General features: G+C 40.8%; 3 protein-coding genes across 17 annotated transcripts; 2 read left to right on the forward strand and 1 right to left on the reverse strand.

The window, feature by feature from the left end:
• Positions 1-14,390: 14,390 nt before the first annotated feature.
• On the reverse strand, positions 14,391-44,015 carry Mrpl15 (mitochondrial ribosomal protein L15). Of its 3 annotated transcripts, XM_076563974.1 has the most exons (7): positions 43,918-44,015; positions 26,393-26,461; positions 22,827-23,164; positions 21,854-22,008; positions 21,169-21,334; positions 16,571-16,694; positions 14,391-15,962 (listed from the first exon to the last, which is right to left on the reverse strand). In XM_076563974.1, exons 3-7 carry the CDS (start codon positions 22,929-22,931, stop codon positions 15,625-15,627), a joined length of 888 nt encoding a protein of 295 aa, XP_076420089.1. In that variant the 5' UTR covers positions 22,932-23,164; positions 26,393-26,461; positions 43,918-44,015; the 3' UTR covers positions 14,391-15,624. The 3 variants fall into 3 exon arrangements, with proteins under 3 accessions (XP_076420089.1, XP_006994241.1, XP_076420090.1); XM_006994179.4 differs by lacking the exon at positions 26,393-26,461; XM_076563975.1 differs by lacking the exons at positions 26,393-26,461; positions 43,918-44,015 and having other exon boundaries at positions 22,685-22,936.
• A 117-nt stretch (positions 44,016-44,132) lies between these two features.
• Positions 44,133-75,876, forward strand: LOC102927784 (lysophospholipase 1). Of its 7 annotated transcripts, XM_076563979.1 has the most exons (10): positions 44,143-44,337; positions 44,842-44,873; positions 59,506-59,570; positions 65,760-65,825; positions 67,128-67,175; positions 68,530-68,600; positions 69,641-69,714; positions 72,663-72,764; positions 73,976-74,152; positions 75,683-75,876. In XM_076563979.1, exons 5-10 carry the CDS (start codon positions 67,135-67,137, stop codon positions 75,734-75,736), a joined length of 519 nt encoding a protein of 172 aa, XP_076420094.1. In that variant the 5' UTR covers positions 44,143-44,337; positions 44,842-44,873; positions 59,506-59,570; positions 65,760-65,825; positions 67,128-67,134; the 3' UTR covers positions 75,737-75,876. The 7 variants fall into 7 exon arrangements, with proteins under 7 accessions (XP_076420091.1, XP_076420094.1, XP_076420092.1 ...); XM_076563976.1 differs by lacking the exon at positions 59,506-59,570 and having other exon boundaries at positions 44,133-44,337; XM_076563981.1 differs by lacking the exon at positions 59,506-59,570 and having other exon boundaries at positions 44,245-44,337; positions 44,842-44,919; positions 65,677-65,825.
• Positions 75,877-86,183: 10,307 nt separating this feature from the next.
• Positions 86,184-124,751, forward strand: Tcea1 (transcription elongation factor A1). Of its 7 annotated transcripts, none has more exons than XM_076563969.1 (11): positions 86,435-86,654; positions 95,076-95,138; positions 106,430-106,535; positions 110,503-110,590; positions 113,583-113,728; positions 115,325-115,381; positions 116,437-116,591; positions 119,150-119,296; positions 121,721-121,792; positions 123,349-123,375; positions 124,005-124,751. In XM_076563969.1, exons 1-10 carry the CDS (start codon positions 86,592-86,594, stop codon positions 123,355-123,357), a joined length of 906 nt encoding a protein of 301 aa, XP_076420084.1. In that variant the 5' UTR covers positions 86,435-86,591; the 3' UTR covers positions 123,358-123,375; positions 124,005-124,751. The 7 variants fall into 7 exon arrangements, with proteins under 7 accessions (XP_076420085.1, XP_006994243.1, XP_076420084.1 ...); XM_076563973.1 differs by lacking the exon at positions 86,435-86,654 and adding an exon at positions 86,759-87,270; XM_042270904.2 differs by lacking the exon at positions 86,435-86,654 and adding an exon at positions 87,002-87,169.
• The last annotated feature ends 2,593 nt before the right edge of the window (positions 124,752-127,344 follow it).

Genomic DNA, 127,344 nt, shown 5'->3' on the forward strand with positions numbered 1-127,344 from the left:
CCAGCCAGGTCTACGTAGTGAGTTCTAGTCCATCCAGAGCATGGCGTGAGACAAGGAAAGAGAGAGAAAGAGAGAGAGAGAGAGAGAGAGAGAGAGAGAGAGAGAGAGAGAGAGAGAGAGAGAGAAGACGAGCATGGTTCTACACTTGCAGAGTCAGCCACTCAGGAAGCTAACATGGAAAGAGCTCTGTGAGCCTGGCATTATAACAAGGCTCCGCTGCAAGAAAAACAGAAGAAATGCGATTGGGAAAAAGAGGCAAAGAGAGAGAATCCCTTTCCAATCAGGGTCCACCTCTCCCTGCTTGCCTGTCAACACACCCCTCATCCACTCAGGTTTGTACAAGCAAGGATGCTGCTCTCGGGGCCATCTCTACCACTGGGCAGCATCTTCAAATACGTGACCCCATGCTGGACAAAGTGGCACATGCCATGAACCCCAGCACCTAGGAGGCAGAGGCAGGCCTCTGTGAGCTTGAACCCAGCCTGGTCTACATAGCAATTCCAGGCCAGCCTAGGTTACAGAGTGAAATCTTGCCTTCCCCAACCAAAAATAGACGCTACATTTCCCGCAGACTTTCCTGAAGCCTCTGCAGCCTCCGCCTGAGGTGTTGCTTGGCTCCACCTGTAGTGGAGCTTTTACAACACAGCCACATCCTGCCCACGTGGCCTTGGAGGGTCTTCTAGTTTTTTCACCTGAAGCATCAAATATTTATGAGTGTCCTCTGTGTTAACAGGAAGACAGCTAATTACTTGCATCATCTGCCCACAGGGCTCATTACAAGATGGTCCTCAGGGAAAAGCCAATGGTGGGCAGGTGCTTTAAACAGCCCCAGAAGCCTGTGGTGGGACTGAGAGCATTAAAAGATCATACAAAGGACTAGACCTGGCATATTAGCAGTCATTAAAAGTCAGTAATTTATTTTCCTTTAAAAACTTTTTTTGAGACAGGGTCTCACTATGTAGTTATGGCTGTCCTGGAACTCACTCTGTAGAGCAGGCTAGCGTCAAAAAGTCACAGAAATGCACCTACCACTCCCAGCCTTTCTTTAAAATTTGTGTGTATGTGTGTGTGTGTGTGTGTGTGTGTGTATACACATTTTATGTGTTTGCATGTCTAACCAGTGCCCATTGAGGCCAGAAGTGGGTGTCATATTCCCTTGAGATGGAGTTACAAGTGGCTCTGAGCTGCCTAATGTGAGTGCTGGAAATTGAACTGAGGTCTTCTGGAAGAGTAGCAAGTGCTCTTAACCATAGAGCCATCTCTCCAGCTCAGTTATTTGGTTTTGCTTGTAATAAACTGAGCATCTTAGAATGTTGAGACTTTGATGTTTAGTTTTGGAGACTGGGTGATCTGTGAGTTCACTGTACAAAAGATGTCAGAAGTAAGTTAGAAGTCGGGAAGGCCAAGAAGAGTGGGCAGAGATGCCAGGTGACCTTTCTTCAGTTCTTCCCAAGAGCCCTAAAATCGGCTCCTTCTTGACAGTGAAATCTCCTCTTGGTGGCTGTCCATGTCCAGAGACACAGAGCTGACCCAGGCCTGCTCCGTGAGTTGCCACACACAGGACACATTCCTTACGGTTCAGTGAGAATGTCTAACCCTTTGTCTTTCTTCACCTTCTCCACCTCTAACACGTTAGTGTGGTTATTACACACCGTACTCAGGAGCCAGAAGCGGCCCTACTGGTTTTCTTTTGTGTTCTGACAGGATTTGGAACACTGCGTTCTAGTTCTGATCTTGATACTAGCACATGTTTCTCACCCTGGGAGAGCCAGGCAGGAGGTGGAAAAAGGTTCCACCAGAATAGGAAGTAGAACAAAGAATAGGGCATACTCTCCCCATTCCATGGCTCTGCTGAGTGTGGGTGTTACCAGACGGAAACCTTTATGTCACTATCTTTGTTGAATACCTTATCAAATAAGATGTTTTTAACTTAAACATTGTGCTTCCCTTTACCTTCCATCCATGTTTGATGAAGTTTGATATTTCTCCTTTTTCTTCTAATTTTTGAAAGCAGAACATTTGTTTACAGCAAATCAATGAAGTCTTCATGATGCGTTGATGGGGCACAGCAGCACCCTCTCGGTGATGATGTAATGCTGCACAGCAGCACCCTCTCAGTGATGAGCTGACCCTGCACAGCAGCACCCTCTCGGTGATGAGCTGACCCTGCACAGCAGCACCCTCTCAGTGATGAGCTGACTGCACAGCAGCACCCTCTCGGTGATGAGCTGACCCTGCACAGCAGCACCCTCTCAGTGATGAGCTGACTGCACAGCAGCACCCTCTCGGTGATGAGCTGACCCTGCACAGCAGCACCCTCTCGGTGATGATCTAATGCTGCACAGCAGCACCCTCTCGGTGATGAGCTGACTGTACAGCAGACCCTCTCAGCGTTAGGTGCTGTTCCTCCCAGGAATCCACGTCTGAATCTGTTATAGACAGTCTCTACATGCCTTTTTAGCCCAGACTGGTAGTTCACTCTAGTTCTACTTTTGCCTGAGCTTGGCAGGGTAGCCATGCTTACCACAGGTCCATGACTTCTGAAGATGGGAAGCCTTAGAGGCACAACAGTCATTTCAACGCTTTCCAAACGCTTTGGCATCCCCTTTGGCATCTTGCTTCTGCAGATGATACCAAAACAACCAGAAGAAACTTGGAACTTCTAAAGGAATGATCTAAGGACTGTTTTGAAATCTCAGTGTGGCAAGTGCAAGGCTGAGAGACAGCTGGAGATAGGTGCAGCTGTCCTGTGCTCCAGGAGGCAGGCATGCAGAGGTCAGAGGCACTTGTTCCAGATTCCAGTGTGACATGTGGCTGAGAACCTGGCTCTGGGCCAAAAGATGTAAGGCTTTTAAATTGTTGAAAATACTGTCAAGTAGTACTTAAAGGTTGTGCAAGACACAGTCCGGGAACCAGTACAGGGGAGCATCACCGTTCTCGACCCCCGGAGCTCCGATGCCAGGCTTAACATGGGCGTGCCCCTTCCTGCTGAGCTGTCTCTCTCTGGATTTCTCATTTCTCCCTCTGAGTGTTCCATCCACCCACAGGCCTAGGGAACTTGCAAAAGGAACCCCATGTTCCTCCCTGAGGACTGACGGAGGCCCACTGGCTGGTAGAAATAAGGACATTTGGCTTGACACAAACTCAGAAAACTGCCACTAAACCTGGAGATGGCGAGGGAGGGGCTTGGCATCTTCTGGGCTGGGGCCAGGACAGTGGTATTGGCCTGAGGCATAGGAGCCAAGCTTGAGATGCCGGCCCCGTGTGTCCCTGCTGCTGCTCTTGCTTGGCGCTCTCTGTAGCTGTAGGCCTGAGGTCTCAGTTTATAGATTCTTTGTTTATTCTAAAGGAAAGAGGCAGGAAGTTCATTTTTACCAGTGACCTTGACTGCATGTCTTTGATGATGATGTTTAATGGCTGAAGGTTCAGCAGCTTATTTATATCATAAAATGACGACATCCTTGCTGTATTTTTCACATCTCTTTAGTGAGGGTGCTTCCTGAAATCAGTCACACACACAAACACAGCTTAGAGCAAGTGTTTTTCAGTTTGACTTATTTTTTTATTGCATCCTCATCCCAATCTATAATACAAATAGTGCAATATTATTTTCAAATATTTACCTGGACTTGTAGAGCAACCTGTTGTTTCAGGGTTCTGACTGTTGGTATTGTATTGTTTGTTTTAATTATTTTTCTTTTAATGGAGAAAATTTTAAACCTTTTTCTCCATAATATTGTATCAGGCAAAAATTTCTTATTATATGTCACATTTTTTTAATCTTTTCTCTCTTTCTTTAAAAAGCAAGATGTTTTGTCAATTTAAAATGGTTAATTATTTAAAAAAAACAATTACAGGCCAGGTATGGTGACGCACACCTTTGATCCCAGCACTCGGGAGGCAGAGGCAGTCTGAGTTCGAGGCTGGCCTGGTCTACATAGTGAGTTCCAGGACAGTCAGGATTACATAGAGAAATCCTGTCTCTAAAAACAAACAAAAATAAAAAACAATTACAGCAGAGTCTGAACAGCCTAAGTATATGAAATTTTAGGAAATATTGCCGCCTAGTGGTCACATGTGACACTGCAGTAACATTAGCATGGTTCGAAGTTGTCTTGTTTTGTCTGTTTCCATACACTTTAATTAAAGGCATGGTATGGTGTCTATTAACAGAGCTTTGCAATCTTTAGTTAACGTGTATGGAAATCATTTTGAGATCTTGTTAAAGTAAGACTCTTATTCAGGAGTTTGAGTGTCTCTCAGTCTTGACCCTCTGCTTGGCAGGATAGCCATGTTTACCACAGGTCCACTTTAACAGTGGCAGGTGTGCCTCTTATTTCAATGTTTTCCAATGTCCAAGGCTTTAGAGGACATAGGTGCAGTTCCCATGTGCCCAAAAAACATGTCAACAGGATCCCAGAGCAAGCCAGCACTGCCATCCCATGACCACACTGTGTTGGGAGGGCTTAATTTAATATAAATATGGCAAAATTCAATGAGTCTAGGCTATAGAGGCAGAAAATTTTATTGATATGTAAAGATAATTTTATACATTAAGGTTCTTTGACGGTATGTTTCAGTGGTAGAGCTTTCCCTAACATGTATGAGGCTGTGGGCTGTGAACTGAGCGCCAGAACCATATATTTAAAAAGTAATACACAGCTGGGCAGTGGCGCTCACCTTTAGTCCCAGCACTTGGGAGGCAGAGGCAGGTGGAGCTCTGGGAGTTTCAGGACAGCCAGGGCTACAAAGTGAGTTCTAGGATAGCCTGGTATACAGAGCTATTTCCAGGACAGCCAAGGCTACACGGAGAAACCCTGTCTTAAAAGAAAAAAAAAGGAATCCACAAGTCAAACTTATTTTCTGCCTTTCTACATGAGATTAATTTCAGTGAATCAGGAATGTTGGATTAACAGCTATGAATGCCCAATTACCTCCCTTGAATGTTTAACCTCTGCTCTCTTGCTCAGAGTCTAAGAACTTATTCACTTACTCCTTCATTCCCTGCCTTCTACTTGTTGGTTTTTGAGACAGGACTCCGGCTGTCCTGGAATGTACTATGTAGACAAGACTGACCTTGAATTTACAGAGAACCACTTGCCTCTGTCTCTCAAATGCTGGGATTAAGGTATGTGCTACCATGCCTACTTTTCAAACAACCTAAAGAGTAATATTTCCAGATTCTATTTTGCCTTTTAGTGACTGGCATAGATCAAATCATAAAGAATGTCCAGGCTACTGGTCTGGGGAGATCACTGAACTATGCAGGAATGAAAGCAGGCCAGTGGGTACCAAGGCTCACGGGCAGCTGTATCAGTTCCCAAGGGTACTTGAGTAGTCAGAAAATTAGTACCCCCCTGCAATTTTGAATCATTCTTCCCTGAATAAGTCCTTTTAACTTTTAAAAATGCATTGTTGTGTGCCTGCACAGTTCGGGAGAAGTGCCTTGGCACATGTAAGCTGGTCTCTGCTTCCACCTTTTACATGGTTCTAGGAAGTGAACTCAAATCAGTAGGAGTCACTGGAAAACATTTTTTTGTGCACTGAGACATCTCATTAGCCCTTTATAATCTGCTGTATAATCTGCTGGTGGATGCCAGCCAGGCTTAGTGAGGCGTGCTTGTAATCCCAGCCCTCCAGAGGTTGAGACAGAGGGTCAAGTTCATGTCCAGTTTAGCCTTTATAGAAAGATCTTTTCTTTAAATAAAAAAAAATTTCCCATGCTTCCATTAGCACACTGGTTTAAATGTCCCTTCTTGCATGCTCAGCACCAGCCCTGAGAAAGAAGTGCCGCTATTCACCCCACCCTGCTGGCAAGCCTGCTGAGGCTCAACAGTGCTGGCTAACCTGGCTTATGAACCACTCTGCTCCCATGTTCAACACTGGCATGTGAGTGTACTCTCTCTGAGACTTCACTCTGTATGAATAATATGCCAAGAAGTAGGAGCTTTTCAGATGTGTATCCTTAACATGCTGGTGGTTACTATAATATCCGTTTGGGAAAGGAGAACATCAACTTCTAAAATAGAGATAATGGGATCAATAGTTTCTGGGGGAATCAAGGAAAGTCATTGTGAAACCAGTTGCTACAACTTGGGATCTGGTTGCCTTTCTCTAATGTTTTGTGGTCACCATCTATTACTAATACAGAACTTGTTAGTAGACCCAAGTTCTAATCCCTTTGAAAATAAAGGCAAACCAGAGCACAGGGTGATTACTTCGGATTCTGCATATTGCATTTTAATGATTTGGGTCTCCTGGTGTCTGTGCCTCTGATGTGACTGCTTTTCCAATTTCAGTATCTCTGGCATTGTGTTCTGTGTGTGCACTTGAAGACTGCTGAATGTAGAAATCATGAATATTTAATACCATTCATCAAACCTGGAAACTCCCTGAAGAATGCTCACATTTGACCACCAGGGGACAGTCTTGTCTATTTGAAACGATTTCAACTTCTGAGACTCCCACTCTTCCCCTGGAGAAACTTGAGTTGGAAGGCGTCTCGAAAGTTACTTTTTGAAATTTTCATTTGAAAGAATTTCAAAGGTAACTCCTGTTGGCCCCTTGCCAGAGTTTGTCCAAGCAAAAGGCAACATTTCATTCTCAACTGCTACTCCAGGCAGGTAGCCACAAGCCTACCGATCAAATGAGAGGGAGAGATCTGGAACTGACAGGCTGCGACCCCGGCGCAGTGAGACCGGGTCGTGCCCAAAGAATGCAACAAAGGGTCCCAGCAGTTGACTCTCAGGCCACAGTGACAGATGCGCAAGCTCACACTAAAAGGACAGCAAGGCTTCGAGAACAGGGGCCCTTAGCCAGGTGGGGAGGAGCCTGGCATCAGCTCTTTCAGCCGTATACAACACCAGAGCCACTGAACCCGCTGCGGTCACTGCAGAAGAGCTGAGCTGCGGGGGTGGGGTGAGGGTGGGGGTGCAAGTGAAAAGCACTGAGGAAGCTCCTTATGGCCTTGAACGCGCTAACCAGTGTGGCACTAGAACTGCTCTCCACCAGAATCACTGGGTCACGGCTCACTGGACCGGCGGCTGTGGCTGTGCTGTGGCTTCAGTCCTCTCCATTCTGAATGGAGGCTTGGAGAATGCACTAAAACAAATGCAAAGAGCTAACCAGCCAGACACAGGCCTTGCCTGGGCTCCTCTCCTTGTCCAGACTAACTCTCCTGTGGAGTCCCACCACATTCCAGGTTGGAATTTTGGATTCAGGGTGGATTTTCCCCTCCGTGAAGAACGCATATATATCTCCCGGCTTTCTCACTCTAACCCTGAAGTATGATCACTTCTGAACCTAAGTCATCCTTAATTAACTCCGCCAAGATTTGGAAGCAAAAACATCAAGGCTGCAGGATGACTGTGCAGTCCTGTGAAGTATTATATCTAGTGTTTGTGTATTTGTGTGTGCTGAAGAGGCATACATCATGAAGGCAAATGGAGGCGAAACATCCCTTAATCCTAACTTTAAACAAATTCCCTTGGCAACATCTTTTAAAGTTTTTTGTTTTGTTTTGTGGGTTGTTTGTTTGGTTTGGTTTGGTTTTTGGAGACAGGGTTTCTCTGTGAAGCAGTCCTGGGTCTCGCTCTGTAGACCAGGCTGGCCTTGAACTCACAGAGATCCACCTGCTTCTACCTCCCAAGTGCTGGGATTAAAGGGGTATGCTACCACCGCCCAGCTCCTTGGCAGCACTTTAAGTTCTTTTTTTTCTTCTTAATATGTGCATTGCTTAAAAAAATAAAACTAAATCCGAACAAGTAATTTCCATTATTGGAATCAAAATTTTCTTTTAAATAAAAAGTGAACGCTTTTGAAATAATTAAATCTGAATAATAAAAATTTAAATTCTTTTAAAAGGCTATTTTGGATAGGGAGTACGTGTGTGCTGTCTATGCACATATGTGGGTGATTGCACCCACTTCCATGTGTACAGAGACTAAATGAGGATGACTGGTATTTGCCCCATTACCTTTCCAAAGCTTATCTCCTCCAGACAGGTCTCTCACTAGGCTGGTGTCCCCCGAGCCCCAGGCACTCCTGGCTTCACTCTCCATGGTGCTAGAGTTACTGGTATGTGCTGCCACGGCTGCTTTTTTTACACAGTTGCAGTGTTCAAACTCAAGCCTTCATCCTCACACAGCCAGCCCTCCTGACCACTGAGCTACCTCCTTGGCCCATAAAATTTGTTGGCATTGTTTTTACTGTAGTATCTACACCTGATTTCCCATGTGCACATCCTTTAAACAAAACTTAGAATGAACAGCCAAATATGAGAAATTTAAACTGCTCTTATCCTTACAAATCTTACATAAAAGATACAAGAATCTAAATTGGTGGGAATGAAATCAGCTATTTATAAACACAATGCCCAGGTCACAAACAATTGGCACCTTTCTCTTCCCTTCTGCAGTTTTGTGTCTGGAATCTGATTATCTTAGAGGCCTTCCTCTCCCTTGTGGTATCTTTTTCATACAGGGATGGTACTTCTAGGAATTAGTAGGTCCTGCAGGACGGCTCATCAGGTAAAGGCATTTGCCACCAAGCCTGATTATGAATTTGCACGGGGGACCCTGAGGGTATCCACGAATGCAGGGAAACATACTGGCATGCTAGGCAGATGCAGCAGCCAACTGGGCAGATGCATACCATGTGGGCATGGCAGTGGTGGCAGCCAGTAATTCATAACCCAGACGCTGCATCCATGTGGAGAGTTTATTACAATAGAGAGATAAAAGAAGAGAAAAATCGGAAAGAGATAGAGAGGAAGAGAGAAGGGGTCAAGGGTGTGCACCTCGTAGGAGGATAAGTGGAAGAGAGAGAGAGGAGTTTTTCCTTAAAATGGGGCTTTTATGTCAGGACGCAGGGCAATGCCAAGGGGCAGATCAGAATATTAACACTGATGACTTGAGCTCAATCTCTGGAATGCAGGTGGTGGAAGAAGAGAACTACCTCATGTAGGTTGTCCTTTCATCACCAAACGCATGCCTCTTCAGCACACACAAATACACAAACACTAGATATTCTTCATGATGCATGCCTCTTCAGCACACACAAATACACAAATATTCTTCATGATGTATGCCTCTTTAGCACACAAATATACACAAATATTCTTCAAAAATAATTTGGGCCCTTCTGGTTTTGCAAAGGAAATCAGTGATCAAGTCAGAAATTCAACATTATCCTCTGCTATGCTGCCTCTTCAAAATGTATTTTTAGCTCCTGCTAAAAGTAGTAAAGTCTATCATGCACTTTCTTATCATCAGTAAGATTTAAGCACAACTTACAAAAGGCTAAACACAGGCTATATGTAAATCTTTTAAGAGGAAGGGAAGTAGTAGCCATAGGATAGCAGCTACATAAGGACTAGAACACACTAATTCACCAATACTTCAGCAGACAAGGCAAGTCATGTGTTCCATGCTTTACACTGACTGCTTTCAATTCTCATAATTGTTCTGTCTGGTTTTATGTCAACTTGTCATAGTCATCTGACATGAAGGAATTTCAACTAAGAAAATGCCTCCATAAGATCCAGCTAGGCAAGTCTGTAGGGTATTTTCTTAGTGATTGATGGGGGAGGGTCCAGCCTATTGTGGTGGGCTGGTGGTCCTGGGTTCTATAAGAAAACAGGCTGAGCAAACATTGAGGAGCAAGCGAGTAAGCAGCACCCCTCCATGGCCTCTGCATCCAGGTTCCAACTGTCTGAGTTCCTGTACTGACTTCCTTCAATGACAGTGCTGTGGAAGTACAAGCCAAATAAACCCTTTCTTCCCAACATCATTTTGGTCATGGTGTTTATTATATCAGTAGAAACCCTAAGATAATTTGTATTTTATACAAACTGAATTTGTATTTTACATTCCATTTCTCAGATGGTCAAAATGAGGCAGAGAATAAACCACATGCTAAGTCCCACATCTAGTCCTGCTTTAAGCCCTAGACTTGTGTTCCATCCAGATGACTCTGCAGGTCCAGGCACGTAACAGGACAGCTATACTGTGCCATGGTTTGCTTGCAGCAAGGTCTCCAAATAGACAACCCTTATGGTCAGAGCCCTCTCCTCTACCCAAGGTGAATTGAGCAGTACTGTTCCCATTTGACACTTTCCATTCTCTGGCCCACTTTTTAATGAAGGTTTCTTATTATTGAACCTGGAGCTCTCCTTTTGGCTAAACGGGCCACCATTGAGCCTGCAGGGATCTACTCGCCCTCTGATGCCCATGTACACTGTTCATATGGTCCACATAAGTGTTAGAGCTTGCACACATACACATCAAACACAGTACCCACTCAAGCTGTCTCCCCAGTCCTAAAATGGTTTTGTGGTTTTTGTTTTGGCTTTTGGAGACAGTGTCACTTTGTAGACCAGGCTGGCCTTGAACTCAGATCCACCTTTTGGGTGCTGGGATTAAAGGCATATACAACTATGCCTGGCCCTAAAAACTACTTTTAAAACATAAATTAACTCAAGGTTTTTGGGGTTTGGCCACCAAAAGTCATATGAGAACAGATGAAGACATATTCCAGGAAAGGACAGATCTAAACTGAAACTTTATTGCTTTTAAAGGTAGATTCTCAAGTGACAGGAACTCTTATAGCTACCACTTTCTACTGTTCCTCTCTTCTGTGCCCCTTTAAATGGCACAAAGCCTAGAGTATACCACATGAATTTCATGGAACATGCTGTTTTGGCTGAGAATGAGCTGTGGGGTTACAGTACCACAACCCGGATACAGCTGTTTGTGAAAAAGTCCCTATCTCCAAATAAACATTCTACATCACCAGACATCTGTTTCCTGTTTTTATTTTTCCCTTTATCATTCTATCCCAATTTCCTTCCACCTGTAGGCCACCAAAGACAACCAAATGAAGAAAGCCCATGCTGGCTGTCAGTGCTATGAATGTGGAGAGAGCAGTTAGTCCTTCTGCTTAGCGGGATGGGAGAGGAGAGTCCAAGGACCCTCAAAGCACATTTTCAGATGGAAGACTGCAGTATGGTCTTCCTTGAGGTGACTAATATCCTCTCTCACTTCCCACGAAGAACTTTTCCTGTGGAGGCAGTGTCTGAGACCTACAATGGTAAATTGCATCACCAAAGGAAAGTCGTGCTTGAGGCAAGGCAGAAACTTACCTAGGCTACAGCACACTCAACAGGATCGCTCACTCCCACACCCCATACACATACTGTTACAGGATGTCTTTACATTTAAGGAAATTCATTTCTATGCAGATAGGCTGAGGTCAAAATTCTCCTCGGATCAAGGAAGCACCTGTGTCCCTCACTGAGAAGCTACAGCTGGCACTGGAGGCAGAGGGAGGGGTAGTGTCACCAGGCATGTGAAGCCCTGGTGCAGAGGCAGGGAGAGACTGCTGTCTGCCACACACCTCTCATTGCTTTAGACTGACACTGCCCTTCAGTTTAACAAAGGGAAGTGACCTGTCTGTGGATACACCTCACTTTAAACAACCTAAGGCTAGCAAGGATCAGTGTAATCCCCAAGTAGTAAAGTGCTCAGAAGTCTATCTAAAACAGATGTTGTATGCTGGGGTACAGCTCAGGGATTAAATTGAGCTCAACCTCCACTACCAAAAATAAATGAAATAAACTGAGGCAAGAAGAGCCCCAACATTATCAACAATCTATCCTTCCACTTAGAGAGAACTGGTTCTGGGACCTCTGAGAAACAGGGGTGTAACAGCAGCAGAATGTGGACCTTTGGTCCTCTTAAACCTTCAATAGCTGGGCGAGGAGGCAGACTTTCTGTAACCCCAGCAGTAAGGAGGTAGAGGCAGGAGTTTAAGGTTGCCCTCTAATACATGACAAGTTTGAAGCTATGCTGAGCTACAGAACTAAAATACTTCAATACTATAATCATGTTCAAAACAAGTAAGAACTTTTGTTCTGATACAGAGCTTTAAGAATTTTTTTCCCCAGCCATTACTTAAAAAGAATAAAATGTACTCAATTCTTGAAGTTTTGGTTGTGAGCTATTGGAGAAATTATTTTGGCCACTCCACGTAGTTAAAAGGATATTTATTTAATGGCGTAACTCACAAATTAAGTAATGGGTAGGTCGCAGGGTCTGGAGAAGGTGTAACGCAGTCCAGCGGTGTTCTCCGGAGCTCTGCACAATCTCCACCGGTCAGCGTTCCAGCACCGAGAGAGCGCCCAGAGAGAGCGCTGGCCCATCCAGCTCTCGGGTCCCCAGGCGCCTCCCCTCGCCCCGCCTCGTAGGCGTGACAGTTGCCAGAGTCTCAATGGGGGTTGGAACTTCCAGAACCAAGCTGGAATGGCTACCCACTACAGTGAGCCTTGGTCCTGAAAAGCTGAGATCTCTCTCCAGCCCAAAATGTATCAATTCTTAACCCATAGGGACTCACTGCTGACAATTAAAACACATTTTCTTTTTACCTGGACATTTTTTGCAGTCTTCATTGTGTCCTGTTAGCTCTTTCCCCTTAGACTACTCAAATGTATTTTCTTTTAAAAAATATTTATTTATGTATACAGTGTTCTGCCTGCAGGCCAGAAGAGGGCACCAGATCTCATTACAGATGGTTGTGAGCCACCATGTGGTTGCTGGGAATTGAATTCAGGACCTCAGGTTAAGAGCAGCCTGTGCTCTTAACCTCTGAGCCACCTCTCCAGCTCCTCAAATATATCTTTCAAAATACATAATATTGGAAGCATAACATAGTTTTACAATGAAAATGTTTCCAAAGCAGATACGTACTGCCAGGTGGTGGTGGTGGTGGTGGTGGTGGTGGTGGTGGTGGTGGTGGTGGTGGTGGTGGTGGTGGTGGTGGAGCACGCCTTTAATCCCAGTCTCAGGAGGCAGAGGCAGGCAGCTCTGTGAGTTTGGGCAGCCAGGTCTACAGAGCTAGTTCTAGGATAGCCAGGACTGTTACACAGAGAAATCCTGTCTTGAAACACCCCCCCCCCCAAAAAAAAGCAGCTACATAAGACAAATGCCTCCATAGGCAGTTTCCCAGGTTCCTATCATTCCTCTGCAAAAAGATTAATAAAGGCCAAGTGTAGTGAACACGCCTTTAATCCCAGCACTAGGGAGGCAGAGGCAGGCAGATCTTAGTTTGAGGCCAGTTCTGTCTACAGAGTTCTAGGCCAGCAAGGGACTTAGTAAGGACCCCAACCCCCCAAAGATTAAAGAATTAACTAATTTAGTGATAGTTATGTAAAGCATTGAATTCAACATTCCAGATGTAGAATTAAAGACTTCTCCACTTCTCTGATATAAGTCAATTCACCTGAGCTGAAGTTCAGTGGGAAGATGTGCATCTCCTTGTTGGCTATTCAATGTGTTCACTCTCTCATTCATCACTTTTTTCCCCGAGACAGGGTTTCTCCGTGTAGTTCTGGCTGTCCTGGAACTCACTCTGTAGACCAGCCTGGCCTCAAACTCACAGAGATCTGCCTGCCTCTGCTGGGATTAAGGTGTGGGCCACCATCGCCCTGCTTACTCATCACTTTTAACCGGACTTTTTACCCAAGACCACCATCTGCCACAGACTTCTAGCCCCTTCAGAACAGGACTGTATTCAAGGTCTGGCCAACAGCTACAAACTTAAGTTTTGAGTGGAAGCTTCTAACTTTGCTTAGAAAAAACTGGCTTGCTGCTGCCTGGCTCTATTTAGACCTCATTATCAGAAAGGAGTTTACCAAGGAGCAGTGCCCAGCACAGCTGACACAAACTGCAACACCTCCTGCACTTCACCTGTGAGCACAGCGCTGCTTCCCTCACGCTGTGGGGTCTGCAGTTCCCACCAGCAGAGCTAAAACTAACCAGGTCTCTGAAAAATACAAACATGTTTTAAGAATTGATTACAGCCAGGTGGTGGTGGCACATGCCTCTAATCCCAGCACTCGCAAGGCAGAGACAGGCAGATCTTTGAGTTCAAGGCCACTTTGGTCTACAAAGAGAGTTCCAGGAAACCAGGGCTACACAGAGAAACCCTGTCTCAAAAAGAAAAAAAAAAGGTTTCAAATTCAATCACTGAAGTTGGTCTAAGGATGATTCTTCTTAGCTCCTGGTTCTTACTCGAGTTTGTACCAAAACAAAAAAACAAAAACCCTACCCAATCCTGAATGAAAACTGAAACACACTCTAGGCATGTGTACCACTTTATAAACTAGAGCCCAGGTCAGCAAAACATAAGGTATAAAAGTCAATAAAAAATACATTGCATGGCCGGGCGGTGGTGGCGCACGCCTTTAATCCCAGCACTCGGGAGGCAGAGCCAGGCAAATCGCTGTGAGTTCAAGGCCAGCCTGGGCTACCAAGTGAGCTCCAGGAAAGGCGCAAAACTACGAAGAGAAACCCTGTCTCAAAAAACCAAAAAAAAAAAAAAAAAAATACATTGCATGATTTATGAGCTTTTGCGTTTTATTTTAAGGATCATTTTAACTGTGGAAGAACTATAATGAATTATTCAGGATCAACGTTTAATTGCTCAACAAGATATGGTGGTTCATGCTGTAATCCCAACACATGGGAAGAATGAATCAGGAATTCAAGGATAGCATGGGATACATGAGACCCTGTTTCATACAAACAAAAACTATAATCACTTAAGGCAAATTAAGCTTTTGCAAGATTTGAACACAATTTCTCTTTGAAAAGCTTGCTCACGTCTGAATCTTTTACAGTAACTGAGTTTAAGCTGGGCACAGTAGTCCCACCTGCTAGGAAAGCTGAAGCAAGAGAATCGCTAGGACTCAGGATCCTGGTCAAGGCCAGTCTTTTAAAAACCACCACCCAAAACAAAATCCCTATTTACATATGGCTTATATAATCATTGAACAAGTTTTCTAAATTTAACTGAAATGTCTTGAAGTCTGAGATAAATTTTTATCAATTGGAACACTATCTTCTTAAAAAAAAGTGGTAATGGTTTGACCATTATCTATATTACCAGTGCTGTGAAAATGAATTCATTTGTGCTCTTTCTCTCTCTAGCTCCACTACTGATAAGCTCCTTTGTAGCTACTCACCAGCTATCAGCCACATTCTGAACCTCTCCATCCCTGTTGGGGACTCACTGGGGATATTGTGTAAAAAGAACCAGAGCTCCTTAGCACCTGCTCCCAGAACTACTAATCAATCCTCTACACTTGCCCTTCATTCTAACAGAACAGGTAAGAAAAGACCATAAAAGGATGGACAGTAAAAGGACGTTTTAAAGTAGTCAAAATTAGGCTGGGCAGTGGTGGTGCACACCTTTAATTCCAGCACTTGGGAGGCAGAGGCAGGCAGATCTCTGTGAATTTGAGGCCAGCCTAGTCAGTCTACACTGCAATTCCAGGACAGCCAGAGCTATACAGAGAAACCCTACCTCAAAACAAACAAAAACAAAAAGGGAGGGAAAATGATTTTAAGTAATTTTTTAACATCACCTTTCTAAAGACCGTCCCCATTTGAATTTTTGAGACATATACCCAAAAAGGTCCAGTTCCTCTGTGGAGCTTTTACTGCCTGTGATTTAAATCAGACCTGACCACACTGATGGCTACTATCAACCCCAAGGACTGGAGACCCACAAGAAGCCTTGCTTCAGCTCCTGTCTGGTTCTCAACACATCTGCTTACTGGAAGAGAGTTCAGGAGCTGTAATACTTGAGGAGATTCTCATCTGTAGGTTTTAGAATTTTCTTATCTGCCATATTCACCACCCAACCAGGAGCAAGACCAAAGAAGATCTGCCTTGGATCCTTCCGAGCACTAAGCATTTTGAAGAGTTCATCTTTCGTGATATCAGGAAGAACGTAGCCATACTTCATGGCAAGTTCAAGTCTTGCTTCAGGAAACTTGGCAGGGTCAGCCAGGTAGCCTCGGTTTCTGGCGTCAGTGTAATATGGCACCAGTGCTTCTGGTGGGAGCATTCGCTTTGGGATGGGCTGTCCCCGCAGGAAGAATGGAACAGGCTTGCACAGAATGTCTAGAAACAATTTTAAAAAGAGAGATGTAAAGACTGGCTTATACATAATAACTATGTTGGACATTCTTTAGTTATTAATTCACTGAGATGAGAACTGAATTCCAAGAACTTCTTGTTAAACAGGCTTAAGTAAGAAAACAGAAACAACTCCTTATAATTTTTTTCATTTTTTTATTATTATCCTATATGCTATTCTGCACATGGAGATCTGATGACAACTTTCAAGAATTGGCTCTCTCCTTCCACCTGATCAAACTAAGATCAGACTTGCAGAGTCTTGCCTACTGAGCTATCTAAGCTAGGCTGAAAAAAGTCATTTTTTTATAATTTGAAAAGGAAAGGGAGACAGAAAGGAGAGGGGAGAAGGAGGGATGAAAGGTTTTAAACACTTGAGATGAGCTAACACCCCTCTGAAAAACATATTTCAAGATTCTTTTAGTTTTAATTATGAGTCCCATTTATGTCAGTGGTGTTATGTGTACATGAGTGCAGCGCCCAAAGAGGCCTGAAGGGGGCAGCTGTGAGCATGACAGAAGCACTCAAAAGGAAACTGGCAGGCAAACAGGCAGTATAAGATAAAGAAGAAACTGACCACCAAACAGACTTACCCAGACTTCTTGGGTCATAGAAGGCTGTAGTAACAACACCGCCATTTTTCTCAATTGCAGCAATTGCTAATTCTGAAGCCAACTGTACCTCAATATTAACTTTTGCTTGAAAAGTATCGGCACCCTGTCATAAGTTAAAACAAGGCCTGTTAGTAATAGCTTAGCTGAAGGCAAATCAGCACAAGGTCTGTTTTCAGCTGTGCTTCCCCCTCCAAAGTACCTGCAATTCTATCCTGAACTACCTCCTTCAAAAGCATGAAAGCTTAGTTAGGATCCTCTATGAGAAGACAGGAAAAGTAACACAGAGAGGAACCAGGTGTCAGGACAGAGCTGAAGCTGTATAGATAGAGTTTTGTCTTAGAGAGATAAAGTAAACGGACAAATGAAAAAGAGCATGGTGTACATAGATTCTTTTCCTTGAGATAACCCCACACCAGACAAAGTATCTTCCCCAGGATTCTGGGAGGAAATCTTAGGGCAGGCCCCTAAGAAAATTCCAGTGTGTGTGAGTGTGTGTGTGTGTGTGTGTGTGTGTGTGTGTGTGTGTGTGTGTAATCACAGCATGCAACATGCATGTTAAGGTCAGAGGACAATTTTGCGGTTCTTTCTACCTTTATGTGGATTCCAGGGATTAAACACATGTCTCCAGCTCTGAGTGGCCTTTACCCACAAAGCCATTTTACCAGCCCATCTCTGTTCTTAACTACAACATTATGCTCCATTATACAGACTAAAAACAAATCTTCCTGAGACTGGAGAGACAGCTCAGCAGTTCAGAGTACTGGCTGCTCTTCCAGAGGATCACAGTTTGATTTCCAGCACCCACATGGTGCCTGAGAACCATCTGTAACTTCAGTTCCAGGGGATCCAATGCTGATGCCCTCTTCTGGCCTCCCCAGGCACTAGACACATATGGGGTACATAGACATACATACAGATAAAACACACATACATATTAAACATTTTTAAAATTTTAATAATAAAATAAAAACATCCTTATCCCTAAGTAAGCAACAGGAGGTTATAGAGGAGGCAAGGGTCTGGACTAGCCTGGAAAACAAAATATCTGACAATACTGAAGGGGTTGGCTGTCTTTAGGGAAAAAAGGGAGAGAGGGATCCATTTTGTACTCATTGTCAACTTTATTATACTCTCTAAAATGGAGGATGCATCTATTTTCCCCCAGAATGTTTAACACTAGAAGATGAAGCAATGAACTTCTTAAAGTCCCATCACTCAGTATATGCTAATATTTGTCTAACTTCAAAACATATTGCTTTTGCCATTTTAGTATGGCTAAACTAATTTCCACTCACGTTATGAACATTTCATATATTTCAATATTCCATCAACTATAGGATGTAGTTTCATTTTATATTTGATAATGGTGTGCATTTTTATAATCAACAGACTGTTGATTTAAAACTAGGGACTTGATGTATTAATTTGTGATTTTTTTTTTTTTTCAATTACTACTCTGAGGCCAGGCAATGGTGGCACACGCCTTTAATCCCAGTACTCAGGAGGCAGAGGCAGGTGGATCTCCGGGAGTTTGAGGCCAGCCTGGTCTACACAGTTAGTTCTACGACAGCCAGAGCTGTTACACAGAAAAACTCTGTCTCAAAAAACAAAAGAAAAAAGCTTCCTCTGTTACTTCTCTGGTTCTGCTGCTCCACCACCTCACTCTTCTTCTCTGGTGCTAGTGCCAGGGTTTAAGTATTATAAACTGCATTTTTAAGAAGGTCTACAAATCAGGTTTCTTTTATTTTCCTTGAGAATATATACTCCCAAATAATTCTGTGCTTAAAATCACAGCCATCTTATTATCCACTATTTACTTGCAAATCTAAACTCAGAAAAGGCAAACAATGTACAAGCTACAATAACTGTGTGACTACATTTATTCAATCATTGGCCCAGTGTAGAATTTTCAGTATAATGTCTGCTAGCATAATATACACGTACCTAAAGCATACTGAGACATGCAATTTAAATACTGCCAAGGTTATGGAATTTTCTATGAAGTACATGTCTTTTTCTTTACACATCCATAGTAGAATATTGAGGCTCAATCATGTCTTCAGTATTGCTTTTCCAAATGAACTTAACCGGTTTTATTAGGATTTGCTTTGTTTTGTTTTTCTTTAAGACAGGGTTTTATAATGCAGCCAAGGCTCACCTAGAATTCACTTTGTAGCTCAAGGTAGTCTCAAACTTACAGCAATCTTCCAGCCTCAGCCTTTCAAGTGCTGGAATCACATCAGACAATGAATGAGACCTGGAAAGTGCTTATCTTTAGGTTCATAGTCTTAAAGAACTTGAAAAGCCGGGCGGTGGTGGCGCACGCCTTTAATCCCAGCACTCGGGAGGCAGAGCCAGGCGGATCGCTGTGAGTTCGAGGCCAGCCTGGGCTACCAAGTGAGCTCCAGGAAAGGCGCAAAACTACGCAGAGAAACCCTGTCTCGAAAAACCAAAAAAAAAAAAAAAAAAGAACTTGAAAAGCTTCTTCCATGGGTATATACTTCCCTCTAGTGGACACTAAGTTACTATTTGGCTATGTAGTTAATCTATTTATGAATTGTTGGTCAATCAGTGTAACAGAAATTTCTACTGAAGTTGAAATGGGATTAAATTCATTCCTTTTTTCCATAAATATTAACTTTCGGAGCTAAGATTGTCAATATTGAAACTATAATAAAGCACCTACCTTTACAAGGCTTAGGTGATAGAAAGATAAAATGGAAGCGCAGTTGTGCACCAGATAATAAGAAAAATTAGTTGGGAGGCTAGAGAGATGGCTAAGCAGTTAAGGGAACTAGCTGCTGTTCCAGAAAGCCAGGATTTTATTACATTACATGTGGTGGCTCATAGTGTCTGTAACTCCAGTCCTAGGGGAGCCAAAGCTTCAGCTGGCACCAGGAGCACATATGGCACACACATGAAGTCAAAACACTCACACATATAAAAACAATAAAAAGAAAACTGCTTTGGGCAGGAAAAGGCAGACCTAGAGTGTGCTTCTAAGAGTGGGGACAGGGCCACAAGCTGCACTTGAGTTTCTGGCCGGCTCTTGTCACCCTGCAATGTAAACTATTTTTTAAAAAGTGTGGGGTAGGTAAACAGATGTAGTGGCACAAGCTTGTCATCTCAGCACTGAAGAGATAAAGGCAGGGGCCAACCTGGTCTACACAGTGAGTTTTAGGACAGCCTTCCAGAGCTATCCTGCCTCAAACAACAAAAATAATTCCAGAAAAATGTTTCCGGGGTGGGAAAGAGAGCTTAGAGGTCAAGAGCACTTGCTGCTCTTCCAGGGTTGGGGGTTTGGTTTCTAGCACTCACATGGTGGCTCACAACTATTTGTAAGTCCAGTTCCAGGGCACCTAACATCCTCTTCTGAACTCTGGGGACACCAGGGATACTTATGGTACACATGCATACAGGCAAAACACGCATACATATAAAATAAAGAAATCTAGCCAGGCAGTGGTGGCGCACACCTTTAAAAATCCCAACACTTGGGAGGTAGAGCCTGATAGATCTCTGTGAGTTTGAGGCCAACCTGGTCTACAGAGTGAGTTCCAGGACAGCCAGAGCTACACAGAGAAACCCTGTCTTGAAAAGCAAAAACAAAACCATCTAAAAAAATTTTTAAGGAATTTTTTTTTCAATGAGGGAGAAAGATGTACAGATTCACAGAAGCAGAAGACAAAGCTGTGGCCTGAATGTACATCAGCTTTCTGTACCCACAGCTAGCATGAACTACATTTTTTATGTTTGTATTTATTCTGTGTGTATGTATGTTTTGTCTGCATGACTATCTGCATACCACGTGCATGCACTTCCCATCAAGGCCAGCGAAGGCGGTGGATCTCCTGGGACTGAAGTTACAAATGGTTGTGAGCGACCATATGGATGATGGGACTTGAACCCAGGTCCTGTGGATGATTGGCCAATGTTCTTTACGACTGATCTATGTCTCCAGCCCCCAAGAAGGGGTAAGTGTTGATTAAGCAGTCTCTCAGTTTCACCTTCCATGGTTTCGGTTACTGGCTCTACAAGGCTAGGAATCAAACCAAGACCCTGTGCAAGCTGGACAGTGCATCTCCAGTACATTTTAGAGTGTAAACTGTGCTGTGGAGCATGAGGAGGTCTTGTGCTGCTCAACCCCATCCCTTCCTGACATGAATTACACCTTTCTATATCATTTTTACACTGCTACCCACCCATCACCCTGCCATAGTATTTTAATACTGTACATTTCTCTCTTACCGTACAAGAACAGAGATGCTAACAATTCTGATATGACAAAGAGGAACTACAGTGTACCTTAAGCAGAGAGATGGAGTTCTCCATTTCAAAGAGTTAAGGTTTCTAACAACTGTAGCAAATTATTATTAACCTCCCACTACACCTAACTTATGAATTAACCTTTATCATATGTCTATATAAAAAGAAGGATACAGTTTATACAGTTTGGTAATGACCACAGTGAAGCATGCACATGGTATGTGTCCCTCACAGATAAGGAAAGACTATTATGGCAAAGTGTCTATACACCAAACAAAACAAACAAGCAAACAAAACAAATCCAGAGTTACCTCTTCAACCAGCTGGACCCCATAATCCCTTTTAAGTGGTTGGATGGTCACACCTCTCCCATTGACAAGCTGGGTTAAGTCTATAGGTTGAGTTGTATCAATTCGACCTAAATCAATGAGATACTGCAGTCTCCTGAGACTCAAAGGCTGATACTGACGTCTGAAACTGTAAAACAGGAACATAATAGTTAGAAAACACCAAGTAATCTTCCTGTAACCTCTTCAAATCAAAAGCTTTGTTTTGTGTTTTCCTTCATCATTTCTGATGGTTTAAAATAAACTTATGAGTACAATACAAACACATAAAGCACTAGTGCCTCCTTTGTTCCACTAAAAACAATTTACCTCTCTAAACATTTACTTCACTCACGCAAACAAGTAAACTCACAAAGGTTTAACCCAAAGTAACAGATTATAGAATAATGGTAGCTACAATATACCATAAACATTATATATATATACATATATGTGTGTGTGTGTATGTATACGTGTGTATGTATACACACACACACACACACACACACACACACACAATCTAGGTTAAGTTTCCTTACTGGAAATTATTCAGAGGAACAGTATAACAAGTTTGCTTCTAAGTAAATATAAGGTTTCTACCAAATTATTTATTTATGCAATTCTTGTTGGAAATTAGGGATTTGTACTTCAAAAGAAAAGACACCCTTACCTATGTCCTTCATTAAATCCGTATTTGGGGATTCGGATGTAAAATGGAGTCTGCCCTCCCTCAAAGCCCAGCCGGGGCCGAGTTCCTCTCTGTCTTTCTCCTTTATGGCCTCTGCCACATTTCCTGCCTCTTCTCCGATCTCTCGGACGTCTTTCCTACAAGGAAAAGTGAATTTCAGGATTTTGTTCACCCCATAGCACATTTCTTTACTATGCCTTTTATTCATCCAACCAGTACTAGTTAGGTACTGTGTGCCAAGCTAAGGAAAACGCCATTGTGTGCTACGAACCCATTCCCAATTCCTAAAAGATAAGCTCCTGGTGACCCTGACTCCTTGTCCCCCTCCCCAGAATTGTAAAGCCGTTGTAAAACTGATTAACCGCTTTGGTTTCTGTAAACTCCCTACGTGGCAAAGAGTGAGGCAGTTCTCAGATATGAAGTAATCGCGACCTGCCTTTTAAGCCCTCCTCGCCTTTAAGCTGTGCCTCAGTCCCAAATCCGACCACGGGAACCAAGGACAGCTGCACCTTAAATTAAAAACTGGCTGATTACAACTCGGTAGAGTCGGGTGCTCTTTCGGTGTTTTCTAACTCCGTACCAATATCTTCCCTTTACTTTACTTTATCACCTCCTACAAGCAATAAACTGAGTTACAATAAGAGGTGACAGAAAACAGCTTTCCTAGTTGTGCCGTGGGCTGCACCTAGGACAGCTGAAGTAAAAAGTCAGTAAGGGCCTTTACACTGAGACAGGCACTTTGCTAAAGGACTTCCGTTTGGAGGGGTCTGCGGATGAACCATGCTGCAGTTCCCCGGAGTGTGCCCTCCGCACCCTTGGCATCTTGGTCATTTTCAGCCGGAGCCGTACTACGGGGCGCACGCGGGAGGCCGGGGGCCAGGGCCCGCGGGGCGCACGCGCGTCCTCCACCCCGGCGGCGCGGCCCAGCTCTCCCGCACCGCTGCCATCCGTTTACCCGTTTTCTGGAGTCAGGGTTGGGCTTCAGGTTGGCCAGGCTCACGCGCGGCAGGGACCGCAGCAGGTCCAGGCTGGCCCCGCTGCCCCGCGCCACGCCAGCCATGACCCACGGTCTTTCCAAGGGCGCCCTGGGAGGCCGGGCGGGCTCGGCGTTGCTTTACGGCCTCGCCCCGCCCCTGTCGCGCTACAGCACGACGACGACCGCGGAATACGGACCCTCGCTTCCGGTTTCCGGGAACCGAGCTAGTACAGTGTTTGGAATGGCGTCGATTTTTGTGAGATCGTGCTTTGTTTTTAAGCTTTGGCACCACGTTCTGAAAAATGTTCGCTTCCACCCTGAAACGTTAGAGGATATTTTGAGTTAAAATTCGGCTTCTTCGTTTGGTTTTGAAAGTGGTGTCTCATGAAGCGAAGAGTAATCCAAAATAATGTGAGCAGTTTCTAGCTTTGGGGCTTTGGTAATCTGTTACAATGCCTGGCTCATCTTCCTGCTCCGACTAGCACTGAATTGCTAACTTGCCTTACAGTTAATGATGGGGGCCATACTGAGCACCTGCTGTGTGCCAGAAACCGCGTTAAGTTAACCTTCTGTGATGTGTATCACAGCCACCCTAGAGGTAAGGAAGATTTGACCAAGCCAATCCCTGACCCAGCTCTCACAACAAGGCAGCACGGCCAGGATTCAAAGCTAATGAACTTACACTGCCAAACATATATTTGACTCCAAAACTAAATGATTTTAAGTACTTGTCTTAATACAAGTAATATAGAAAAGACCGTGTGCCTTTTGATACTCTTGCTATTTCACTGTCTTGCAAGAGAGTTGCTCCTGTTAGCTCTTACTAACAATTACATAGTTAAGGTGAGACAATTTGTAATGGTTGGCAGTTGTTTCTAAATCTAACTAAACCTTTTTGAAGTTACTGTAAAGGTTTTGATTTTTTGTTTGTTTTGTTTTCATGTGTATGTGTATTTTTAAGAACTGGCAGTGGCCAGAAGAGGGCCTCCTTCTGGAGTTGGCATTATAGGTAGTTGCCAGCTTGAGCTGCCCCAAACCAAATGCAGGTCCTCTGAAAAAATAATAAGTACTACACCACTGAACCATCTTTCCAGCCTCCAAATCAACTATAGAACAGCTACATAAACAAGTTACATTCACGCCTTTAAAATATATTTTTATGAGCAAGGCACTGGCCAAACCAACAGACGTAGTAGAGGAAATCAATCTAAATATTGCTCCTAGGTTGTTTGAAATCCAGAAGAATCCAAAGTCAACTTATTTTAAGTTTGTTTTTATAAGATAGGCTCTTGTAGTCTTGCAAACTAATTAGCAAAACTGTTGCAGTGGTTCTCAACCTCTGGGATGTCAAATGACCCTTTCATAAGGGTCGCATACCAGATATGCAAAATTACAGTTATGAAATAGCAATGAAAATAATTCTATCTTTGGGGCAGTCACAACATGAGAAACTGCGGTAGAATAATACTTTTGTACACTGTGAATATGTATCACTCTCATTGGATTAATAAAGAACCAACTCGTCAGTAGGTAGGCAGGAAGAAGATAGGTGGGAGGGCCAAATGGAGAGGACACTGTGAAGGAGGGTGGGGTCACCAGAGTTGCCAGAGAGAATCAAGTTGACCGTGCCATACTGAGAAAAGGTACTGAGCCACATAGTAGAATGCAGATAAGAAATATGGGTTAATTTAAATTGTAAGAGCTAGTTAATAACAAGCCTAAGCTAATGGCAAAGCATTTATAATTAGTCAGTCTCAGTGTGATTATTTGTAAGCTGGCTGATGGCCCTGACAAAAACTCCACCTACAAGGAACTGTACTAAAGGGTTGCTGTATTAAAAAGGTTAAGAACCACTACATTATGGGGTCCCTGAGTTTTTGTCTTTTGGAAGGAAATAAAAAAATCAGTCAAGTAACAGACAACTTGAACAGTTTATTTGAAAAAGATAAGCAAATAGTCCAGTGATTGGAGTGGGCTGCCCAAAGGTAGGGAGCAGTCTCTTGAATTCTGCCTTGTGGAGTTTTAAGATTGATTGATTGATTGATTGATTGATTGGTTTTTCAAGACAGGGTTTCTCCGTGTAGTTTTGGTGCCTTTCCTGGAACTCACTCTTTAGAGGCTTGGCCTCAAACTCACAGAAATCCGCCTGTCTTTTCCCGAGGGCTGGGATTAAAGCCACCACCACCCGGCTGGGTTTTAAGATTCTTATGAATAGTTATTAAGTGAATGATATTTAAAAGGGAACAAGTTTATGACCTTCCATGGTGGATGGGATCTCCGTTTAAGGATATTTCTTCCAATGATTCACTAAGAAAGCCCACGGAGTGGGGGGAATTCAAAATTACAGTGCAAGTGGGTTGATCAGCACATTTGAGGATGCAGACCCTTCCTTAGTGTACATAAGTGGGAACATGCCCTGGTGCTTTAATTTCTGGTAATGCTTGAACATAATGGCAGCTTCAAGAATATTTACCCACAGAGGGCATTCTGAAAGTATGAAACCGAGATGTAAAGATTCAACCACAGTTTTCCCCCATTTCCTTATATCTTAAGTCCTTGCCTATCCAATACCAAAACTAGTTCTACAAAATGGTAAAAAGATAAGGTCCAGACTCAATTTATAAGAACAACAACAAAAACAGAACTATAATAGTTCTAGTCCATAGTTGTTTTTATTTTCCATCATCTTTTTTAGTAATACTTTTGGGGGAAAAATTGCAAAATATAGTTACAAACTATACCTTAATTTACAGAAATATATACATTGTATTAAATGACGAACTTCCAGTTGAGTGTTAATACCAATAATGGCTTCTCTATTTTGGGAAGAATTTGTATGGAGTAAATGAGATTCAGAAAATACAAAATATGGTGTTGCATTTCTTGTGAGAACACATTTTCTTTGTTGTGTGGGTTATATAATGTAACTAATATTCATCAGTCAGTAACAGTGGAAATATTGGTCTGTAATTGTAGGCTATATTTACCTCAAATTCAATATGCTAAGCATATAAAACTGTGAGAATGAGTTGGAGTTTGATCCATGTCATTAAGAGTGTCATAAGGGTGTAGTAAATCACCAGTCCTAGCTCTATGATAACAAAATTTCTTTAATCACTCAGTTGTTATCTATTATACACAAATATGCTTTAGGCATTACTCTGAATTCTGTTTAAATAGTTAAAGAGGACTTGTAGTAATAATATATTTATTTCAACAACAACAAAAAGAGAAAACACCAAGTCATAGTCTCAAGTTAAAGGTCACTTTTTACAATTAAAGAGGTTTTTGCTTTAATTTTTTGAAGTATATTTATATATACTGTTATATAATACATATATAATAAATATAATAGTACAGAGGGGTTATGATGAGACAAGTAGACAGATAAATCTCTCCCACCCACCAGTACATGAATAACCAGTCAGAGGCTTAATATTAATTACAAACCGTTTGGTCTATGGCTCAGGCTTACTGCTAACTAGCTCTTTTAAATTAACCCATTTCTATTAATCTATGTATCTCCATGTGTCTCATGGTTTTACCTGTGTCCCATTACAGAGAAATAATTGTTCCTTTCTTGATTGAGGTTTTGTCCCTCTTCCCAGATGAACCTAGTATGTGTCAACAAAAAACATACTTTCATGATAAAAGTCCTAAAGAAATTAGTAACAGATTGAACATACCTCAACATAATGATATATATATATATATATATATATATATATATATATATACATATATTTTTATTTATGGAGATGTATGAGACAAATTATATAACCAACATTATACTAAATGGGAAAAAATGACAGCATTTCCTCTAATATCTGGAATTATATATAGGTGTGTATTCTTTCCACTTCATTCAACATAATGTTTGAAGTCTTAGCTAGAGGAATAAGATAAGAGAAGGATATAAAAGAGATACAAATAGGAAGGAAGAAGTCAAGTTCCTCTATTTGAAGATGACCTCATTCTATACTTAAATATTCATAATGATTCCACCAGAAAACGTTTGGATCTGCTAAATACTTTCATTAAATTTATAGGATACAAAAACAAGATGCAAGAATAGTAGCTTTTATATATATATATATATGTGTGTGTGTGTGTGTGTGTGTGTGTGTGTGTGCATATATATATATCAATAATGAATTTTCTGAAAAGAAATTAACAAAAAATATCCCAGTTATACAATCACTTCAAAGAAATTATTGGGGGGGGGGGACAGGGAGAGCACTGGCTAGAGAGAAAGATAGCTTGGTGGTTAAGAGCACTCAGCTGCTCTTCCAGAGGACCCTAGTTGAATGCCCAGCAGACATGTAGTAGCTCACAACTGTTGTGGAATATTACCTTAACTATGTAAAGATGTGTTACATTTGTTTATGCTTCATTTGTTTAATTATGTAAAGATGTGTTGCTGTTTTACCTTGCCTGCCTGGTTGGTCTAATAAAAAGCTGAATGGCCAATAGCTAGGCAGTAGAGGAATAGGCAGGACTGGCAGGCAGAGAGACTAGGAGGAGGAATGTAGGCTCAAGAGAAAGAGAATGAGAGAGAAAGAGAGGGAGACACCTGGGGCTGGCTAGCCAGGCAGCCACCAGCCAGCCAAACACACAGTAGAACATAAAAATGAAAGAAAGGTAAAAAGCCCCAAGGCAAAACATAGATGAAGAGAAACAGGTTAATTTAAGTTGTAAGAGCCAGAGGGACAAGCATAAGATAAGGCCAAGCACTCATAACTAATAATAAGTCTCCATGTCATGATTTGGGAGCTAGCTGGTGGCCCAAAAGAAAGCCTGCTACACACAAGTGTCTGTAACTCCAGTTCCAGAGGCACCAGACACACAGGTGGTGTACAGACATACAAGCAGATGAAATACCCATATACATAAAAATACTAATGAAATTTATGCAAAAACATTATGTAAGAATGAGCCTAACCATGGGGGTTGAAAAACCTTTACAGTGAAAACTTTAAGACAATAAAGAAAGAAACTGAGGATGGCACTAGACAATGGAAAGAGTCTCCATGCTCCTAGACCAGCAGAATTAATGTTGTGAAATGACAATATTACTAAAAGTCATCTATAGATTCAGTGCTATACCACTTCTGGGCATGTACCCAAATGAATATATTCTCCAACCGAGATACTTGAACATCTATCACAAATGCAAATGATACTTTTCATATAACTAAAGAAAAGAAAAAAATCCTAAAATTCATAAGGAAATATAAAAGACCACAGAGAGCTATATAGTTTTAAGTAGCAAGAACACTACTGGCGGTATTAAAAAAAAAAAAAATGTGACTTAAAATTTTACTACAAAGCTATAATAACAAAGAAAACATGGTACTGGCACAAAACAGAAATGAAGATCAATGAGACAGAATAAAGGACTTGGAACCTAAATAACTATGGATATCTAAATTTTGGCAAAGGTATAAAGATACAATAGAGAAAGGCCTGTTTAACTAATGGTACTGGCAAAAGTGTATATGCAGTGAAAAAGAATGAAACTAGATTCATATCTCTAACCCTGTACAAAACTTAATTCAAAATAAGCCAGGCATGGTGGCACAGGCTTTTAATCCCAGCACTTATGAGGCAGAGGCAGGCAGATCTCTGAGTTCCAGGCCAGCCTGATCTACAGAGCGAGTTCCAGGACAGGCAAGGCTAAACAAGGAAACCCTCTCTGTGTGGTGTTTAAATGAAAATGCCCCCAATAATCTCATGGGAGTGGCACTATTTGAAAAGATTAGGACATGTGGTCTTGTCGAAGTAGGTGTGGCCTTGTTGCAAGACACATCACTAGGAGATGGGTTTTGAGGTTTCAAAAGCCCAAGCCAGGCCCAGTGGCTCTCTCACTCTCTCCCTGCTCTCTGCAGATCCAGATGTAGAACTCTCAGCTACCTCTCCAGCACCATGTCTGCTTCTTTGCCACCATGCTTCCCACTATTGATGATAATGGACTAACCCCCTGAATAGGAGCAAGCCCCAATTAAATGCTTTCTTTTCTCTTCTTTATTTTTTTAAGATTTATTTATTATGCATACAGTGTTCTGCTGTCTTGTACACCTGCAGGCCAGAAGAGGGCACCAGATCTCATTATATATGGTTGTGAGCCACCATGTGGTTGCTGGGAATTGAACTCAGAACCTCTGGAAGAGCAGCCAGTGCTCTTAACCTCTGAGCCATCTCTCCAGCCCCTAGATGCTTTCTTTTATAAGAGGTGCTATGAAAATCCACAGAGGAAACAGAAAGCAAGAAACAAAACACCCACCCAACAAAGACAAACCTAGAAATCAGCATCTGGACCTATAATCACCCCAAACTCAGATGCCTAGACACAATGAAAGACAGGACAATGTGTCTCCACTAGAGCCCAGCTGTCCTATCACAGCAGGCCCTGATTGTTCCAACATAGCTGAGGCACAAGAAAAAGACCTTAAAAGCACCTATATGAAGTTGATAAAGGTCCTTTAAAGAGGAAATAAATGAATTCCTCAAAGAAAGCCAAGAAAATACAAACAATTGAATCAAACATTAAAACTATTCTAGAGTTAAAAATGGAAATAGATGCAATAAAGAAATCACAAATTGAGGGAATTCAGGAAATGAAAAATTTAGGAATTCAAACAGCAACTACAGAGTCAAGCTTCACCAACAGAATACAAGAGATGGAACACAGAATCTCAGGAATTGAAAATACAATAGAAGAAATAGACACACCAGACAAAGAAAATGTCAAATCTAAAAAATCCTGGCACAAAACATCTAATTGGGACATTATGGAAAGCCCAAACCTAAGAATAATAGGAATATACAAAGGAGAAAAAACCCAGGCCAAAGGCTCAAAAATATTTTCAATAAAATCATACAAAAAAATTCTTAACCTAAAGGAGATGTTTATAAAGGTACAAGAAGCATACAGAGAACCAAATAGAGAGGACCAAAGAAGAAAGTCTACTTGGCACATAATAATCAAAACACTAAACATAGAGAACAAAGAAAGAATATTAAAAGCTAAAGGAAAAAGGCCAAGTAACATATAAAGGCCGACCTATTAGAATTACACCTGACTTCTCAACAGAGACTAAAAGCCAGAAGGGGCTGGACAGATGTGCTGCAGACTCTAAGAGACTATAGATGCCAGTCCAGACTACTATACTGACAAAACTTTTGATCACCATAGATGAAGAAAATAAGAATTTCATGATAAAGTCAAACTTAAACTATGTATGTACAAATCCAGCCCAATAGAAGGTGCTAGAAGGAAAATTCCAACCTAAGGAGGTTAACTACACCCATGAAAACACAGGAAATAAATAATCTCACACCAGAAAAACCAAAAGAAGGGAAACTGATAGACCAGCTTAGTTTGGTAAAACACCATTTTGTTAAGGTCAGAATAAGTTGCTTCTAGTTGCTGCAAAATTCAAGTTTGACTCACATGTACCCCATCCTGACAAGATACTTTGTCATGGAATCTTGAAATTTTCTGCCAAGATGATCTGCAAATAATCTAATCTGCTTTCTGCTTCTGTAAAATTCACTTGCAAAATTCTTATATTACAAAATCCCCAGTTTATATTTTTCCCTATAAAAGGAGGCCTGAAAAGTTAACCCACACTGTACTCTCAAACCCCACTGGAGAGTCAGTTCTATGCATAGTAAATAAAGCTTGCTTTCAACTGGTTTTAATTTGGATGGTGGTTTTTCATTCTTGGCTGGAGGGGTTAACAAAATACACACACACACCACTACTAAAACCACTACCACCACTTCCACTACTACCACCACCACCACCACCACCAAAACAAAATAAAAAGAATCAACTGTAGTCAGAAGGTTTCTCTGGTTCTGCCCAGCCCGGTCCCACAGCCGCATATAAAATAATTACTCAGAGGCTTGTATCAATTACCAATTGCATGGCCTATGGCAGGCCTCTTGCTAGCTAGCTCTTATAACTTAAATTAACCTATTTCTGCTAGGTGGTGGTGGCGCGCACCTTTAATCCCAGCACTCAGGAGGTGGAGGCAGGCTGATCTTTGTGAGTTCAAGGCCAGCCTAGTCTATGGAGCAAGATCCAGGAAAGGTGCAAAGCTACACAGAGAAACCCTGTCTCGAACCCCCCCCCAAAAAAAATTAACCTATTTCTATTAATCTATGTTTTGCCACGTGTTCCGTGGCTTACCAGTCTGCTGACATGTTGTTCCTTAGGCTGGCATCTCTCTGCTCTGCCTTTCTTCTTCCTGTCTCTCCAATTTCCCACCTACCTATAACCTGATTTGCCATAGGCCAAATGGCTTTATCAACCAATCAGAGAAACACATATTCATAGTATATAGAAAGTCATCCCACAGTAATCAACAATCACTAGTTATTGATATCACTCAATATCAATGGTCTCAATTGTCCAATAAAAAGACATAGAGTAACAGAATTGATGTGAAAACAGGATCCATTCTTCTGAAGCATCCAAGAAACACACCTCAACATCAAGGACAGAAATTATCTCAGGGTAAAGGGTTGGGAAAAGATGCCAAGCAATAGAGCTAAGAAGGAAGCTGGTGTAGTCATTGTAATATCTAACCATATAGACTTCAAATCAAAAGAGATGAATTCAGAAGGATACTTCAAACTCATCAAAGGAAAAATCCACCAAGATGACATTTCAATTCTTAACATATATGCCCCAAACACAAGGGCACACACTTTTGTAAAAGTACTACCACAGCTTAAATCATATACTGACCCGCACACAATGATAGTGGGAGACTTCATTGCCCAATTCTCACCAATGGACAGGTCATCCAGACAAAAACTAAATAGAAAAATACTGGAGCTAACAGATTTTATAAACCAAATGGTCCTGCCAGAAGTTTACAGACCATTAAACCAAACACAAAGGACTACAACTTCTTCTCAGCACCCCATGGAACCTTCTCCAAAATTGACCATATACTTGGTTAAAGCAAAACCAACTCCAAATTTGTAAATAATCTAATGTCCAATGTCTAGGATCCACTCATGATCTGGAATCCTCCCAAGGGCGTGGGTCACTTCTCTGGTTCTGTCCTGTACAGCACACGCAGCTTGTCTTCAAGGCTTCAGCTGTTCTCACTCCACCATTGCTGCTGTTCTTGGTGGTCATCTCATGGTACTGGCATCTCCAAAATGCTGGGGTGTCTTGATGCAACTGGCCTGTACTTTTACCAATACCCTCTCCTGAGTTCTCTTCAAGGACTCCAGTCCTGCCACATAGTGCCAAGGCTCAGCTGCTCTCTATGACCCTTGCATCCCTTCAAAACCAGTACCACCTAGGTGACTTACACTACCAAGCTCAGCTTCAAGCATGATATACAACCTTGGCCACATCTGGAACACAGCTTCTTTGTGCTGACCTTGAGGAAATGTGGGGGTCCCTGACCCCAACTCCCTGTTCAGCACACCATCTATGGGAGGCCAGCTCCCACCTTTTAAAGGTATCTGCTATGAGGAGGAGAGAGGAATAAATTTTTAGATAGAAAGATAGAGAGGAAACAGATAGAAACATGATAGCTTCAGGAGGACCTAGATCAAAATCAACTGGCCCCATCTGTCTTTTCAAGAGGGCTTTTTATAATAATGCCAAGGGGTGGGGCAAAAGACCTTCCCCTTGCTAGATACCGCACAGCCAAATGCAGACCGTTCCAAATACCTGGTAACCACACCTATTGTCCAATCATTCCCCTATGCAGCCCTGTTGGGTAAAGCAAGCTCAGAACTCACTAGGAAATCTCTGTTGGTCTCCATAGCTCCCCCTTCTTCATGTATTAAAGGGCCCCTTAGATAGACTGTGTCTGCCTTAGGTCGTCTTCTTCAGCTAGACAAGCCTTACCCATCTTCCAGATATACTTTCTGCCATGTGAACTCTGTCTTATGTTGGAAGCTAGCAAGAAGAACGTTTCCCATCCCTGACTACCAGCCTCTGGCAAAGGGAAGTACAGAGCTTAACTCAGCTCTGACTCAGGTCCTAACTAAGAGCTTGCAAGTAGTAGAAACAACAACAGCAATCCCTAGGGCTGCCACCCACCCCAGTAAAGTAGAGGTTGATAAAGATGGAATATAATTTTCAAATGGGTCTAAGATGTCTATAACAGCCTTAGCTGTTCCAAGCCCTTTTTTAAAATGAAGAAACTCTTGATGCAAACACATCAAATAAATCAATAAACTCCAGATGCAACTGCATCAAACTTAAAGACTCCCAGGACTGGTGAGATGGCTCAGTGGTTAAGAGCACTGACTGTTCTGCCAGAAGACCTATGTTCAATTCCCAGCATCCACATGGCAGCTTATGACTCTGCAACTGCAGTTCCAGGAGATCTTCTGACTTCCTCAGACACTGCACATAAGTGGAACACAAACATACATGTATCATATACATAAAAAATAATAAAATAACATTAAAAAACTTAAAGACTCCCTTAGCTTCACCAAACCATGGTTCATTAATATCAACAGATTAACATAATTCTAGTAGAAATATTACTATATATTTACAACTAGCATGAATATTACTATACATATTTACAACTCTTCCAAACTTACATTCAAAAGCAAACTCTATATAGGACTATTTTGCAAACTTTAGCAAACATCTAAAAGAGATCTCTTAATGGAACTATTTACATTTTCTTCCAACAAGACAGAGGGTAGATGAATCATGAGCCACCATAATTTAAATTGCAGGTGAACTCAGAATTGCTTCATTATGAAGTTTGAAGTTCAGAGTCAGTTTTAATACCAGTCCCAAAGTTCAACTGACAGTTTGAAACCAGAGCCTAATTCATCAGTGGCACTAGAGCCTTTGTATACGGCCCCCTCACCCCTGGGATTCGGTGAGTGCTTACCAGGGGGCTGTTACACTTGGAGTGATGCTGCTCTCCCGAGCCACCTTCCCTGCCTGACCCTCCGAACATTTTGGAACCAGCAGAAGTGCACCCAGTGGCAGATGGTCACCAGCCAAGGAGTGGTCTCTTTACCCAAAGTCATTGCAGTTCCCCTGAATGCAACAATTCAACTAAGTTCAAACAAGAGGCTCTGAAGTTTCACTCTTAGTCATGGGGGCATTTTCAATTAGCTTTCCCTAGTAGAAAACTGCTCCAGGGCAAAAGCTGTTGGCTGGCTAGAGAAAAGTCCTTTCAAAATTACAGCTATCAAACAGAAACTGAGTGGTATTAGCTGCTAGCTCTGTTCAGGCATTTACAATCCCAGTCCTGAGGCCTGCGAACACTCTCAACTGCCTCTCACCCCAGAGGCTCAAGGTTCCTCCTGCTGCTATGAGCCATGGCTCTCCAGCAGCCCTGGCTCCTGGAAGAAACCCAGCCACAGCTGCTCCATTTACATTCACTTGCACTAGATTTCCCCAGGTGTCTGGCTGTTCAATTACAGGGAATATTTGAAAGCCTTGCACCTCTTCCCCTCTGCTAACTGCCTCCTGAATACTGGCTTGAAGAGGAGACACAGTGCTAACAGCAAGGGTTTGCCATGTTCTGGGAGGTTTTTATGCCAGGGCAATTATGGGTGGCTTTCCCATTCTGATAGATGACCCCCCAGGTGAGTTTAGTTCTACCCCTACTGAAGGAAGAGACCTAAAGAGCTTCCAGTTTTTGAGAAAGAGAAATTACTAAGTTTTTCAAGCCCTTTAGTTCCTCCCTTGTCCCATCCCAAGAGTTCTGTTCTTTACACTCAGCTTCATGGCCAAGAGGGAACTGACCCTGATTAAACGATGTTGTAAAAGTGTTCTCATCTAGCAGCAGTTCCAGCAGAGCAGAAAGTTTTGTTCAGCCCATGTCTGCCTCAGGAAAAATTCCCCCTTACCACTCAGGGGTTAGATCTAAGCTGTCCTGAATTAATGCCCACAGGCCAAAAGCTTCCACAGGACTCTTTTCTGGGCCATATTCCTTATAATATTTTTGCATTGACTCCAATTCTCCCCAGGAGTCTGCAATTCCTCTACAAACTCCAAGAACCTCAGCACTTATTGCAGTTCTACCTTAACTACCCTAGTTTTCAGACTTTCTACAAGCGAGTATACTATTTCTCTGCCCCATAGTGGCTTTTCTTTCTCAGACTGCTAAATCCACAGTGCTGCTTGTTCCTGGATGCTGTTTTATGTGCATCAGGTCTGGCACTAAGGAAATTCTACTCTTACCCTAAATTCCTTCCTACACAATATTCCTATATCTAAATTCTATATTTTTACCTAATTTAATAGATAGAAATTAAGAGAGAGATAAGAAGAAACCTAGACAGAGAGATACTTGCAGCAGCCTAGTCTTCTTATATACAGGTTTCGTTCCTGAAGAATAAAATACCACTGTCTAACCTTTTCATAATTCACAACTGGACATGTCCAACCGCTTCTGTGGTGTTATCCTACTCTCACTTACTATCCTCTGCACCCAAGTCCCTAGTTTTGGCACCATCTGTGGGGCCCCTGAACCTAAGTCCCTATTCAGGGCACCATCTGTGGGAAGCCAGCTCTCATCTTTAAAGGGTTCCTATGAGTAGAAGAGAGAAATAAGATAAAAAGATAATGGAAAGGAGACAGAGAGAAACACAGGAAACCTCTGTGGGTTTCCACAAGGAAAGCATTCCCAGAGGACTTTATCTCAACGATGCTGGTCTCTTGTTAATCTCTGCTAATTTCTCCCAGCATCAATTATCCCAGCAAAGCAAAGGTTTCACTTAGTGGTTCTGGTATCTTGTTAACCATAGCCAATTCTTCAGCCCCAGCTCTCAGGGGACAGAGGCAATCAGATCTCTGTGAGTTCAAGGCCAGTTTGGTTTACAGAGCAAGTTCCAGGACACCCAGAGCTACACAGAGAGACCCTGTCTCCAAACACACACACATACACACACACACACACACACACACACACACACACACACACACACACACACACACACACACAAAGTTCCCTCTCTTAATGCAGCTCTTCTAAACTGCCAGGCAACACCTTTCCATAAACCTGTTGTTTCTCTTTTCCTTTATAGTAAGTAGGAGGTTGAGAATAGTTAGGGTTTTGTAATTTATCTGTACTTCTAAAAAGCCATTTATTTATTTATTTATTTATTTATTTATTTATTCATTTACTTATTGTTTTTTGAGACAGGGTTTCTCTGTGTAGTTCTGCCTGTCCTGAAACTTGCTCTGTAGATCATGTTGGCCTCAAACTCAGAGATCCAAGTGCCTCTGACTCTCCAGTGCTGGGATTAAAGGCATATGCCACCACACCTGGTTTTCCTATTTATTTCTGACATATCTTTTAAACTTGGAATGTAGCTTGTGAAACTCATTAATTTTTTGTAAATTATTAATTTTATCATGTTTTTTTAAAAAGATGTTTTTATATTTCAGTTAAAGGAGGCTGGACATTCATGATTCTATTGCTTGGAACTCTCAACTTAGCATACAAACAAAAACAAAAAAAATTAGGATCAAATGTTCCTTATTGAAGGAAGCATAAAGCCAATTACCTTTAATTAAATTTTACCATTTCCCAAATGGTAAAGTAGTTGTATAAATACAACTATCACATTTATGAAGCCTAAAACCGACTAGAGTACAAAATGGCAGTTTTTCTCTCAACATTTTCTCCTTACTTGAACTAATATTGGAGGAGTGACAAGAAAAAAGTTGAAAACTAGAAAATTAACAAGAGAATACTCTAAAGCAAATAAAACAAAAATAAACTCAGTGCTTTGAAACTATATACACTGAAAACAAGCAATTTGGATGCTTAACCATAGGTTCTGAAGCCAAGAAAAAAGATATCCAAAAAATAGGATCCTAGGAACCAGCTCAGAATAACCAAAGGAACATCAAGAAAACCATGAGAAGTCTCAGCCCTAAGAATTCACCAGCATCCATGTGCAGCAGCAACACTAGACTGTTGAACACAAAGGGCCCATGCGGGTACCTGACATCAACTCATCTTACTTCTTCAGTAGTTTGAATGTAATTGGCCCCCATAATCTCATAGGAAATGGTACTATGAGGAGGTGTGGCTTTGTCGGAATGGGTATGGTCTTGTTGGAAGAAGTGTGTTACTAAGGGGGTGGGTTTTGAGATTTTCTATACTCAGTGTCAGCCCAGTGTCTCAGTTGACTTCCTGTTGCCTGCAAGATGTAGGACTCTCAGCTACTTCTCTATCATCATGTCTATCTGCACACTGCCATGTTCCCCATCATGATGATAATGGACTGAACCTATAAAAGGTTCAATTAAATGTTTTACTTTAACAGTTGCCATGATCATGGTGTGTCTTCACAGCAGCAGAAACCATAAATGAATCATCCATGGGGCCCATGTTTACACACCAAAAACTGATGATAGAAAACTTCAACTTTGAACTTTCACATGGAAAAGAAAACGAGATGGTTTATTCTAAAACCATGGTTTATTTATTCATCATGAAATATTTATTCAGGACCATGATCCAGGAACACAGATTGTGGTTAACCTAAATACTGTGTTCCAAAATGATAAGTCTCATGAACTTTTTATAGCAACAGAACAAAGTCACAAAGCAAGCTACTGTAAAAAATGCATTGATAGAGACATCAGATAGGGAAGTTACTGCAGAGAGGAAGTCCCTACTAAAGGCCCCAGATGTTATCTGACAACATTCTTAGCCTGTGGGAACCTAAGGGGTTTGCTTGTATATTCCCAAAAACATTCCCTGACACTCACAAACATGTTTAAGCAAAGAGGTGGGCAATAAATGACTACTAAGGAGACTAAAGATACTCCAAGATAATCTGTCTCCAAACTGGTAACATTCTAGCTCTCTATAGCCATTAAAGTTTTAATCAGCAGAGAACATTTGATGATAAGCAACAGCTTGTTTGGATAAATTGTCATAGATGATTAAAATACTCTCCTATAGAACAACCAGAGCTAGAAACTAAATACCAAAGTGGGGCAGCATCATAAGCAATGGTTGACACAATAATGATGAACTCATTGGCATCACATCTATCTTTTCATCTCTACACCTGCTAAGCAACCGTGGATTAGTTCTAACCAGTGACAACATAGAGACGAGAATAGCTTCTTTTCATCAGACCCATCACTGAAACATTTCTGGTTGATGATTATATCAACAGCAATTGATATATTTCCTGTATGCTTGTTACCAACAATTACCTTATGCTGACCATGGCTGTTTTAATTGGGATTCTCTAAAGAAACAGAATGGATAGATGCTGTGTGTATAGGAGGTGGGTAGTGACTTACATGCTGTGGAATAATCCCTTTATACACTGTGAAGATTTGTCACTGTCATTGGTTTAAAGAAGAAGCTGATTGGCCAATAGCTGGGCAGGATAAGGTTAGGAAGGAAAACCAGACTAAGGACACTGGGAAGAAGGATGAAGTCAGAGGGTTACCAGCCAGGTGCAGAGGGAGCAGATGGACATGCCATGCTAATAAAGGTACTGCCACATGGAAGAGAGTAGACAAGAAATATGGGTTAATTTAAAATGCAAGAGCTAGTTAGTAATAAACTGAGCTACTGGCCGAGCATTTGTAATTAATATTAAGTCTGTGCATTTATTTTGGAGCTACGGTCACAACAAAAACTTCACCTACACTTACAGGCTATGGCTTGGGTAGTCCAACACTGGCTGTCTCGTGATGGAAAAGCCAAACTCCAGCAGTTGTTTCATCCACTGGATGTCTCAGCAGTCTGAATCTGGCACTGTAGTCTTGGAATTTTACTTAGAATTTTACTGTGTTCTTCAGTTTATGTTGGAATTCCAAAGAAGTAGGATCTAATGCCAGTGAAGGAATGCTCAGCAGCAGTGTAGATGAACTTGCCAGCAAGAATGAAGACAAGCAGGCAAAAAGCAAAAGCTTCCTTCTTCCATGTCTTGTTTTTTGTTTTTTTTGTTTTGTTTTGTTTTGTTTTTTAAGATACAGTAACTCACTGTATGGCTATGATGGCTTGAATCTCACTATGTAGACCAGGCTGGCCTCAAAGTCACAGAGGTTCACCTGCCTCTGCTTCTGGAGTACTGCGATTACAGGCATGTGCCCCCACACCCTGCTCATTTACCACCAGAAGATGTTGCCCAGATTTAGAGTGAGTCTTCCCATATCAAATTATCCAGTCAAGAAAATCTATCATAGCCATATACAGCCACTTGCATTTTAAATTATTCCAGATGTAGTCAAGTTGACAACTAAGATTAGCCATCACAATGACTAACCATTATCATGCCTTGATGCCAGTCTGCATTTGTTCTTGTACAGATTCAAGGAATCATTCATACACATGTCCTGTGAGTCTTGGAACCAACTGAATCCTCTCCATTGATAGCAATATCAAGAACATCCACTACATGATCCAGATGTTCCTTGATAGCTGGCATGTCCATAATGGTTTCTGTTTTCTTTGTAATGCCTCCTGAATCATTTCCAAACACAAAAACAACAGGGTATGGTTCTAAGTTCAGAGATAAGACCTTTAAGCCTGAAGGAAAAAAACTCTACCATTTCTTCTGCTTGAACAACCTCAGTCCTTTGAATCTGGCAACATTACACCAATACTTTACACACACTTAGTATATCTGAGGTCAACAATGGTTTCAACTCCAAGAATATATTCTCTAAGACCACAAGACACCTCAACAGTGCCTGTGTTCTGAGGATGAGTGTTGCAGGCATGGAGGCACTTTGCAGCAATGAAGGAAGATCTCAACATAGTTTTTGAAACACCTTAGACTGTCAAGGTAAGACACAGGAAGTTGCTGCCATGAAAACAGTATAGACAACATTTTTATAGTTGTTTCTTGAGTGGCCACTCTGAAGCTGCTGTCTCTAGATCCTCTATTTCTTCTTCAAGAACTCTGAATATCTTTGCATAGTTATTTTACCATCTTTGTAACTTTTATAATTATAAAATTTAAAAGTCATATTACTGAAATTTTAAATAAAATTGTTATTAAAATAAAATGTGTAAGTATTTTAGTGGAGACTACATGGTAGATTAAGTCTGAGAAAATTGGTAATTGTATAATATTGGATCTTCCTATTAACTTGTCTCTTCTTCACCTGGGAAACTTGATACTTTTCTTGATTTAGGTCTAATATATTAAAGTTTTGCTTATGGAAAGTAAAATTAACTCTGCAGATGTCACTTTTAGAAAATTCTAGAGTCTCCATCAAAAAAACCCATTAGAATAATGTAACAAATGCAGTAAATCTGCAAAATATAAGGCTAACAGACAAAAATTAGTTGTATTGCTATACACTGGCAACAAACTATCAGAAAAAGAAATTAAGAAAACAATCCTTGCTGGGTAGTGGTGGTACACGCCATTAATCCCAGCAGTTGGGAGGCAGAGCCAGGTGGATCTCTGTGAGTTCAATAACAGTCTGGGTTACAGAGCAAGATCCAGGTCAGGCACCAAAGCTACAGAGTGGAACACTATCCCCAAAAAAAAAAAAGAAGAAGAAGAAGAGGAGGAGGAGGAGGAGGAGGAGGAGGAGGAGGAGGAGGAGGAGGAGGAGGAGGAGGAGGAGGAAGAAGAAGAAGAAGAAGAAGAAGAAGAAGAAGAAGAAGAAGAAGAAGAAGAAGAAGAAGAAGGGAAAAGAAAAAACAAAAAGAAAACAATCCTATTTACAATAGCATGGAAAAAAATACAGGGACAACAGGATGGCTCTGTGGGAAACCACTGTAGAAATCAGTATGGCGGTTTCTCAGAAGATTGGGAATTGATATCCCTCAAGACCCAGTTACACAACTCTTGGGCATATACCCAAGGAATGCTCAATCATACCACAAAGATACATGCTCAACAATGTTCATAACAGCATCATTTGTAATAGCCAGAACCTGGAAACAACCTAGATGCCAGTCAACTGAAGAATGGATTAAGAAAATGTGGTACATATACACAATGGAGTACTACTCAGCAGAGAAAAACAATAACATCATGAAATTTGTAGCCAAATGCACAGAACTAGAATATATTATCCTGAGTGAGGTAACCCAGACTCAGAAAGACAAACATGGTATGTACTCACTCATAAGCAGATACTAGATACACCAAGGACAATCAGACTGCAAACCACAGATCCAGGGAGGCTACCTAGCAGGGAGAACCCTAGGATGAGTGTGGCTTATAATAAGTTTTGGTTTTGCCCCATCACTGGGCAAGCTTTAGTAAAACATTTCACTACTAGGATAAGAATTTGTACCATATCAAGCTGATGAAAGGATATGCTGGCTGTACTTTCAGGAGGGGAGGCTAAAATCTTTTAGATTATGGATTAGCCTATAGAAAAATGTCTGCCGTAAATCAAATAGTGAAGGGGAAAATGAATAGGAATCTCACTTACACAACTTAAGTAAAACATAGCTCTCTGAACAGATGAAGATAGGTTTCTTCTGTATCCCAGAATCTAATCAATATTTATATGTATAATTCAGCTATTATTTGGCCTAAAAGGGCTTATTGGGAAATGTTATCATTTTTACTATTTTCTACAGAGAAAATATTTTCCAGTTTCAAATAACTCTGGACCTTGGAATTATAACCTGTTTTTATGTTAAAAAAATCATTTAAGTGGAAAATGCTAAAGGACCACTGAACTTGATGCTGTATTTACATATCTGTATCTGTATAAAATAATGATTATAAATGTTTGTTTAAAAAGGTGAAGTGCAAATGTGAATTTAACAAGAAGTTGTAGATTTTCAACACTGTACACAACTCCTTTGTTACAAATAATTATTTATGCTTCTAAAAAAATATCCTATTTGCAATAGCATGGAAAAAAATACAGGGACAGCAGGATGGCTCCGTGGGAAAGGCTCTTGCTGCCAAGCCTAACACACTGAGTTCAATGCAAGAAACCCATACAGCAAAAGAAAAAAAAATCAACTCCCATAAGTTGTCTTCTGACATTCACATGTGTGCCATGGCACAAGCATGCATACATACAATAAGCCAATAAATAAACATATGTCAAGAAACTAAAAATAAAATACAAGTAACTCTAGCCTGAGATTAAATATCTGTATGGTGATAACATTAATGAAAGTAGACACAAATTAATAATTAGAAAGATATCCTATGTTCATGGGCTGAAAAATTAATATTGTTAAAGTGCTCATACTATGTGAAAAGACCTACAGGATCAATACACTTCCTATCAAAATTCCAAAGCAATTGTTTATAGAAGGGGAGATAAATACATAGACTAAAAGTAAACCAATGCATGTAAAGTCAACTAACTTGACAAGAGCACCAAGAAGATACTTAAAATTACCAAGAAGGTAAATTTTATGTAGCATTCTAAGTAAAATAAAAACAAAACCCACAGCAATAATAGAAAGGGTAGGAGGAGACTTTTGAGGGGTGATTGTTGTGGAATATTAGTTTAACTATGTAAACATGTATTGCATTTGTTTATGTTGTGTAATATTTGTTTCAAGATTGGTTGCATTTGTTGTTTACCTTGCCTGCCTAAGGCATCTGACTGATCTAATAAAAATCTAAACGGCCAATAGCTAGGCAGGAGCTATAGGTGGGACTTTTGGATAGAGAGAGTCAGTAGGAGGAGGAATCTAGGCTCAAGAGAGACAGAGGGACAGAGGGAGACACCAGGGAGTTTCCAGTTGCTAGCTAACCAGCCACAGAGGAAGCAGAAAGCAGGACATGCAGATTGGAAGAAAGGTAAAAAAGCAAAACAGATGAATAGAAACAGGTTAAATTAAGTTATAAGAGTTGTGGGACAAGCATAAGCTAAAAGCTGAGCTTTCATAATTAATAAGAAATCTCCCTGTAATTATTTGGGAGCTGGTTGGCAGCCCAAAGATAAATCCAGCCACTGGTGATGATGATGCTTATGGTCTTGATAATCATGGTTTCACAGGCAGGTATGTACTGCATAGCATTTTGTCAGTCATATTCAATAATGTTGCTTATATTTTTAAATCTCTATTGTGACAGTTTCATATTGTTACATAACTAACTGGCTATTGCGTATATCTAGAAATATACTTTTCTGCACATGTACTGACCTAGTATGACTATATGGCTAATTTTCTTATTGGTGGCTTTGTTTTATTTTGTACAATCATATCATCTGAATAATTTTTAACTGCTTTTTTTCCTTTAAAGAAATTTTATATTTACTTTATTACCTTACTTGGGGAAGAAAGAAATCATTCAGAACAACAGAAACAAGCTTGTTGGAGAATGTAAAACCCCAGAAACATTGCAGAAACTTTGAGGTAGGAAGAACAGACACCCCGACTTGAGGTGTCCTCATTCTCTCTAGTGGAATAATGGTAGACCTTGAATTCTACATATCTTATCATAGAGAAACTCACATAACAGTGATTTGGACATTATGCTCATACCGTCACAAAGAAAAGACCCAACAGATTGACTCAAGTATACAGTGGCATCGCAGGGTCTGGCAGCGAGCGCCTTTAGTCCTAGCACTCCGGAGGCAGAGGCAGGTGGATCTCCAGGAGTTCGAGGCCAGTCTACAAAGTGAGTTCCGGGACCGCCAGGGCTACACAGGGAAACTTTGTCTCGAAAAACCAAAAATATATTGTGAACTAAGTCTTGTGAGTTACATTGCCTATCATTTGGAGAAATTATCAATTGAACAATTTTTGAGACTACAAAATTTTCACCATTAAAATCCAGGACAAGAATGATTTAAAACAGTTCCAGGTAAGACCCTCAAATCCCTCAGGACTGAGTCTGTCCTGTGTAATTTAATTAAGTGAACTGTATTTACGTGTTTGCCTCACCAATCCCTTCCCAGTCTTGAAGAATGTTCCCTAAAACCTGTATTTGGTGTCCTCACTGAATTGTAGACTTCTGAAGGTCATGGCATTTTGGCCTTAGATCTTTGTCTTTGACCCTTCTCAACTCAAATAAATCATGTTTGCACTAAATATGCAACCCGTGCAAAAAGGTGGCCTTATAGTCTCGTGCTTAAACCGATTAATAAATCTCAATAAATCCCTGCCCATTAGTTAATAACGCTGACCTGTTTGGGGAAGTGGATTCGGGAGTCAAGCCCGCAGGGACCACAGCAAGTGCTCGCCCGCCCGACCTGGTTTCTGTCCTGGTCACCTGCTGCTCGGCCAGCCTGGCCAGCCAGGAGGGGCAACCCGAGGTCAGCCCCGGCGCGCTCTGCTCCCGCTGGGCGCGGGAAGCCGCATTGTGACGTGCACGCGCGGCCGAGGCGGGGCCGAGCGCGCGGAGCAGGGGCGGGCGGCGCGTGCGCGCCCGAGCGCGCGCCCGGAGGGGCGGGCTGGGACTCCGGGCTCACACGCCCTTCTACGGCCGGGCGCCTGCGCTCCCTTCCGCTTCCGACGCGCTGTCCGCCAGCCGGTGGATGTGCGGCAACAACATGTCGGCCCCGCTGCCCGCCGTCGTGCCCGCCGCCCGGAAGGCCACCGCTGCGGTGAGTGGTGGCGGCCGGGGCCCAGCGAGCGCAGCGGCACGCAGGCCACCGCGCGTGGGTGCGTCCGCGCCGGCTCGCGGGCTCCGCGGGGGTCGGGGCCGGGGATCGGAGCTGGCGGGCACCGCCCGCCCGCCCCGCACTCTGACCCCAGAGAAGTGCGTTCCGAGGGCTGGAGCTGGAACAGCCGACCTGCGTGTGTAACTGTGCCGCAGGAGCTCAGATTAACTTTCGCTCCCGGAAACTTTTGTGACGAAAAAATTCGACTGTGTATGTGAGGCTTTCGTGACTTGACTTTAGAGAGACGACTATCTTGATCCGACTGTGATTTGCCTCTAAGTGCTAAAACGCCGCATTATTTTTAGGAATGAAAAGGAAGGCGTATAGAAATTAATTAGCTTGAGGAATAGTATTCCGTTGGAAGTTTTTAGGACCTTCATTCGCGTTTGTAACTTAGCCAAAGCTACGGTGTTCAGTGTGGGCTTATTTTTTCTTATTCTCTTTTAGGTTATTTTCCTTCATGGATTGGGAGATACTGGGTAGGTACCAATATTAGTAACAGTAATGAGATGGGGTCATGCTGCTGTTTACTGGTCAAAGGTTGCATGCTGAAGAAGGCTGAGACTGTAGAAACAAGTATTGCTGCTCGCATTTCTCATAGCCCAGTGATGAGACTGGCTTTTCTGCTTACAACCCCCCTCCCCCGCCCCCAGATTTACCCCCTTACCTTGAATTTCTCCTCTTTGATCTCGTCTCTAGAACATGTTAAAATTGTTAACTGCTCTTTGGGTGGGTATTAGATACCAGAGGAGTGGAACGTTTGCCGAAGCAGTGTGCAATTGAGAGCTTTCCAGGGGAATTAAGGTTTCAGAGCACGTTGAGAAGGAGAAATAGCAATAACATGAAGCATATGGCATCCCAGATCCATATAAGTGGATGATCCCTTAAAGAAGAAAATCAAGAAAGAATAGGCAGAGGTGACAACTCAAAGATTAATTTGGAGGCTTATCAAACAAATTTTGTTTTATTTTTGTGGTTCTGGAGACCAAACCCGAGGCCTTATATGTGCTGGGCAGACACTTTATCTCAGTCCCTTATCAGTCTATGCTGTACTCACTTTAGGTTATGATTTTTTGTTATTCATTCTTTTTTTTCTGCTGAGAGGTTTTCTTGTGTTTAATTCAGTGAAAATCTGATTGAAACTTGGGTTACATAGGGCTGTTGTTAAAAATTGAAATTGAAACTAGGGAGATGGCTCAGTAGTTAAGATCACAGGCTGCTCTTCCAAAGGACATGGGTTCAATTTTGAACACCCGCATGGTGACTTACAACCACCTGTAACTCCAGTTCCAGGAAGTCTTATCACTCTTCTGGCCTCCACAGGAGCTGCACACTTGTGGTGCACAGACATACATGTAGGCAGAACACCTATACACATAAAAAATTAAAAGATTAAATTTTTAAAAATTGGTTAAAAAAGATAAATTTTTATAAAGTAGCCAAAATATTATTAAATGTTCTTTCCAAGGAGTTATTAGGCCTGCTGTTCCCAATACTGAAGAGGTTGAGACAGGCAGTTTGCTCAAACCCTGGAATTTGAGACCAACCTGGACAACATAGACCTCGCCTCTGAATGAATGGGGCATTGAGCTAGTCTAGAGTCCCTTTAAGGTACTAACAGTGTCCACCCTCTTAACTTTGGAAATTAGATGTATTAGCTAGATTCTTGTTTTGTTTTTTGAGACAGGGTTTTTCTGTGTAGTCCTGGCTGCCCTGGAACTCACTCTGTAGACCAGGCTGGCCTTGAACTCAGAGATCCACCTGCCCCTGTCTCCGAAAGATATATATGTGCTACCACCTCCTGACAAGGGCTAGATTTTTTAAAATTACATTGTGTGTGGGTGGGTGGGTCCATCAGGACATTTTGGAGGAGTCAGTTTTCTTTCCACCAGGTGGGTTACTGGGATTGAGTTCAAGTTGCCCATGATGGTGGGAAGTGCCGTGGCCACTCAGCCATCTCCAGCCCAGTTGCTGTCATTTTTCTCTGATTCCAAGGGCGGCCCAGAATTAGCAGCTGTCTTCCAGGCCCACTTCTGTCTGATAAGCCTTCAAATTAACCTAGCTGTCACCTGGTAGTCGACTGGTTTTCCCTTTGAAGGGATAATTTTCTTTCCCTTTCTCTCACCCTCTCCTCTACATGCACAGCTGGTTTTCTTTGTTGTTGTTGAGGTAGTCTCTGTGTGCTGGCTGAGGTCAGTGTAGACCAGGCTTGCTCCAAGCTTGTCATCCTCTTTCCCTGCCTCTCCAAAGTTTCCTTTACAGATGTTTGCCATCATGACACACAGCCTAGGGGAGCAACAGTTCTGTGTGTGGGTGCACATGTGTACATACATGGGGAGGATGGAGGACAGCCTTGAATGTTGTCCACTGTTGACCTTTACATTTTTGTTTGTTTGTTTTTAGAGATAGGGTTCAGCATTGGCCTGGTTTTTTGGTTTTGCTTTTGTTTTTAAAGATGTATTGATTTATTATGTGTATAAGTGCTTTGCCTGCCTGTGTGTAGGCAGTGTGTGTGTGTGTGTGTGTGTGTGTGTGTGTGTGTGTGTGTTTCTGGTGCTATCGGATGCCAGAAAAGGGCATCAGGTGCCCTGTAACCAGAGTTGTGGTGCTGAAAACCTAACCCAAGTCCTCTGCAAGAGAAGAGCATCAAGTGCTCTAACCACTGAGCTGTATCTCTAGCTCCTGCTTTTTTGTTTCCTTTAAGCATGGTTTCTGGGGACTGAACTGAAGTCCTCAGGCTTACAAGGAAGACAAGCATTTTTACTAACTAAACTGTCTTCCCAGTCCCATCCCTAGTTTATTGGTGGAAGTATTAAGGCAACTCCATGTAGTTGAAAGGGGGGTTTATTTGAGGGTTCTACTTACAACAAGTAAAGGGATAGGTTACAGGGCCCGGGAGAGGTGAAGTAGTCCAGTGGTGCTCTCTGGAGAACTCTGCTCGGTCTACCATCCCACATCCAAGATTACCAGGAACCAAGAGAGCAGACACATCCAGATCCCAGGTCCTAAGGGCTCCTGTCTCAACCCCGCCTCAGGGGCAGGCCATAGGTAGGCATGTCAGTTACTGGAAGCCTCAATGGGGGTAGTAGTTCCAGGTCAAAGCTGGAACAGCTACCCATTACACTAGTTCTTAAAAATGATTTATTTTTCATGTTCTTCTATTTGTACTATGTCTAATATGAGGTTAATGAAAATGTTGTAGGACTCTATCAATCCATTTGATAAAAATGACAGATTTGTGGACCAGGCTTGGTGGTACAAGCCTTTAACCCCAGCATTTGGGAGACAAAGGCAGAGAGGGGCCTCTCTGTGATTTTGAGGTCAGTCCTGGTCTCGGAAGTGAAACTGCTTTACACACACACACACACACACACACACACACACACACACACACACTTGCTCTACTAAATGGATTTTTATGTTTTTGAGACAGGGCCTGTCTGTGTGGCCCTTTGCTGTCCTGAAACTCCCTGTGTAGCCTGACGTGGGCTTGGCTTCACACTCGAGATGTGTCTCAGAGAGTGCTAGTTAAAGGCTTGCTTCACCTTGCCTGACAACTGAAAGGAGTTTAAATGGCAGAACTTCTGGGGAGCTGTTTTTTGTTTGTTTGTTTGTTTTGTTTTGTTCATTTATTTTGTTCACAGCTTAGTCTTGTGGACCAGGTGAGTCAAAACAAGAACAGACTTTAGTGTAAGCATGTCCTCTACAGATCCAGTGTGGCCAGATTCCTTGAACTAAGAGAGTGAAAATATGAAGGAAAAAAAAATCAGTTTAGAAATACCAGAAGCTTCTGTGATATGAAAGGAGTTATTTGTTTCATGTTACAGTTGTTTATGTAAAAATTAAAAATATTCAGTTATGAAAATACCAAATGAACTATCACTAAAGGCCTGGTAACATGATTAATTCCATGAATATACAGTGAAACTCAAAACCAGCCAGCCTAAAAAGCAGCAATTTAGTGTTTAAAACTCTTTAACAGAAGTCCTCTGACATGCTTATATGTGTAACATGTAATAAAATGAATGTTGAGGAAATCATGTTCTGTATTGCATACCATCAGTTTTCTTTCTAAAGTAAAAATAGTTTTTGTAATTTGAAAATGTTACAGCTGTATGGCAAAACAAAATTAATATGTTTTAAAAGGGAATGAAATGCATTGAAATTCTACAACCCAGATATACCCTATTTATTTTCATAGCATTTAAAAACTTTTATTTTGAAATATTTCCAAACTTACAGATGTTTCAAGAATAACAGATCCCTGAGTCCCCTTTATCTAGATTTACTAATCTCTTCCTCTGCTGACATACATATGCTTGCTGTACCGGTGAGGGTAAGTTGCAGATGCAATAGTTGTGTGTCCTATATGCCACGTAACTCCTATAAGCTATATATAAACTGAATGCTTTTTTTGTATAAGGACATCTTATGTAACCATGGAACAGTTATCAAAATTCAGGGCATTTGATATTATCTAATGTAGCACATGTGCAAGTTTTGCGGGGTCACCTCAGTAACGTAATCCAATTCATTGTCACATGTAAATGGATTCCTGTCCTGACCACTTGGTCCCAAATAAACATACAGAGGCTTATATGAATTATAAGTGCTCAGCCAATGGCTCAGGCTTATTGCTAACTAGCTCTTACATTTTAAATTAACCCATATTCCTTAATTACACTCTCCCACATGGTGGTACCTATATTAGCGTGACATATTCATATCCTGCTCCCTCTGCATCTGGCTGGTGACTCCTGACTGCGCCCTTCTTCCCATCATTCTTAGTTTGTTCACCCTGCCTATACTTCCTGCCTGACTACAGGCCAATCAGCATTTTATTAAACCAGTTCAATTGACAAATCTTTACAGTGTACAAGAGGATTATTCCACAGCATTTCCCCCCTTTTGTCTAATTAAAAAGGACAGTCTTAACTTTAACAAAGTAATATTATATACAACAAAAACAATTATCAAATAGGAATTATAGTTACAATATCCAGTCTGTTTGTATTTGACAAAATCAGAAAACATTTAAATTTCTATCCTATCTTGGTGAGTCCAAAGTTTTTTGTTTTTTTAAAAATATTTATTATGCATAAAGTGTTCTGCCTGCATATATCCCTGCAGGCCAGAAAAGGGCACCAGATTTCATTACAGATGGTTATAAACCATCATGTGCTTGCTGGGAATTGAACTCAGGACCTCTGGAAGTACAGCCAGTGCTCTTAACCTCTGAGCCATCTCTCCAGCCCCAAGTCCAAAGTTTTATATCTAATTTACCCTTTTATTATAACTAAGGCAAATTATAACTATTACTATCTAGTCTTCAACTCTGTGAAAGAATCCAGAAAGATGAAATGTTACCTAATAACAGGGACATCTCAAAGAAAAAAAATTAAAAAGTTAGCTGGGCGCCGGGCGGTGGTGGCGCATGCCTTTAATCCCAGCACTTGGGAGGCAGAGGCAGGCGGATCTCTGTGAGTTCGAGGCCAGCCTGGGCTACCAAGTGAGTTCCAGGAAAGGCGCAAAGCTACACAGAGAAACCCTGTCTCAAAAAACCAAAAAAAGAAAAAAAAAAAAAAGTTAGGTGGGCATAGTAGCACAATCCTTTAATCCCAGAACTAGGAAGGTAGAGGCAGTTCCAGGATAGCCAGGGCTACACAAAGAAACCCTGTCTCAAACAAACAAAAGAGTTGCAGCCATATCACCTCATTAGTCCTTTATACTTCAGCGTGTATTTTACAAAATTTATTATGTTTTTATTTATGGAGGGGTTATATTTGTGAAAACCAAAGGACAACTTTGCTTTGGAGACTTGGTTCTTTCTCTTCACTATGTGGTTCCTAGGGCATATCTCAGGTCATCAGGCTTACTTGCCACCTAGCCAGATGGCAAGTGCTTTCTTTATCCTCTGTGCTATCTTGCTGGCCTCAGTGTGTATTTTTAAGGACAAGGACATTCCCACATGCTAACAGTATAACCATCAATTCTGTCTAATGTTACCATCTAATCTCCCAACACCATATTTCCTTTAGTTGACCAGTCCAAGATTACAAGTTACATATATTTCTCTCCTTCAATCTTTATCTGGATTAGTCTTTTCTTGTCTTTTATGATATGTTTAAGAATTGTGCCTCAGTTTGGATGGTGGTTGCTTGTTTTTGCCAAAGTCTGGCAAGGCTGGTCTCAGTGCATTTATCAGAAGACTATTACTATTTGTCTCAGGTACACATGATTTCAATTCTTGTTCCAGTGTTGGTGATACTATATTTTGTCAGTTGGTTAAGATGGTACCTAGTAATTATGAATAATAATTTAATATAACATTTTAATGCTGAATACTTACATATTCAGTATTTTAAATATTTAAGAATATTTTGTAAGAAGGAACTTGGCATTCCTGAAGGTAATCTTTTCCTCATCATATTTTTTTTAAAGTAATTTATTTATCTTTATTTTATTTGTATTGGTGTTTTTGCCTGCATGTATGTCTATGTGAGGATGTCAGATCTTGGAGTTACAGACAGTTGTGAACTGCCTTGTGGGTGCTGGGAATTGAACCTGCGTCCCCTGGAGGAGCAGTCAGTGCTCTTAACCTCTGAGCCATCTCTCCAGCCCCCTCCTCACCATATTTTTTACTAATGGTTTTAGCACTAACCAAATAAATCCCTAAGGTTATTCACACCACTTTCCTCTGGCCTCTTGGTTTCTCACTTTTGCTTCTCTTGGTATATTTACATAGTAGTGTCTGACTTCCGAGTCATTTCGCAGGTATGGCTTTATATCCACTCTCAAGAAACCAACCTATGTTAAGTCATTTTTGCCTTTGGCCAGTTAGGTAGAAAGACTGATGAGAATTAAGATAGTATGAGGGAAATTCCTTGCAAAGATCCAGGCAGAATCATTGTTGCTATTACAGAATAGGGAACATAATGGAAAGTGTACTTTACTTTGCAGCCTCTTCTAAAAGATATGCAGATAGTAGTGAATGTATAGATTTCCCCTAGACTCTCAAATGTTAGCTGATTGTGATGATATATGCTATAGCCCTTCTAGCACACACAGGCTGAAGCAAGAGGTTTAGAAGCTCCACACCAGCCTAGACCTATACATAGCTGAAACCAGCATGAACTACATAGCAAGACTCTTTATTTTTTTTTTAATTTTTAGATTAATTTATTTTTATTTTATGTGTATGAGTATTTTGCCTGCATATTATGTGTGTGTACCATGTACATGCCTATTGGATACCTTGGAACTGGGATTACAGGTAGCTGTGAGCCATCATATTGGTGCTGGGAATCTAACCCTGGTCTTCTGCAAGAGCACAAATGTGGTGATGTTTTGTACTCGTAACCACTGAGCCATCTCTTCAGCCTGGCAAGACCATTTCAAACAAAAACAAATCCCAAACCAGACAAACCTCACGAACTTGCATTATATAAGTTTATTATTAGGCTTTGTTCTCTGTGTTTCTCTCCCTCTTACATTTATTCATTTGTGGGGGTGTGCACATGTGCATGGAGGTCATAGAACATTGATTTGTTCTTAAAGCTTTGTGTTAAGTTTTTTTTTTTTTTAGTCTTTCAAGACAGGGTTTCAGTTGATTGGCTTGATCAGTTTGGGAGGCAACTAGGCAGTGGGACCAAGTCCTGTGCTCATTGCATGAGTTGGCTGTTTGAAACCTGGAGCTTATGCAGGGACACTTGGCTCAGGCTGGGAGGAAGGGACTGGACCTGCCTGGACTGAGTCTACCAGGTTGATCACAGTCCTGGGTTGGGGGGGAGGATTTGCCCTGGAGGAGGTCGGAATGGGGGGTGGGCTGGGGGTGAGGGGAGGGCGTGGGAGGGGGGAGAATAGGGAAAACTGTGACTGATATGTAGAACTGAATGGTATTGTAAAATAAAATAAATAAAATTAAAAAAAAAAAAAAAACTCCCATGGTATCTTCACAATGGTGGTGCTGTTTTACATTTCTTTTGTGTAGAGGAAGGGAGTATACATGTGTGCAAGGAGACCAGAGGGCAACCTCTTGCATCATTCCTTAGAAGCTATCCAACTTTACTTCAGACAGGGTTTCTTACTGGCCTGGTGCTTACTAAGTAGTCTGGATGAGCTAGTCAGGGAGTCCCAGGACCCCACCTCTCTTTACTGCCCCCCCCACTTCGTTTTGTTTAAATGTGTGTGCTGGGTGGTTAACTCAGGTCCTCATGCTTAGAAGGCAAGCACTTGACTGCCAGAACTGTCTCCCCAGACCCAGTTTTACATTTTCATCCATACTTGTTATTATCTACTACTCTTCCCCCTCTCCATGCGCCTCCTCTTCCTCCTCCTTTTTGAGACAGGTCTTGTATAGCCCAGGCTGGCTTCCTGCTGGCTATACTGCGGATGACCTTGAAAGTTTGGTCTTCCCGAGTATGTGTGGCATTGCATGTTACTACCACATCCAAGTTTTATTCTGTTCTGGGGCTCAAACAAATGCTGTGTAAGCATTCTTAACAACTGGGCTTCTGATTTTATTCTAGCCATTCAGTGGTTTCTAATTGTGGATTTTAATTTGCATTCCTTAATGGTTGATGGTGTCCAGGAATTTTCATGTGGTTTGTTGCCAACTATGTATTTTCTCTGGAGAAATTTTTAAAATCTACTACAAAAAGACAAAACAATTTAAGAAACAGGCAAATGATTTGAATAGTTATTTCTCCAGAGAAAATACATAGTGAATGTTGCAAGCTGCAATAATGACCTGCTTCGCAAAGTATGTCCACTGGTGCCACAGTGGCATGACTGTTCTGGGGGTAACCAACCACTTTCTGCTTGTATTTAAGACCTGTTACACAAGATGAAACCCACACCTAGTAGTAGTTGGGCAAGGGGGTTGATTATGATTAAAACACATTGTATGGGGGAGGGGAGAAAAACATATTGTATGAATGAACACATTCTCAATAAATCAGTAAAATATTTTTGGAAAGCTGGAATCCATTGTATTTAGAAAAACAAAGTACAAGAGCCTGAGAATATAGAAACTGCACTTCAAGGTCCTTTTGTTTTTCTCTCTAGCTCTTGAGTCTGGGGTAAAAAAGGTTGCTGAAGAATTGTCTTTCAATTACTTAATGATAGAGTAATTAATTGCAGATAATAATAATAATAAAATAAAAAATATATATACTGGAATTTACCAGGATTGAAAAATCATTGTGCTTTAAGTTTAAGCAAAAAGACAACCAACAGAATGGGAAACAAATTTTATAAATCACATTATCTGGCAAAAGTCCAGTATCCAAAACACATAAAAGACTATTTTAAAATCTACTACAAAAAGACAAAACAATTTAAGAAACAGGCAAATGATTTGAATAGTTATTTCTTTTTTTCTGCTTTACACACTTACTTCTTATGGTTAGAGCTCTGATTCAATTTCTAAGTATACCATTAGTGTATTCTCTATTTTGGGATTTGTTCTAATGACCTCAGGGATAACTAAATAAGCCATAAACACCATGGCATGATTTCAGTTAATTAGAGCTCTGGGAATGGATAGTCACCAAAAACCATGTTTATAAAACAATTGTCCACCAATTATTAAGAGTCCGAATGGAACACAGGTTCAATTATCTTCCTCAAAGTATTACTGCAAGCCTGGCCTGGTAACATACACATGCAGTGAATACTTGGATGGCTAAGGCAGGAGGACTGTTCAGCTTGAAGTCAACTAAGCTACACAGGGAATTAAAAGCCATCCTAGAAGAGATAGCAAGACAGTCTCTTAAGGAGAAAAATAGCCACATATAACAAAGCTTGATTTAATATGACTAACTAGAATGCTTGATGGCCTCACCTCCTTCTCTTTATTGAGAAGCAGTGACTTAAAAGTATGGCAAATGGGAAAACAGAACTCAGACAAAAAATTTAACAATAATTTTACAATGCTAATATACAAAATCTTGGTCATTTTTTTTCCATATCAAATGGTCTACACTACAGGCCACAAAAGATCATCAGGTTAAAAGCCATCTCTCCAGCCCTACATTATGTATTTTAAATGTTGCTTTGATCACATGACTTAAAAGATCTCAGGTTAACACTCAGAGGCAAGGATTGCCTTGATTACTTGATAATGTCTGGCTTGGTCTGGTGAAATGCAGGTATATATCAACACTACAGAAAGTTTCTTACTATGTACATGACACATGCCTGTGTAAACCCACTCACTACTCAGAGGCTAGGCAGGAAGATGGCCATGAGTCTGAGGCCAATTTGGGCTACTTAGAGAATACTAAGCTATCCAGTTACAGAGTGTTACTCTGTCTCAGCAAACAAACAGCAACCCCAATTTTTAGCCCTCTTAGTGGGTATGAAGTGGAATCTCACTATGTGTGCTCGCTGCGTATGTGTGAGGTTTGAGACAGGGTCTAACTGCAGCACAGGCTGCCTTTGAGCTCCAGCTCTTCCTGCCTCAGCCCCCTGGGATGACAGGCATTATGTACTCTGTCAGCCCTTAGTGTGGTTTCGACTTGTGTTTCCTTAATGACTAATGATGGTGAATATCTGTCCTTGTGTTTGTTGACTATTACAATGCTTTCTTTGCAGAATGTCCTTTGCCCGTTTGTAAACTGAGTGGCCGCTATGTTAGTTACAGGTGTTCTGTATATATTATGGATGGGTGCTATTTTATATATATATATATGATGTGCATATAGTTTAATTTTCTGTAAATTCTCTTCACTTTCTTCATAGTGTCCTTGAAGCATAGGTTTTTAATTTTGTTGATTTATAGTTTATTTTTTCATAGTTATTTCTCAAATCATTGCTAATTTCAAGACCACAAAGATTTATATGGCTTATTTGGTAAGTTCTATATATAGATTTGTTTGCTACATTTAATAATTTGACCTATTTTGAGTTAATTTTTATGTATGGTGTGAAACAGCAATCTAGTTTCATTCTGTTGCATGTAGATATCCACTTGTCCCAACTATGTTGTCTAAAAAGACTGTTTTTGTTTGTTTGTTTGTTTGTTTTGTTTTGTTTTGCACTGTCTTAGTATGGCATTGTTTAATTGGCAAGAGTAGTGTTTATTTATTTCTGAACTCCCAGTTGATTTATAGCTCTGTCCTTACCCTGGTCTTGCACTCTTTCTTACTATTACATTGTGTGTGAGCATGGGATCTGTTTCCATTTATGTAGCTCTTTGTTTTATAATTTTCCAAGTAAATCTTAATAGAGGTACACAGATACACACATATATACTCTAGAAGTGATGGGACCTGGGAGAATGGAGCTGATAAATGAGAGGGACTAAAGTCTCTGCAGTAGCCACCTTTAGAGCATCAGACAGTTTATACTGAGGGTTAAGAAGAGTCACATGAGTAGAGTGTCCAGTCACAAGGACAAGCCACACGTGGCAGATAAGCCGCCTGCAGCAGTCATGCTTTTCCACAGAGGCAGGTAAACAAGTAACAATAGCCAGTTGTAATGAGTAATCTGAAGTAAACTCACTCCTATCTTCTACATCTGGGAGGATCAGGAAAGAACATTCTAAGAACAATTCCATGTTATTGAAGAAACTGAGGTCACAAGACTCTTGTCTTGATTTCTTGGTGTCTTCCCACAAGCACTCCATTCTTGAACCATGTTCTGACAACGCACAACACGTAAATTCGCATGAGTTTGTACTTAGACACACATGCACCCAACTGCTAGAATAGCCTAGATCATACTTGTTTTAAATCATTTTGTCTTTAACACTTTGAGGACAGTGGATTTAATAAAGAATAAAAGTTTATAAAAGTATTTAAAATTCATGTTGGACAGTTTTGCAAAGGAAATCTGGCTCAAGTGACTTCTGCTTAATTCTTTAGTAAAGATAACATGTAAAAAAGTATCAAGTGTAATGTAAGAGTAAGCAAGGCAGAAACTGTATAGAAGGTGTTATGATGCTACACGAGGGGAACCTGGGCTGGCCAGGCCAGGGTGTCCATCCCACTCATACAGGGAGACATGCCGGGCAGATGCAGGGCTGGGCTGCAGCGGGTAAACAGTCACTCATACCCCAGGCCCTGTATCCACATGGAGATAAGTTTATTATAATAGAGAGATGAAGAGACAGATAGGGAAAGAAGGAGGCAGAAAGAAAGGGGGGATGGGGCAAGGGTGCGCGCCTCGGAGGAATGGAGGGGGAGGGGCAGTTCTCTTTCTTAAATGGGACTTTACCTGAGCAAACTGGGCAGGTCTCTAAGGGGCAGGTCAGAATACTAACAGAAGTCTCATTTTTATCAAATCTATTACATTTTCATTTTTTGGTGGTACTAGGGATCAAACCCAGTGCCTTCTACATGCTAAGTAAGCATTCTACCACTCAGAAATATCTCTAGCCCCCCATCCCCTAAGTTTGAAACAATTCACTTAGTAGACCAGGCCTGTCTCAAATTCACAGAGATCTACCTACCTCTGCCTTCCATGGTGTTGGGGGTTAAAGTTGTAAGCTACATGTACCATGCCTGCTCAACCCTTATTTTTAAATTAATATATGTTGGGGGGGGGGTAAAAAGAAAATACATCGGAAGATTCACTCAGGTGCGTACGTTCTCGATTCAGCCTGTCTTGATTTAACTGTCTGTCTCTATGTAGTAGCCTGTTTTCCATCTCCATCCAGGCTATTGCTCTCTCCAAAAAAGGCATAATGTGGTAATTGGCCCTAGTGACCATCAGTTGAATGGTCCCAAGTCGGTCTTTTATAAATTGTACCACTTTATTTAAGATGCAAGGGCCAAAAGTTAAGAGCAGTAGCAGTTTAACAATGTGACCCAACAAAGTAGAGATTAGTCAGCCATGGAGAAGCATTAAACCATGATTCAGACCATCCCTGCTTTGCTTCCACTCCCTTTGTGCTTCTCCAGCCCCTCCCTCACTTTGGCACCCAGAGCTTGAGGGTGTTGCTGGACCCCTGGAGGCTTCCCATCCTTCACCCTGGTAAATCTTTGAGTGTGAAGGGGTCCACAGGCCTGGCATGGGTGTAGTGGATCCAGGCAGCTACACCATCAACTTTGATGGCTGCAAAAACTCTGGGTTTGGTGTCCCAGGTTTCAGCACCAAAATGTTAGTAAATTGATGGCTGAAACTGCAAGGAGACAGTTCAGCCCTAGAGGGCGAGGCATCCCGGACACCTCGAGCTACTCAGAACAAGAGCTCTGCCCCGAAGGTGTCCCGGACACCTGGAGCTGTTTAGCACAGCTCTGATGGCTGGGACTGCAAAGAAACAGCCCAACCTTGGAAAGGAAGGTTTTCTGACTTCTTGGGAGAGTCAGACCTGGAACTGCTTCAGCAAGGAAGGGTATCCTGACTCTTCAGGAAAGTCGGGATGTACCTGGTGTGATGGGGAATGGTCTCCCCACAGGACACAGCAATCCTGCTCCTCTCCTTGCGAGCCACAATCTCTGGCTCATTGTTACCAGCTCACTCTCACTCAGTCCACTGTGCGACGTCCCAGCAAGGTTCTTCTGTTCAGCTGTCAGTGAAGGTCTTCACCCAGTGAGAAAGAGGTTTATTTGGAAAGGAGGAGTCCAGGAGAGTAGCTGCCTCTACCAGGGTGGGGAGAACAGCTCACAACTGACCGGGCAGGGTGGTTTATATAGGATGTCTAGGGGGCGGAGTCAACTGCGATTGGTTAGTTTATTTTCTGCCCAGGGATTGGCCAGTTTTGTGAGCAAGGGGCAGAGATGGCCCTGATTTCAGGGCCAAACTGTGTTTCTTTCACTGGCCTTTCTTGGCTTCTTGACACTACCTCTAAGACCAGGGCTCATTTCTTTAACTGACTCTGATTCTAGGGGCTAAGAATGTTATTTTGGTACTAGTTTTGGAGTCAGGGCATATTTCCTGGGTTCTGGGTTTGGGGATAAAGTGTTCATTTCTCTGGCTCAGGTCACAAACACAGGCTGTGTTTCTTTCCCTGGTCCTGGGCCCTAGGGCCAGGATTCTGCTGTCCTGCCCTGTGATTGGTTGGTTTCACAAGTCAGTTGGACTTTGGACAGGGGCAGAGATGGCTCTGATCTGAGCTAAACTGTTTCTCTCACTGGCTTTATCTGAGCCATCCTTCCCTAATTCTGGGCTCCAGGGTGAGGGTGGGTTTCTCTAGTCAGCCCCTTTTCCCTACTGTGGGTGTAGTCGGCAAGGTGACAAGGCCCTTCCACCTGTGTTTTAGCATCCACTGGCGATGCCTCCTGACTTCACCCAGCTGGAACCTTTGGGGTTCCAGAGGGACACCAGACTCACAAAGGGCCCTGAGCTTTGGCCACACATGCTTGTGTGCCCACTGGACTCCTTGCATGGCATTAAGTAGATCCTGATCATCCAGTTCCGCCAAGAGATCTGTCTGCAGGCTGGGAATAATAGGGGGTGGTGTGTCAAACATGATCTCATAGGGTGTCAGTCCCATTTGGTAGGGGACCACCACTCTATGTAAGGCAAAAGGGAGAAGAGCGACCAAAACCACACGAGTTTCTAAGGCTAGTTTGTAAGGCTCTCTTTTAGAGTTATGTTCATGCATTCTACCTGTCCTGAACTCTGCGGTCTATAAGCACAATGTAATTTCCCATGGCTCCCCAGGGCAGTGGCTAAATTCTGACTCACCTGGGACAAAAATGCTGGTCCATTGTCTGACCCTGTCATAGCAGGAAATCCATACCTGGGCAGGATGTCTTCTAGAAGCTTCTTGGCCACTGTCTGCACCGTTTTATGCTTGGTAATAAATGCTTTTACCCATTCTGAAAAGGTATCCATCAACACCAACAGATATTTATATCCATAATTGCCAGGCTTTGTTTCAATAAAGTCTACCTCCCAGTAGGATCCATATTTCTTTCCTCAAAGTCTTGTTCCAGGATTCTTTGAGTTCACAATGGTGTTGGTTAGTTGACAGGCTTTGCATTTGGAAACAATGTCTATGACTTTCTGGTGTCCATCCTTGATTTTTACTCCAGACTGCCTCAGTAGGTCTTGCATTCTCTGGGCTCCCATATGGGAGGCACAATGAATTTTTCAGAACATTGTTTGTCTCAGGTATTCAGGCAAAATAACCTTGTCTGCTCACCGCCACCATCCCTCTAGGCACTGCACCATGGGAAGGGACTCTATCCAAGCAAGATTGTCCTTAGTGTATTAAAGAGCTTCAGGTAAGTCAGGGGGCCCTGGATCCACTAAGACCGGAGCCAAAACTGGGCCACTCTGCAGTACCACCTCCTGGGCGGTTTTGTCCATGAATTGCCCTTTGGGATCCGCCCATTCCCTTTTGGTGTCCTGGGCAATGTATTATGCCCCCTTTCTTAGGACTCCATAGGGTCTTGAGAAGGACCAGGATTTCTTCCTTATTTTTGATAGTCTTACCTTCTGAAGTCAACAGCCCCCTTTCCTTATATATTGCCCGGTGCACATGGGCAGTGGCTAATGCACAGCGGCTGTTGTGTAGATATTAACCCTTTGCCCTTGTCCCACTTCCAGGGCTTTTTTTAAGCCACTAACTCTGCTCTCTGAACAGAGGTGCCTGATGGCACTGGTTCAGCCCAGACTACCTCCTCCAAGGTGGTAACCACTGCCTCTGCATACCTCTGTCCATTTGCACAAAACTGTTTCTACCGGTGTACCAGGTGACTTCCGTGTCAGACGGGAGTATCCCTCAGGTCAGGTCAGACACAGTGTACCTGAGCTAAAATCCCAGAACAGTTGTGCTGAGGTGCTCTTCCAAGTCCGGGTCTGGTAGCAGGGAGTCCAGGTTTAGGGCTGTGAGTACCTGGAACGTTATTCTGGCAGGATTGAGCAACACAGTCTGATAATGAGTCATTCTAGTGTTAGTCAGCCACCTATCAGGGGGATGCTTAAGAACTCTCTCCAAAGCATGAGGGGTAGTTATGGTGAGATTTTGTCCCAGAGTCAATTTGTCAGCATCTTTGACTAGTAGAGTCACAGCTGCTATTATACGGAAGCATGGGGGCCATCCTGCTGCAACCAGGTCTAGTTTCTTGGACAGGTAAGCCACAGGTCGCTTCCAAGGACTCAAGATTTGAATCAGGATGCCTTTGGCAATCCCTTTGTGCTCATCCACGAATGAGTGGAAGGGCTTAGTTACATCCGTCAGGCCTAACGCTGGGGCCAAAAGCAGGCTTTGTTTTTGTCAAAGGCTTGCTGATATTGTTCAGTCCACAAGAAGTCTTGCCCCTCTTTAGTTGCCTCATACAGGGGCTTAGCCAGTTCAGCAAAGCCCAGGATACACAAGCGACAAAAGCCCGCCGTGCCTAGGAACCCCTCACTTGTCTGGCAGTCTGGGGCTTGGGATCTTAAGGACTGTTTCTTTTCATGCATCCAAAAGCCACCGCTGTCCTCCCTTCAGGACGTACCCCAAGTATGTTACTTGTTGACAGAGCTGGGCTTTCTTGGTCAAGGCTCGACATCCCAAACTTCCCAAAGCACAAGAGTAGTTGCTTAGTCCCTTCAAGGCAGCTTTCCCAGTTGGCAGCTGCGATTAGCAGATCACCCACATACTGGAAGAGACTAACTTCAGGGTTCTCCAGGAGGTACTCATCCAGGTTTTCATGCAGTGCTTCATCAAAGATGGTAGAATTTTTGAATTTTTGTGGCAGCCTAGTCCATGTCAGCTGGCCACTGACACCAGTGTTTGGGTCATGCCATTCGAAGGCAAAGTACTGCTGACTTTTGGGAGCCAGAGGCAGACTGAAGAAAGCATCCTTCAGATGTAGGACTGTGCACCATTGTCGGTCAGCAGGTAGGGAGCTGAGCAAGGTGTAAGGGTTCGGGACTGTTGGGTGGATGTCAATCATCCTTTTATTGACCTCCCTCAGATCTTGGACTGGCCTCATTAGTATAGGGCTTCTTAACAAGCAGCAGGGGTGTGTTACAGGCTGATTGCACAGGCCAGAGGATTTCCAAGTCAATCGCCTAAGGGCATGGGGTACTGACGGACTTTTACTGGATCTGCCCCTGGCTTGATTTTAACATAGACCTGGGGACGATGTGCTGCCAGCCCCATCCCCAGGTCTCAGCCCAGGCTGATGGAAACTCCTGGAACCATTCCTCCAGTCTGGGGTCAGGTGTGGGAGCCACTTGGTGTAATCTATATTCTTCAGTCATGTGGTTACCAACACATGAGTAGCTTTCCCATTTTCACTGAGCAATTTAGCTCCTTCATCAGAAAAATGTATCTGAGCTTTCATTTTAGTCAGTAAATCACACCCTAATGAGGATATGGGCATTCTAGAAATACCAGAAATGAGTGAGTTATCCATCCCGCTCCTAAGTTCACTGTTCATTGGGTAGTCCATGAATAGAGCTTATCCCCTGTGGTCCCTTGGACTCAAGTTCGTTTGTCTGTCATGGGCCCATTGGCCTTTAATACTGAATTTTGAGTTCCCGTGTCCACCATGAAATCAGTCCTTTTCCCCTCCACTTTTAGGTTTACCCTAGGATCAGGGAGGTGGGGTCGGACCCTGTCTCCCCTAATCACTGTCCATTTCTCTCTGGCTAAGGACTTTGATGTTGCCCTGAATCATCTTCTCAGGGCAGTCTTTTGCCCAATGCCCTTCCTTCCTGCAACAAGCACACTGGTTCCTCCCTAGCCAGGGTCCTCTGTGACTTCTTGGTCTTTCTTCCGCTAATTGTCGCAGCCTCTTTCGACATGCGTCAGGATAAGCAGTAGTGGCTAGTAGAACACTAGCTAGATGCTGGTTCTGATGCTTTTCCTTCTTTATCTGTCACCTCAACACTTTCTCTTCCATTATACACTTTCTCAGCCACTGTAACTAAATCTCTAATGCTTTTGTGTCCTAAGCACTCTAACTTCTGTAGTTTCCTTCTAATACCTGGAGCTGCCTGATTGATAAAGGTCAGAGTCAAGGTAGCTTTATTTTCCTGCGACTCTGGATCATACGTGGTGTATCTCCTGAAAGCATCCTATAGTTGCTCCAGAAATGCAGCTGGACTTTCATTTTCACATTGCCTAACATCATAGACCTTGCTTAAATTTGCAGGCCAACACACAGCTGCTTTGAGACCCACCAATAGAGCCTGGCAATAGACTAGGCACTTCCCCTTACCTTGCTCTGTATTGTAATCTCCCTCAGGACGGGTTAGGGGAATCCAGCATCTATGAGAGGCAGGTTAGTTGTGAGCTCTCCATTGGGGCCTGGAACCCATTTCCGGGCTTCCAGTTGGATTTGATCCCTCTCTTCCATGATAAACAGCACCTGTAAAAGCTGTTGCAATCATCCCAAGTGGGATGGTATATAAAGAGGACAGTATCAAGAAGGTTAATCAGGTCTTGGGGGTTCTCAGAAAAAGGGGCATTCTGAGATTTCCAGTTGTATAGGTCACTGGTTGCAAAGGGCCAGTAGTGAAAAGGCTGATTTTCATCTCGATCGGAGGACCGACAGCTCTTAGGGGAAGGGCAACCCCACCAGGATCAGGAGCTTCTCCTCTCCATCTCCAGGTACCCCTCGCTGGTCCTCCCCCTAGGGCAGGGTCTGCAAAAACCACGAGGGTTCTAAGCATGACCACCACAGAGCCGATGTCTGATGCAAACACAAAGGGGTTTTATTGATTACAAGCCCAGGCTTGGTCCATGTTCCAGCACTCCAACACAGTGAGAGGAGGAGGACGGCCTGAGCCCCCAGAATGAAGGGTTTGTAAAGGGAAAATCCTGTTTCTAGTTGTGGTGTCCCTCAGCCCTAGCATGCACCTTTAATTCAAGAGCTTTCTGTTTGAATATTGTAAACAGGGTTAAATTAAAGTCAACCATAGGTTAAGAGGCAGAGCAACCAGTTGGCAGAAGTAAAACAGAGTAAGAGGGAGTCAGGAGGACTGATAGATGCACAGGAAGTAGAAGGGAGGGACATTCAGTTTGAGGAGTTTTGTTTGAGACAGTTTAGGAGAAAGCTGTATTTCTGGGACGTTGGCAGAGGAGGAAGGTCAGCTGGGTGTTTTCTCTACCTCTGAACTAGCAGATTTTCACCCCGTTGTCTTTAATGGTAAAATAGAATGATAGAGATTTAGTTAAAAACAGTGCAGGATGATTGTTTCAGCTCCATCCATTTACCTGAAAATTCTATGATATAATTTTTCTTATCTGCTGAATTGTGTAATGTACCATTGTATAAATATACCACATTTTCATTTTACATTCATTTGTTGATGGACATCCAATTGTTTTCCATTTCTGGCTATTATGAATAGAGCTGCAGAGAACATGGATGAGCAAGTGTTTCTGTAGTAGGATGTAGAATCCTTTGTGTATATGCCCAAGAGTGGTGTAGCTGGGTCTTGAGGGAAGTTGATTCCCAGCTTCTTGAGGAACCTCCAGAGTTTCATAGTGACTGTACAAGTTTGCACTCACACAATGAATAAGTGTTCCCCTTTCCCCCACAGCCTCACCAACATGTACTGCCATTTGTTTTTATTAATTGTGAACATTTTGAATTGGGCTAAGATGAAATCTGAAAATAATTTGTATTTTCTGATGATTCAGGATGTTGTACATTTCTTGAAATGTTTCTCAGCCACTAGTATTTATTTAATCTTTTTATAACTATGTGTTAGTTCTTTAAATTAGGTTATTTTTTTGACGTTCCAGTACTTTGGAGTTTTGTTTTAGTTCTCTTATATTCTAGTTACTATGTGATTGGTAAAGATTTTTTTCCTATTCTGTAGGCTACCTCTTTGCTTAAATGATTGTGTCCTTAGCTGTACAGAAACTAAGTTTCCTGAGGTCCCATTTATTGTTAGTCTTAATGCCTGTGTCCTATTCAGAAAGTCCTTTACTGTGTCAATGAGATTGAGTGTATTCCATACTTTCTCTTTTCTATCAGTTTAAGGTATTATGTCTTATGTTAATTGTTAATTATGGGGGCTCACAGAGGCTTCCTAGTAAGGCCTTACTCAAGGTCAGAAAGTCTGAGCTTGCTTTGCCCAGCAGGGCTGCATAATCGGATGATTTGGCCAAGGGCATGGTTACCAGATGTTTTGAAGGGTCTACACTTGTTGATAATGTATACCTTGACCTTGGAATGGGGGGGGTCTTTTGCTCCTCCCCTTGCTGATGTATAAAAAGCCCATCATGATTAAACTAGGGGTTGCTGGATATTGACCCAGGACCCTCCCAAAGCTATCCTGTATCTCTGTCTTTCTCGTCATCTAGGCTTATATTTCTATCTAATTCTTCATTCCTCACTCCTCCCCTCCAAGAACCCTTGGATAGGTCAGTACTAGTGTCTGACAGTTAATGTCCTTGATCCACTTGGAGTTGAATTTTCTGTAGAGTGATTGATGAGGCTCGGTTTCATTCTTCTGTATGTAGCTGGCCAGTGTGATCAGCACCATTTGTTGGAGATAATGTCTTTTCTCCAATGTGTATTTTTTAGCCTCTTTATCAAGAATCAGGTGGCTATAGGAGTGTATGCTTTTATCTGAGTCTTCTATTATATTCCATTTGTCAATGTGTTTTGTTTTTATGCCAATGCCATGCTGTTGTTATTACTATAGCTCTGTAGTATCACTTGAAGTCAAGGATGGGGGATCCTTCCAGCAGTGTTTTTATCGCTTAGATTGTTTTAACTGTCGTTGGTCATTTTTATTTCCTTATGAGTTTTGAGATTATTATTTTCAACTTCTATGAAGAATTGTTGGAATTTTGATGGGGATTTCATTTAATCTGTAGATTCCTTTTAGTAGGATGGCCATTTTCACAGTGTTAATCCTACCAACTCATGAGTGTGGGCAGTTATTCCATCTTCTGTTGTCTTCTTCATTTCTTTGTTTAGTGTCTTAAAGTTTTTATTATACAGGTCTTTCATTTGTTCATTAAAAGATGTGTGTGTGTGTGTCTGTGTGTGTGTGTGTGTGTGTGTATCTTAGAATAACTATATTTTGAACACATAGTTTTTAGAATATATATTCAGAATATATATAATTGAGGCAGTTGTGAAAGGTACTGTTTCTGATTTCCTTTTCAATATGTCATTTGTATATCGGAAGCCTGTGGATTTTAGTGTTGGTTTTGTATACAGCTACTTTCCTGGAGTTTTTTGAAGTTTTTTAATGTATCAAATCGTATCATCTAACAACAGTGTCTGTTGACAGTCAGAACTCACGAGAGCATCCTTCTCTATGGAGGCAAATGTTAGAGAATGGCCATTGCTCCCAGGTCAGCAGTGGTGCTCAGTAACACAATCTCCTCACTCATACAGTACTCTAAGGAGCTAACCTTTGACCTCATAGAAGCATTAAATATCAGTTCTGTATCAGTTTACTAGAATTTAAAACAGTATTTACTAGCATGGTTTTAATAATTTTTCTACCAGGCACGGATGGGCAGAAGCCTTTGCAGGTATCAGAAGTTCCCACATCAAATACATCTGTCCACATGCGTGAGTATTTCTAATATTTAGGTTTTTTTCTTCAGAATCTAGAACAAATTGTAATAGGTTTGCTTTTCCAGGAAAATATTTGAATGCAATTTTTTCCCTCTTAGGTAAAAAAAGACTACTAACACTCCTTAAAGCTAAAATAGTCTCTTGGTTAAATTGAAAAAAAAATCCCTTTTTTGAAATTTAAGATATTCTTCTAGAGGTCAGATGAACTTAAAACCACAACAATTCTTTTAGATATATAAGTACCTGCAGAGTTCCAAGGATACCCTTGTGTTATCTATAAACAGGTTACTGGCTAGATTTGTGAGAAATCTTCATGCAATTGAAGACACCCAGGTTTTATTAATTAAAGACAATGTGATACACTGTCATAAACAGGATCTCAGTACCTAGCTCTGAAAATGTTTTCTGGTATCAGGGAACTAGCAAGTTTTGAGCAAACTCAGAAAATCAATAAGCTTGAGGTGAAAGGTTACTTAGAACAGCCAAGGGGAAGCTAAAAGCATTGGGTCCACACCAGAAGGTTAACGCTTATGCCTCAGAAATGACAAGACAACTGAGGGGACAGGATAGGGCAGTGAAGTCCGAGGGTTTCCTTGTCTGGCAGCAGAGAGTCTGACTTAGCTCTGTAGGCTACAGCTGAACGCTTTAGTGGCCAGCCCAAGCAAGAGACAGAATTCTTGACTATTTGAATTTTCACCATATTTGCCCCTAAGTTGAATTGCTGTAAAGATGTTTCCTAATCTGGGGACGTTTGTTTTCCTAAAATGTTGAATTGGTTTTGTTGTATGAATCAGGAGGAGGGTGGAATTGGTAACTTAAGAGTATAGTCATGTTTCTTTCCTCTTGTACCAGACTTTTTTGGTTGCTCAGCCTATTTTTCATTCCAGATTTGAGTTGGACATAAGAACACTAAGGTAGAACTTATATTTATTTCTAGGTTTCTTAATCAAGCAAGTATATAACTAGGAAATAAACAATGTAATACAAGCATATGGAGATTAATGGTACAGTAGCTAGCAATAAATTGCTCTTACCAGAGTCTTATTGTGTATATATTTCCAGTTGTCTCAGTCCCTATAAGTTACAGTTATTAAGTAAGGCCACTGAGACAAAAAGTACTTGTTATGAGCCAAGTTTAGTCCTGAGCCAACTTAGTCCTCTGCAACAGCTGTTCTGTCTTCAGAAAACAGTTGTGGGACAAAGGGAACAGAGATGTGAAATGCACCCCATGTTAAAGCCATGCTGTTATACTTGGCTCTGTTATCCTGATGTGCGGTTTCTTTCTTTCCCACATAGGCCCATTATGCCTGTTACATTAAATATGAATATGGCTATGCCTTCCTGGTAAGTAAGAGTTGGCTTTCTCATTAAGAACCTTTTAGTCATTGAGCAGTGCTGGCATACACACTTTTAGTCCCAGCATTGGGGAGGCAGAGGGGAGGCAGAGACAAGTGGATCTCTGTGAGTTCAAGGCCAGTATGGTCTACAGTGTGAGTTCTAGAACAGCCAGGGCTACATGGAGAAACTTTCTCAAAAAAACAAACTAAAAACAAAACCTCTTAATCTTTTCAGAAGAGCTCCTGTGTACACCCCTATTTTTTTTGTTTTTGTTTTTTTAGACATTTTTTAATTGCACGGGAACATTTAAGCCTAACTGGTTTTTCTTTTTTTTTTTTTATTTAAACTTTTTTTGCATGTTACATACCAACCACAGTTCCCCCTCTCTCCTTTCCTCCCACTCCTTCCCCATCTTCCCCCTACCCCAACCCCCATCCACTCCTCAGAGACTGTAACGCCTTTCATGGTGAGTCAACAAAGCCTGGTAGAGGCATGCCCAAGCCCCTCCCCCCTACATCAAGCTGAGCAATGTATCTCTCCATAGGGAATGGGCTCCATAAAGCCAGTTCAAAAACCAGGGATAAATCTTGGGTCCCACTGCCAGGGGCCCCACAGACAGACCAAGCCACACAACTGTCACTCACATTCAGAGGGCCTAGTTTGGTCTCCTGCAGGTTTTCCAGCTGTCAGTCCAGAGTCCATGAGCTCCCACTAGCTCAGGTCAGCTGTCTCTGTGGGTTTCCCCTCCATGATCTTGACCCTCCCCCCCCGCCCCTCCCCCCCATACAGTCCCTCCTTCCTTTCATCAACTGAACCCAATGTGCTCAGCCCAGTGCCTAGCCATGGATCTGCTTCCACCAGTCACTGGATGAATGCTCTATGATGACAATTAGGGTAGTCACTAATCTGATTACAGGGGAAGGCCAGTTCAGGCACCCTCTCCATTATTGTTAAGAGTTTAAACTTAACCTTTATTCTGGTATTCATGCTTAATAACTGTGAGTTAACTTAACAAGCTATACAAAAGGTAGAAAAACAAGAGTGAATAATAAAGAGAAATCTATCCTGCTGCTTGGTGTTTGTTGGGATCATTAATCCAACATTTGATTCATGAGACATGCACACAGATTACGCCACAGCATCTTTGATCTGCTAACTCCTTGCCTTCCTGGTTGGCTAGTTGATGTTTAGGTCATTTCCCTTGCAGCCCTCTCAAGATGCCTCTTATGCCCTGCACATCCAGAAAGAAGAGTTAGTGAGTGTCCATTTCTCTACAGACTAACTTGAAGTTAGTAAACGTATTTTCCAGGTATGAGCTTTTAGAATCTAACAGTTCTTTTCTCTTGGTCTTATTTTCCAGGTTTGATATTATTGGACTTTCACCAGATTCTCAGGAGGATGAATCTGGAATTAAACAGGCAGCAGAAAATGGTGAGTACCAAAAGTGTTTGTAAAGGCAAACACATTCATAAATGTTTCTAGTAGATTCAGTCATTAAATTTTTACTAAATATTGTTTTTAGTAGATTGAATAGTTAAATTTTGATTAAATGTGATATAGTTATGTGTTTTTAAGAGCCAATCCTTTTGTCCCTTTCCCTTACTTCCTGCCGTCCTGTTCCTCCCTCCCTTTGTCATATTGGGGACTAGCCAAGGGCCTCACAAATACCAGACAAGCACACTGTCTCCATTCTCATTACTTTCCTTTGCCACCTACATGCACTCTCTTATCTGTAGTCAGTAGTGTCATTTATCAAATTTGAGCTCTGTCAGACAGGGATTTTGTTTTGATTGACATAAGCAAAGCTGAGTATTGTGATGCCCATATATAATCGCAACTCTTGGGAAGCTGAGGCAAGAGGATTGCTGTGAGATATAGCCAGCCTGGATTGCACAGCAAACCCTGTCTCAAAACAAGAACAGATAGGCAGTGGAGAAAAGAGTACTGTGTTTGATAGTTGTATATAGGTATTAAAGAAACTTGAAGTAATGACAGTGACGTAAAGGTAACTAACAGTAAAAGACATACGGATGGCTAATGTTAGTGAAGTAATAATAGATTCCGCTGACTCATCACTTAGCTTCTTACCAGCTAGTCATTTCTTATAAACTGTCTCATTTAACAGTTCTGTGAAGTTGGTATTCCATTCTCCTTTATAAGTATTGTTTTGTGAGTGAAAACAGATTAACTTCCTGAGACACGTAGTTTTTAAGAACTGCACAGAAAGAGCTGTATGTGTTGGAGTTAGACTATCTTTGGTGGAAGTTATAGAAGTGTGAAGCTCAGCCACCCCTGGAGAGCCCGAGGAGTCACATCATGAAACTACATGCCACTTTGTGTTTTAAAGTAGAATGCTTCAAGGTGTCATTCACTTCTGTCTTTAATAGACTCTGCTTCTGTTATTTTTCTCGGATTTTTAGTTATCTCAGTGGACTTAACTTTGAAAATATTTATATTTTTCTTGTTTTTAGTAAAAGCTTTGATAGATCAAGAGGTAAAGAATGGCATTCCCTCTAACAGAATTATTTTGGGAGGATTTTCTCAGGTAAGTGAATGGTGTGTCCATATCATCAGCATATTGATCTATAAGTCCATACCTTCAATTATGTTTCTTTGGAAGAGTCTCTTGTTTGGACTTGTTACAGAATCTTAGATGATATAGGTGCTGAGTTAAAGTTGAATTGGACTGGACAAAATTTGTGCCTCATGCATTTTCATTTACTTACTTATTCTATAGTTTCTTACCCCAGTCACATTTTTCTTTTAGATTGCCTTCAAATGGCATGGTGTGGTGGTGCACACCTTTAATCCCAGCACTCAAGGAGGCAGAGGCTGGTGGATCTCTGTGAGTTTGAGGCCTGCCTAGTCTACAAAGTGAGTTTTAGGACAATCAAAAGGCAGACAAACCCTGTCTTGAAAAACCACACACACACACACAGAGAGAGAGAGAGGGGGGGGGGGGGAGGGGAGAGGGGAGAGAGAGAGAAGGGGAGGGGAGGGGAGGGGAGGGGAGGAGAGGAGAGAGGAAAGAGAGAGAGAGAGAGAGAGGAAAGAGAGAGAGATTGCTTGGAACCTAGACTTTTTTTTGTTTTGTTTTGTTTTTCGAAACAGGTTTCTCTACATAGGCATGGTTGTCCTGGAACTTGCTTTGTAGGCCAGGCTGGCCTCTAACTCATAAAGATCCATCTGCCTCTGCCTCCTGAAGGCTGGAATCAAAGGCATGCACCACCACTGGCCCGGTAGAATATAGTCTCTTAAAGTAACCGCAATGTGCTAGTTAGGCTTTTTTTAGTGAAACAGGACTGTAAGGGGACAGGTGTAAGTGCCTAGGTTTCTAAGATATAAGTACGGTATTACTTGGGTTACTTTCTTCAGCCTGATAATGTGTGTTGACCTTACATCCTTCTTGGTTTGTTTTGTAGTGCTAGTGACTGCCCTAGGTCCTAGCACAAGCTGAACAAGAAGCTCTTTATCACTAAGTTATATCCCTACTTTGAACTTACATTTTTACTCACCAGTTTCTAAGTAACCTGTTCCCAGAATGCTCTAGCTTCTAATCTCCTCAGTCAATAACTATGAGAAATGTCAGAATTCTGGAATCAGTTGAGACAATACACTCAATGGAATGTTGTATATACGGTAATGTGGTTAATACAATACATTAAAAAGGTAATATTGATGGGACCTGCACAATGGTTAAGAGCACTTAGTCTTCCAGAGGACCCAGGTTCAATGGCAGCTCACACCTGTCTGCAACTCTAGCTCCAGGGGATCTGACACCCTCCCACAGACAGACAGACAGACAGACAAAACAGCAATGCACGCCTTTAATCTCAGCACTTGGGAGGCATGATCTCTGAGTTCATGGCCAGCCTAGTCTACAGAACAAGTCTGAGTTCACGGCCAGCCTAGTCTATAGAACAAGTTCCAGGACAGCCGGGGCTACACAGAGAAACTGGAAAAACAAAAGAACAAAGTAACTTTAAATAAAAAGCTGTTATTGATATATGGCCTTTGTCCAGATAATACAAAACACGAACACCCACACAAGCATAAGGGCCAAAGATTGAAGTCTAGTGTGCACACAGCTGTTGTCATTTGGTACTGATCACAGCCTACAGAGACTAACTCCTAGGGCTGGGGCAGTGGGGCACTTACACAGAGCCATAAGGTGCTGAGATTGGATCCCGGGACCCTATGTAAAAAGCTGAGTGTGATGGCAAACATCCATAACCCTGGTGCTAGGGAAGTGGCAACACACAGATTCCCTGAGCTACCTGGCCCCCCAGCCTTGAGTAAGTCCAGGTTTATTCAGAAGTCAGAGATCATGCCTCAAAAAATAAGGTGGAAAACGATTGTGGGAGATACCTGACTTCAACCTCTGATCTCCACACTAACACCATACACCTGAGGAAACCTATTCCAGATCCTTTTAAGCAAGAAGACACTTGTAAGTGTGTAGCATCATTATATCGAGGAAACTGAAAATAAAACTACACCCTAGAAAACAGTTAGTACTAGGCAAGCCATCGGGACTTTCTCTCCATCATCGTTTCTTTCCCTGCTTATCTGTTTATTTGCCTTTCCACCGACCATTAGCCATGTTAGCTTTTACAGCTCTTTGGTTTACGTGTTGCGTTTCTAACCATATGGATATGGCCTTGACAGTAACTGAATTCCAACCCCACAGTCCTGAGGGAAAGAGCATCACTGCCTGGGATCAGAAAGTCTCTCAGGCCGGGCAGTCATGGCGTACACCTTTAATCTCAGCACTTGGGAGGCAGAGGCAGGCGGATCTCTGTGAGTTTGAGGCCAGCCTGGTCTACAGAGTGAGATCCAGGTCAGGCTCCAAAACTGCACAGAGAAACCCTATTTTGAAAAACCAAAAAAAAAAAAGTAAGTCTCTCATGTCCCCATGTGGTACAGGCCTGGTCAGGGTGTGGCATCTAGATGGCTGACAGAATTATAGTTTCCAACACATGGCATGTTGTGAGCTAGGTGGGCAAATCTCTAAAGGTATCTGGTATTCCATCTGTATTACCTTAAATTTCTGTTTTGGAAAAATAGCCTAAATCTCATTTGGAGTTTATATCTAAGACTTTTCAGATAGGAAAATGAGAGAACTGTAAATTCAGACTGTTCTTAAGCCATGCTATGCTCTAAGTGGAGATCTTATATTGGTGTGTTTTCTTGAAGGTAGAAATCTATCCACTATGAGTATATAGTTTCATTCTTTACCTGATTTGATTTTTTCCCCTTTGGTTTTTCAAGACAAGGTTTCTCTGTGTAGCCCTGGCTATCCTGAAACTGGAAACCAGGCTGGCCTCAAACTCACAGAGATCCACCTGCCTCTTGTTTCCCAAGTGCACCCCACACCCAGCTTACCTGGTTTGATTTAACAGAGTATATTTTCTTATGGACATTACTAATAGGAATTCTCTCACAAGCTTTTGGCAGAACTGTGCTCCAGTTAACTCCCTGCTTCTGTTCCAGGGAGGCGCTTTATCTTTATACACTGCTCTTACCACGCAGCAGAAACTGGCCGGTGTCACTGCGCTCAGTTGCTGGCTTCCACTTCGGGGTTCGTTTCCACAGGTAGCTTGCATGGTTCGAATAAACAAGATTACAGAGCTAGGACATAGCAGAAAATATTTAGAAGCAAGTCGTCTTTTCTTCTAATTAATGAACTTTTTATCTTTTTTAGAAAATTTAGGTTGATAGAAATTTTGAGTGGGAAATAAAGAGTTCTCTTATTCCTCCTTTCTGCTGCACACACAGCCTCCCCTATGGTAGATATCCCACACTACAGTGGTACCTTTGCTTCAGTTGGTGAACATACACTGAAACATCTCTACTACCCAAAGTTAATGGCTTACACCAGTTATCTTATTTTTAAAGTATTTCTTTAGACATTTGTGGTGTATTACTACACTTGATCTGTATATTCTTCTTGTGGTTTATATAGATAGAAGAAGCAGCTTACTGTCCTGTCTTACATTTAATTATTTGGTACATTTTAAGATACATATTCACATACACATTTTAACTCAAATTTTAAATGTTTAGTCATTTGCAGAATTTTACTATAAAATTGTAAATTATTTTAACAGTGGTGTAATATGCTATGTACCATCAGAGATGTGGAGATTATTTTTAGATTCTTTATTTTACTTCTTGGTTTTGGTGCCGCAGATTAATCTCAGACCTTGAACATGCTAGTCAAGTCCGTTACTGCTGTGTTCAAGTTACTATGATGTTTTCTCTTGAGCTGGTATATTGATGAGGCTGACCTTAAATCCGTGATCCTCTTACCCCAGCCTCCCAAGTGCTGGGGTTGCAGGTATACCAATTTGCCACACTCCAAATTCATTTTCTATTCTAGATAGAGTTCAGTCTTTTAGTCATGTAGTAACTTTTCAGTGTACTATACATAATAGATTGCTAACTCTCTTATTTAATTTGGTCATAAAGTTGAGGAGAACATGACTTACCTAATGTGCCCTAATAGTTATTGATTACCTCTCATATCAACATACTGAAAATGAAAGATGAATTAAAATGTAATTGGCTTAAAGAAACTGATTCATTGGAAACATGTATTACAATATGTGGCAAAATAATCATGTATCCCATAGAAGTTTAAATTAAAGATGTTGGGGGAACATAAGGATAGAGAGTTTACTTGACCAAAATATGTGACTGAATTATAAATAATAGCATATGCATGTATATCTATAGTTTTTAGGAGTCTGGCATGGTGTTTTACATATTTGATGAATAACATTCCTTTTATATTTGTTTTACAGGGTCCTATCAATAGCACTAATAGAGATATTTCTGTTCTCCAGTGCCATGGAGATTGTGATCCTTTAGTTCCCCTAATGTTTGGTTCTCTTACGGTTGAAAAACTAAAAACACTGATAAATCCATCCAATGTAACCTTCAAAATCTATGAAGGTATGATGCACAGTTCATGTCAGCAGGTAGGTGTCTGGAAGCAATGATTATAGTCACGACTTTAATATTTCCCATGTTATATTTTCAAGACAAATAACACTTGGATGTTGGTAATTTAAAATGAATTCATAATTGAATCAATTTAACACAATTTTCAATGATAGCTTACTCAATTACATTTTAAAAATGAGCATATAATATATATATTTGTATATAATCCAAAGGCCAATTTATAAATACACCTTTTTATTCAGTAATATTTAAGTTACAATAAATGAGAGTCTTCTTTAATGAAATGGCAGAAAGACTATGAGTAGAAGGTGATAAAGATATTTGATGAGGGGATAACTTAAATCATATGATCATCTGGGACCATAGCTGGATTGTGCTACCTCAAAAGAGGAGAACAAGATTGGGTGAGTATTAATAGAAGAAGTCAAGAGGGATCAGGGTTTTTGGGAACTTATATTACATGCTCTTTGTCCTCTTGATGAAGTAGGAGATATAGTTACTTAGAAGAGAAAGACCTGGATGGGTGTGGGATTCTTGTAATGGCCTAGAATAAAATTTGATTAGCCAGTCGCTGGGGTGTAGTCCAAGCTAACACTATTGTACAACCATTAAGCAAAGTTAAATCATTTGCTTTAGGCACAAAGGAAGTGGGTAATAAATAATATGATGTACACAGAAAGACCAACGTGCCTAGGATTCTAGAGAGCCTCCACCCCACACACCCTGAAAGGAGCTGTTGAATCCAGAAGAGTAGGGAGTCACTAAACCCTCAAGACTCAGGGGTGGCTGAAGACCCTAAGCATCTTGAGAATCATACACATAAATGAGTTCTTGTGCTGGCATTTGAAAACTTTGGGCTGATCAGCATGAATGAGAGGATGATGGGGGTGGAATATTACAGGAAACTGTGAGATAGGGCTTTAGAGTGTTGTAAAATAATCTCTCTCATGCCGTAGCTCTTCTCAGTGATGCATATATAAGGTTGGAAGTTCACTGCATAGCTAGATTGTTGACCAATGAGGACCAGGAGCTTGAGGAAAGGAGGAGATGGGTTCAGACCTAGAGGCTTCCAGGAGAAATTTACCTTCTTTTTTTCCCAAGGACTGTCTGACATACATACATTCTTTCAAACGAGTAGCTGTATGCCATTCTTTATGAACGGCACACACAAAAAGAGATCAGCTATGTATCATTTCATTCTAATGAGGAAATTCACTGATGTTCAGTTGTTAGTAAGTAGACATTATTAAACTTCTCTGTATAGGTTATTGTCATTCTGAACTTCCTGACTCCCCAGTGTTTTATTTGAGTGTCAGAAAATACAGACTTCATGGAATTAGATAGTATGGGAGCATATATTTCAGTGTATAGTAATAATCCTAAGAGATTTTACAAAATTTCTGTTGGGAGCCTCATTTTTCTTACACGCCCTTCTACTATAATAGTAAAACATCTCACCTACATGGATTTTATTACTAGCATTCTTGTAATTGTAATTTTTGACTTATGTAGCTATTTATTAAATCATTTTTTTTTCCAAATAGGAAATGATGGATGTCAAGCAGTTCATTGATAAACTCCTACCTCCAATTGATTGACGTCACTAAGAGGCCTTGTGTAGACGTTCACCAGCATCACTGTAGTAGAGTATAAACCCTTTCCCATGCCTGATTGTAAAACTTCTAATGTTTGCAGTATTAAAATGTTTTGCAAATACATACCAATGATACAGACTAAATGGTGTCTCCCTCATGGGAAATGTGTGATCCTTTTAAGTTTCTATACATATCTGTATTATACAATCCAGAATATACTAGTATTAAAGTAGGTGAAAAGAAGCAGCTAGCTTCTTTTTCTCAAATTAATTCAGCAAAATAAAATACCACACCCAGAATTTTATTACATCATTTGAAAATCACTAGTATGCTCACTGAAAATTTGTTAGGTCTAAACAAGCTTTTAGGATAATCTGTAAGTGACTCGTTAATGCTGTGAGTTAGACTATGGTTTTACTCAATTGTTTAGTCACCATGCAGTGTCTATTTTTATATGTGTAATCATATATACATGACTGTAATACATAAGGACTAGATAGTATTACATTATCCCTGATACTAGGATAATGCTTTTTAAGTGTCAGAAAAGTAATACTGCTCTCTTCAATTAATGGTCCTTTTATTGGGGGACCAGGCTGTTCTTTTCCTTCTACTTAATTTTTCCCCTCTCAAGAAACAAAAAAGTTTCTTTCTTTCTTGATTTTTTTCATAGAAGACCAATATTGCCTCTCTGCCATTAAAAAAAAAACTGTCAATATATATACTATAATTTGACATTTTGAATCACAAACATACAGTATTCCAAATCTAGGTAATGTAAAAAGAAACCAAACATTACTTAAGCTTATGTATTTCAAATAACTGCACTGTAGTCCAACCTTAGACTGTAGAGTTATCGGCATCTTCAGTACTGATAATAATTCTGTGGTTTTATTTTTCTGTAAAAAACTTAAAAGAGTAAATAATATCTTGGCATGTTCAGAAATAAATATTTAAGACCAGTGTTGCAGTCTAATTTCTAAATCAGTTACATCTTATAGCAGAGTTTAAGTTTACATTTTCTGTACATATGTTATGATTGAAACCAAATATTGTTCAAGATGAGCAATCAGAAACTTTTATTTTTATCTGGTAACAAACTAATTTGAAATTTTCGTCTTCACCGGTAAAGGAGTTTTTGATAATTAGTCTCCTGTACAAACATTAAAATAGCAATCATTTGATTTTAAATCAACATGTCCAGAATATTGGTGAAAATTATTTAAACTAATTTATGGGTAATAAAGACTGAATAGAACCTATATATATCTAATTATATATATAGTGTATTTACAACACAGTTGAATATGTTGCAAAAAATTATGGTCATTTATGAATTGTTGTTTTCCTGGTGTTTCCAACTGACCACGACCGTGCTAAGAAGCATCATTATAAACAGGTGCTAACTGATATGGAAATCATTTGCTATGGACTAGCTAGGATGTTAATAATGAAGCCATATGCTTATGTCTAGGTTTAAAACAATTTCAAACAATCATTTACTATTTTGCTTTACTTTGAAGAACATAAACTTACTTCATTTATACCATCAGTAAAATTTTATTTGTGGTAAGAAATATTCCGTTGAATTCTTATGCTGTAATGTGAGAAAATGTCATATTTCTCAGTTTCTATCAGTGTGAAATAAAATTTAATTCTGGCTTTCTTGGATTGTTTTATGATACATTGTTTCTTTCTTTCTTTCTTTCTTTCTTTCTTGGAGCTGAGGATTGAACCCAGGGCCTTGTGCTTGCTAGGCAAGCACTTTACCACTGAGCTAAATCCCCAACCCCTGTTTCATTTTTTTTTAAAGAGTCTTACTACTTAGCCCTGGCTGGCCTAGAGCTTGCCTAAATTCTTTCTACTAAGTTGCTTTTGGCCTTGGTGTTGTATCATGGTGTAGTTACAGCAACAGCAAAGTAACTAATCATGCTGACCCAGAAGTCATGGAGATTGACCTGCCTTTGCCTCTCAAGTGCTGATATTATAGGTATATACAGGTATATACTCCCATGACCTGCTTGTTTTCCAAAGTTTTTGTATTGTTTTTAAGGCAAGGTCTCCCTCATAGCCATCCCAGTCTGGCCTCGAAGTCTCAGTCCTCCTCCCTCTGTCTCCTTAGTGCTGAATGACAGGTATAGGAATGGCCATCTATGTTGAAAAGGAGGATACAAGAATGTAATCATAATGCATTGGGAGAAAAGTTTTGATGTGATAAGATTAGCTTGAAAAGGAACTAGCCATGAGAGAAAAAATTTTTACTTAATTTTAATCTGCTAAAAATTCATTCAGTGTCTTAATCTATTGGGTGTTTTCATCTAGGAATTTTCAATAAGTATCATATGTCAGTTATCCAAATATTTTTTTCTCCATGTATTTCATTATTGAGTCCTAACTTTTGCTAATACAGGGTTCTATTCTTTTGTGTTAAATAGTCTTTTAGTCTCTGCTTCTGAATACTTAGAGCTCACCTTTTTGTGATTTTGCTTTGTTTGATTTTGGCATAGTCCTAGTGGCAAGAGATTTTGTGATGGTTTGAATAAGAAATGTCCCCCATAGGCTCTGTCCCCAGTTGGTGCTGTCTAGAGAGGTCAAGTGGAGGGGCAGGTTTGCTGGAAGAAGCATATCACTGTGGTCAGTGTAAGCATTGCAGCTCTGGTGGAAAGTATCCTGGCAGCTGGGAGCCAAGGAATGCCACAAAGTCACACTGCACAACAAATCTCACACAAAAGATTTATTGGGAGGGAAAAAACCAGGAGGGTGGCTGCCTCTGCCTGGGCGAGAAACAGCAGCAAACTGAACCCAGGATACAGGACTTACAGAGGTTCTAAGAATGGGGTGGGACTTTCCAGGGTGGAGGTTGGTGGGATTTCATGTCCAGAGATTGGGCTTTTTACTCTGTAGGGTGGGGGGCAGGGCCCAGCAATTAGGGCAATAAGAGTATTCTGTGGGCGGAACCTGGCAGTTAGAGGTGTGGGGGGGGGGGTCGGCTACTCATGTGGCTCTAGGGACTGAGTTTAAAGCCTCCTCCCACTTCCAGTTTGCTTTCTCTGCTTCATGCTTATGGTTGAGGTGTGACCCCCTCAGCTTCCAGCTTTGCCACCATGTCCACCAACTGCTGCCATGTCTTCCCACCAAGATGGACCCTTATGTTTGAGACAGGGCCTCTCTAAATAACCCTGGCCATCCTGGAACTCATTATGTAGACCAGGCTGGCCTCAAACTCACAGATCCGCCTGCCTCTGCCTCCCAAGTACTGGAATTACATACATGCCGCACCAGGATAGACTCTTCTCCTTCTAAACTAGTAAGCCAAAATAAGCTTTTGTGTGTGTGTGTGTGTGTGTGTGTGTGTGTGTGTGTGTGTGTGTGTGTGTGTGTGTGTGTGTTTGTTTGTTTTGGTTTTGGTTTTCGAGACAGGGTTTCTCTGTAGCTTTGCGCCTTTCTTGGAACTCGCTTTGTAGACCAGGCTGGCCTCAAACTCACAGAGATCTGCCTCCCGAGTGCTGGGATTAAAGGCGTGCGCCACCACCTCCCGGCTGCTTTTATGTGTGTGTGTGTGTGTGTGTTGATTTTGATCACTATTTTATTACAGCAATGAAAAAGTAACTAATACAGAGATATGTAACATAAACTGTTATTTCTAACATCTATTCTTGCAGATTTACCCTGCAAAGCAGCACCACATTCCCTATGGTTTTATTTGTCAGTCAGGGTAGGATCTTATAATATAATCCTGGCTATCCTGGAACTCATAGCAGTCCTCCTACCTCAGTTTCCAAAATACTAGGATTACAGGCATGGGGCATCATACCCAGTTCGTGCAATGCTAAGGATCAGACCCAGGTTCTTGGTCATGCACTAGACAGTCTACTGAGTAATAACCTAACTTAAGGTGTTGATATCTGTTTCATCAGCTTTGTATTAAAAAGAATCCAGTGCATGCTTAATTAATTGTAGTCATAAATAACAGAATTTTGCCGGCTTTTGTAGTAGGTAGGACTTGTTACTTTCTGGAAGTAAACATATGCAACCCTTGCCACACTATAAGAACATTTTATTTTTGTACAAATTCCTAAAACTGAAAGAGGAAATGGGACAGAGGTAAGTTGTGCCTAGGACTAGAGTTGTTGGAATTCAAATGAATTTGCCTAATTTCATTGTCGTTAGCATTTTACTCTCTGCCCCCATAGGGTAATTATGTTTTAAACAAAAATGTATTTCCTATACTACAACACACTTTAAAAATGCTGAGTCATATTATGATGCAAATCATCACGCCATGCAGAAATTGAAATCTCAAGAGCCAAAGAGAATTAATAAAACAGCTCATGTGGCACATTTAACTTCAGGCTCAGATGAGGAAAGATGTGGAAATAATCTACCACTATAAAAACATGATCCTTCTAAGGGTTGTCAACATCCTCTACGGGCCCCCACACTTGCACACATATTCACTCACACATACACACAAATATATCTGTGGAGCATGTGTAAAGAAATGAGTAGAAATGAATGGGAGTAGGAGAAAGGACACCTGCCATTGGTATACACTGATTATTAAACCAGATATTTTTAGTGTGTTAGAAGATAAAGTTTACCATTTTAGTTTACCACTAGCAACTCGACTGTGTAAATAAAATTTAAATTGCCATTTACAGTTGATTACAAATGAATAAAGTTAAATTACAGGATTTGAAGGGAAAAGAAATTCTACAAAGTAACAGCAGAAGACATGGCATGGTGTTTGTTGATCAGGCTATGGATAGGATGTGGTTTGAATGAATCCCCTGAGATTCATATATTAAAATTTAACTCATTTTGGTATTAAGAGAGTTGTCTTAGTTTCCTGTTGCTATGGTAGACCGCTTTGACTATTTTAGTTCACAGTTCCAGGTTGCAGTCCACTGTGTAGTGAAGACAAAACAGCAGCTTTTTAAAGAGAGCTGGTCACGTTCACTCTCCTTAACACTCACACAAGAGACACATAATGTTGACTTCTGTTTTAAATTGTTCTGTGGCCTAGCTTACAAGGAAAGTAACTGACCAATCTGATTTCCTTATTAGTATTCTTTAATTTCTGCTTCCTTCAACTTTTTTTCCTATGTAACAGCTCTTGTGATGAGCTCATCAGAACATGCATTTTTTTCCCACTCGGTGGAATGGAGTTTTATTGACTTTAAAAGGTGTTGCAGTCGCAGTCAACTGAAATTGTCACATTGTTATCCTGTCCTTTCCACAATAATACTTTTCAATTATATCAAACTACATGGAAGAACACCCCTTTAAAGCAGTGTATGAAATCAGTATTACCAGGTACCAAGGCCACACTACTGGCCTCCATTTTTTATCAATAGAGATGGTTTTAAATTTTTTAAATTATAAGCAAACCCAATCTAAGTTCATATTTAAAAGACTAAGCTATGCAGAATTTAAGAGTGGTTCAACATATAAAACCAGCTGTATATGCCACATTAAGTGTTAACATTAGCAGCTGTAGAGAGAAGATAGGCTTGGTCTGACCTTAAGTGGGAACATGCTTATTCAGGTTGAGGGGACATCTTGTCACTCATGTGTGCAGATGGCTAAATGAGTGGAGATGACTTCCATAGTCAGTAAAAGAAGCTGGAAGTATAGTTAGTCCTTCAGCAGGAAACTAACAAATAGGATAAAGGAAAATAGCACCTAATCATCTCAACACCAAATTATGATAGGAACAACAAATTAGAACTAGGAATATAGCATGCTGAGTGTCTACAAAAAACAGCTGACATCATATTCCACAATGGAAAGACAAAGATTTCTCCCTAAGGTCAGAGACAAGGAAAAGAACTATTTTTACTTGTATTCAACAGCATACTACAAGTTGTCGCACCCCGGCTACAGCTCTGCAGAGACTTACCAATCAGAACTGCAGTACTGTGGAGAGATTGGAATTCTGCAGACCCACTGTCTCAGGGTTTCTATTGTCGTGAAGATACATGGCAACTCTTATAAAAGAAAACATTTTATTGAAGTGGCAATTTATAGTTCAGAGGTTCAGTCCATTATCATGATGGCGGGGAGCATGGCAGCATGCAGGCAGACATGATGCTGGCAATATCTTGATCAGGACAACAGGAAGTGGACTGTCTTACTGGGAGTAGCTTGAGCATAGGAGGCCTCAAAGCCCATCCCCAACAGTGACACACTTCCTCATACAAGGCCACAGCTACAAAGCCACACCTCTTAATAGTGCCAATCCCTTGCGGGCAATTTTCTTTCAAACATCACACATACCTAACATTGGACTAGTTTCAAGCCCTCTGGAACAATTATTCCTTGCCCACCTCTGTCTAAAGTGAAATCTTAACTTAGCAGACATGGCTTCTATCAACCCCAAACCTAAGAATAGAATCAGATTGCTTCTTGAGCCTATAGGAAAAGCTTTCCACATCTTGCTGTAACCACCTCTGATGTTTCCACCATTTTTTTTTTTCTTTTTTGGTTTTTCAAGACAGGATTTCTCTGTGTAATTTTTGGTGCCTTTCCTGGATCTCACTCTGTAGACTAGGCTGGCCTCAAACTCACAGAGATCCATCTGCCTGGCTCTGCTTCCCAAGTGCTGGGATTAAAGGGGTGTGTCACCACCGCCCGACTCCACCAATGTATTTTAAACTTGCCTTGATTGTTAACTTTTCTTTGTTCTGAAAAAGTATAAAACTTTTATGAAACTGCTTCCACATTGGAACATGGAATTTAGGATAAATTAAATATGTTCTTAAGCCATAGTCACTAGAGATGAAACTGTGTTTTTTGCATCAACACTTTTTGTTTGTTGGTTGGTTGGTTTTGAGACTGGGTTTCTCTGTGTGTAGCGCCTGGCTGTCCTGGAACTCACTCTGTAGACCAGGCTGGCCTCAAACTCACAGAGATCTGCCTACCTCTGCCTCCAGAGTGCTGGGATTAAAGGCGTGCACCACTACTACTCAGCTTTGCATCAACAATTTATATATAGAAAATCCTATAGAAGCCTGATGGCACATGCCTCTTATTCCAGCATTCAGGCAGCTGATGTCAGATGATTGCCAGTGGACCAACATGGATTACATAGACCCTAACACACACAGAAACAAAAAACCGAAGGTGCAGATGTGTCTCAGCACTTGACTAAAGTACACTAGGCCCAGGATGTGATGGCTAGAAACACAACATCTTTTCAAAAACTGATACTAGACATGGTGATGTAGGCCTTGTAATCCTAACACTTGGGAGGTGGAGGCAGGAAAAGAAATTTAAGGTCAACCTCAGTTGCACAGCAAGTTAGGAGTATTTTCACCCTGGAGGTAGACCTATGTTATTTTCTACCCACTCCTAAGGTTCTGATGACAAATGATTCACTCTGGGAACCAATGAGTTCATAAGCCTTATTCACAGTGCATGGATGACCCTAAAGCACGAAGTCTGCCCTTTCCCCACCTGCTTCACCTGGATAATGGCTCCCATGCGGCTACACAGATAGAGGCCTGCCCCCCAGTCTTTTCCAGCCTACAGACTAGCCCTTCCCCAGGATCCTGAGGCCATCTGCAATTGGGACAGAACTGTGTACAACTAGTTGGGAGAGGTGGCTGGATACTCAGGTGAGGGTCTGATGACCCTCCCCTTCCTGCCCACTTGTATGGATGTATGTATCCAACAGCAACAAGGTCAGCTATGATGAGCTTTTCCAGGTAGGCACAACTGAATTCATGAAAATGGCAGCTATTTGGCTCTATTGATAGTGATGATCAACAGAGGCCAACCAGGGCTGTCTCAAAAACCAAACAAACAAAAAACCACTAGAGCGAATAAACCAACAGATTTGGAGGATAAGAAATCAGTACAAGAATAGTCACTGTATTTGTAAATAATAGCACGAAATAAGTTGAAAGAGATCCTCAAGAAAGAATTCCATTTACAATTGCATTCTAAAGACTAAAATACTGAGTAATTTAGCCATAGTAAAAATCACATGCTGAAAATTATATTGCCAAAAAAAAATCAAAAGTTAGCTCCAAATTAATGGAAATAATTTTAATGGATTAGAAGACAATATTATTAAAATGACAATGGTTATTCTCCATAACCTTGGATCTGGTGACTTTTTTCTGTGATTTGACACCATTTTTGGGTACCTGAAGAGAAAAACTGCCAAGATGCTTGAATGTCATATGGAGTCTTTAAGCAACACCAGCAAGGCTATTACAGGCAGAATATTGGGAAGTAGCCTCGACCTTCAGTTTATCCAAGTTTTTAAAGGCAAGGATGACAATTATGACAGATACAGAAAGGCAGCTGTGGACATTGCAGCAATCAAGCATTGTTTACAGAAGTGGAAAAATAGCAGTTAAGTGTTCAGGCAATTCTCACAATCTTTAGGTCACATTGTATAGGAATTTATGGCTGGTCTAAGTGACCGCAGACCAGGGTTTCTTTCATAAGATGGCATAACTATAGTTCAGTAGCCTTCTACAACAGACAAAAGGCCAAGTATCCAGGAAAAGATGAATGGGAAGACAGCCTGCAGAAGAGGAAACATCCCCTAAGAGTTATATCCAAAATATAAAAAGAATTACAACACAACCTGACAGTCCAGGTAGAAGTTAGGAAAACAGGAACTGGAGAGATGGTTCAGAGGTTAAGAGCACTTGCTGCTCTTGCTGAGGAACCACATGGTGGCTTAAGGCTGCCTCTAACTCCAGTTCTGGGGATCTAACGCCCTCTTCTGGCTTCTACAGGCACCAGACAGTCACGGACATAAAATAGAAATAAATCATTAAAAAAATTAGGCAAAATTGTACATTTTTTAAAGTGATAAATGTATAGAGTGAGGGAATGACCTCTTCAAGGTATGGTTGAGGGTAAGGTCTTTATTGTCGATATGAGGGAAACTACAGCCAGAAGCATCATGAAGAATCCAGAGCAGGAAGACAAAGTAGTAGAGTAAACATGGCCAGCAGAATGGACCCAGCCATGGCAGGGTGGCGCAAGAGAGGACCAACAGAGGGGGGCCCAGAAAGAGGACCAAGAGCCAGGATGACACATGTTAAAACAGCATGGTTATATAAGAATCAGAAGCTGTGGGGAGGGAAGCCTGTAAATTGGAGAATTTTAGGTAACGGGGATAGGATGAAATGAGTTAGGAAGCCAGGATGCCAGCAAGGACTCTGTAACAGGTACTTGTGATGTGAAGAGAGCATAGAGGTATGCTAATAGGTACCACAGTTAGCCATTTGTTCTAAGTTTCTTTTGGACCTGACAATAAAATTACGGAAAATTTGGTAACTGTCTAGTGGTCAAAATTGTACAAACATCCCACATCTTGCTCTGGTCTCCCCATACATGAACCATAAAAACCTGTTATCTTGGTATAGAGAGAATTGTATTAGGTGGTAGATTTCAATTAATGATAATTAATTTTGGGGTGGGGTTATAATTGAGAATAGTATGAATTGGTAGTAAATGGTTTAACTGAGCACAGACCTAGTTTCTCATGTGCCAATGAGACAATTCTTGTCCCTTTTTTTTTGTTTTTCAGTTTTTCTTTTTTTTTCATTAAGAAATTCTTTATTCATTTTTTATACCAACCGCAGATCCCCCTCTCTTCCCTCCTCCCCGCTCCCAGCCTCCCCCCCCCCCCCCCAGCTCATCCCCCATTCCCTGTTCTGAAAAGGTATGGCTTCCATGGGCAGTCAGCAGAGCCCGGTACATTCACTTGAGGCAGGTCCAAGCCCCTCCCCCTGTATCAAGGCTGTACAAGGTGTCCCAACATAGGTAATGGCCTCCAAAAAGCCAGCTCATGCACCAGGGATGGATCCTGATCCCACTGCCAGGGGTCCCTTAAACAGACCAAGCTACACAAATGTCTCTCCTATGCAGAGGGCCTAGTCCAGTGTTCTCTTGTCCCTTCTTTATTAGCTCACAAGAATATTGAGGGGAAAGGTAAAAAAAGAAAACAATGGAAAGCACGTATTGTGGATAAAACATGCTACTGAACTGTTTCATTTCAGTGGAAACTGTGACTGGTGACTGTGTCACCCTGGGAAACTATACTTTATTTGCTCATTAGAGAAGCCCTAAAGTGTGGAAGCACACATTAGTTACTACTACTCTCATAACACGGTCTTCTTTCATGCTTAATGACACGTGTTTAATTAATAACACGATATGTGTTTTAATTAACTTTTTCATTGGAAAGAAGACATTTTGAGGCTTAATGTCTGTAATATGCATTGGCTCTTGATTTATTAAAAACTTTCACACAGGAACGAAGTAAACAACCCCATACAATATATATGTCAGTTTTCTACCTTGGCTTTTATTAGTCACAGTTCTCAAGGCCGGCATCTTCTAAATAGGTTTCCTTCAGCAGGTGAGAGGCCAAGAGTGGACCCTGGGCGCTCGCTCAGCCTTCCAAGCGGACAGCCACGCCTACTCCGATCCCTTCGGACCCCGCCGGGTGCTGTCTGTCGCCTAGAGCCGGGCTCCCGCCGGCGTGAAAGCCCGTGCGAGTCCCATCCCAACTCTCCAGCAATGCGAGTTGAGGTAGGACCAGAAGTTGCAGACTTCTGCGGCCGGGAGCAGGTCAAAGGAAAGGACAGTGCGGCCTTCCAGCGACCCTATCCAGTCCTCCGCGATCGACTGGTAGCGCCTGCGCGGCGCGTGCAGCGCTCAACTGGCGCTGCCTAGGGGGCGGAGCGTTTGTCGCCGCCGCCGCCGCCGCCGCGGGCCGGGTCCGTGAGGAAGGCCTAGGCCGCCTGCTCCACGGTTGCCGAGCGTCTGCGCAGCCTCTCCCGCTTCCCGTCCGCTGCGGCCGGGCGCGCGGAGGCCTCCCGGAGCCATGGAGGACGAGGTGGTTCGCATCGCCAAGAAGATGGACAAGATGGTGCAGAAGAAGAACGCGGTGAGCGGCGGGCGGGCGGGCGGGCCCCGGGCAGGCCGAGACGGCGACACCGGCCCACGCGGAGCCGGTCGGGCCGCGCCGCGCCGCGCGCCCCCCCGGCTTGCACGTCGGTGCTGGCAACGTCCGCAGGGAGCCCGGGCCGGGACCCTCCCCGTCTGAGAGATGTGCGGCCCCGCCGGTTGCCGCCGAACGGCTGCCTGGGGGCCGCGATCCGTCTGCGGGCGGTAGAGTGCGTGCTTTGCCGCGGACCCGCGTCGGTACTGGAGACTGTGAATCCGCCGTCTCCGGGCAGGCAGGCCTGGTGGGATACGCCGGCCAGCCGTGGTTAAAAACCACACTCCCGGCGGGCCGCTGGGGTGGGAATGGTGCGGAGGTGGTGGCGGGCCGGTGACACCGTCTGTGTTTTTGAGTCTACCGGTGTGTGCCTCTTCCCACCCCTTTGCTTCACACTACCTCTCCTCGGCCAACTTCACCTGGATTTGTTCTCCCGTGCTCCGCACATTTTTGTTACCAAAGTACTAGAAATAATTTGTTCCCATTTACTAAATTAAAGCCGTAAAGGGATGCTTACATTTGTCTAGCGCGTTAGAGTTACAAACCTCCGCAGAATTCTTTTGTAAGTAGGACACAATTGTGAGTGCATGGTATATACATTTTCAAGTTAAGAGATTGAGTCAAATTACTTCTGCTTAAGTACTGTGTAGTTTTGGTTTAGCCAGGAGCTAGCTAAGTTTCCACTTACTGCAAGCATAGGAATTAAATGTAACTACCAAATAACTAAAACTTTAGACATCCCCTGTTCCTCTTTTTCTTAAGCAGGTGTGTTGCCAAGCATTTAATTTCATGCCCTGTTAATCTGCATTTGCAATTTTGGTCTTTTCAAATATTTCCTGTTTGTTTTCTGTTCCAGATTTTAGCCTGTGTCGTTTATCGTCCTTACTTATTGAGCCATTTCATTCCTTGCTGCAAGAGATGAGTTTTGGTTATATGATAGGTTGAGCATTTCTTTTTTTGTATTAAATTGGGAAGCTTTTCTCTCTGCCTGGAGGTCCCCAGTTTGCCACACTAAAAGCTCTGCGGGGGTGGGGGTGGGGAGAGAAACTATTAACTGGGTTATTTCTTTTCCCTAATCCATCAGAACAAACTTCAAGCAATTCTTGAGCCTGTTTTCTGACAGTGCACAACCTTAACCAGTAGGAAAATTTGCCTTTAAAAGGAAAAATAAGGGCGTTGGTGGCGCACGCCTTTAATCCCAGCACTCGGGAGGCAGAGCCAGGTGGATCTCTGTGAGTTCGAGGCCAGCCTGGGCTACCAAGTGAGTTCCAGGAAAGGCGCAAAGTTACATAGAGAAACCCTGTCTTGAAAAACCAAAATAAATAAATAAATAAATCTGGTCCTTTTTAGGTTTTTCGAGACAGGGTTTCTCTGTGTAACAGCCCTGGCTGTCCTGGATCTCACTCTGTAGACCAGGCTGACTTCAAACTCACAGAGTTAGGCCTGCCCCTGCCTCCCAAGTGCTGGGATTAAAGGCGTGCACCACCACATCCAGCATAAATCTGGTTCTTTTCATTGTTTTTTATATAATATTTCATTTTCCTGTCCTCCGAAATTCAAGCAGGCTGATGAAATAAAGAGAAAGGTCAGAGTGACAACTCTCTCCGTGAATTCTAAAATTTAAAAGCATTAACATTTGTGCATACACACAGGTGCATAGTTAGAGGACAACTTGAGGATTTCTCTGAGTAGCCCTGGCTGTCCTGGAACTCGGAGATCCCTCTGCCTCCCAGGTGCCAGGATTAAAGGGATGTTCCTGGTGCTGAACTCACCTTACTAAACTTGAGATCCAGTGGCTTTACCGTTAATCATTTCCTTGGCATCCTCCCCCCCCCCTTTTTTTTTTATATTGGGTGTCATAGTGTAGTCCTGGCTGACATCAGGACCTTACTATGTAGACCAGGCTGGCCTCAAACGCCTAGAGATCGTCTGCCTCTGCCTCCTGAGTACTGGGATTAAAGTTCTGGGCCATAATCCTGCCCACTCCCAACCCTGGTTTTTTTTGGTGTGTGTGTGTGTGTGTGTGTGTGTGTGTGTGTGTGTGTGGTTTTGAAGATGGGGTCTTGTATGTAGCCCAGACTGACCTGGGACCCCTAGCTAGGCTCATGTGATTCTCCTGACTCAGTCTCCTCATAAATGGATTACAGGCATGAACTGTGATAGGAGCTATTTTTAAGTTATTTAGATCATAAAAATGGAAACTACTTGAAAATGATAGTTGTAACTAACAGACAAATCTAAGTACTGCTTTTTTAAAAAAAATATCACTTCATTTTAATAAAGCTATAGAGTAGATGTCACTTAATTACAAACAGCTACCAATTATTGAGTTGGTACTCTCAGCAACATATTCCTCTAAATCCAGTAATTATCTCTTGCACCTCTTTTTATTACTCAGATAGTTTTGCTAGGTTAGTAGTCCCATTCTACAAAGGAGAATTTGGAAATGTAAAACACTTGGAACCACTGCATACATTGTGTCTTTGCTGCTTCTGGAAATTCCGTATCAATAAAATCTGATAGTATGTGACATCTTTTAAATAGCTTCTTTCGCTTACTGTAATGTCCTGTGTTTTGTTTTGAGACAGGGTCTCACTGTGTTGTCTGGACTAGTTAAGAACTCTCTTATTTTTATTTATTTATTTATTGTATCTTGAGTAGCTGGCTGGGACCCTAGATACATGTCACCATGCTCAGCTTACTATATGTGTTTTAAAATCCAATCTGTATCATATCTTGTTAATATTTCTTTTTTTTTGTTGTTTTTTTTTTTTTGTTTTTGTTTTTGTTTTTGTTTTTTTTGAGACAGGGTTTCTCTGTGTAGCAATGCGCCTTTCCTGGAACTCACTCGGTAGTCCAGGCTGGCCTCGAACTCACAATGATCCACCTGGCTCTGCCTCCCGAGTGCTGGGATTAAAGGCGTGCGCCATCACCACCCAGCTCAATATTTCTTTTTTCTTTTTTTTTTTTTTGGTTTTTCGAGACAGGGTTTCTCTATGTAGCTTTGCGCCTTTTCTGGAACTCACTTGGTAGCCCAGGCTGGCCTCGAACTCACAGAGATCCGCCTGCCTCTGCCTCCCGAGTGCTGGGATTAAAGGCATGCGCCATCACCGCCCAGCTTCTTCTTTTTTTTTTTTTTTGGATAATATTTCATTTTTTTTTTCTATTATAGAACAGTATTTCATTGTACTGGCATGTATATCACATTTGGGTTCATCTTTTGATGTACATCTAGGCTGTTTCCACTTTGGGCTATAAAACTAATGTTAAGATATACTTATGTCTGTCTGTTTTAGCATATGTTTTCATTTTTGTTAGGTATATATGTAGGAGTAAAAATACTGAGCCATACAGTGTCTATGTGACACTGCTTTTTAATCCTAGGTCTGGACTCCTAGGCAAACAATGTACCATGAAGCTATACCCCAAACCTACTTAACCATTTGAGAAACTTGATTTTTGAGTTTGATTCATTGAGAAGGATCTTTTTCTCCCACAAAGTGGCTCATACCATTTTACATTGCCATCAGTAGTACTTGACTGTTTTGATCTCACCATATTGTTCCAATACTTGTTGATGTTTATCCTTTAAATTATAGTCTTTAGTGAAATTCTCTGGGCATCTTTTCCAAATTTACTGGACGTCTGTGTGTCTGTTTTGAAGAAACATCTATACAAGGCCCACCCCACCCCCGCCCCCCAGCTGTCTCTTATGCCGGGTGTTTTCTGTGTTTTAATACTTCACTTGTGTACTTGACCGTTTCATCTCCCTCTTAGAAGCTATGTTATTCTCTTCAATATGTGAGAAGCCTGAAAAGGATTTTTAAAATTATGGAAACAAGAGTATGGATTTAAATCTGGGTGAGGGGGAAATATAGCACATGTTCTTAATTGTAAGTCCCTTATGCCTCTTCTTTTAGCATGTGGGAAAGAAGGATCTTTGAATCCTCTAGTTTTATATAAATTAGGTTGTCTGCAAGTTTGAATACTGTGTTTTGTAAAAGCACTTCTGCTAACAGGATTACTAAAAATTTAATCAAATAGTGTGATAGTTGTAGTTTACTTTTCAGTCAGTACTGTGAACTAAATGTGGCTTTGGAAGTTAGAGTCAGATCTTTCTTCCTCTTGCATCATTATCTGTAGACGATGCTGCAATGGGCTTGATGCTAGGAGGGAGATGACTGGGGAGGGATAGAATGCAGCTTTTGTTTGGTAGTGAGTTCAGAAAGCACAACTGTCAGTGGTGGGCCAGAGGAACGGAAGACACAGTTGTGCTGGGTCACAGACTGTAGAGTTTTGTTGTTTGTTTTGATTTAATCCTTGGAGCTGGGTATACAGCTTACTAGTAGAGTAATAGGTTAGCATGTATGAGGCTCTAGGTTCAATCTCCAACATTAAATAAAATTCTCTGAGATCCTAAGGGATTGCTGTCTTGTTTACTGCTATGTGCTCACACAGAATGGAGCTTATTATATGGCATTAAGAGTATCTGTTGAAGGGCTGAAGAGATGGCTTACCTGTTTAGAGAACTTACTGCTCTTGCAGAGGACCTGGGTTTAGTTCCCAGCACCCACATTGAAATATTTCACACAATACCTAGTACACAGTAACTCTCAAAGAGAAGTTGTCACTTAGCATACAATCATGCTTTTTGCTAGTTTCATTCAGTTCATCTTATTTTGTAAAGAACCTTGAATGAAATTCTCATCTTAACTGGTTGGAACACATGGTAGTTGTTGAGAACAAGCATAGTTGCTGAATCCAATGAGTCACTTATTATTTTCTTCCTATCATAGCCTCGGTCTCCTAAACCTATTCTCACCAGGGGGCTGGCTGAGTAGAAACAGAAAGTCAAAGTAAATCTGTTGCTGCTACATGGAAAGTGATGTTACAACATGTGTTGTATTTCTGATGTGACATGGCATGTGTGCCTTAAGAGAGGTGCTGCTTTTAAGAACTACCTATAAATTTGAATTTGTTAACTTCTTGTTGATTTTTAGTCTGAAATGGATCAGAAAGTCCATGGAGATGTGGCTAGAAAAAAAAATGCTATCAAAAATAGAGAATACAGATAGATCTGTTAAAAGCCTTTGGACTCTTGAGAATTACAGAATATTTCAGATTGACAAGATATTATGCCTTATGTATTACATGATACCCCTAAAAGGGATTTGGGAAGCTCCTAACAATCAGACATTAACATTTCTATAGTGAATACTGTACCCTTAACATTAAGTGAGGTTAAAAAAAAAGACATTAAGTGAGGTATGTAGGTCCATTAGCTTTACATCTGTTGAGACTGGCCTTTGCTGCCAAATGAATTTCTTAACTTTTTAATTTTGAAAGTTTTTGATTTGGAGAGAGGTGAGACATATGCACATAAATGATTAAACCTCATTTGTACTGAAAAAAAAGTGCTGTAGAAATTCTTTAAGATGTATTTATTAATTTATTTTACACATATATATCCAATCCTGAGTGTATGTATATGCATCACATGCATGCAGGTGCCCATGAAAACCAGAATGTTAGGTGCCTTGGAACTGGGTTGCAGGTGATTCTAAGCCGCCTGAATGGGTACTGGGAACCAAACCCGTGTCCTCTGCAAGTGTTCTTAATTGCTGAGCCATCTCTCCTGCCCCTAGAATTTTTTTTAATTAGTGTTGAACTTTAGACCAATGATCTCTAACAATGTTTCACTGTATTTAGTTCACTCTAAATGTGATGTGTACAGAATTTTAACATAAAAAGAGATCTATAAGCCACAGATGGTTAAAACCCTCTATAATAACCTGTTTCATAATTTTTCTTGTGTTTTCTTTCAAGTTTGTGGTTAAATTTAAATGTTCTATATTGATGTTGTCGGAAGAGATGTTAATACCATTTTATTCTGGAAGGTCAGGTCTGATGTCTAATGGCTTCAAATAATCATGATGGGAAATCTTTTCTTGGTTTTATTTTTTAAAAGAATAACAGTACAAAGGGCTGGAGAAATGCCCCAGTTAAAGAGCCCTAGCTGCCCAGGTTCGATTCCCAGTACCCCAGATAGTGGATAACAACTGGCTGTACCTCTAGTCCTAGGGAATCCAACATCCTCTTTTAGCCTCCAAAGGCACTGGGTATGCATGTGGTGCTTAGATACATGGGCAGCCAAAACACCCATGCACATATAAAAAACACATTAAAATTTTTATAAAAGAAATACAGTATGAAAGTCTTTGCTTCTTTCTATAGAATGCACTGTGGTGAGGGATTTTTATTGTTCCCAGGTATGCTATATTTTCATTGATTTGTAAGGTGCCTTGTTTTCATATTTTAAGAGTTTGGAAGGCAGCGTAAGTTACATATATAGTTGGCCAGATGGCTCTTGGAAGTGTACTGTGTACTTTCACAGCACAAGTCAAAACTTGTGGAGAGAGGGCTAGTGAGATGGCCTAACTGCATGAGTTCCATCCCTAAAACCCAAAGTGGGAACAGAGAGTCAACACTTGCATGTCATGTTGCCCTCTGACTTTCCCAAGTGCACTGTGGCATGCATTCACCCCCACACATGCACAGTAAGAATAATGATGTGCAGAGTCAGTATCATAATCTTGGAAGAAAATCAGAGATACCCTGAGGAAGTAAATAGTTATAGAAAGAGTAGATAAAGTATGGTTCTCCATGCTGCAGATCCAGCCTGACATTAGTTTTCTTATGGATTCTTTCAAAGAGTGTTTCATTACATTCATGTTTTGAGACAAAGTGTCCCTGTATTGTATGGCCCAGGCTGACCTTAAACTTGTGATGCTCCTTCCTCAGTCTCCCAGCGTTGGGATTACAGGCACCTGTTACCACACTACCAGAGTCATCACCCCGTTACTAGTCTTCTTGATACAACTTTTTTGTTGTTGTTGTTGTTGTTGTTGTTGTTTGAGACTGGGGCTCACTATGTAATCTGGAACCTGCAAAGAGTTGCCTGTCTGCCTCCCAGGTTCTAGGATTCAAGTTATATGCTGTGCTGCCTTACCCAACCCTCTGTAGAAACAGACATTATCACATTAGAGCCAAAAAGTGATTAATAAATGTCTGGTTCTGAATATGAAGTACTTTGGTAACACCTTAGCTGATTTGTTATATTCATATTTTCCATTTTATTATTATAATAGGCAATATATAATAAAAATAAAAATTTCATGTCTAAAAGAATTCTTGAGTTTTGCTGTTGTTGTTTGTTTAACAGTATCTGACTTCCAGCTCTTAGAGATCCATTTACCCTAGCATTGTGAGTGCTGAGAATAAAGGTGTGTACATAGCTGAAAGGATATGCTTTTCAATAAGCAGAAGAAAAGGGAGTTAAAAGAAAATATACCATAACTTTTGTGTTTGTGTGTTATGGGGCAAAGAGTAAAGCATGGGAAATGGAGTTTTTTTTTTTCCAGAACCCACATAAAAAAGACTGGAGGTGGGTTTGGTAGCTGTCTTGTAACCCCAGTGCATAAGGTACAGGCAGGGAATCCCAGGAACAAGCTGGAGCACTGAGTTGAGCAGGAGGCTTTGCCTGAGTGTGTAAGTGGAGAGGGACTGGGGAAAGACACCTGACCTCAGACCTCTTAGCACTCTATGACACACACAGAGAAACCCACACAGATGGAAAAACAAATTAAACTTTCCTTTTTTTTTTTCTGTTCTGTTGAAATGTAGAGCATTAATGAAATGACTGTTTTAAGTGAAATGAAATTAAGTGAATACCAGTGTGCCCAGCATGGTGGCACATGCCTTTAATCCCTGCACTTAGGAAGCAGAGGCAGGTGGAGCTGAGTTTGAGGCCAACCTGGTCTACATAGGGAATTTCAAGCCATCCAGAGCTACCTAATAAGACCCTGTCTCAAAAAAAAAAAAAAAAAAGGCAGTGGGGGGGTAGGGAGGGATAGTTGGCCAAAGCTATAGGTGGCACTGTTGCCCCTCTGTTCCTCTTTAATGCCAGTTTGTATTATCCTTGCATGGATAAGCACTAGAGGGTGTAGCAGCTGTTGGGCCTCCCATTTTCTCAGTCTGGCTTTTCTCTAATGCAGCTCTTTCCAATGGAAGTCTTAGGTATGTTTTTTATTACAGGAAGAAATTTTACATTTCTTCTCGGAAGACACATTTGAACAAATACTGTTGAAAATACAATTCAAAATTACTTCACAAGTGCTAGCCATAACTCAGAAAGCAGATATTATGAACCTCTGATGTTTTAATCTCCTTTGTAAGATGATGAATGTATGTATATGCATACATGTATCTTTGTACTCATGTGAGTAGATGAGCCATTGTAAGTTGTTAATTGGCTAGTCCTTGCTTTACTTCCATGGGAATTCAATATGAACCTGTTTTATTTTATAGGCTGGTGCATTGGATTTGCTGAAAGAACTTAAGAATATTCCCATGACTCTGGAACTATTACAGGTATGTGCTTCTATGTGTCAGAATGTTTAAATTGGTAATTGCCATAAAATAATAGATCATCTTCATTACCAATAACATGCCTTTAACCTATCCTTTTGTGGAATAGATCATTCCTTTTTTAAGATGACAACATAAATCAGTCAATTGTTATAAATTATATATGTGTTCCTCAAAGACCTTTCCAAGGTTATGGGGTCGTGAGATCTCAACGTAAGGGCTGCCCCTGGATTCCTGGCCTTGGTTTGGTCTTTCAGCATTTCACTGTAGCTTAGTGTAGAGATGAGGGAATCACCACTCTTCTCCCTCTTTCAGCATCAGCCATACATGCAAACAACTGAATGTCAGCAGAGTGAGTACTAAAGTCTAGCTGCTCAATCTAAAGTAAGAAAGTAAGTCAAAATGTTAAAAAGGGAGGTAAGTATGGTCAATAACATGAATGTAGATTTTTCCACTAGACATACCTTGTTGTTCATGAGCATTCTTCCTTGATGTTTCTATTTCATTAAATCAGAATTCAAGAAAGAATTAGAAAGGTGTGTGAACCTTACTGGGGAAAATTATATTCAGGAGTGTCTAACTGAAACTGAGCGTGTTTCTCATTATAATGATGATAAAACTACAATCATTTTAGTAGCATTTATTGACTGTAAAAGAAATCGCAAATATTTTAATTTCCATTAACCTATATTTTTTCAAATGTATTAAAATTCATTTGCTCATCCTGATGGTTGCTTATGTTGCTTATTCTGTTTTAATATTTTAATAAGGACATAAGTGTATTACTGTACTTAATGTATAGTTGCTTTTCTTTGCACTCTTACGTGTTTTATTTATTGTGCTTTAAAGCACTTTTGAGGAAATGTCTGTAAGTTTCACCAGATGACCAGAACGATCTATAGTGGAAAACAAAACCAAATTAAAAAAACTTTACATGCAGACTCAAGAAAGAGGAAACTACCCATGAAGTTGAATTTCTGGGTTCTAGGATCAGCAGCCATTTCCTTTTGGATAGTACCTTACCTCCCACCTAGGTGTAACCCTTCCTAGCAGAGAGCAGTAGGCTTATGTGAGGAAAATACATTGAAAGCAATCTTAGTAATCCCAGCATGTAATTAAGAAGTGTGTAGAGTTATAAAAGTGTGGAGGCTAGGTAGGGTTTGCATTTCTATCCATCTCTAATTTTTTTCATAATTTTTTTCTCTTCAGTCTAATTATATAACAGATCCTTGAATTTTTATTATGGCTAACAATTGTGCATGTCACTAAATTAAGATCTTTCTCCCTTGGAGCTCAAAGACTAGGAGAAGAAATTGTATTTAAAAGCAACAGCATTGGTAACTAGGTAAAGTCTGGAAGAAAGGGACGTTTCTGTTTTCAAAGTTTTATTATTTTATGTGTATGAATGTTTTGCCTACATGTGTGTTTATGCACTATGTGTCAGAAGAGGGAGGGCTTCAGATCCATTGTAACTGTAATTAACAAATGGTTGGGAACCACCATCTGGATGCTAGGAATTGAACCTGGGTCCTCTTCAAAAGCTTAACCACCAACTCTCTCTCCAGCCCCAGAAGTTAATTTCTTAGTGTGACCACTTAATCTGGGAGCTTGTAAAAGCCTTCACACAGGTGATCTCCAAAGATATTCAGGTTCTCTCCCAGCAGAAATAGCATGAGGAAGCAGTGTGGCATATTGGGTAGTGCGGGGCAAGGAAGAGTTAGAGGCAGGATAGCATAGAGCTTCATATACTCTCAAGAGCAGTACTGCCTGGAGGTGTTAGGAGATGATATAACTACATCTGCACCTTGAAAGACAGAAGACTGGCTGACTAGTGAAGTTATTTATTCAGTTATACTCTAATAGGGGAGTAAACAGATATTAGCAGTAAAAATGGAGAGAAGAGGATTTGAGGGGGTTATGGGCTGGGAAATGATTATTTCTTTATATAGCCCAAGGTGGCCTGGAACTCTCAATCTTACTGCCTTAGCCTCCCAAGTAGAATGCACCAGCATGGACAGCTTCTGTCAATGTTTTCTTAAATATGATAACTAAGACACGAGCAACCATAGGTGTAAACAATTACATCAAAAGGTAAAACTTTTATGCTTAAAAAAAATCAGTAGGAAAATAAAAACATAGACCGGGTTCCTGCCTATAACTCTCTTTCTTTCTCTCTTTCTCTCTTCCTCTCTTCCTCTCTTCCTCTCTCTCTCTCTCTCTCTCTCTCTCTCTCTCTCTCTCTCTCTCTCTCTCACTCTCTCTCTCACTCTCTCACTCTCACTCTCTCACTCTCACTCTCACTCTCACTCACTCACACACACACACAACACACACACACAGAAAGTAAGTAAAAAGAGAGCCAGAATGTGGCTCATTGGTAGAGTGGTAGAGTACTTTCTTGGTTATGTATAAGGCCCAGTATTCAGTGCCTGGGGAATAATGGGAAATAATATTTTCAAATCTTACCTGATAAGGATTGCATTAAGAGCTACTACAAATCAGTAAGAAAGAAGCAATTCAGACTAAAAATGGAAAAGAGAAAGAAGACATTTCTCCAAATAAAATGGAGAAAAGACTCTGTAGTCAGGAGGTGGTACCAGGAGGGTTTCTCAGTTCAAGTCGAGCCTGGGGTACATAGGGATGACCCTGACTCAAAGAAAAACAAAGAAGGAAAAGCCAACTAGCACATGAGAAGATGCTCAGCATCACAAGATCCTTAGACACATGGAAGGCCACACCACATTTAAATCATTACTCCATACTCCCTAGAATGCATATAACCCAAGAGATCCAAGGCTGTACTTACTACTACTAAGAATGTATGTTACATGGAGTTACTGTATAATGTATCAATTCTATTCCTAGGTATGTATACAAGAGCAACGAAAAACACAAATCTGTGTGATAACATATATAGAACATGATTCCTAACAGTCCAAAAGAAACCCAAATGTCCATTAACTAGCAATAATAAAGTGCTATTTACATACTAGCATTTATATATGTGTGTGTATTTGTCTATACAGTGTAATATTATTCACCTGTAAAAAGGAAAAGGTTCTGATGTATTCTACAACATAGACAAATCTTGAAAACGTGAAAGAAGCCAGACATATAAAGTCGTATATATGTGATTCTATTTCTAAGAACTCTCCAAAGTTGATGAATGGACAGACACATAAGGTACTGGTTGTATAGGGCAGATGGAGGGACCCCTACAGGAGAAAATGAAGAATGACTTAAAAAGTAGACAGCATTTTTGTGGCATTTTTAGAGTAACAAAAATGTTCAGAAATTCATTATGGTTAAGGATAGAAAAATTCTTTGAACATACTAGGAACTACTTGTCTTAGAGTTTCTGCTGCTGTGACAAACACAGTGATGAAAAACAACTTGGGGAGGAAAGGATTTATTTCAGCTTTCAGTTCCTGATCACAGTCCATCATGGAGGAAGCCAGGACAGAAACTCAAGGCAGAACCTGGAGGAAGGAACTGAAGCGGAGACCATGGAAAAATGCTGCTCATTGGCTTGCTCTTCATGACTTGCTGAATTCGCTCTTTTATATGCTCCAGAATTACCGTCTCAAGAGTAGTATTGCTCATAGTGGGCTAGTCCCTTCCACACCAATCATCAGTCAAGAAAATGCCTCACAGACTTGCCTGCAGGCCAAGTTGATGGCATTTTCTCATTTGAGGTTCCCTATACTCTAGTGACTCTAGTTTGTGTTGACAAATAAAATAAAATAAGAACTCTAACCAACACACTACTAAAGTATATAAAGGAATAAATTATGTAGCACGTGAAGTGTATCTTAAGCTGTTAAAAACTAGAACAAAAGGTGGGCAGCAGTGGCGCATCCCTTTAATTCCAGCACTGGGGAGGCAGAACCAGGCAGATTTATGTGAGTCCGAGGGCCAGCCTGGTCTAGAGATTGAGATCCAGGACAGGCACCAAAACTACACAGAGAAACCCTGTCTCAAAAAACCGAAAAAAAACAAAAACAAAAAAAAAAAAAACACTAGAAGAAACAGCTAGAGATACAGCTCAGTGGTAGACTGCTTGCCTAGCTTAATGTAAGGTGTCTGGGGCTTGGTCTCTAGCATAGCAAAAGATTGTTAGATGGCTAACAAATATTGCTATATTTACTACTATCTTTGAGTAAGTTTCATCCTAAATTATTCCTTTCACCCTTCCCTACTTTGAGTCAGCTAACCATTCTTTTGGTTTTTCAAGTCAAGGTTTCGCTGTGTAGTCCTGGCTGTCCTAGAACTGTTATATAGATCAGGAGGGCCTCTAACTCACACAGATCTGCCTGCCTCTGCCTCCTGAGTGCTGGGATTAAAGGTATGTAACACACTACCCTCCATAATTCTTACACACTGTCCATCATTATCAAGTTCCTCTCCTCAGGCTGGTGATGGATCACTTGCTTAGCATATGCAAGTCCCTAGCCCTTGGTTTGATCCTTGGTTTAAAAATAAATAAATGAGGGCATGCTGGATAGGTGGCACATGCCTGTACTTTCACCACTTGGGAGGTGAGGCAAGTGGTGTCATAAGTACAAGTCTAGCTTGGAATATATGGTGAGACTCTATCTCAAGATTTAAATTAATAAAACGTAAAAGTATCTTTTGCCAGGTATTACGGCACATCCTTTTAATCCCTAACCAAAGAGGCTAAAGCAGCAGGGCTGCTGTAAGACCAAGGCAATTCTGAATTACTTGCCATCTCCACCCCTTAACCACCACCCCAATACTACCACCCCTCAAATCCTCTTCTCTACATTTTTACTGCTAATATCTGTTTACTCCCCTATTAGAGTATAACTGAATAACTTCACTAGTCAGCCAGTCTTCTGTCCAGGCAGTACTGCTCTTGAAAGTATATGAAGCTCTATGCCATCCTGCCTCTAACTCTTCCTTGCCCTGCACTACCCAATATACCACACTGCTTCCTTATGCTATTTCTGCTGAGAGAGAACCTGAATATCTTTGGAGATCACCTGTGTGAAGGCTTTTACAAGCTCCCAGATTAAGTGGTCAGCTTCTTTGTACTTTTATCTCTTTATGTCATTGTTGTCTTCCTCTATCCCCCTTCCCCCCAGATACCTCATTACATATACCTTGTTTCAAAATCCCTTGCAGAGGACTGAGCAGATAGATACCCATGCATACCAGCCATTGCTTAATCCAAGGTTACAAAGACTCATTCTGCAACCATATGTTAAAAGTGTTTGCCGGGCGGTGATGGCGCACGCCTTTAATCCCAGCACTCGGGAGGCAGAGCCAGGCGGATCTCTGTGAGTTCGAGGCCAGCCTGGGCTACCAAGTGAGCTCCAGGAAAGGTGCAAAGCTGCACAGAGAAACCCTGTCTCGGGGGGGGGGGGGGTGTTCTTTGGGCAGGCTGCTGCTGGAGGGATGGTTCGGTGGCTAAGAGTATACTGCTTGTAAAGAAATATAGTTTGCAACTCCAACCCCTTTCTGGTCTTTATGGATATAAATTTAATTGATAAAGGTCTGAGGGAGTCCTCTCTGCTTTACTCATCTGCACTTGTCCCATGCTAACACTGTAGCCAGAAATTTTCCTGTGTCCTGCCCAGTCCATAGCCGCTCAGACCCAAGTAAACACACAGAGGCTTATATTAATTAAAACTGCTCGGCCATTAGCTCAGGCCTACTACTGACTAGCTCTTACATTTAAACTCACCCCATTTCTGTTAATCTATATGTTGCCACATGTTCCGTGGCTTTACCTGTGTGTCATTACGTGTTGCTCCCTGGACGGTGGGCTGGCCTCTACTGACTCAGCCTTCCTCTTCCCAGAATTCTCCTTGTCTATTTATCCCACCTATACTTCCTGCCTGGCTACTGGCCAATCAGCATTTTATTAAACCAGTGTACCAGAAGCATTATCCCACAAGATAGCACCTTAGTATTGTCATCTCTGTGGTTTGTAGTGTATTTGGAAATAGTGAATTGTAAGTTCTCCAACTTCGTTGCCAGGATTGTTTTGGTAAAATGTTTCAGTGATTTGGGGTAAGTTACCAGTTTTACCCAAAGAAAGGTCAGATTCCATTCATAGCATTGGGTCTGTAATTTTGACTTGATTATTACAAAAGTACTAACATTTAGGCATTCCAATTCCTGAAGCCAGGATGTCTTTCCATTTATTTAGCTCATCTTTCTTTTTTCCCCACAGTGTTTTGTATCAGCTATTTATTTCTTAAATCTTTTCTTTATATGTGTGTGTGTTTGCAGTAGCAAACTTGCAGTAGCAAGTTAAGATCTAGTAACTTGATCAGAAAGTGATAGTGCAGGCCTTTAATCCCAGCATTTGGGAGGCAGAGGCAGGTTGGATCTCTGAGTTCCAGGACAGCCAATGCTACAGAACAAACAAAAATCTTGGGATAACTCTAACCAAGCAAGTGAAAGACTTGTGTAATAAAAAACTTTAAGGCATTGAAGAAAGAAATTGAAGAAGATACCAGAAATGGAAAAATCATCCACACTCATGGATTGGTAGGATTAAAATAATGAAAATGGCCATCATAGCAAAAGCAGTCTATAAATTGAATGTATTCTCCATCAAAATTCCAAGACAGTTCTTCACAGAAATTGAGAAAGAATCTTCAACTTTATATGAAAACAAACCCCGCCCCCCCAAAAAAAACTGGATAGCTAAAACAATCCTGAATGATAAAAGAACTGCTGGAAGCCGGGCGGTAGTGGCGCACGCCTTTAATCCCAGCACTCGGAAGGCAGAGACAGGAGGATCTCTGTGAGTTCAAGGCCAGCCTGGGCTACCAAGTGAGTTCCAGGAAAGGCACAAAGCTACACAGAGAAACCCTGTCTCAAAAAAAACTTAAAAAAAAACCAAAAACTGCAGGACATATCACCATCCAGGTTTCAACTTCTGTTACCGAGTCATAGTAATAAAAGCAGCATGGTATTGGTATTAAAATGGATTGATCAGTGGAATTGAATTGAACCAGACATAATTCCACATACCTGCCAGACACCTGATTTTTGACAGAAGCCAAAAATGCACACTGGAAGAAAAATTAGCATCTTTCACCTATGGTGCTGGTCAAAACTATACAGCTGCAAGTAGAAGAATGCAAATAGAACCGTATTTATTTGAGTCTGCATAAGACTGAGCTACAGGTGGTTCATGGACTTCAGCCTGATACCAGACACCCTGAAGAAGAGAAAGTGAGGAATATTCTTGGAACACATTGGCACAGAAAAGGACTTTCTGAATAAGACACCAATAGCATAGGCATTAAGACCAACAATCAGTAAACAGGACCTCATGAAGTTGAAAAACTGCATAATAAGGACACCATTATTCAGACAAAGTGTCATCCTACAGAATGGGAAAAGATCTTTACCAATAATACATTCGACAGAGGGTTAATATCTGGTATATATAACAAACTAAAAAAATAACTGAGCATAAAACCCAATTTTAAAATGGGCTATAGAGCTAAACAAAGTTCTCAAAAGATGAAACACAAATGCCTAAGAAACACAAAGAAATGTTCAACATCTTCAGCCATCAGGGAAATGCCAACTAAAATTTCTCTGAGATTTTCTCTTACCCTAGTCAGAATGACCAAAAGGGGGGAAAAGGATAGTACATGCTGGAGACTATGCAGGGACTATCCATTGCTGGTGGGGGAGCAGACTGGTACAGCCACTATGGAAACTGTGTGGAGGTTCCTTGAGATGCTAGGAATAGATCTATCTTAAGATCCAGTTATAACGCTTTTGGGCATATACCCACAGGATTTTTGGGTATATCTTACTATAGAGATATTTGCTCATTCATGTTCATTGCTGCTCTATTCATAATAGACAGAAATTGGAACCAACCTAGACGGCCATCAACCAATGAATAGGTAATGAAAATGTGTTATAGTTATACAGTGGAGTATTATTCAGCTGGTAAGAAAAGTAAAACTTAATATTAAGTAGATCAAATTAGAAAAAAAATTCTGAGTGAGGTAATCCAGATCCCAAAAGACAAGTATTGCATGTTTTCTCTTATATGTGGATGTTAGTGTTTAAGCCTTTGATATGTGTGTTACAGTCTGAATGACTACTAAGATTAGTAAAACACCAGGGAGGGAGGGAGAAGATCTCCCAAGGAAGGGAAACTAGAATATAGTATTACGGTTAAATAAAGGAGAAAATAGAATAGGAGGGTAAAGTAAGTAATGGGGAGGGATTACTAACTTTAAATGCCATTTTAAAAAACATTTGGAAATCTAATATAGCTTCCAAAAATAACATATGATAGGAATCTAAATGGAGTCACCAAATAGTAGCGGAGACAAACATCTTATTCTAAAAATCTTATTCTGTCAAGTCAAACCTCCAGTGCCAGGAATGCATTGAATTCCTGCATTCTTGTTGGCTCTTTGGCCAAAGGGCTCCTGTGGAGTCCCCAAACATCACAGGCCATTGCCAATGCTATTGGTGTGCTCTTCGCAACCTGATGCTAAGAACCTGTTGCTGAAGACATGTAAGGAACATGAAGAAGTTAAGCTGATGCCTGACTAGAAGCTTCACCCCTACTGACTAGTGTTCATAGTGCTAGAAAGTACATTGTATGATACTGAAGGAAAAAGGTAGTATCACCCACCTACAAATCCTGTGACCTGTCTGCAAAATGTACTGGTAGAATAGTGGCACAAATGTTGTGGGAGTAAGTAACCAATCACTTTTTAAATTGGATTTGAGGCCCACTCCATGAGATAGAACCCATATTTGAAACTGATAAGGACCTGAGACTAGATAGGTTGTGGACCTAGCAGAAAAGCTAATAATACTATTACTTTACTAAAGGAAGAGTAATAAAATAACTCCTAATGACACATCAGTTTTTCACTTCACTCAACCCATATCAGAAAAGGTTCTTTCTGTAATAGATGGTAATTAACACAGAGACCCACAACTGGACAATCTATAGAGAGTGAGAGACTTCGGAGTGCTCAGTCCTAAATCGGATGTTTTCACCAAACCCTTCTCAAGGCTTGGTAGAGGAAGTGAAAAGATTGTTAACAACCACAGATGACGGATGACTCCAAGGAAACAGTGTCTTCTAGATACTAACTTCACTCACAGAGACTGGTAGCATGTACAAGTTCAAGCCAGATGGGGTCCTAGCACTGAGAAAGGGAAGTGGACAGTTTTCCACCTTGAACCAAGAATTTATCTGCAGTTGGTATTGGAGGGAAAGGGAAAAATCATTATTTTTTTCAATGGAGTGTGACGTGGGTATGTCAACCACATTCCAGAGCAGGCCCCATGTCCAGGAATGGTTGGCCAACAGAAAATGAACTCTGGTATTTTTGTGGACTTTTTATTTCATTTTGTCTGTCATGTTTGGTTTTATTAGTCTTTTGCCTGTTTGTCTTGATTTTCATTTCTGTGGGTCTTATGCAATTTAATTATATATTTTTAGAGAAAAAACAAAGGTCGGTAGGGAGGGACATGGAGAGCATCTGGGAAGAGTTGCAGGAGAAGGGAAAAACAGCAAAATATTATATTAAAAAAATCTTAATTATTCAACTAGGAATATAGCACATGCCTAACATATACAAGGCATTGGGTTCTGTCCATAGAACTTGAAACAAACAAGCTTGTGTATGATGGTGAATGGGATTTCTGAGTTGGAGCCACTTGATCTAGATGTTCATTGTAATTCTTGAGTGTGCTCAGTGCTCTACCATGTCTTTCATCATAGTCCTCCCTTCTTTCCTCCCTGCCTTTTCTCCTGTCTGATTTTAAATAGAAACCTGGGTAGAAAGAAGATAGATAATTTCTCTGCGACAGTGTAATGGGTCACCTTTTAAACAGTCTATTTGTAATATCTAAATCTTAGCATACCAGTTTTAGGAAGTCTTTTAAGAGAGAAAACCAGACCTGGTTGCCCAAGCAAATAGCTTCCTTTTCATCTCCATCCTCTGCTTTCTTCCATTTCCCCAAGTGTCTACTCATTATAGGAAAAAGAAATGTGCTGTGGTCTTTTTTCACTCCACCTCAGCAGCCTGATTTTGTTATGCAGCTCAATAGTCTCTTGTAGAAAACTGCATACTTAGACTAGGTGCCAAGCAAGGAATGGTTGGTTTTAATAATCAAAGCGTCCTGTCATCATTAAATAACTCACTCAACAGCACAGTTTATTCTTCTCCTTATATCGTGGTCTCCTGTAGGAGCTTCTAGAATGCATTTTCTGACACTGTTGTCTGTCAATCTACACTTCATAACTCAGTAATTCAAGTTATTTCCTCCATACATCCAAAGTTAGGATTTCTTTTAGAAAACTTGCTTTGTTATCCCCAAACATTGGGGGTAGGTGTTAAAATTTGGGGTCCGTTTCATTCTTCTGTTGTTGAACCTCACCTGCTTTGCTCAGCTTTCCGCGAGATACAACACAGGCTACTGCAGCCCACTGTGTATTCTAAATTCTTCAGCTTTTGTGCTGAGCGTTTAATAATTTAGAAGGAAGCCTTTAAGTACCTACTTACTTATATCCCACAAAAGTCTCAGCAGGAGTTTTCCTTTATTATTCCTAAATAGCTAAGAATTTCTTTATCATGTTTTCTTCCATAGACCATGTTTTGAAAGACTAACAACTTGAACTTACTGAATAATTTACCATTGTTAGCAATAGTATAATGCTGAGCAGGTTATATCGGTATTTCCAGTCTCTTTGTCTTTAAAAATAGCTATAATGATCTCAATGTTGAAAGGTTCTTGGGAAGATTTATATACCTAGTTATTTCAGTATAATCCTAGGATAATATTACTGCGTGTTAAATGTTATCTGTATTCTGAAATCTATTTTAATACCTAATTATATGCTGCTTACATAGAATCAAAAAATAAAGATGCCTCTTAATCTTCTCTAGGTGGTAGTTTTTGTTTGGATAGCTTTGTTAGGAGTTGTAGGCAAGTGCTCTGAGGTAATCTCTGCCATGGCCATGAGCATCTCAGCTTACCTTCTGTACACATACATTTTACATCTCACCCTCATTTCTCCCTGAAAGACTGAGTTCATTTCAGTAGTCCATTGCTTGATACCACATTTCGAAGTTGTTGATCTCAGTGATGAAGCATTGGTGACTCCAGTGTTTGATCTGAAGATATGTGTACTTTTACCAGAATGTGAATAATTGAAGGTTTTAAATCTGAGATAGAAAAGTCTGAAAAAGAAGCACGTGTAATTAATATACTGAATTGTTTGTAACAGCGTTGATGGACACTTTGTTGTTGTTGCCTTGCAGTCCACAAGAATTGGAATGTCTGTCAACGCTATTCGCAAGCAGAGTACAGACGAAGAAGTCACATCTTTAGCCAAATCGCTTATCAAATCCTGGAAAAAATTATTAGGTAAAATTGATCTTTGCTCACATATATTTATGATGTCCTGGCTTATTCATATGGTTCCTGCTTTTTTCTGTCTATGAATCTAGACTTAGTGAACTCAGTGCTTTGCAATAAGGATGAGGGGCTTGGTTTAATTTGCTTGAAAGTGGTAGGCTAATAAGCTCAGTGGTCTCTGACAGTTGTAATTGTAGATGAGATCTTTCAGGAATTTTCTCCAAAGGAAAGGTTGTACGTGCTTTCTGAAGTGATTTTAAAATAACTCTTTTTACTTTTAGCAAGGATAAAATGACTGTCCATAATTCCTTTGTCCAGATCAGCTTTTGTTCTTTCTTTATTTTTGGCTTTTCAAGACAGGATTTCTCTGTGTAGCCCTGGCTGTTCTGGAACTTGCTCAGTACACAAAGGCTGTCCTTAAACTCAGAGATCCCCCTGCCCCTGCCTCCTGAGTGCTGGGATTAAAGGCATGTGCCACCATTGCCTGGCGTTCTTTTCCATATTTAATCATCTCTCTTTCTTAAAAATCATTTGAGAGTAGATTAAATGTGCCATTTTTGTTTATGTTATACTTAAGTATACATCTCAGAACACTTTTCCTTTTCTGTCTTAGTTTCCTTCATTTATTTGAGATAGGCTCCCACTATGTTGTGTAAGCTGGCCTGGGCCTTGGGATCCTGCTTCAGACAGTCCCCAGAGAATCTAGACTTGCAGGCATGTGCTGGCATTCTCACACAAGCATGTTTTCTTATGCAAATGTAATAAAGGGAAGCAAGCATTGGGTGATACTTTAATTTACAGTTCATGCTCTAGTTTGTTGCTGTCCCTATATACTTCTTAGTTTCCTGTTAACTTGATACAAGCTAGGGTTATCTAAGAACAGGGAACCTCAACTGAGAAAATGCCACCCTAAGATTGACCTGTGTTCCAGTGTGTGGTGTTTTCTTGATTAATAGATAATGTGGGAAGGCCTGGCCCACTGTGGTTTAGTGACACCACTGGACAGGTGTTCCGGGGTTATAAAAAAAATCAAACAGCCATGGAAAGCAAACATTCCTCCATAGTCTCTGCTTCATTTCATGATTCTCAGTTTCTACCCTGCTTGAGTTCCTGGCTTGGCTGCCCACAGTGATAGATTAGGTAAGCCAGATAAACCCTTTCCTACCCAAGTTGCTTTTGGTCAGTGTTTTATTACAGCAACAGAGAAGCCAACTAGAACACATTATAATGTCCTTTATATTTTTTTTTACCTCCTCCAATATCTAGTCCAGAATTGTGTTGAGTTTTCTAATCTAATCAATTCTTTAAGCCTTTAATTTTTCTTCTATGATGGTATTTTGGAGACTATAGTAACTTTTTCTTCTGTTATGTCACTTATTTATTTATTTCTCATGTTTCTCATGTAATCCAGGCTAACTTGAACTCAGTGTAGCAAATGATGACCTTAAACTGATGACCTTAAACTTCTGATCCTCCTGTCTCTGCCTCTCAAGTACTAACGTTACAGGCATGCAGGCTAGAGGTGGAGGAGGTTATAGGAGCCAGAGAAACATGTAGTTACCCACATGGAGGACATAGCAGGCCAGAGTCCAGAGGAAGCAGGTAGAGAGAAGCAGCAGCTAAAGAATCAGCCTCTGGAATTTGCAATCAAATTTTGTGGGTGGCACAAGCCAACAGAAACAAATGATCCATACATACTTTAGGAATCTCAGATCAGCAGCTTGGTTCAGAGCAGCTGAGATTCTTGGGAGGGAACTCATTTATGTCACTCCTGGGTTTCAGTACCAGATGAATGTAAAAAGAAAGAACATGACTATTCCTAGGTATGCTGGAGGAGAAAGTTTATTGTAGATAAACAGGAGACATAGCTAGACGCAAAGAACTCTGGGAGAGTCCAGAGTGGACATGACCCTGAGTCATATGTAGAGAGGGAGTAGGGGAAGGGAGAGGAGAGAGAGAGAGAACTAGGTAGGTTCAGCAGCCAGGAGGCCCCAAAGAGGAGGGATAACCAAAATGGCTGGATTATATAGGGAGGAGCCGCTGGAGAAAGGACAGCCCAGCCTATGGGCTGGAGAATTTAGGGAAGGGGTGAGGTGTTCAACCAGGAGAGCCCTGTAACAGATTGGGAGGAACTGAGAGATGCAGGGGGAACCTGCTGGCCAGGTCTACTTTGATAGTGTGTCTTAGTTTGAGTTTCTTTTTCTGTGAAGAGACACCATGGCCACAGCAACTCTTATAAAGGAAAAACATTTAATTGGGGTGACTTAAATTTTCAGAGGTTTAGTTCATTATCATCATGGTAGGACATAGCAGCATGCAAGTAGACATGGTGCTGGAGAAGGAGCTACATCTTGATCCCGCAGGCAACAGGAAGTAAACAGAGACAGTGGGTGTGCCTTAAGTGTATGTGAGACCGCAAAGCCTGCCTCCACAGTAACACACTTTCTCCAGCAAAGCCACACCTACTCCATCAAAGGCACACCTCCTATGATAATGCCACTCCCTATGTGCTTGTGGGGGCTAGTTACATCTAACTATCACAATATGTTTAATAGGCACCTCAGCCATTTGTCCTAGGTTTAAGACCTAACACTCCTCGCTTATTTCTAGTGATGTGTTCCCTTTTTCTGATTTGTCTACTGGTTTCTCTTGGATAGATCATGTTTTACATCCACAGTTGGAATACTCCATAAGGGTATTAGATTCTTAAGTCTCATACCCAAAGTGTGTACTTTATTGTGCTTCTTGTAACAGTTACTCTATGAGAAACGTTTGAAGACCCTGAAACTTATATTTGATCAGATCCCCTCCTCCAACTTAGATCCATATTTTTCCCCAACCCAGTCTTTATAGATATGGTTACAAATTTTTATTTCTTTACTCTTCAAGTCATCATTAAACTGTAAGAAAACTTGTCTTACATGGATTCTTATTCTGTATGATGGGCTGCAATATATTACTATTCATATGTATTTACAGTGTTTTACACAGAAAATGGGATAAACTTTATAGGGTCATTTATGTATCTCAGAGAGCAAAGTATAGATAAGTGAAATAATTTCTACAGTAGACCTAAATATTTTCAAAACTGAGATCAGGGACAGTTTTGACTGGCTTAAGGTGAATGCTTCTTGTCAGTCCAATGATAATTACGTTGACTCATGTTACATCTGTTCACAGTGTCTGGTCACTTTCTTCTAAGTTAGTGGTTCTCAACCATGCTAATACTTCAACCTTTTAATACAGTTCCTCATGTTGTGACCTGCAACCATAAAACTATTTTGTTGTTCATTGATAATTGTAGTTTGGTATTGTTGTGAATCATAATGTAAGTATCTGATATGCAGGATATCTGAGATATGACCCCACCACCACCACCACCACCACCAGGTTGAGAACCACTGCTCTACATCTTAAAGGGTGTGGACTCCGCTGCTCTGTTGATAGATCAGAGTTAAAGGAGATGCTAAGTGGACCATACTGATGCTGGAATGGTCTCTATGAAGATGCTCTTCATCTACTTTCCCAGAAATATTGAACTGTGCTTTAGGTAGCACGTTAACATTTTTAACTTCTTGAAAAATCACTCAGATGCTATTGTTCTCTATGCCTAAGCTCTCATTTTCAGGATGGCTGTGTTTGTGTGCGTCCACACTGTTTCCTTTACATATTTTCCTTTTGAACTTTCAGGTGCCATTGGCATATGAATTTCTATTTCTTTCCAAGTGACAATTTAGGAGTGTTGATTGTACAGCTATTGTGAAAAATACCCCAGTACATATGCTAACGTAATAGTTTGCTTATACTTTATATACAATTGTGTGAAGTTGAAGATTTTAATGATGAATGGGTCCTCTTTGGGGTGTGATTTTTTGTTTGTTTGTTTGTTTTTGGTATATATAGGCTATTAATGTGCAGTACTTTGTTTTCATTTTTGACAAAAGTAGACTGTTTAGAAATTTGATAAATTTTTCAGATGGACCATCAACTGATAAAGACCCTGAAGAAAAGAAAAAAGAACCTGCAATTTCATCACAGAATAGCCCTGAAGCAAGAGAAGAAAGGTAGCTCACTTTATATAAATTTCTGCTGAGGTTGCTATTTTAGGGTTTCTAGACTTAGGAAGCAGAAGAAGGCAGATCTCTGAGTTTGAGGCCAGCCTGGTCTATAGAGTGAGTTCCAGGACTACACAAAGAAAGCCATCTCAAAAAAAACCATGATCAAATGGGTTTATTTGGCTTACTCAGGACACAGCTCAATGAGGGAAGCCAAAGCAGAAGCCATGGAGGAATGAATGCTGCTTACTGGTTTGCTTCCTGTGGCTTGCTGCTATCTTATACAACCCAGGGCCACCTGCCCAATAGTAACACCATCCCCAGTGAGCTGGGCCCTCCCATATCAATTATTAATCAAAATAATGTCCTACAGACTGGTCTATAGGCAATCCGGTAGAGGCATTTTTCTCAGTTGAGATTCCTCTTGCCAGACAACTCTAGCTTGTCAAGTTCACAAAAACAAACAAGCAGCCAGAATAACTAGATAGTTTACCTGCTCCATTCCTGATCTTCTGATCATGCCTGCACTCCGCTTTCCACTGTCTAGTTAGATGGAACTGGTACACATGTATCTTTAAAAAATTCTAGCAAGATTTCTTAGAATTTTAGAAGAAAAATAGAAGTATACGTAAATAAAATGAAATAATTTATATTGTACTGTCTTAGTTAGGGTTTCTGTTGCTGTGAAGAGACACCATGACCACAGTAAGTCTTATAAGGAAAACATTTAATTGAGTGGCTCACTTATAGTTTCAGAGGTTCAGTCCATAATCATCATGGCAGGGAGCATGGCGGTGTGCAAGAGACATGGCACTGAAGAAGTAGCCAAGAGTCCTGTGTCTTCCAGGCAACATGAAGTTGACTGACATTGGGATTAGCTTGAGCAAAGGAGACCTCAGAGCTCCACCCCCACCATGACTTCTCCAACAAGGCCACACTCACTCCAACAGAGCCACATCTCCTAATAGTGCCACACCCTATGAGATTATGGAGGCCAATACATTCTTAATAAGTTTGAATAAGATTGCTAGGATGAGTAATAATGGATGTGATAGTGAAGGTACTGATTAGGAATTCAAATGACCCTTGAAGTCATTTGCCTTTTGAGCACTTTTCCTCCTAAATTTAGCCATTTAGAAAACAATGCATTTATTTTTATTAGTATTTAAAGTTTAGGTGGAGTATTTATCTGCTAAAGCCTGGTATCTATGCAGAACAGGACACAGGAGGAAACAGGACTGTCCAGACTAGTCTAAGGTATAATATAAAGGAAGTTGTAAGTCAAATCTGAGTGATTTGAGGTTGAGCAAGATTTTACATTTTAGTGCAAGCTTTGGGAAACTTTTGATTTAAATGGTTCAAACCTAGGCATTATATTTTAAGAGGTTGAGTTGATAATAGTGAAGCTAGGCTCTCTCAGTCCACACAGGCAGGTTGCAGTGCCTTGGCTAAGTATGGGCCATAGGCAAAGAAGCAAAAGCCTTTAAAATATTTAAGAAGCTTTGTTTTGTTTTTTTAACATTGGTTGGGGGCTGCAGATGTAGTGCTTCCTGGGCATATGCAAAGCCTGGATTCAATTCCCAAAACCCATGAAATGGGGCATGGTGGCACACGTCTGTAATCCCTGTACTTGGGAAGTAGAGGCAGAAGGATCAGAAATTTAAGGTCACTCTTGGCTTCATGGAGAGTTCAAAGTCAGCCTGGGCTACATGAGACCTTGTTTCAAAAATGAACAATTTTTTTTTTTTTTTTTTTTGCTTACTATTTACAGGTGCCATGCTACATGTTGAAAAATACACACAGGATGAAATTCTAGTTTTTGCTTTTGGGAAATGTAATCTTTGTAGGGGAGAGTATAATAATCTATGTGCAAACCTCTGTGTAGACAGTGTTTCCTAAATACAGGAGTCATAAGAGATGGCCTCTAAAAAAACCAACTGGAGTTAGATGACATAGATGACTCTTGTCCATAGTGAGCTGTTTTGATGATTAACAGTGATTTTTCCTGGAGAGAAGTGGAAGAGATGTATTCTTAACAGCAAACACAGCAAGTTAGTTCTACAGTGGGCGGGCGGGGTTGGACAGCTTCATAAGTCTGAAAAAGCTGTGATAGATACCACTAACGTGACAGTACTTAATTGGGACTAGACAGAAGCATTGTAAAAACAACTTGTTTGGGTGAGTGTCCAGTAGAAGAGGTTAGATGTAATTGAAGTTTTGGAGTTTGACTAGAAAATTATTAGACTATTCAGATTAAGCCATTATTTCTAGAAACAAATCTTTTGACAATCTTGATTTATTATACCTACTTAACGTTTTGTCTTAAAGTTTCATTAGAACCCTGCTGTCTACTAGTACGGAGGTTTTTAAACAATTTTTTCCTCTTTCTAGTTTGACTGTAAGCTGCCCTGTTTTCTGGCCCCATCCCCTCATACCTTTCCTCAAGCCAAGATCCCTGATTGTTATGTACTGTGCTGAACTATATACATTTTTCCTGTTAGAAATAGTGTAGGGCTGGCTGTGATGATGCTCACTTTAATCCTAGCACTCAAGAGGCAGAGGCAGGAAGACATCCAAGATGAGGCCAACCTTGTCTACATAGATAGTTCTAGATTATCCGGGGCTACATAATAAGACTCTGTAACAACAACAAAAAAATTGTTGCTGTTAATGTTTAGGTGTAGACCTGACTGTCCTGGAACTCACTATGTAAACCATGCTGGGATATAGACCTCTGCCTTCCAAGTGCTGGGATTAAGAGCATGCACCACTGCTGGCTAGCACATGAGATTTTGGGGGTTTTTAGCACCTGAGATTTAGCTACTGAATTCAAATTTTTAAACTTTTAGTCTATATGTAGATGGCATTTTTGTTATGTAATGATGACTAAAATACTATCTCATTTAGGCCCCAAGTATTTATTTTTAGAGTAATGATAATGCTCTTCAGAAGATTTTCCTGATTGTTTTCTGGTCTGTGTACCCGTGTATGTGTATTTTAGTAGTTCCAGTGGCAATGTAAGCAGCAGAAAGGATGAGACAAACGCTCGAGACACTTATGTTTCATCTTTTCCTCGGGCACCAAGCACTTCTGATTCTGTGCGGTTAAAGTGTAGGGAGATGCTTGCTGCAGCTCTCCGAACAGGAGGTAAGTTTATTAGTCTTTTGCACCCCCATGCCATCTCCACTTTCGTGTTGGTCTTTTATAGGTGTCATCATGTCTATAGCTTCCACTGTTTAGCTTAGGAGTTTGTTGCTAGTAGCAATTCTTTTTTTTTTTTATTTAATTTAATTTTATTTTACAATATAATTTAATTCTACATAGCAGCCAGGGATTCCCTTGTTCTCCCCTCCCCTTCCCCCCCTCCCCATGCCCACCCCCCATTCCTATCTCCTCCAGGGCAAAGATTCCCCCGAGGATTGAGATCAACCTGGTAGACTCAGTCCAGGCAGGTCCAGTCCGCCCCTCCTAGGCTGAGCCAAGGGACCCTGCATAAGCCCCAGGTTTCAAACAGCCAACTCATGCACTGAATACAGGACCCCGTCCCACTGTCTGGATGCCTCCAAAACAGATCAAGCCAGTCAACTGTCTCACCTATTCAGAGGGCCTGATCCAGTTGGGGGCCCCTCAGCCTTTGATTCATAGTCCATGTGTTTCCATTCGTTTGGCTATTTGTCCCTGTGCTTTATCCAACCTTGGTCTCAACAATTCTCGCTCATATAAACCCTCCTCTTTCTCACCAATTGGACTCCCGGAGCTAGTAGCAGTTCTTGAAGGGCAGTAGGAAGGAAGACATTGGAACCCCCAACAAGCAGAGCCTTCTAGGGTGTTGATACTTATTCATGCTAATTTAAGCTTTTCTCACATAAGTCTTTGATTTGAAAACTCATTACCTTGACCTTAGGTTGAATAGTAACATGAATATTAAATGTTAGGATGACATACAGTATTTAACTTTTATATTAATAATTCAGTTTTATACTTTTTAAAAGTTGGAAAAGTGATATGTAATCTACAGCTTACACTTCTGTGGGAAAATACTAAGAAATACAAATCCTTGGACTTAACTTGCAAACTTTTGGCTTTAAGGTTTCATATATAGTGAAACACCATATGGTATCCCTAAAATGTATAAAATGTGTGTGTATAAGTTAAGAAAGTAAGTTAGGTAGGTAGGATGTTTGACATCTTATGCAAATTAACCCCTTTTCTTTTCAGTTATGCTGAACTCTGCATAACTAGGACGACCAGTTTTGTTACTTACTTGGCCCTTCCTACTTGAATTTTCTTACTGCCTCTGTCTATTTTTTTCCTTTTTCTCTCTGGCAGTTCTGTTTATTCCTTCTCCTTTTGAGCATCTGTGATAGTCTTCTGAATATGTCTATGTATGTGATTGGTAGATGAAATGAGTAGTTTCTCTCGGTGTTGAAGCCTGAATCACAGGAAACAAGCCATTTCTTCCTAATATCTGTTCTTTCTCTTCTCTGTTGGAACACCCAGAATTTATGATGTTGTGAAATGAGGAATTGCCTAGTTAGTATATAAATTACTTCCTCAGGAAAAAGAGTCATCAGTGCAAGAGTACTGTGGCACAGCTCTTAGATCAATCCCATAGGAAAGAAGTAGTAGGCAGTAAGATCCCAGGTCCTAACAAACTCCGAGATTCTGTGTATGAGGCAAATTGAAGAAATAGAAGTGGTTTGCTTACACTGTACGGTAATGAGTTTTCATTCCTGTTTCTAGATGACTACGTTGCTATTGGAGCTGATGAGGAAGAACTGGGATCCCAGATTGAGGAAGATATCCTTTGTGTTCACATTCATAGCTTTGTTTAATAATCTGTGAGATTAATTATCCTTTTCTGTCTGCTACATACCTCAGAGGGTTATTCTGTACTTTCTTAGGAAGGAGAAGTGCATTTGTGTTCATTTGTTTCTCTCTCATTCAAAACTAAAACAGCATATGATTGATGATAGTTTTGCTTTTCTGCCTTTGCATATTGGGAGCATAGCATCTGAATTTCAGTTGTGTAAAATGGCAGAAAAGATGTGAATATTGCTCATTGGGAGGACCTCTAGAGTGCTCAGTCCCTGTTCCTTCTGGCAGGACATGTGTTCATGCCTGGCACCATAGAAAAGACTACAAGAGAGGTCTTGCAAGGGGAGTATCTACATGGCAGTGTAAGATGGGACTGTCCTTTTTGAGGAACTTGCTTTTGTAAAAAGTAAGCCCCTCTGGGCCTTGGTCTCCATAAAATGTGAGCCCCTCTAGGCCTTGGTCTCCAGTCTCCCTCTAGGCCTTGGTCTCTGTAAAGTGTGAGCCCCTCTGGCCTTGGTCTCTGTAAAGTATGAGCCCCTCTGGGCCTTGGTCTCTGCTTTGACCTGGCCTTCTGTAGAGAAGAGCCTGCTGTAATATGTCTCATTGAGCTGGTAAATGAGATGAGCCTCCAGTGCTGCCTCAGATGGTCTCTTCTCATAAGACCTCTAAGGGAGCTATGGCGATTCGCATAGAATCCTTAGTGGGATTTGGACTTAGGCAAGTTAAAAGCTTGTATGATTTTAGAACTCTTTCAAATATCTACTAACTTGGGTTATGTCAGAGTTACTCCTTGAAATCATGTTGATGCATGCTTTTGATTAAGCATTAAAAAAAAGTATCACTTAGTCACAGTTGTAAAGATTAGCACTATTGATCAATTACAGATAAAGGAATCTGAAAGAGCTATTGTCTTATTTATCAAAATTGGGAACCATTTTCGTGAATTGCTTAGAAAATTTAAGAATTATAAATTTGACAGAACAAAATAAAAATGTTCTTATCTTTATAACAATCTTTTTTCCTTAATGGCCAAGCACCTATATATCAAGAAATAAGGAATACAGACATGAAATACAAAAACAGAGTACGAAGTAGGATATCAAATCTTAAAGATGCAAAGAATCCAAATTTAAGGAAAAATGTGCTGTGTGGGAATATTCCTCCTGACCTGTTTGCTAGAATGACAGCAGAGGTGAGCAAGTCTGTATATAAGTACTGTATAAATATCGCATGTGCCAAAGGCCTGCAAAAACACCCATGATGTAGTCATATATTAGAGACACTCAAGATTGTTTGCTTCATTTACATTGTTGGTTTATTCCTTATGTCTTGAGCTACCCAAATGTTCTTTTTGTGATACATTAAGTCATCTGGAACCCATCATCTACACTCTGTTGATTTTATTAACCATCCAACAGGGTAATATTGACTTTTAAATAGCTGATAAAGTGTGCTATCTTTAAGAAACTTTGCTTTAAAATCTGCACCACCACTTCCTGACTTGTCATACTGTTTTTTAAATATACTTTTTTTCTATTTTCTTCTTTGCTATTGAATTTATGTCAAGCAAATCCCAGGCATTTTTCTTTTCAACTCTATATGTATGTGTATCCATATTTTTAAAATATATATTTAAAATACTTTTCCTTGTATAACTATATTGTCAACACCATGTCCAGCTAACAATATGCCCTTGCCATGATATACTTACTTGTATTCTGCAGTGATATTTGCTTCACCCATGACCTTAGGCTATAGAGCCTGAAGGAGGCAGTGCTTCTTGTCATTGTACATGACCTCTTAAAAAGAGAGGAGAGAGAGGTCATGTGGGCCCTTCTCCCATTTATTTATTTGGTTGTTTGCTTGTTCATTTATTTATTTATCTATTTATTTGACCAATCCTGTCATGATCGAACTCCGGACAACCAGAGATTTGAACCCCGTTCCTCTGGAACATCAGTCAGTGCTCTTAACTGCTGAACCACCTTTGATTATGCATTAGATGTACCAGGAACTAAAGTCTACACATTACCTTTGATTTGGGTTTTTTAAGCTAAAGTGGTTTCTTTTAGGGGGGTGTATGTGTGGTAGGGGGTATTTCGAGTCAGGGTTTCTCTGTGTAGCCTTGGCTGTCCTAGAACTCATTCTGGACCAGGCTGGCCTCGAACTCACAGAGATCTGCCAGCCTCTGCCTCCCCAGTACTGGGATTAAAGACATGTACCATCATGTCTGGCTGAAAGTAGTCTCTTTTGCCCCTCACATCCCCTCTCCTCTGCCTTTTTCCTCTGTGGTGCTGCTGTGTTAAAGGACCAGCTCTCTCCACACATTATAAATTTCTGTGAGTATTGCATTAGATCATATTCCTTAATTTCCCCCTCCCTTGATATTCTGTATTGTTTGATTATACTCAAGCTTCCCTTTCCTTAAGTGATGGATTTTGCTTCATTGCATTCTATCAGAAGGCACTTAGTGTCTTACTGCTTTCTTCTTGGTGTACTGGGGTTTGTTAGTGGCTTTGGGTAATGTCAATGAGAATTTCCATTGGAAAGTACTCCATTAATCTTTTATCCATTGAATTCATCCATTGATGATCATGTGTTACTTGAGTAGGATAATCACTGCAAGAGAGCGGTTTCTAAAATGTCATTTTGTAGCTAGGATTCTTTTATTGAAGCAGTTTCTCATATAAATTCAAGCTCTTGGTTACCCGATTGGTTTGATAAGAAAGGATAAACTTAAATTCTTTGTGTTCAGTTAAGCCATTCTCAGAATGGTAGCTGCTGTTGGCTTTTGTATATACATGCCCTCTACTAAGCACTATAAGGGACTTAGAGCTGTTTATCTACCTTATGGGGCTTTTTCCTTCCAGTAATTATTTCAGTGAATGAAGAAGCTATCTTATTTTGGGCCATCAGACTCTCCTTGATGCCAGCTCTTGTGCCCAGTTGCCTCAAACATGATAGTCTCTATGCTTTCTGGCATAAAAAGTAACCCTGGCTTATTTTGGATACTTGCTTCTAAACAAATCCAGATGTTCCTCCAAAGTCCACTGGCTTCGTTGAGGATTGCATGGGTGGTGATAGTATTTAGATCACCTTGTGGATACCAGAAGTGATGATTGCTGTAGGTTTGCATTGTTAGTTTATAAACAGTATGTATACCTAATTTTCACATAAAAACTTGAGTCTTTAAAGAGATTTTGAAAGGTCGAAATTATTTAAATCTTCTGAGGGAAAAATATTAGTCTCTTTTAAAACTTTAAAATTTTTTTTTTTTTTTTTTTTTTTTGTGTGTGATATATATTTTTTATTTTACAATACCATTCAGTTCTACATATCAGCCATGGGTTCCCCTATTCTCCCCCCTCCCACGCCCTCCCCTTACCCCCAGCCCACCCTCCATTCCCACCTCCTCCAGGACAAGTCCTCCCCCGAGGACTGAAACTTTAAAATTTTTATAAGGTGATTTTACTTTAAGTTTTTTTAAGACTTATTTATTTTATATGTATACAATGTTCTTCTTGTACATCAGAAGAGGGTACCAGAGCTGAGTCACCAAGTGGTTGCTGGGAATTGAACTCAGGACCTCTGGAAGAGCATCAGTGCTCTTAACCTCTGAGCCATCTCTCCGGCCCTGATTATACTTTTATTACAGATTATTGTTAAGCTATGTGAACATGAAAGCATTCAGGTTATAGAGTAGCTGTCAAAAGTATCTTTAACTCATTGATATTGCCATTTCTGTCATAGGAAATGGCTAGTGATGAGCTCAAAGAGATGAGGAAAAACCTGACCAAAGAAGCCATCAGAGAGCATCAGATGGCCAAGACAGGTGGGACCCAGACTGACTTGTTCACGTGTGGCAAATGTAAAAAGAAGAACTGCACTTACACACAGGTTTGTGATTGACTGGGGTCTCATGATCACATTAAGAATGTTTTACTCCTGTTTCAGAGTAAGATAATTACAGAACCTGATAGTGTTAGAGAAAGATGTACCTCTGGTGAAAAAGTGCTTTCTCAGTAGATTCCAACTAGTTAAAGATAAGTTGATATATTTATGTGGTCATTGAAATATTTACTGTAAAAACTGTAGCAGTTATATAAAATATAGGATTACTACAGTAGGCAGGTTGTTTATAACAGCTCATAAGCAGTGGATGGTTACTGTGTCATAGTAAGCAAGACCATATAGTTTAAGGGAAGTTTTCCACTCTCACATGGCCTATGGGCACTTCAAACCTAATGCCTTACAAATAGATGCCTATTCCTATTTGTAGCCAGATGACTTTTACATTCATATATGACATGATTGGCCTTTTTGGTTTTGGATAGCATAAAGAATGGTTAACAAATTTCTGTTGTTATGTGTCTATATAAAAATACTTCAAACACTATCCTCATTTTCGTTTGCAAAATATGATTTTTTTTTTCTTACTTTTTTTGTTGTTGTTATATATCTATAATTTCCTAACCTTAGAAATTCTCTCTTAAAGGCCGTATGTTTCAGGTTTGGATGTAGGTGTTGATCCCACTGAGCGAGAGTAAACATCGTTATCCAAATTCTTTTAGCTAAATTAAGGTAGCTTTATTTTCTATTAGGACAGAAACTCCACTCTCTCCATAAAGCCAAGGTTGAGAAAATAGCAGTCCTGGAGACAGTGGGGTACATATAGCTTAAAAAGAAACTGCAAGGCTAGGGGATTCCCAAAGGGTGGGGGATTGTTTTGGTTACATAGGAATTTGGATGAATATTTCAAAGTTATTTGGCAAAACATCATATCAAGGTGGAGGTTTTTGGGGTTTTTTTTGGTTTGGGTTTTGGGGGCGGGGCGGCATTGCTTTTGGTTTTTTGAGACAGAATTTCTCTGTGTAACAGCTCTGGTTGTCCTGGAACTTGACTTGTAGACCAGGCTGGCCTTGGACTCACAGAGATCCACCTGCCTCTGCCTCTCAAGTGCTAGGATTACAGGCATGCACCACCACCAACTGGCTAGGACTATTTATTTTTATCCAAAGGCCTTGTACTACTATTTTTAGAATGTTTCCTCTTCCTTCTCCTCCTTTTAGATTTATTTATTTTATGTTTTATGTGTGGAATGTTTTGCCTGCATGTTGTCCTGCATCTCGTGCATCTTGGTGCCCTTGGAGATCAGAAGAGGGTATCAGATCTCCTGGAATTGAATTTACAAATGGATGTGAAGTACCATGTGGGTACTGGAAATAGAACCCTGGTCCTCTGCAAAAACAGTGCTCTTAACTGCTGAGTCATCTCTTCAGCCTTTAGAACGTTTCTTTATTTTGTGAGCTTTGATCATGCTGATGATTTCATGGAAACTTCTGGCTAGGGATTGAACCTGCAGCTTTATCCATGCTAGGCAAACATTTTCACAGCTGAGCTACATCTTCAGCCCAGTTTTTCCTAAGTGTTCTATTAAGACATGGTCTCAACGTTTCCCGGTTTTGCTTTTCTACTTTCAAGTGTGAAACTCCATTCCCATTAAACTGAGTACCCATTGACTATTATTGTGAGTGATACTGCCATGTACTTGAGTGAACAATACATCTTTGAGATGGTGCCTTCATTTCTTTGGCATTTTGTACCATGCCCAGCTTTTTTGTAAACATCTTAATCAGTGCACAGTATTCCATCAGATGCATTTACTCTTCTGTGTTCAATCCAACATGTGTGCTACAGAGATCTTTGTATTTCTAATTGTATATCAGAGTAGATGAGAATGCCAAGTTCCTGTAGCAGAGATATGGATAGTTAACCTGACTTTTAGAGAGGTTGTGTCAGTTATGTGTGTCATAAAGAAATGCTTTGGGATCTGGTGGTGGTAGCCCACACCTTTAATCCCAGCACCCAGGATCACTATGAGTTCAAGGCCAGCCTAGTCTACAGAGTGAGTTCCAGGATGGCCAGAGGCCAGAGCTACATGGTAAAACCCTGACTTAAAAACAAGAAGAAAAAAGAAATGCTTTGGATTTTATTAACATCTTTACTAATGTGTAGGTTATTAACATGTTAATTATTGGTTTTCATATTTATTAACATTATAAAAAGCATAATTTAATGAGAGACTTTTAGAGGACTTTTCTACTTAACTAGATAAATTACACATGAAAGACGAACAGAAGGATTTAGAAAAATGAAGTTTGAAATTATGCTCCTTTGCCAGTAGTGTATTTGAACTTGTATAGGCTCATATACATCTTAAGGTGATATCTGTTATGTTTTTATGTAGAATGTTCTTACATAGGCTGTATTATTTTTAGTGGTAATTCAAAAAGTAATATTTTTCATTTAATTTTGCTACAGGTGCAAACTCGTAGTGCTGATGAACCAATGACAACATTTGTCGTATGTAATGAATGTGGAAATCGGTGGAAGGTATGGCACCCCCTTGGTTGTATAGCATAATTTACAGTCTCTTCATAAGCTGTCTAAGATAGGAATATGTACCTTCCTAGAGCTTGATCATAACACATATGTTCTAACACAGGAATGGCAGGAAAGATATTAAGTTACCTTCACATGTTCCCATATATCCTGTAGTAATAAAATTTTTTCCACTCTTGTTCTTCCAGAAAAGTCATGTATGTTTATTGTTTATTTTAATACATTTGATCTTGGAAAATTTTAAAGAGTTTTATATGATGTCAGGGTTTATTTTAGGAATTCTAGTGGGCTTGGTTCTGGTGTGATAGCTTTTCATTAAGCCTTCATATTGCCTCTGTGAATTTGTTGTGTTCTTTGCTGACTTCATACATGTATATAATGTACTCTGGTTATTCTCACCCCCAGCCTCTCATCTCTCTCCTACCCCTGTCAATCCCCCTTCCCTACACGTCCCTTTCTCACATTCATGTTGTTTTGTTTGTGACCCACTGAGTTTAACCAGGACAGCCTGTGTGACTAAGGGTTGTGAACTGTCTATTGGAGTTTCCATTGCTCCCCTGCCCCTGTCCCCCACCCAGAATCTACCAGTAGTTAAGCAAGGAATGGGGCTGTGCATCCCTCCTGACTCAGAAGTAACTGCTAATGACAGTACCATTTCTGTACAGGCCCATGGAAAGCTAATTTTTGAGTGGTTTCTTTCTTTTTTTTTTTAAGCTCCAAGACCAAAATACCAAATTAGGATTGCATATCAGTTCCAAGGGCACTTTTATTATTTAATGATGAAGCTGTTTGTAGTGTGGGATTGGGAGATGCCCGTGGTAAGGATAAGTCTGGAGTCACACAAAGATTGGAAAACCTTTGCCTCTCACCCTCACTGATCTATTGTTTCTTCATATAGTAGGCATAAATGATGCCTGAGCTCCCCTCCGTCATTTCTTTTCTTTCTTTCTTTTTTTTTTTTTTTTTTGATTTTTTGAAACAGGGTTTCTCTGTGTAGCTTTGCGCCTTTCCTGGATATCGCTCTGTAGACCAGGCTGGCCTCAAACTCACAAAGATCCACCTGCCTCTGCCTCCCAAGTGCTGGGATTAAAGGCGTGCGCCACCACCGCCCAGCTCATTTCTTTCTTTTCCAGTCTTCTTGAACAAACTTGGCTTGTCTAAATGGCCTTCTTAGATCTATTATATATAGTTTTATCACTGCGATGAGAGAATATAGTACAGTTTGTTTTACAAAAGCAGTTCACCAAACAGATTGTGCCACATGGTACCTAATGAATTTAAGAAAATTGAGTTTAATGTAAAAAGCTGACAAGAATTGGTAGTTATTTAACCTAGAAACATTAAGAAAAGTACTTTTAAAACTACTAAAAACTTGACATATTTGTTTTTTAGTTACATAGTCCTTGTAGTTCTAAAGTGGAGGGTCAAAATGAGTAACTACTGTGTATAAAAACCTTTTTTAAAGGTACCTCTTTCATAAAGAATATAAAGTCAAACCATTGTTTGTATTTTAAAAATTTTACAAAATATTTCTTTTGTTTTTACAGTTCTGTTGAGTTGGAAGAATCGGCAAGGTATCTGGACCATTAAGAAAAATGGATTTTGTAATTAGCTTTAAAATTAGGCCAGGCAACTCGCTTCCCTGCAAGTGTTAATTGTAACCATACACATCCCATGGGTTGGTCTTTGTTTTTCTCCTAACATTCTTCCTTAAAGGCCTTCTGTGGTTTCAGACCAGCTAGGAGACCATAGAAGAATTTGATAATGTGTTGCATTTTTTTTTATTTTTATAAGTAAGTTGATGTTACATTTTATTAAATATTAACCTTTTGAGTCTGGAACACATAAAAATTCTGTTGTTCTCCATTAAAGACAAATTGCTTTTTCTCATTGGTATGTACCTAAAATATTAAAGGGAGAGAAAAGGAGTAATATAAATGTTTAGAGTTACCAAATATGATATATATTCCAGTAGTACTTGACCAGCTTATCAAAATTGTGCACACTATTTGATCTAGCATATGAATTTGCTGTTAATTACCATGCTCACAAAGCCTTGGATCCCTAGATCTCTTGCATCTGTGACTAACTGCAGTGGTCATTTGTATTTCTCATACATGTATATTACTGTTTTTAATAGATTTTTCTTTGGGAATTGACTTGATTGCAATCAGTTTTATTTGACTTTTGCACTCTATTTTAGTTTCACAGAACTCTGTTATAGTTTCCTAGGCTTTCACAAAGCCCCTCACAGGCATACTTCTGGTGAATATTCCCCCATTGAAGACATGCTGGGAAGAAAATGTCAGCATCTTAGTAGAGTTCCTGGAGACAGCATGACTGGACTTGCACTTGGAAATCTACTGACCAAGGATTAAGCCCAAGAACTGTGTAAATCATTAAGCTGTGCTCTTTGCAAATGGAGATTGCAAAAAGAAAAAGAAAAATCTTTTAGTCTGAATCTTTTGTGCTGACTTTTTTCTTATATGATGATGTTGAGCCAACTGAAATGTAGGCTATAGCAAGTAGTTTTACAATACATATTTCACAATTAAGTTTTACCTTTGTTTAAATGTGTCCCGCTTGTTTTGCTGGTAATAAAAAGCAGTGGTTTTCACATGGTTTTCTTGATACAGATGTTCTGATGCATAGAGTAAAGGCCACTGTTGCAAAGCTTACAACGTACGTGCTTCTGCATCTGGCCAGACTTTTACGTAAAGACCACTGCACAAGCTTTGCACTCTGCTCTGCAGATTGTTTGACATAACATAGAAAACATTTAAATGTCCATGTTAAAAAGGATTGGTCCATGGGTAATTTCTGTCACTTTAAAAATAAAGTACATTTTGAAAGAATTAGTTTAAAAATAATAAGGTTAAAATAGTCCCACTTTTAAGTGATCCATTTTAAAATTTGTAAATCAATAAATTTTTTTGTTGTTAAACAGGTATTTTTTTTTGTCATTTTATTTAGATGTTGAAACTTCATTTAAAAGTTTTGTCTTCCTTTTCTCCCCCAACTATCAGCTTTACTCTCAGGTTCTATTCTACTTAATCTTGGTCATACTCAGGTCAAAACTGGTATTGAACAGTGGTTAGAGCTTGTCATTTTCTGTTCTTTGCCTGAACCCCTGGTGATGGAGAGAGCCGTGGTTCTCAGGTACAGGAGCTCATCTTATATGCACATAATTTCACATGTGACTTTCTGTTGAAGAATACTGATGTGTTCTTAGGGATCTTGTAATTATCCCTAGACAGAGTAACTGAAGGGAACACGGGGAAAGTAACTTGGACAGATACATTTGCAAGTAATGAAGATCCATAACCGTCAGGCAAAGAGAAAGTAACCACCTTGACCTTCTTGACCTTCAACACTCGGAGTGCTGGTGAACAATGATTTTATACATTTTGGTAGGCTATGACAAAAATTCTGAAATACTTATATAAGCTCAAAGATCCAAATCTGTATATATTTTACAGATGAAGAGTATTTCAAGTATTAACAAACCAACAAAAGAAATCAGCACCAGGTGTGGTGGCTCATGTCTTCAATCCCAGCACTAAACAGTCTGGTCTACACAGCAAGTTCCAGGCTACCCTGAGCTATGTAGAGAGACCCTGCTTCAGAGAGAGGGAGAGGGACAAGGGAGTAAAAGAGGAAAACTCAAAAGTGTGATTTGGGGATTTAATTTCAAAATAAAAACTAGAATTAAAGAGCTATCATTTGAGAAATGTTTACTTTTTGTTTTCCTTTGAGACAGGGCCTCTTGCTGTCTTGGGACTCATTATGTAGTCCTGGCTGTCTTTGAACTCACAGAGATTCACCTGTCTCTGACCCCCAAGTGCTGGGATTAAAGATGTGTGCCACTATGCCCAGCTTAGTTGGAGTAGTGTGAATCAAACCTGTCTTTCACCCTCATTTAGCCAAGGGAAGTTAGTCATTTGAGAGGAATTGAGATGAATGCTTTTAATCCTAGCCTGTAGGAGGTAGAGGCAGAGGTTTAGGAGTTCATCCTTGGTTACATAAGGAGTCCAAAGCCAACCTGGGCTACATGAGACACTGTATCCAAAACGGTTAAAAATAAAGGAGCATCCCACTAGGAATGTGATGTGCTAATCAGTGGTAGGGGACTAAGGGGTGAACACTACATATTGAGAAGAAAGCAAAATGCCAGCCCACTGGAGAACTACTTCACAGAGACCTAACAACAAGTTACTAGACAACAGTGGGAGAATAATTGATGTATGCTTGCAGCAGAGTGTTGGATGACATCTCAAGACCATGACTATCTCCAATAACCAGTAGCTACAGTTCTACAAAGTTGAACTCCAGGAGCAGATTTGTTTTATATCTTTGCAACTAGGAGAATTCCTCATCACAAAGGAAGAAGTTCCTGAAATGATTTTATTAGTCGTAGTGTCAGTGTATATAAATTAGGATATAGATTTTTGTTTGTTTGTTTGTTTGTTTTTTGAGACAGGGCTTCTCTGTGTAGCTTTGTGCCTTTTTCTGGAACTCACTCTGTAGCCCAGGCTGGCCTCGGACTCACAGAGATCCACCTGCCTTTGCCTCCCAAGTGCTGGGATTAAAGGCGTGCACCACCGCCCGGCCAGGATATAGATTTTACAAGTGTTCCACAGATTGGGTATCTGAGAGCTACAGATTGTGTAATATTTTAGACGCCCAACTTTAAAGAAAAAGCTGACTTGAGTCTAGGGATAAGTAACCCCTTTTTGGTGCTTTAATTCTACCAAGTGATGCAGCAGTATTAATTTCCAGGTTTTGAGGTTTTTTTCAAGTCAACTTCTGTATTGTGTTCAACTCGACAGAAAATTAAAGCACAGGAAATTGCCTTGAGTGAATCACCTATTCTGGTGACCTCAAAGATAGAAGCACGTAAGTAATATACTTTGGCAAAATTAGCCTGTGTTTTTCCCTTAACTGGATACTTGAACCTGCTTTGTTTGAAAATTATTTGTGTAATGATGCAATGTGAAACTTAGTTGACATTTGAAAAAATAAAAACATCATTAAGAACCCTGAAGTTGGGATGGCAAGGCTCTAGCTTTTGTTTCATTGGCACTGGTTCTTACACACTTTTGTAATTTATTTAAGGGGTCAGTGACCCTCGTGGTTCTCACTCACTGTAAAACAGCTATGACTAAGCCAACATGAGCTTTATTTAGGGATCTTTGCTTTTGCCTAATGCAACCTTCTGTGATGAAGCCAAGGGCAGTTGAGGATGCCTGAACCAGGTCAAGCACATGGAAATTAGAGCTGCTATAGGCTTTCTTCTTATAAAAATAAGTCCATATAGGTTTCTGTCAGAAGTAATTTAAACAATAATAAATTATTTAAGTACTTGGGTTTAATAAAAGAACATGGTGGTAGGGGGTACTGAAGAGATGTCTCAGTGGTTAAGAGCACTTGCTGCTCTTCTAGAGGGTCCAGGTTTGATTCCCAGCACACACGCCAGGTGGTGGCTCACAACTGCCTATAAATAACTCTTATAAATACTATCTAGGAAATCTGTCATCCTCTTC

The sequence above is a fragment of the Peromyscus maniculatus genome, chromosome 2 (genome assembly GCF_049852395.1).
Source record: "Peromyscus maniculatus bairdii isolate BWxNUB_F1_BW_parent chromosome 2, HU_Pman_BW_mat_3.1, whole genome shotgun sequence".
In the NCBI taxonomy this organism is placed as follows: domain Eukaryota; kingdom Metazoa; phylum Chordata; class Mammalia; order Rodentia; family Cricetidae; genus Peromyscus; species Peromyscus maniculatus.

Coding starts and splice junctions, on each gene's coding strand:
- Mrpl15 (XM_006994179.4), bottom strand. CDS start 22,931: ATGGCTGGCGTGGCGCGGGGCAGCGGGGCCAGCCTGGACCTGCTGCGG. Junction 22,009..22,826: donor ACCCTGACTCCAGAAAACGG/GTAAACGGATGG, acceptor TTTTCCTTGTAG/GAAAGACGTCCGAGAGATCG. Junction 15,963..16,570: donor CTATGACCCAAGAAGTCTGG/GTAAGTCTGTTT, acceptor AATTGTTTCTAG/ACATTCTGTGCAAGCCTGTT.
- LOC102927784 (XM_076563976.1), top strand. CDS start 44,269: ATGTGCGGCAACAACATGTCGGCCCCGCTGCCCGCCGTCGTGCCCGCC. Junction 67,176..68,529: donor AATATGGCTATGCCTTCCTG/GTAAGTAAGAGT, acceptor CTTATTTTCCAG/GTTTGATATTATTGGACTTT. Junction 68,601..69,640: donor TAAACAGGCAGCAGAAAATG/GTGAGTACCAAA, acceptor TCTTGTTTTTAG/TAAAAGCTTTGATAGATCAA.
- Tcea1 (XM_042270904.2), top strand. CDS start 87,017: ATGGTGCGGAGGTGGTGGCGGGCCGGTGACACCGTCTGTGTTTTTGAG. Junction 110,591..113,582: donor CCTGAAGCAAGAGAAGAAAG/GTAGCTCACTTT, acceptor TGTGTATTTTAG/TAGTTCCAGTGGCAATGTAA. Junction 119,297..121,720: donor AGAACTGCACTTACACACAG/GTTTGTGATTGA, acceptor ATTTTGCTACAG/GTGCAAACTCGTAGTGCTGA.